Source organism: Rana temporaria, chromosome 4 (genome assembly GCF_905171775.1).
Source record: "Rana temporaria chromosome 4, aRanTem1.1, whole genome shotgun sequence".
Lineage (NCBI taxonomy): Eukaryota > Metazoa > Chordata > Amphibia > Anura > Ranidae > Rana > Rana temporaria.
In genome coordinates this window covers 318,281-462,459 of record NC_053492.1, presented here as the reverse complement: position 1 = coordinate 462,459, position 144,179 = coordinate 318,281, and the positions used below count along the sequence as shown (strand labels likewise).

The 144,179-nt window shown below is 51.7% G+C and overlaps 2 protein-coding genes across 2 annotated transcripts; one reads left to right on the top strand and one right to left on the bottom strand.

Moving 5' to 3' along the window:
* Nucleotides 1–27,349: 27,349 nt before the first annotated feature.
* On the bottom strand, nt 27,350–57,294 carry LOC120935807. Its single transcript, XM_040347868.1, has 6 exons — nt 57,134–57,294; nt 52,081–52,175; nt 46,406–46,489; nt 46,170–46,304; nt 29,579–30,109; nt 27,350–27,940 (listed from the first exon to the last, which is right to left on the bottom strand). The coding sequence occupies exons 1-6, from the start codon at nt 57,277–57,279 to the stop codon at nt 27,384–27,386; spliced, it is 1,548 nt and encodes a 515-aa protein (XP_040203802.1). The 5' UTR covers nt 57,280–57,294; the 3' UTR covers nt 27,350–27,383.
* Nucleotides 57,295–64,639: 7,345 nt separating this feature from the next.
* LOC120935806 lies at nt 64,640–92,198 on the top strand. Its single transcript, XM_040347867.1, has 6 exons — nt 64,640–64,728; nt 75,532–75,622; nt 76,341–76,445; nt 76,582–76,689; nt 88,370–88,795; nt 91,228–92,198. Exons 2-6 carry the CDS (start codon nt 75,589–75,591, stop codon nt 91,869–91,871), a joined length of 1,317 nt encoding a protein of 438 aa, XP_040203801.1. The 5' UTR covers nt 64,640–64,728; nt 75,532–75,588; the 3' UTR covers nt 91,872–92,198.
* The last annotated feature ends 51,981 nt before the right edge of the window (nt 92,199–144,179 follow it).

Sequence of the window (144,179 nt, the reverse complement as noted above, 5' to 3'; positions counted from 1 at the left end):
TCTCTCCCTGTATCCCTCCTCCTCCGACACACACACATTGGTCTCTCCCCTGTATCCTCCTCCTCCGACACACACACATTGGTCTCTCCCCTGTATCCCTCCTCCGACACACACACATTGGTCTCTCCCCTGTATCCCCTCCTCCGACACACACACATTGGTCTCTCCTCTGTATCCCTCCTCCGACACACACACATTGGTCTCTCCCCTGTATCCCTCCTCCGACACACACACATTGGTCTCTCCTCTGTATCCTCCTCCGACACACACACATTGGTCCTCTCCCTGTATCCCTCCTCCGACACACACACATTGGTCTCTCCCTGTATCCCTCCTCCGACACACACACATTGGTCTCTCCCCTGTATCCCTCCTCCGACACACACACATTGGTCTCTCCTCTGTATCCCTCCTCCGACACACACACATTGGTCTCTCCCCTGTATCCTCTCCTCCGACACACACACATTGGTCTCTCCTCTGTATCCCTCCTCCGACACACACACATTGGTCTCTCCCCTGTATCCCTCCTCCGACACACACACATTGGTCTCTCCTCTGTATCCCTCCTCCGACACACACACATTGGTCTCTCCCTGTATCCCTCCTCCGACACACACACATTGGTCTCTCCTCTGTATCCTCCTCGACACACATTGGTATCTCCTGTCTCCTCCGACACACACACATTGGTCTCTCCCTGTATCCCTCCTCCGACACACACACATTGGTCTCTCCTCTGTATCCCTCCTCCAACACACACACATTGGTCTCTCCTCTGTATCCCTCCTCCGACACACACACATTGGTCTCTCCCCTGTATCCCTCCTCCGACACACACACATTGGTCTCTCCCTGTATCCCTCCTCCTCCGACACACACACATTGGTCTCTCCCCTGTATCCTCCTCCGACACACACACATGGTCTCTCCCCTTGTATCCCTCCTCCGACACACACACATTGGTCTCTCCTCTGTATCCCTCCTCCTCCGACACACACACATTGGTCTCTCCTCTGTATCCCTCCTCCGACACACACACATTGGCTTCTCTGTATTCCCTCCTCCGACACACACACATTGGTCTCTCCTCTGTATCCCTCCTCCGACACACACACATTGGTCTCTCCCTGTATACCTCCTCCGACACACACACATTGGTCTCTCCTCTGTATCCCTCCTCCGACACACACACATTGGTCTCTCCCCTGTATCCCTCCTCCCGACACACACACATTGGTCTCTCCCCTGTATCCCTCCCCCCGACACACACACATTGGTCTCTCCTCTGTATCCCTCCTCCGACACACACACATGGTCTCTCCCCTGTAATCCCTCCTCCCGACACACACACATTGGTCTCTCCTCTGTATCCCTCCTCCGACACACACACATTGGTCTCTCCTCTGTATCCCTCCTCCGACACACACACATTGGTCTCTCTCTGTATCCCTCCTCCGACACACACACATTGGTCTCTCCCCTGTATCCCCTCCTCCGACACACACACATTGGTCTCTCCCTGTATCCCTCCTCCGACACACACACATTGGTCTCTCCCCTGTATCCCTCCTCCGACACACACACATTGGTCTCTCCTCTGTATCCCTCCTCCGACACACACACATTGGTCTCTCCCCTGTATCCCTCCTCCGACACACACACATTGGTCTCTCCTCTGTATCCCTCCTCCGACACACACACATTGGTCTCTCCTCTGTATCCCTCCTCCGACACACACACATTGGTCTCTCCCCTGTATCCCTCCTCCGACACACACACATTGGTCTCTCCTCTGTATCCCTCCTCCGACACACACACATTGGTCTCTCCCTCTGTATCCCTCCTCCGACACACACACATTGGTCTCTCCTCTGTATCCCTCCTCCGACACACACACATTGGTCTCTCCCCTGTATCCCTCCTCCGACACACACACATTGGTCTCTCCCCTGTATCCCTCCTCCGACACACACACATTGGTCTCTCCCCTGTATCCCTCCTCCGACACACACACATTGGTCTCTCCTCTGTATCCCTCCTCCGACACACACACATTGGTCTCTCCCTCTGTATCCCTCCTCCGACACACACACATTGGTCTCTCCCCTGTATCCCTCCTCCGACACACACACATTGGTCTCCCCTCTGTATCCCTCCTCCTCCGACACACACACATTGGTCTCTCCTCTGTATCCCTCCTCCGACACACACACATTGGTCTCTCCTCTGTATCCCTCCTCCGACACACACACATTGGTCTCTCCCCTGTATCCCTCCTCCGACACACACACATTGGTCTCTCCTCTGTATCCCTCCTCCGACACACACACATTGGTCTCTCCCCTGTATCCCTCCTCCGACACACACACATTGGTCTCTCCTCTGTATCCCTCCTCCGACACACACACATTGGTCTCTCCTCTGTATCCCTCCTCTCCGACACACACACATTGGTCTCTCCTCTGTATCCCTCCTCCGACACACACACATTGGTCTCTCCTCTGTATCTCCTCCTCCGACACACACACATTGGTCTCTCCCCTGTATCCCCCCCCCCGACACACACACATTGGTCTCTCCTCTGTATCCCCCCCTCCGACACACACACATTGGTCTCTCCTCTGTATCCCTCCTCCGACACACACACATTGGTCTCTCCTCTGTATCCCTCCTCCGACACACACACATTGGTCTCTCCCCTGTATCCCTCCTCCGACACACACACATTGGTCTCTCCCCTGTATCCCTCCTCCGACACACACACATTGGTCTCTCCTCTGTATCCCTCCTCCGACACACACACATTGGTCTCTCCTCTGTATCCCTCCTCCGACACACACACATTGGTCTCTCCCCTGTATCCCTCCTCCGACACACACACATTGGTCTCTCCTCTGTATCCCTCCTCCGACACACACACATTGGTCTCTCCTCTGTATCCCTCCTCCGACACACACACATTGGTCTCTCCTCTGTATCCCTCCTCCGACACACACACATTGGTCTCTCCCCTGTATCCCTCCTCCGACACACACACATTGGTCTCTCCTCTGTATCCCTCCTCCGACACACACACATTGGTCTCTCCCCTGTATCCCTCCTCCGACACACACACATTGGTCTCTCCCCTGTATCCCTCCCTCCGACACACACACATTGGTCTCTCCCCTGTATCCCTCCTCCGACACACACACATTGGTCTCTCCCTGTATCCCTCCTCCGACACACACACATTGGTCTCTCCCCTGTATCCCTCCTCCGACACACACACATTGGTCTCTCCCCTGTATCCCTCCTCCGACACACACACATTGGTCTCTCCCCTGTATCCCTCCTCCGACACACACACATTGGTCTCTCCCCTGTATCCCTCCTCCGACACACACACATTGGTCTCTCCTCTGTATCCCTCCTCCGACACACACACATTGGTCTCTCCTCTGTATCCCTCCTCCGACACACACACATTGGTCTCTCCCCTGTATCCCTCCTCCGACACACACACATTGGTCTCTCCTCTGTATCCCTCCTCCGACACACACACATTGGTCTCTCCCTGTATCCCTCCTCCGACACACACACATTGGTCTCTCCCCTGTATCCCTCCTCCGACACACACACATTGGTCTCTCCCCTGTATCCCTCCTCCGACACACACACATTGGTCTCTCCCCTGTATCCCTCCTCCGACACACACACATTGGTCTCTCCCCTGTATCCCTCCTCCGACACACACACATTGGTCTCTCCTCTGTATCCCTCCTCCGACACACACACATTGGTCTCTCCTCTGTATCCCTCCTCCGACACACACACATTGGTCTCTCCTCTGTATCCCTCCTCCGACACACACACATTGGTCTCTCCTCTGTATCCCTCCTCCGACACACACACATTGGTCTCTCCTCTGTATCCCTCCTCCGACACACACACATTGGTCTCTCCTCTGTATCCCTCCTCCGACACACACACATTGGTCTCTCCCCTGTATCCCTCCTCCGACACACACACATTGGTCTCTCTCTGTATCCCTCCTCCGACACACACACATTGGTCTCTCCCCTGTATCCCTCCTCCGACACACACACATTGGTCTCTCCCCTGTATCCCTCCTCCGACACACACACATTGGTCTCTCCTCTGTATCCCTCCTCCGACACACACACATTGGTCTCTCCCCTGTATCCCTCCTCCGACACACACACATTGGTCTCTCCTCTGTATCCCTCCTCCGACACACACACATTGGTCTCTCCTCTGTATCCCTCCTCCGACACACACACATTGGTCTCTCCCTGTATCCCCCCTCCGACACACACACATTGGTCTCTCCCCTGTATCCCTCCTCCTCCGACACACACACATTGGTCTCTCCTCTGTATCCCTCCTCCGACACACACACATTGGTCTCTCCCTGTATCCCTCCTCCGACACACACACATTGGTCTCTCCCCTGTATCCCTCCTCCGACACACACACATTGGTCTCTCCTCTGTATCCCTCCTCCGACACACACACATTGGTCTCTCCTCTGTATCCCTCCCCCGACACACACACATTGGTCTCTCCCCTGTATCCCTCCCCCGACACACACACATTGGTCTCTCCTCTGTATCCCTCCTCCGACACACACACATTGGTCTCTCCCCTGTATCCCCCCTCCGACACACACACATTGGTCTCTCCCCTGTATCCCCCCCTCCGACACACACACATTGGTCTCTCCCCTGTATCCCTCCTCCTCCGACACACACACATTGGTCTCTCCCCTGTATCCCTCCTCCGACACACACACATTGGTCTCTCCCCTGTATCCCTCCTCCGACACACACACACATTGGTCTCTCCTCTGTATCCCTCCTCCGACACACACACATTGGTCTCTCCCCTGTATCCCTCCTCCGACACACACACATTGGTCTCTCCCCTGTATCCCTCCTCCGACACACACACATTGGTCTCTCCTCTGTATCCCTCCTCCTCCGACACACACACATTGGTCTCTCCTCTGTATCCCTCCTCCGACACACACACATTGGTCTCTCCCCTGTATCCCTCCTCCTCCGACACACACACATTGGTCTCTCCCCTGTATCCCTCCTCCTCCGACACACACACATTGGTCTCTCCTCTGTATCCCTCCTCCGACACACACACATTGGTCTCTCCTCTGTATCCCTCCTCCGACACACACACATTGGTCTCTCCTCTGTATCCCTCCCCCGACACACACACATTGGTCTCTCCTCTGTATCCCTCCTCCGACACACACACATTGGTCTCTCCCCTGTATCCCTCCTCCGACACACACACATTGGTCTCTCCCCTGTATCCCTCCTCCTCCGACACACACACATTGGTCTCTCCTCTGTATCCCTCCTCCTCCGACACACACACATTGGTCTCTCCTCTGTATCCCTCCTCCGACACACACACATTGGTCTCTCCCCTGTATCCCTCCTCCGACACACACACATTGGTCTCTCCTCTGTATCCCTCCTCCGACACACACACATTGGTCTCTCCTCTGTATCCCTCCTCCGACACACACACATTGGTCTCTCCTCTGTATCCCTCCTCCTCCGACACACACACATTGGTCTCTCCTCTGTATCCCTCCTCCGACACACACACATTGGTCTCTCCCCTGTATCCCTCCTCCTCCGACACACACACATTGGTCTCTCCTCTGTATCCCTCCTCCGACACACACACATTGGTCTCTCCTCTGTATCCCTCCTCCTCCGACACACACACATTGGTCTCTCCTCTGTATCCCTCCTCCGACACACACACATTGGTCTCTCCCCTGTATCCCTCCTCCGACACACACACATTGGTCTCTCCTCTGTATCCCTCCTCCGACACACACACATTGGTCTCTCCTCTGTATCCCTCCTCCGACACACACACATTGGTCTCTCCTCTGTATCCCTCCTCCGACACACACACATTGGTCTCTCCTCTGTATCCCTCCTCCGACACACACACATTGGTCTCTCCCCTGTATCCCTCCTCCTCCGACACACACACATTGGTCTCTCCTCTGTATCCCTCCTCCGACACACACACATTGGTCTCTCCTCTGTATCCCTCCTCCTCCGACACACACACATTGGTCTCTCCTCTGTATCCCTCCTCCGACACACACACATTGGTCTCTCCTCTGTATCCCTCCTCCGACACACACACATTGGTCTCTCCTCTGTATCCCTCCTCCTCCGACACACACACATTGGTCTCTCCCCTGTATCCCTCCTCCGACACACACACATTGGTCTCTCCCCTGTATCCCTCCTCCGACACACACACATTGGTCTCTCCTCTGTATCCCTCCTCCGACACACACACATTGGTCTCTCCTCTGTATCCCTCCTCCTCCGACACACACACATTGGTCTCTCCTCTGTATCCCTCCTCCGACACACACACATTGGTCTCTCCTCTGTATCCCTCCTCCGACACACACACATTGGTCTCTCCTCTGTATCCCTCCTCCGACACACACACATTGGTCTCTCCTCTGTATCCCTCCTCCTCCGACACACACACATTGGTCTCTCCTCTGTATCCCTCCTCCGACACACACACATTGGTCTCTCCTCTGTATCCCTCCTCCGACACACACACATTGGTCTCTCCCCTGTATCCCTCCTCCGACACACACACATTGGTCTCTCCCCTGTATCCCTCCTCCGACACACACACATTGGTCTCTCCTCTGTATCCCTCCTCCGACACACACATTGGTCTCTCCCTTGTATCCCTCCTCCGACACACACACATTGGTCTCTCCTCTGTATCCCTCCTCCTCCGACACACACACATTGGTCTCTCCTCTGTATCCCTCCTCCTCCGACACACACACATTGGTCTCTCCTCTGTATCCCTCCTCCGACACACACATTGGTCTCTCCCCTGTATCCCTCCTCCTCCGACACACACACATTGGTCTCTCCTCTGTATCCCTCCTCCTCCGACACACACACATTGGTCTCTCCCCTGTATCCCTCCTCCTCCGACACACACACATTGGTCTCTCCCCTGTATCCCTCCTCCGACACACACACATTGGTCTCTCCTCTGTATCCCTCCTCCGACACACACACATTGGTCTCTCCCCTGTATCCCTCCTCCGACACACACACATTGGTCTCTCCTCTGTATCCCTCTCCTCCGACACACACACATTGGTCTCTCCTCTGTATCCCTCCTCCGACACACACACATTGGTCTCTCCCTGTATCCCTCCTCCGACACACACACATTGGTCTCTCCTCTGTATCCCTCCTCCGACACACACACATTGGTCTCTCCCTGTATCCCTCCTCCGACACACACACATTGGTCTCTCCCTCTGTATCCCTCCTCCGACACACACACATTGGTCTCTTCCGCTCTATCCCTCCTCCGACACACACACATTGGTCTCTCCCCTGTATCCCTCCTCCGACACACACACATTGGTCTCTCTCCTCTGTATCCCTCCTCCGACACACACACATTGGTCTCTCCTCTGTATCCCTCCTCCGACACACACACATTGGTCTCTCCTCTGTATCCCTCCTCCGACACACACACATTGGTCTCTCCCCTGTATCCCTCCTCCGACACACACACATTGGTCTCTCTCCTCTGTATCCCTCCTCCGACACACACACATTGGTTGTGACGAGATCCTTCCTCGCCCAGGTCCTGCTCTCCCGACACTCCCCTGCTACCAGTGAGTCAGCTTGCAGATTGCAGCGTCTGATGGTCCAGTCATCCAAGGTTCCGGGGTCCGAACTACAGCTATGTGCCATTCAGACCCATTAAGAACAAACACCAGGCAGGCTGTATGTAAGTTCAAGCAGGCCTCTTTATTTCAAGTACACAGCACACTTTTATACAGAATTTGGAACATCCCACTCCCAACAACCGCTTTCCTATTGGTCAATTGTAAAGTATCCAGTCTTCACTCAAGTCCTCCTTGACCATGCAAATGAGGACTTGAAATAGTCAACAGGGATTGGTCCAATAGCTTGGATAGAAAGACTTGTGTATTGAGACAGAAGCCCCAGGGGGTAATCAATGTACACAATAACCCGGTCTACTTAATTACTACCTCTGAGAGGTTACATTGCTTTAGACAATAGAATGCTAATTCAATGCTCCTGGCAGGAGGCTTCTGACCTTTAGAACAGTACAAAGGCACTTAGCATAAACACTTACATCTTCAGACGGGCTGTCTCCGACAGAAGACACCCACACCTGATAATCACAAAGGCTTTAAACAGGCTTATCACATAATGGAAATGTCTCAATATAGCTCAGTAACCACTCCATTACTCCAAGGTCCATGACATTACTTCCCCTGGGAAACAGTCCAACAGCCGCAGTGGGACCCAAACGGGTCAACTCGAGGATGTTGGAAAAGTAGTCTTAAGGTTCCAGGACTGTCCGCTGGGATGACCCATCTGCCTTCCTGTTTTGAGGTCCTGGCCCATAATCGGATGGCAAGAGGCTCACATTCAGTCCTCTCCAAAAGCCCCTGTCCCGGCTAGGTCTGTCACACATCTCCCCCTTTGGCAGGAGACTAACACTGGGAGAGACCCCAATTCCGGTACCCACCCAGTACCCCAGATAACTTGTCCCAAACAGAGCATTACTCACCCAGCCAATCTCTGCCTCTCTCAGAGAACACGCCTGCCGCTGGGGAGAGGCCTGGACTGGCCCTTCTCCCTGGAGTCCTTTCAGCCGCTGGAGAGAAGACAGGGTGGCTGGGCTCAGTTCATCATGCCGTTGGGAATATGGGCCAACTGGCCACCATTCCTGGGGTATACCAGTGGAGACTGCAGTCCCATCCACTGATGCTAGGTAAAAATCCCCCGGTGCTTGCAAAGCAAAGCCGACATCCTCCTGTCTCAGTGCCGCACCATGTTCTGGGGTTGTGTCCGTGGAGATCGGAGTCCCATCCACTACCACCGGAACCCCCTCTTCTGTTAGTTGAGAGCAGAGGCCCGGGGCACTCTGCTCTGATGCCAGCTCTTCCGCTGGGCTGCTGTGAGTGGAGACCACAGTCCCATCCACCGATATCCGCTCAAGCTGTAGTGGGGTGTAGCCGCCAGTAGCATCCTGTCCTGCTGCCAGTGATTCAGCTGGGAGTACGAGCTTTACCACCTCAGTTTGTTGCTGGGGAGGGGGGCCAACCGCCCCGGCTCCCTGGAACTCCACAGTTGGTCCCGGTGCTGGGCAGAGATGGCTAGCACTCCGCCCTGTTGCCAGCACTTCTGCTGGAGGCTCCCCAGGTTGTTCTTCCTCAGCAGAAAAGTCTATCAAATCCCCTGTCTCTACAACTGGTGTCTGGGGATAGAGGTTCACCATCTTCTGTCCATGGAACCCAGAAGATGCTATAGGTACTGAGCAGAGGTTAGCAGAGCTCGGCCCTGCGGTCAGTACTTCAGCTTTGGGAATGGCCATCTCCAGATTTTCCACTGCCGATTCACTGGCATACTGCTGGACAGGCACAATCCTCCATTCAAAATCATCCCATGCAGAAACCGGATCATCAAGGTCAGTCAGCGCTTGCTGCATCCGCCATAAGACCTCCGGGTCCATAGCTACAGGGGCAGGTTGGCAAAGCCCACTGTTACTCTGCCACATTGCCGATTCTTCAGCCAGGATTTCATCACTGTCAGCTGATATTTCCTCATAGTCCCAGGTAAAGGGAACCTCACCCTGCTGCTGAGCGAAGTCTAGCAGCTGTTTGTAGGCGACTTCCAGTTCCCATTCCTGAGCGGCCAGGAATTCCAAATCTTCCTGTAACCAGTGCACTTCCGGGACATTCAGTCTTCGCTCTCTGTGCTCCATTATTTCCTCCCAACGCCACTCCCGATCGCTCCCAAAGTTGGGATCCCTGGACATCCTCCAATACAACAATCCCAGGCCATCATAGCCAAAGCCTTCCGTGGGGCTGTCATCTGCTGACCACGGGCACTCTTGGACTACATACCACCGGAGGGCTCTGTAGCTCTCGTCCAACCGCATCTCTGCCCGGATCAGCCTGCTTAACTCTGCTGTCAACTCCTGCTTCGGTTGTTCCCCTAATAACAGCATTCTTACTTCATACTGTGACCAGTACCTTACATGGATGGAGGGGAGAGCTTTTCCCTGGTGTCGCTGCTCACGGGCTAGCGCTTCTTTCCAGAGTTCGCAGCGGATCGAATCAGACCATCCAAGGAGGACCTCCTCTGATACTGGTCCTCTGCGCTGTATCTGCTTCTCTCGCAACCTCCTGCTGAATTCCTCTTCCATGGTTACTGGTATCTGTACCTCTCCTCTTCTTTCCTTTGGTGCTGCTTCTTTAGGCGTTGTCACCGATCGCCGTATTTCTGCAATTCTCAGCTCCTGTTGCCGCTCTCGTTCTCTCTGTTGTCGCTCTCGTTCTCTCTCATCCTGCCGCTGGAGGTCTCTAATGGTATTCTGTATGGCGGTCTCTGATGGGTTCGCACCATATAATGCCAACCGCTGTTGAACTCGCTGCTGGAACAAGTCTTCAACTGACCGGGGTCCTGCATCACCATCCCTCTGATCCATCTCGGCTAGCGCAATGATCAGGGTGGCCTTGTTCTTCCCACCGGTCCCTCCACGGCTCTCAAGCAAGTCTTTTAGCATGGTTCTCCTGCAGGCTGCATAGCTGGTCATTCATGGTGGTGGTTTGGAGTTGTCCCAGTAACTGGAGAGCAAATCCCACCGCTGCCAACCAATGTGACGAGATCCTTCCTCGCCCAGGTCCTGCTCTCCCGACACTCCCCTGCTACCAGTGAGTCAGCTTGCAGATTGCAGCGTCTGATGGTCCAGTCATCCAAGGTTCCGGGGTCCGAACTACAGCTATGTGCCATTCAGACCCATTAAGAACAAACACCAGGCAGGCTGTATGTAAGTTCAAGCAGGCCTCTTTATTTCAAGTACACAGCACACTTTTATACAGAATTTGGAACATCCCACTCCCAACAACCGCTTTCCTATTGGTCAATTGTAAAGTATCCAGTCTTCACTCAAGTCCTCCTTGACCATGCAAATGAGGACTTGAAATAGTCAACAGGGATTGGTCCAATAGCTTGGATAGAAAGACTTGTGTATTGAGACAGAAGCCCCAGGGGGTAATCAATGTACACAATAACCCGGTCTACTTAATTACTACCTCTGAGAGGTTACATTGCTTTAGACAATAGAATGCTAATTCAATGCTCCTGGCAGGAGGCTTCTGACCTTTAGAACAGTACAAAGGCACTTAGCATAAACACTTACATCTTCAGACGGGCTGTCTCCGACAGAAGACACCCACACCTGATAATCACAAAGGCTTTAAACAGGCTTATCACATAATGGAAATGTCTCAATATAGCTCAGTAACCACTCCATTACTCCAAGGTCCATGACATTGGTCTCTCCTCTGTATCCCTCCTCCGACACACACACATTGGTCTCTCCTCTGTATCCCTCCTCCGACACACACACATTGGTCTCTTCCCTGTATCCCTCCTCCGACACACACACATTGGTCTCTCCTCTGTATCCCTCCTCCGACACACACACATTGGTCTCTCCTCTGTATCCCTCCTCCGACACACACACATTGGTCTCTCCTCTGTATCCCTCCTCCGACACACACACATTGGTCTCTCCTCTGTATCCCTCCTCCTCCGACACACACACATTGGTCTCTCCTCTGTATCCCTCCTCCGACACACACACATTGGTCTCTCCTCTGTATCCCTCCTCCGACACACACACATTGGTCTCTCCTCTGTATCCCTCCTCCGACACACACACATTGGTCTCTCCCCTGTATCCCTCCTCCGACACACACACATTGGTCTCTCCCCTCTGTATCCCTCCTCCTCCGACACACACACATTGGTCTCTCCTCTGTATCCCTCCTCCGACACACACATTGGTCTCTCCCCTGTATCCCTCCTCCGACACACACACATTGGTCTCTCCCCTGTATCCCTCCTCCGACACACACACATTGGTCTCTCCTCTGTATCCCTCCTCCGACACACACACATTGGTCTCTCCCCTGTATCCCTCCTCCTCCGACACACACACATTGGTCTCTCCTCTGTATCCCTCCTCCGACACTCACACATTGGTCTCTCCCTGTATCCCTCCTCCGACACACACACATTGGTCTCTCCTCTGTATCCCTCCTCCGACACACACACATTGGTCTCTCCCCTGTATCCCTCCTCCGACACACACACATTGGTCTCTCCTCTGTATCCCTCCTCCGACACACACACATTGGTCTCTTCCCTGTATCCCTCCTCCGACACACACACATTGGTCTCTCCTCTGTATCCCTCCTCCGACACACACACATTGGTCTCTCCCCTGTATCCCTCCTCCTCCGACACACACACATTGGTCTCTCCTCTGTATCCCTCCTCCGACACACACACATTGGTCTCTCCTCTGTATCCCTCCTCCTCCGACACACACACATTGGTCTCTCCTCTGTATCCCTCCTCCGACACACACACATTGGTCTCTCCCCTGTATCCCTCCTCCGACACACACACATTGGTCTCTCCTCTGTATCCCTCCTCCTCCGACACACACACATTGGTCTCTCCTCTGTATCCCTCCTCCGACACACACACATTGGTCTCTCCCCTGTATCCCTCCTCCGACACACACACATTGGTCTCTCCTCTGTATCCCTCCTCCGACACACACACATTGGTCTCTCCCCTGTATCCCTCCTCCGACACACACACATTGGTCTCCCCTCTGTATCCCTCCTCCGACACACACATTGGTCTCTTCTCTGTATCCCTCCTCCGACACACACACATTGGTCTCTCCCCTGTATCCCTCCTCCGACACACACACATTGGTCTCTCTCCTCTGTATCCCTCCTCCGACACACACACATTGGTCTCTCCTCTGTATCCCTCCTCCGACACACACACATTGGTCTCTTCCCTGTATCCCTCCTCCGACACACACACATTGGTCTCTCCTCTGTATCCCTCCTCCGACACACACACATTGGTCTCTCCTCTGTATCCCTCCTCCGACACACACACATTGGTCTCTCCTCTGTATCCCTCCTCCGACACACACACATTGGTCTCTCCTCTGTATCCCTCCTCCTCCGACACACACACATTGGTCTCTCCTCTGTATCCCTCCTCCGACACACACACATTGGTCTCTCCTCTGTATCCCTCCTCCGACACACACACATTGGTCTCTCCTCTGTATCCCTCCTCCGACACACACACATTGGTCTCTCCCCTGTATCCCTCCTCCGACACACACACATTGGTCTCTCCCCTCTGTATCCCTCCTCCTCCGACACACACACATTGGTCTCTCCTCTGTATCCCTCCTCCGACACACACATTGGTCTCTCCCCTGTATCCCTCCTCCGACACACACACATTGGTCTCTCCCCTGTATCCCTCCTCCGACACACACACATTGGTCTCTCCTCTGTATCCCTCCTCCGACACACACACATTGGTCTCTCCCCTGTATCCCTCCTCCTCCGACACACACACATTGGTCTCTCCTCTGTATCCCTCCTCCGACACTCACACATTGGTCTCTCCCTGTATCCCTCCTCCGACACACACACATTGGTCTCTCCTCTGTATCCCTCCTCCGACACACACACATTGGTCTCTCCCCTGTATCCCTCCTCCGACACACACACATTGGTCTCTCCTCTGTATCCCTCCTCCGACACACACACATTGGTCTCTTCCCTGTATCCCTCCTCCGACACACACACATTGGTCTCTCCTCTGTATCCCTCCTCCGACACACACACATTGGTCTCTCCTCTGTATCCCTCCTCCTCCGACACACACACATTGGTCTCTCCTCTGTATCCCTCCTCCGACACACACACATTGGTCTCTCCCCTGTATCCCTCCTCCGACACACACACATTGGTCTCTCCTCTGTATCCCTCCTCCGACACACACACATTGGTCTCTCCTCTGTATCCCTCCTCCGACACACACACATTGGTCTCTCCCCTGTATCCCTCCCCCGACACACACACATTGGTCTCTCCTCTGTATCCCCCCTCCGACACACACACATTGGTCTCTCCTCTGTATCCCTCCTCCGACACACACACATTGGTCTCTCCCCTGTATCCCTCCTCCTCCGACACACACACATTGGTCTCTCCTCTGTATCCCTCCTCCGACACACACACATTGGTCTCTCCTATGTATCCCTCCTCCGACACACACACATTGGTCTCTCCCCTGTATCCCTCCTCCGACACACACACATTGGTCTCTCCCCTGTATCCCTCCTCCGACACACACACATTGGTCTCTCCTCTGTATCCCTCCTCCGACACACACACATTGGTCTCTCCCCTGTATCCCTCCTCCGACACACACATTGGTCTCTCCTCTGTATCCCTCCTCCGACACACACACATTGGTCTCCCCTCTGTATCCCTCCTCCGACACACACACATTGGTCTCTCCTCTGTATCCCTCCTCCTCCGACACACACACATTGGTCTCTCTCCTGTATCCCTCCTCCGACACACACACATTGGTCTCTCCCCTGTATCTCTCCTCCTCCGACACACACATTGGTCTCTCCCCTGTATCCCTCCTCCGACACACACACATTGGTCTCTCCCCTGTATCCCCCCTCCGACACACACATTGGTCTCTCCCCTGTATCCCTCCTCCTCCGACACACACACATTGGTCTCTCCTCTGTATCCCTCCTCCTCCGACACACACATTGGTCTCTCCCCTGTATCCCTCCTCCCCCGACACACACACACATTGGTCTCTCCTCTGTATCCCCCCTCCGACACACACACATTGGTCTCTCCTCTGTATCCCTCCTCCTCCGACACACACACATTGGTCTCTCCCCTGTATCCCCCCTCCGACACACACACATTGGTCTCTCCCCTGTATCCCTCCTCCGACACACACACATTGGTCTCTCCCCTGTATCCCTCCTCCTCCGACACACACACATTGGTCTCTCCTCTGTATCCCTCCTCCGACACACACACATTGGTCTCTCCCCTGTATCCCTCCTCCGACACACACACATTGGTCTCTCCCCTGTATCCCTCCCCGACACACACACATTGGTCTCTCCCCTGTATCCCTCCTCCGACACACACACATTGGTCTCTCCTCTGTATCCCTCCTCCGACACACACACATTGGTCTCTCCTCTGTATCCCTCCTCCGACACACACACATTGGTCTCTCCTCTGTATCCCTCCTCCGACACACACACATTGGTCTCTCCCCTGTATCCCTCCTCCGACACACACACATTGGTCTCTCCTCTGTATCCCTCCTCCGACACACACACATTGGTCTCTCCCCTGTATCCCTCCTCCGACACACACACATTGGTCTCTCCCCTGTATCCCTCCTCCGACACACACACATTGGTCTCTCCTCTGTATCCCTCCTCCGACACACACACATTGGTCTCTCCCCTGTATCCCTCCTCCGACACACACACATTGGTCTCTCCTCTGTATCCCTCCTCCTCCGACACACACACATTGGTCTCTCCCCTGTATCCCTCCTCCTCCGACACACACACATTGGTCTCTCCCCTGTATCTCTCCTCCTCCGACACACACACATTGGTCTCTCCCCTGTATCCCTCCTCCTCCGACACACACACATTGGTCTCTCCCCTGTATCCCTCCTCCGACACACACACATTGGTCTCTCCCCTGTATCCCTCCTCCGACACACACACATTGGTCTCCCCTGTATCCCTCCTCCGACACACACACATTGGTCTCTCCCCTGTATCCCTCCTCCGACACACACACATTGGTCTCTCCTCTGTATCCCTCCTCCGACACACACACATTGGTCTCTCCTCTGTATCCCTCCTCCGACACACACACATTGGTCTCTCCTCTGTATCCCTCCTCCGACACACACACATTGGTCTCTCCTCTGTATCCCTCCTCCGACACACACACATTGGTCTCTCCTCTGTATCCTTCCTCCGACACACACACATTGGTCTCTCCTCTGTATCCCTCCTCCGACACACACACATTGGTCTCTCCCCTGTATCCCTCCTCCTCCGACACACACACATTGGTCTCTCCCCTGTATCCCTCCTCCGACACACACACATTGGTCTCTCCCCTGTATCCCTCCTCCGACACACACACATTGGTCTCTCCCCTGTATCCCTCCTCCGACACACACACATTGGTCTCTCCCCTGTATCCCTCCTCCGACACACACACATTGGTCTCTCCCCTGTATCCCTCCTCCTCCGACACACACACATTGGTCTCTCCCCTGTATCCCTCCTCCGACACACACACATTGGTCTCTCCTCTGTATCCCTCCTCCGACACACACACATTGGTCTCTCCCCTGTATCCCTCCTCCGACACACACACATTGGTCTCTCCCCTGTATCCCTCCTCCGACACACACACATTGGTCTCTCCTCTGTATCCCTCCTCCGACACACACACATTGGTCTCTCCCCTGTATCCCTCCTCCGACACACACACATTGGTCTCTCCTCTGTATCCCTCCTCCGACACACACACATTGGTCTCTCCTCTGTATCCCTCCTCCGACACACACACATTGGTCTCTCCTCTGTATCCCTCCTCCGACACACACACATTGGTCTCTCCTCTGTATCCCTCCTCCGACACACACACATTGGTCTCTCCCCTGTATCCCTCCTCCTCCGACACACACACATTGGTCTCTCCCCTGTATCCCTCCTCCGACACACACACATTGGTCTCTCCTCTGTATCCCTCCTCCGACACACACACACATTGGTCTCTCCCCTGTATCCCTCCTCCTCCGACACACACACATTGGTCTCTCCTCTGTATCCCTCCTCCGACACACACACATTGGTCTCTCCCCTGTATCCCTCCTCCGACACACACACATTGGTCTCTCCTCTGTATCCCTCCTCCTCCGACACACACACATTGGTCTCTCCTCTGTATCCCTCCTCCGACACACACACATTGGTCTCTCCTCTGTATCCCTCCTCCGACACACACACATTGGTCTCTCCTCTGTATCCCTCCTCCGACACACACACATTGGTCTCTCCCCTGTATCCCTCCTCCGACACACACACATTGGTCTCTCCCCTGTATCCCTCCTCCGACACACACAAATTGGTCTCTCCCCTGTATCCCTCCTCCGACACACACACATTGGTCTCTCCTCTGTATCCCTCCTCCTCCGACACACACACATTGGTCTCTCCCCTGTATCCCTCCTCCGACACACACACATTGGTCTCTCCTCTGTATCCCTCCTCCGACACACACACATTGGTCTCTCCCCTGTATCCCTCCTCCGACACACACACATTGGTCTCTCCCCTGTATCCCTCCTCCGACACACACACATTGGTCTCTCCCCTGTATCCCTCCTCCGACACACACACATTGGTCTCTCCCCTGTATCCCTCCTCCGACACACACACATTGGTCTCTCCTCTGTATCCCTCCTCCGACACACACACATTGGTCTCTCCTCTGTATCCCTCCTCCTCCGACACACACACATTGGTCTCTCCCTCTGTATCCCTCCCCCGACACACACACATTGGTCTCTCCTCTGTATCCCTCCTCCTCCGACACACACACATTGGTCTCTCCCCTGTATCCCTCCTCCGACACACACACATTGGTCTCTCCTCTGTATCCCTCCTCCTCCGACACACACACATTGGTCTCTCCCCTGTATCCCTCCTCCGACACACACACATTGGTCTCTCCTCTGTATCCCTCCTCCGACACACACACATTGGTCTCTCCCTTGTATCCCTCCTCCGACACACACACATTGGTCTCTCCTCTGTATCCCTCCTCCGACACACACACATTGGTCTCTCCCCTGTATCCCTCCTCCGACACACACACATTGGTCTCCCCTGTATCCCTCCTCCGACACACACACATTGGTCTCTCCCCTGTATCCCTCCTCCGACACACACACATTGGTCTCTCCTCTGTATCCCTCCTCCTCCGACACACACACATTGGTCTCTCCTCTGTATCCCTCCTCCGACACACACACATTGGTCTCTCCCCTGTATCCCTCCTCCGACACACACACATTGGTCTCTCCCCTGTATCCCTCCTCCGACACACACACATTGGTCTCTCCTCTGTATTCCTCCTCCGACACACACACATTGGTCTCTCCCCTGTATCCCTCCTCCGACACACACACATTGGTCTCTCCTCTGTATCCCTCCTCCTCCGACACACACACATTGGTCTCTCCCCTGTATCCCTCCTCCGACACACACACATTGGTCTCTCCCCTGTATCCCTCCTCCGACACACACACACATTGGTCTCTCCTCTGTATCCCTCCTCCGACACACACACATTGGTCTCTCCTCTGTATCCCTCCTCCGACACACACACATTGGTCTCTCCTCTGTATCCCTCCTCCGACACACACACATTGGTCTCTCCCCTGTATCCCTCCTCCGACACACACACATTGGTCTCTCCTCTGTATCCCTCCTCCGACACACACACATTGGTCTCTCCTCTGTATCCCTCCTCCGACACACACACATTGGTCTCTCCTCTGTATCCCTCCTCCGACACACACACATTGGTCTCTCCCCTGTATCCCTCCTCCGACACACACACATTGGTCTCTCCTCTGTATCCCTCCTCCGACACACACATTGGTCTCTCCTCTGTATCCCTCCTCCGACACACACACATTGGTCTCTCCTCTGTATCCCTCCTCCGACACACACACATTGGTCTCTCCCCTGTATCCCTCCTCCTCCGACACACACACATTGGTCTCTCCCCTGTATCCCCCCTCCGACACACACACATTGGTCTCTCCCCTGTATCCCTCCTCCGACACACACACATTGGTCTCTCCCTTGTATCCCTCCTCCGACACACACACATTGGTCTCTCCTCTGTATCCCTCCTCCGACACACACACATTGGTCTCTCCTCTGTATCCCTCCTCCGACACACACATTGGTCTCTCCCTTGTATCCCTCCTCCGACACACACACATTGGTCTCTCCTCTGTATCCCTCCTCCGACACACACACATTGGTCTCTCCCCTGTATCCCTCCTCCGACACACACACATTGGTCTCTCCTCTGTATCCCTCCTCCGACACACACACATTGGTCTCTCCTCTGTATCCCTCCTCCGACACACACACATTGGTCTCTCCTCTGTATCCCTCCTCCGACACACACACATTGGTCTCTCCTCTGTATCCCTCCTCCGACACACACACATTGGTCTCTCCCCTGTATCCCTCCTCCGACACACACACATTGGTCTCTCCCCTGTATCCCTCCCCCGACACACACACATTGGTCTCTCCTCTGTATCCCTCCTCCGACACACACACATTGGTCTCTCCTCTGTATCCCTCCTCCGACACACACACATTGGTCTCTCCTCTGTATCCCTCCTCCGACACACACACATTGGTCTCTCCTCTGTATCCCTCCTCCGACACACACACATTGGTCTCTCCTCTGTATCCCTCCTCCGACACACACACATTGGTCTCTCCCCTGTATCCCTCCTCCGACACACACACATTGGTCTCTCCTCTGTATCCCTCCTCCGACACACACACATTGGTCTCTCCCCTGTATCCCTCCTCCGACACACACACATTGGTCTCTCCTCTGTATCCCTCCTCCGACACACACACATTGGTCTCTCCCCTGTATCCCTCCTCCGACACACACACATTGGTCTCTCCTCTGTATCCCTCCTCCGACACACACACATTGGTCTCTCCTCTGTATCCCTCCTCCTCCGACACACACACATTGGTCTCTCCCCTGTATCCCTCCTCCGACACACACACATTGGTCTCTCCCCTGTATCCCTCCTCCTCCGACACACACACATTGGTCTCTCCCCTGTATCCCTCCTCCTCCGACACACACACATAGGTCTCTCCCCTGTATCCCTCCTCCTCCGACACACACACATTGGTCTCTCCCCTGTATCCCTCCTCCGACACACACACATTGGTCTCTCCTCTGTATCCCTCCTCCGACACACACACATTGGTCTCTTCCCTGTATCCCTCCTCCTCCGACACACACACATTGGTCTCTTCCCTGTATCCCTCCTCCGACACACACACATTGGTCTCTCCTCTGTATCCCTCCTCCTCCGACACACACACATTGGTCTCTCCTCTGTATCCCTCCTCCGACACACACACATTGGTCTCTCCCCTGTATCCCTCCTCCGACACACACACATTGGTCTCTCCTCTGTATCCCTCCTCCGACACACACACATTGGTCTCTCCCCTGTATCCCCCCTCCGACACACACACATTGGTCTCTCCCCTGTATCCCTCCTCCGACACACACACATTGGTCTCTCCCCTGTATCCCTCCTCCTCCGACACACACACATTGGTCTCTCCCCTGTATCCCTCCTCCGACACACACACATTGGTCTCTCCCCTGTATCCCTCCTCCGACACGCACACATTGGTCTCTCCCTGTATCCCTCCTCCGACACACAAACATTGGTCTCTCCCCTGTATCCCTCCTCCGACACACACACATTGGTCTCTCCTCTGTATCCCTCCTCCGACACACACACATTGGTCTCTCCCCTGTATCCCTCCTCCGACACACACACATTGGTCTCTCCTCTGTATCCCTCCTCCGACACACACACATTGGTCTCTCCCCTGTATCCCTCCTCCTCCGACACACACACATTGGTCTCTCCTCTGTATCCCTCCTCCGACACACACACATTGGTCTCTCCCCTGTATCCCTCCTCCGACACACACACATTGGTCTCTCCTCTGTATCCCTCCTCCGACACACACACATTGGTCTCTCCTCTGTATCCCTCCTCCGACACACACACATTGGTCTCTCCTCTGTATCCCTCCTCCGACACACACACATTGGTCTCTCCCCTGTATCCCTCCTCCGACACACACACATTGGTCTCTCCCCTGTATCCCTCCTCCGACACACACACATTGGTCTCTCCTCTGTATCCCTCCTCCGACACACACACATTGGTCTCTCCCCTGTATCCCCCCTCCGACACACACACATTGGTCTCTCCTCTGTATCCCCCCTCCGACACACACACATTGGTCTCTCCCCTGTATCCCTCCTCCTCCGACACACACACATTGGTCTCTCCCCTGTATCCCTCCTCCGACACACACACATTGGTCTCTCCCCTGTATCCCTCCTCCGACACACACACATTGGTCTCTCCTCTGTATCCCTCCTCCGACACACACACATTGGTCTCTCCCCTGTATCCCTCCTCCGACACACACACATTGGTCTCTCCCCTGTATCCCTCCTCCTCCGACACACACACATTGGTCTCTCCCCTGTATCCCTCCTCCGACACACACACATTGGTCTCTCCCCTGTATCCCCCCTCCGACACACACACATTGGTCTCTCCTCTGTATCCCTCCTCCGACACACACACATTGGTCTCTCCTCTGTATCCCTCCTCCGACACACACACATTGGTCTCTCCCCTGTATCCCTCCTCCGACACACACACATTGGTCTCTCCTCTGTATCCCTCCTCCTCCGACACACACACATTGGTCTCTCCTCTGTATCCCTCCTCCGACACACACACATTGGTCTCTCCTCTGTATCCCTCCTCCGACACACACACATTGGTCTCTCCTCTGTATCCCTCCTCCGACACACACACATTGGTCTCTCCCCTGTATCCCTCCTCCGACACACACACATTGGTCTCTCCTCTGTATCCCCCCTCCTCCGACACACACACATTGGTCTCTCCTCTGTATCCCTCCTCCGACACACACACATTGGTCTCTCCCCTGTATCCCTCCTCCGACACACACACATTGGTCTCTCCTCTGTATCCCTCCTCCGACACACACACATTGGTCTCTCCCCTGTATCCCTCCTCCGACACACACACATTGGTCTCTCCCCTGTATCCCTCCTCCGACACACACACATTGGTCTCTCCCCTGTATCCCTCCTCCGACACACACACATTGGTCTCTCCTCTGTATCCCTCCTCCGACACACACACATTGGTCTCTCCTCTGTATCCCTCCTCCTCCGACACACACACATTGGTCTCTCCTCTGTATCCCTCCTCCGACACACACACATTGGTCTCTCCTCTGTATCCCTCCTCCTCCGACACACACACATTGGTCTCTCCCTGTATCCCTCCTCCGACACACACACATTGGTCTCTCCTCTGTATCCCTCCTCCGACACACACACATTGGTCTCTCCCCTGTATCCCTCCTCCGACACACACACATTGGTCTCTCCCTTGTATCCCTCCTCCGACACACACACATTGGTCTCTCCCCTGTATCCCTCCTCCGACACACACACATTGGTCTCTCCCCTGTATCCCTCCTCCGACACACACACATTGGTCTCTCCTCTGTATCCCTCCTCCGACACACACACATTGGTCTCTCCCCTGTATCCCTCCTCCGACACACACACATTGGTCTCTCCTCTGTATCCCTCCTCCGACACACACACATTGGTCTCTCCTCTGTATCCCTCCTCCGACACACACACATTGGTCTCTCCCCTGTATCCCTCCTCCTCCGACACACACACATTGGTCTCTCCTCTGTATCCCTCCTCCGACACACACACATTGGTCTCTCCCCTGTATCCCTCCTCCGACACACACACATTGGTCTCTCCCCTCTGTATCCCTCCTCCTCCGACACACACACATTGGTCTCTCCCCTGTATCCCTCCTCCTCCGACACACACACATTGGTCTCTCCCCTGTATCCCTCCTCCGACACACACACATTGGTCTCTCCCCTGTATCCCTCCTCCGACACACACACATTGGTCTCTCCCCTGTATCCCTCCTCCGACACACACACATTGGTCTCTCCTCTGTATCCCTCCTCCGACACACACACATTGGTCTCTCCCCTGTATCCCTCCTCCGACACACACACATTGGTCTCTCCTCTGTATCCCTCCTCCGACACACACACACATTGGTCTCTCCTCTGTATCCCTCCTCCGACACACACACATTGGTCTCTCCTCTGTATCCCTCCTCCTCCGACACACACACATTGGTCTCTCCTCTGTATCCCTCCTCCGACACACACACATTGGTCTCTCCCCTGTATCCCTCCTCCGACACACACACATTGGTCTCTCCCCTGTATCCCTCCTCCGACACACACACATTGGTCTCTCCTCTGTATCCCTCCTCCGACACACACACATTGGTCTCTCCTCTGTATCCCTTCTCCGACACACACACATTGGTCTCTCCTCTGTATCCCTCCTCCTCCGACACACACACATTGGTCTCTCCTCTGTATCCCTCCTCCTCCGACACACACACATTGGTCTCTCCTCTGTATCCCTCCTCCGACACACACACATTGGTCTCTCCCTTGTATCCCTCCTCCGACACACACACATTGGTCTCTCCTCTGTATCCCTCCTCCGACACACACACATTGGTCTCTCCTCTGTATCCCTCCTCCGACACACACACATTGGTTTCTCCTCTGTATCCCTCCTCCGACACACACACATTGGTCTCTCCTCTGTATCCCTCCTCCTCCGACACACACACATTGGTCTCTCCCTTGTATCCCTCCTCCGACACACACACATTGGTCTCTCCCCTGTATCCCTCCTCCGACACACACACATTGGTCTCTCCTGTATCCCTCCTCCGACACACACACATTGGTCTCTCCTCTGTATCCCTCCTCCGACACACACACATTGGTCTCTCCTGTATCCCTCCTCCGACACACACACATTGGTCTCTCCTCTGTATCCCTCCTCCGACACACACACATTGGTCTCTCCTCTGTATCCCTCCTCCGACACACACACACATTGGTCTCTCCCCTGTATCCCTCCTCCGACACACACACATTGGTCTCTCCTCTGTATCCCTCCTCCGACACACACACATTGGTCTCTCCTCTGTATTCCTCCTCCGACACACACACATTGGTCTCTCCCCTGTATCCCTCCTCCGACACACACACATTGGTCTCTCCCCTGTATCCCTCCTCCGACACACACACATTGGTCTCTCCCCTGTATCCCTCCTCCGACACACACACATTGGTCTCTCCCTTGTATCCCTCCTCCGACACACACACATTGGTCTCTCCTCTGTATCCCTCCTCCGACACACACACATTGGTCTCTCCTCTGTATCCCTCCTCCTCCGACACACACACATTGGTCTCTCCCCTGTATCCCTCCTCCGACACACACACATTGGTCTCTCCCCTGTATCCCTCCTCCGACACACACACATTGGTCTCTCCTCTGTATCCCCCCTCCAACACACACACATTGGTCTCTCCCCTGTATCCCTCCTCCGACACACACACATTGGTCTCTCCCTGTATCCCTCCTCCGACACACACACACATTGGTCTCTCCTCTGTATCCCTCCTCCGACACACACACATTGGTCTCTCCCTTGTATCCCTCCTCCGACACACACACATTGGTCTCTCCTCTGTATCCCTCCTCCGACACACACACATTGGTCTCTCCTCTGTATCCCTCCTCCGACACACACACACATTGGTCTCTCCCCTGTATCCCTCCTCCGACACACACACATTGGTTTCTCCTCTGTATCCCTCCTCCGACACACACACATTGGTCTCTCCCCTGTATCCCTCCTCCGACACACACACATTGGTCTCTCCCCTGTATCCCTCCTCCGACACACACACATTGGTCTCTCCTCTGTATCCCTCCTCCGACACACACACATTGGTCTCTCCTCTGTATCCCTCCTCCTCCGACACACACACATTGGTCTCTCCCCTGTATCCCTCCTCCGACACACACACATTGGTCTCTCCCTTGTATCCCTCCTCCTCCGACACACACACATTGGTCTCTCCTCTGTATCCCTCCTCCGACACACACACACATTGGTCTCTCCCCTGTATCCCTCCTCCGACACACACACATTGGTCTCTCCTCTGTATCCCTCCTCCTCCGACACACACACATTGGTCTCTCCCTTGTATCCCTCCTCCTCCGACACACACACATTGGTCTCTCCTCTGTATCCCTCCTCCGACACACACACACATTGGTCTCTCCCCTGTATCCCTCCTCCGACACACACACATTGGTTTCTCCTCTGTATCCCTCCTCCGACACACACACATTGGTCTCTCCCCTGTATCCCTCCTCCGACACACACACATTGGTCTCTCCCCTGTATCCCTCCTCCGACACACACACATTGGTCTCTCCCCTGTATCCCTCCTCCGACACACACACATTGGTCTCTCCCTGTATCCCTCCTCCGACACACACACACATTGGTCTCTCCTCTGTATCCCTCCTCCGACACACACACATTGGTCTCTCCCCTGTATCCCTCCTCCGACACACACACATTGGTCTCTCCTCTGTATCCCTCCTCCGACACACACATTGGTCTCTCCCCTGTATCCCTCCTCCGACACACACACATTGGTCTCTCCTCTGTATCCCTCCTCCGACACACACACATTGGTCTCTCCCTTGTATCCCTCCTCCGACACACACACATTGGTCTCTCCTCTGTATCCCTCCTCCGACACACACACATTGGTTTCTCCTCTGTATCCCTCCTCCGACACACACACACATTGGTCTCTCTCCTCTGTATCCCTCCTCCGACACACACACATTGGTCTCTCCCCTGTATCCCTCCTCTGACACACACACATTGGTCTCTCCCTGTATCCCTCCTCCGACACACACACATTGGTCTCTCCTCTGTATCCCTCCTCCGACACACACACATTGGTCTCTCCTCTGTATCCCTCCTCCGACACACACACATTGGTCTCTCCTCTGTATCCCTCCTCCGACACACACACATTGGTCTCTCCCCTGTATCCCTCCTCCTCCGACACACACACATTGGTCTCTCCTCTGTATCCCTCCTCCGACACACACACATTGGTCTCTCCTCTGTATCCCTCCTCCGACACACACACATTGGTCTCTCCTCTGTATCCCTCCTCCGACACACACACATTGGCCTCTCCTCTGTATCCCTCCTCCGACACACACACATTGGTCTCTCCCCTGTATCCCTCCTCCGACACACACACATTGGTCTCTCCTCTGTATCCCTCCTCCGACACACACACATTGGTCTCTCCTCTGTATCCCTCCTCCGACACACACACATTGGTCTCTCCTCTGTATCCCTCCTCCGACACACACACATTGGTCTCTCCTCTGTATCCCTCCTCCTCCGACACACACACATTGGTCTCTCCCCTGTATCCCTCCTCCGACACACACACATTGATCTCTCTCCTCTGTATCCCTCCTCCGACACACACACATTGGTCTCTCCTCTGTATCCCTCCTCCGACACACACACATTGGTCTCTCCCCTGTATCCCTCCTCCGACACACACACATTGGTCTCTCCCCTGTATCCCTCCTCCGACACACACACATTGGTCTCTCCTCTGTATCCCTCCTCCTCCGACACACACACATTGGTCTCTCCTCTGTATCCCTCCTCCTCCGACACACACACATTGGTCTCTCCTCTGTATCCCTCCTCCGACACACACACATTGGTCTCTCCCCTGTATCCCTCCTCCGACACACACACATTGGTCTCTCCTCTGTATCCCTCCTCCGACACACACACATTGGTCTCTCCTCTGTATCCCTCCTCCGACACACACACATTGGTCTCTCCCCTGTATCCCTCCTCCGACACACACACATTGGTCTCTCCTCTGTATCCCTCCCCCGACACACACACATTGGTCTCTCCCCTGTATCCCTCCTCCGACACACACACATTGGTCTCTCCTCTGTATCCCTCCTCCGACACACACACATTGGTCTCTCCCTGTATCCCTCCTCCGACACACACACATTGGTCTCTCCTCTGTATCCCTCCTCCGACACACACACATTGGTCTCTCCCCTGTATCCCTCCTCCGACACACACACATTGGTCTCTCCTCTGTATCCCTCCTCCGACACACACACATTGGTCTCTCCTCTGTATCCCTCCTCCGACACACACACATTGGTCTCTCCCCTGTATCCCTCCTCCGACACACACACATTGGTCTCTCCTCTGTATCCCTCCCCCGACACACACACATTGGTCTCTCCCCTGTATCCCTCCTCCGACACACACATTGGTCTCAACATGTAATGTTGTGTAGCTGTAGTGGAATCATTAGAGTGTAAGCTCCTCTGGTGCAGTCACACACTGAAATACAGGGGTTCCAATACTTTAACTTAAAACAATACATTTATTAGAATGAAGTCAGTAAGCGTCTCGTGATTTCCCCCGACTCTTCCTTGCTGGATTGGAGGCACTGTGTGGGCGTCGTCCTCTGCCACGGCCGGGTCTGCCACGCCCAATATGGCCACTAGCTGGCATACTGGTTGGTAGGGTAGAGGACTGACCAGCAGTCCCGGGCTGGCTGTCCGACCGAGGTATGTTGCTGGCTACTTGCTGAATGATGTGAACCAGCTGCTGGAAGCCATTGTGCATGTTAGTAGAAAGGTTCCTCAGAATGACGTTTGTCTGCCTCAGCGTGGCGGTCTGGGCTTTCACGCAGGCTGAGAGATGGCGGAGCGAACGCTCTAGTGTTGTATCTGATTGGTTGGGGTCAGGATCGCTTTGTGATGGAACTGAGCTGGACTGCTGGGAGTCGCATTGGGCTTCAGAAATGTCCCCGTTTTCTTGGCTGTCCTGGTCACTAAACAAGTCATATTTCTCTGTGGAGGCCAGCGAGGTCTCCTCCGCCATGTCCTCCTTCCCCGGCGTGCTGTCCGCTTTCAGTCCGCCATCATTGAGGCTCCGCCTGATGGGAAGGGCTACGGCAAGAAGAGCAAGAGTTAGACTATGTTCATTACTAGAGGTCAACTGGAGACCAACAGGAGTGACACCAACCCCTTTGTGCCCCTTCCACTGATATCTGAATGGAGACCACCAGGAGTGACACCAATCCCTTTGTGCCCCTTCCACTGATATCTGAGAGGAGACCACCGGGAGTGACACCAACCCTTCCTTCCCCTGATATCTGAATGGAGACCACCAGGAGTGACACCAACCCTTCCTTCCCCTTCCACTGATATCTGAGAGGAGACCACCAGGAGTGACACCAACCCTTTCTTCCCCTTCCACTGATATCTGAATGGAGACCACCAGGAGTGACACCAACCCTTCCTTCCTCTTCCACTGATATCTGAATGGAGACCACCGGGAGTGACACCAACCCTTCCTTCCACTGATATCTAAAAGGAGACCAACAGCAGTGACACCAACCTCTTTGTGCCCCTTCCACTGATATCTGAGAGGAGACCACCGGGAGTGACACCAACTATTCCTTCCACTGATATCTGAATGGAGACCACCAGGAGTGACACCAACCCTTCCTTCACCTTCCACTGATATCTGAGAGGAGACCACCGGGAGTGACAGCAACCCTTCCTTCCCCTGATATCTGAGAGGAGACCCCCGGGAGTGACACCAACCCTTCCTTCCCCTTCCACTGATATCTGAGAGGAGACCACCAGGAGTGACACCAACCCTTCCTTCCCCTTCCACTGATATCTAAATGGAGACCACCAGGAGTGAAACCAACCCTTCCTTCCCCTTCCACTGATATCTGAGAGGAGACCACCGGGAGTGACACCAACCCTTTCTTCCCCTTCCACTGATATCTGAGAGGAGACCCCCAGGAGTGACACCAACCCTTCCTTCCCCTTCCACTGATATCTAAATGGAGACCACCAGGAGTGACACCAACCCTTCCTTCCCCTTCCACTGATATCTGAGAGGAGACCCCCGGGAGTGACACCAACCCTCTCTTCCTCTTCCACTGATATCTGAGAGGAGACCACCAGGAGTGACACCAATCCTTCCTTCCCCTTCCACTGATATCTGAGAGGAGACCACCAGGAGTGACACCAACCCTTCCTTCCCCTGATATCTGAGAGGAGACCACCAGGAGTGACACCAACCCTTCCTATCCCTTCCACTGATATCTGAGAGGAGACCACCGGGAGTGACACCAACCCTTCCTTCCCCGTCCACTGATATCTGAGAGGAGACCACCAGGAGTGACACCAACCCTTCCACTGATATGTGAGAGGAGACCACCAGGAGTGACACCAACCCTTCCACTGATATCTGAGAGGAGACCACCGGGAGTGACACCAACCCTTCTTTCCCCGTCCACTGATATCTGAGAGGAGACCACCAGGAGTGACACCAACCCTTCCACTGATATGCGAGAGGAGACCACCAGGAGTGACACCAACCCTTCCACTGATATCTGAGAGGAGACCACCGGGAGTGACTCCAACCCTTCCTTCCCCTTCCACTGATATCTGAGAGGAGACCACCGGGAGTGACTCCTACCCCCTCTTCCCCTACCCCTGCTTTAATATCTATGAGGAGACCACCAGGAGAGACTCGAACATTGATATCTGAGGGGGTTTCTCTCTCACCTTCACATGGGGTCAGTGTGTGGGCGGAGTCTTCCTCCTCGCTCATCGCCGGGGAGTCCACCTCTTCGTTCAGGCTGAGGGCCATCTTGCTGGACATGAGGCTCAGCATGTGCTTCTCGTAGGGCCAGAAGAAGACGTTGACTTGCTTGCCACCTCTCTGCTTGGCCAGTTTCTCCTTCACCTTCTTCTTGATGTCGGAGTATCTCTTCTTACACTGAGCCACGGTGCGGGTGTGGTGGGAGACGCTGTTCACCGCCGCCACAATGTCCCTCCAGATCTCCTTCTTCTCCGCCGCCGAGGTTCCCGTTATCAGTCTGCCCAGAATCTTCTCGTAATTCTCAGAGATCTTCCTCACCAGGACGTTGTTCTCCCGATCGCTGAACTTCACGTTCCTCAGCCGCTCCCGTTCCAGGAACCGCGCTGTTTCTCCGCGGGTCGGGCGGGACAGAACTGTCCCCGGGTGCCTGCGCCGCCGGTCGGCGATAAAACGGTTTGATGGGGCCACGTACGCCAGGATCCCAGAGGACGCTCCTGTAGGAGATACATAGAGAAATGTTAGGACATGGCATGGCATTTTTACATGCGATTAGTGCCGGCGGCTATACCCGCTAGCAGTAATCATTGTGTTCCCTGCGCTCTCCGCTGGCAGAACACAACCGCGCTGCGGAAAGGAATTCCCCCATCAATACAGCCAGTCATTCATACCGGAAGGAAGCAATATCTTTTCCATCTCCATCAAGTTCTTTTACCTTGTTACGGAGGTCTTTTGACAGTTCTTTTCTTCTCCAGAATGTCTGTATATATATATGATGTAGATACATGTCCAGTCTATAGCTCTATTATACAGAATGCGGTCACTCTATGGGGCAGTAATACCTCCAGTACACATCACTCACCCGGCTTGGTCCCGGACAGAAGGGTGCGGTCTCGGGGCAGCGGGGGTCCCCACCTGGACACCATATCCCCCAAATTTTCCCGCTTCTTAATAACAATGATTGAACAGTACTGACTGGCATAGTCAATGTGACGGACTTTTATGCAAATATCAAATATGCTTCAGTCTAATTCTCTCCCTGCTAGTTTAATGCTGTGTGTTAGATGAAAAGGTGATTTCATGTGTGATTCATCTCTCTGTGAAGACTGTTAATATGATAAATAAGGCTAGCTTTTGAAAGGCCTTTTATTGTGTGATAACACTGTCTAAAACCTATTGATGCTCAGAGGTGTGAATAGGGGTCAAGCGGCATGCGGAGACGAAACGTCTGCCTAGGAAACTCAGTGTGTGAAGGTGGTTTGTTTGATGCCATTAATTAAGGAATGTGCAGTGATTAGACATGATAATTGTGACGAGATCCTTGCTCGCCCAGGTCCTGCTCTCCCGACACTCCTCTGCTACCAGTGAGTCAGCTTGCAGATTGCAACGTCTGATGGTCCAGTCATCCAAGGTTCCGGGATCCGAATTACAGCTATGTGCCATTCAGATCCATTAAGAACAAACACCAGGCAGGCTGTATGTAAGTTCAAGCAGGACTCTTTATTTCAAGTACACAGCACACTTTTATACAGAATTTTGGAACATCCCACTCCCAACAACCGCTTTCCTATTGGTCAATTGTAAAGTATATCCAGTCTTCACTCAAGTCCCCCTTGACCATGCAAATGAGGACTTGAAATTGTCAACAGGGATTGGTCCAATAGCTTGGATAGAAAGACTTGTGTATTGAGACAGAAGCCCCAGGGGGTAATCAATGTACACAATAACCCGGTTCTAGCTAGACGGACTGACTCCGACACCCGCTCTTAACCTGCAGAACACAATAAAAGGTATTTCGCAAGCTGGTTCCACTTAGCATTTCAAAAGCCTTGCATTGAATGTCCCTCTCCTGTGTAACAGATGTCAAGTAGAAACACTTTAATATCTCAAGGTCCATGACATTACTTCCCCTGGGAAACAGTCCAACAGCCGCAGTGGGACCCAAACGGGTCAACTCGAGGATGTTGGAAAAATAGTCTTAAAGTTCCAGGACTGTCTGCTGGGATGACCCATCTGCCTTCCTGTTTTGAGGTCCTGGCCCATAATCGGACGGCAAGAGGCTCACATTCAGTCCTCTCCAAAAGCCCCTGTCCCGGCTAGGTCTGTCACACATCACCCCCTTTGGCAGGAGACTAACACTGGGAGAGACCCCAATTCCGGTACCCCCCCAGTACCCCAGATAACTTGTCCCAAACAGAGCATTACTCACCCAGCCAATCTCTGCCTCTTTCAGAGAACACGCCTGCCGCTGGGGAGAGGCCTGGACTGGCCCTTCTCCCTGGAGTCCTTTCAGCCGCTGGAGAGAAGACAGGGTGGCTGGGCTCAGTTCATCATGCCGTTGGTAATCTGGGCCAACTGGCCACCATTCCTGGGGTATACCAGTGGAGACTGCAGTCCCATCCACTGATGCTAGGTAAAAATCCCCCAGTGCTTGCAAAGCAAAGCCGACATCCTCCTGTCTCAGTGCCGCACCATGTTCTGGGGTTGTGTCCATGGAGATCGGAGTCCCATCCACTACCACAGGAACCCCCTCTCCTGTTAGTTGAGAGCAGAGGCCTGGGGCACTCTGCTCTGTTGCCAGCTCTTCCGCTGGGTTGCTGTGAGTGGAGACCACAGTCCCATCCACCGATATCCGCTCAAGCTGTAGTGGGGTGCAGCCGCCAGTAGCATCCTGTCCTGCTGCCAGTGATTCAGCTGGGAGTACGAGCTTTACCACCTCAGCTTGTTGCTGGGGAGGGGGCCAACCGCCCCGGCTCCCTGGAACTCCACAGTTGGTCCCAGTACTGGGCAGAGATGGCTAGCATTCTGCCCTGTTGCCAGCACTTCTGCTGGGGGTGCATAATCCATAACATCCTCTGAACAGTCCATACATTCTGTAATCTGTGGCTGGGGAGTGATTGCCATCTTCTCACCCTGAGCCTCCGGAACTGCCACGGGGGTGGGGCAGAGGTCTTGATCCCTCTGTCCGGTGACCAGCGCTTCAGCTGGGGAAGTTCCTTGTAACTCCACAAATACTGTACTTGGTGCTGGGCAGAGCACAGTGAAGTTTGGCCCTGATACCAGCTCTTCTGTTGGAGGCTCCCCAGGTTGTTCTTCCTCAGCAGAAAAGTCTATCAAATCCCCTGTCTCTACAACTGGTGTCTGGGGATAGAGGTTCACCATCTCCTGTCCATGGAACCCAGAAGATGCTATGGGTACTGAGCAGAGGTTAGCAGAGCTCGGCCGTGCGGTCAGCACTTCAGCTTTGGGAATGGCAAGCTCCCGATTTTCCACTGCTGATTCATCAGCCAGGATTTCATCACTGTCAGCTGATATTTCCTCATAGTCCCAGGTAAAGGGAACCTCACCCTGCTGCTGAGCGGAGTCTAGCAGCTGTTTGTAGGTGATTTCCAGTTCCCATTCTTGAGCGGCCAGGAATTCCAAATCTTCCTGTAACCAGTGCACTTCCGGGACATTCAGTCTTCGCTCTCTGTGCTCCATTATTTCCTCCCAACGCCACTCCCGATCGCTCCCAAAGTTGGGATCCCTGGACATCCTCCAATACAACAATCCCAGGCCATCATAGTCAAAGCCTTCCGTGGGGCTGTCATCCGCTGACCACGGGCACTCTTGGACTACATACCACCGGAGGGCTCTGTAGCTCTCGTCCAACCGCATCTCTTCCCGGATCAGCCTGCTTAACTCTGCTGTCCACTCCTGCTTTGGTTGTTCCCCCAATAACAGCATCCGTACTTCATACTGTGACCAGTACCTTACATGGATGGAGGGGAGAGCTTTTCCCTGGTGTCGCTGCTCGCGGGCTAGCGCTTCTTTCCAGAGTTCGCAGCGGATCGAATCAGACCATCCAAGCAGGACCTCCTCTGATACTGGTCCTCTGCGCTGTATCTGCTTCTCTCGCAACCTCCTTCTGAATTCCTCTTCCATGGTTACTGATATCTGTACCTCTCCTCTTCTTTCATTTGGTGCTGCTTCTTTAGGCGTTGTCACCGATCGCCGTATTTCTGCAATTCTCAGCTCCTGTTGCCGCTCTCGTTCTCTCTGTTGTCGCTCTCGTTCTCTCTCATCCTGCCGCTGGAGGTCTCTAATGGTATTCTGTATGGCGGTCTCTGATGGGTTCGCACCATATAATGCCAACCGCTGTTGAACTCGCTGCTGGAACAAGTCTTCAACTGACCGGGGTCCTGCATCACCATCCCTCTGATCCATCTCGGCTAGCGCAATGATCAGGGTGGCCTTGTTCTTCCCACCGGTCCCTCCACGGCTCTCAAGCAAGTCTTTTAGCATGGTTCTCCTCCAGGCTGCATAGCTGGTCATTCATGGTGGTGGTTTGGAGTTGTCCCAGTAACTGGAGAGCAAATCCCACCGCTGCCAACCAATGTGACGAGATCCTTGCTCGCCCAGGTCCTGCTCTCCCGACACTCCTCTGCTACCAGTGAGTCAGCTTGCAGATTGCAACGTCTGATGGTCCAGTCATCCAAGGTTCCGGGATCCGAATTACAGCTATGTGCCATTCAGATCCATTAAGAACAAACACCAGGCAGGCTGTATGTAAGTTCAAGCAGGACTCTTTATTTCAAGTACACAGCACACTTTTATACAGAATTTTGGAACATCCCACTCCCAACAACCGCTTTCCTATTGGTCAATTGTAAAGTATATCCAGTCTTCACTCAAGTCCCCCTTAACCATGCAAATGAGGACTTGAAATTGTCAACAGGGATTGGTCCAATAGCTTGGATAGAAAGACTTGTGTATTGAGACAGAAGCCCCAGGGGGTAATCAATGTACACAATAACCCGGTTCTAGCTAGACGGCCTGACTCCGACACCCGCTCTTAACCTGCAGAACACAATAAAAGGTATTTCGCAAGCTGGTTCCACTTAGCATTTCAAAAGCCTTGCATTGAATGTCCCTCTCCTGTGTAACAGATGTCAAGTAGAAACACTTTAATATCTCAAGGTCCATGACAATAATTATAGGCCAGTGCTGACCTGTCTAGAATGTTGTAGTAATTAGCCTTAGGCCCCATACACACGATAGAATCCATCCTCTGAAAAATCCCAGCGAATGGGTTTCAGCGGATAGATCCTATGGTGTGTACACTCCAGCGGATCTGTTTCCGCGGATATTTATACCCTGGGATGGATTTCCAGCGGATAAATATTTGATGACATGCTATTAAATCTATCCGCTGGAATCCATCCCAACGGATGGATCCGCTGGTCTGTACAGACTCACCGGATCCATCCGTCCGAAGGGATCCCCCGCATGCGTCGTAATGATTCGACGCATGCGTGGAATTCCTTCTATGACAGCGTCGCGCACGTCGCCGCGTCATAATCGCGGCGACGGCGCGACACGTCATCGCCAGAGGATTTCGGCGCGGATTTCGATTCGATGGCGAGTACACTCCATCGCATGGAAATCCGCGCAAATCCTCGAGAGGATTTATCCGCGGATACGGTCCGCTGGACCGTATCCGCGGATAAATCCTCTCGTGTGTATGGGGCCTAAGTGTGTGATTAGGGGGGTGGAGATCTCATTGTTGCTTTAATGCCTGGTACTGTATATAAAGCTGAGAAGAAACCATTAACGTGTCTCTTGTTCCAGCAGTAAGCGTGACCCATGTGTGGCTTATTGGGGCGATTCCAGGAATATTCCTCCTCGTGGAATATTGGGATGATTTTCTTTATGGGGAGAAGGGAAGACTTTGACGGGGATATCTTCCACTACCGTCACAACTGGTTGGCAGCAGTGGGATTTTCCCTTCTACTCTCCGTTACACCCGGATTCCAAGCAGACACTGGAAGAACTACTGGAAGTTCGTGGAAGGATTGCTAGCAACAAAACCAAGCGGGTCATCATAGCAGAATTAATGGAGATAGACCAGGAGGACGGGATTGCAGCAACGCCAGCAGTACAAGAGATGGAGACACCAGTGATTCAGGAGGAGGAATCACCAGCCAACAAAGTAATGAGAGAGAAGCTAGCATGGTTCGGTCCGAACCCAATGGCGGATGTGGTGCTGAAAGTGATGGACCTGTTAGCAAAGGCAGAACTACAGAAGGATAAACAAATAAGGGACGCAGAGCTACAGTTAAGACTGGCAGCAGTCCAACAAGCAGCCGCACATTCTCCAAACAGTGAGTACAGCACAGCAGACGCAAGGAAGATTCCGTTTAGCGCTTTTAAAGCTTTTGATGAAAAGGACTGTGAGATTGATAACTACCTGGCAGATTTTGAGCGACAATGTAACCTGCACCGAATAGCTAGAGGAGAGTGGGTTGCAATATTGTCAGGCAAAGCTTCTGATGCTTTTTCGGACTGTGCCAGATCAGGATATCCATAGCTACGCCCGGGTTAAAGAAGTGCTCCTGGCTCGTTATGCAGTAACCCCAGAGTCCCACCGACAGAAGTTCAGGGACTCACGCAAAACCACGGAAGACTCTTACGCGGAATGGGCATGCCAGTTGTCCCTGTCGGCCTCTAACTGGGTTAACAGCAGCCAGGCCACCACCGCAGAGGACATTTTGTAACTAATGCTCCTGGAGCAATTTTACAATCACATCCAGACGGACGTCAAGGATTGGGTGAGAGATTGCAGGCCCATGACTCTACCAGAGGCCGCGAAGTTGGCGGATGAATATGCGGATACTCGCAAGACAAACCAGGTCACACCACGGGTACAACCTCCACGACCAACGGCCCCCCCTTACACCCACCAGCCGCTAGATACCAACCTCCTAACAGACCGGGGACATCTAGCCCTCGCTATCCACGCCAGGAGGACAACGAACAACGCTGCTTCCGGTGCAAACAGTTGGGTCACTTCAAGCAGAATTGCCCCATGAAGGACAACACCAGGTCAAATTGGTCTCAACCTGGGTACCGCCCACCAGCAGCAGCCCATTGTGTAGACTCGGCTTGGGATCTCCAGGAGCTGGGTCAGGAAGAACCATTGGACACCATTTACGAAGTCCTCACGGTACAATCTGTTATTACGGACAACAGGGAACACCATTGTCAGCTGGTCATGGGCGCCAGCCCTGAGCCGGAGGGGCCTTGGAGGGAGCTGGGCAGAAAGAGGCACCGCCGGCTACCCCCCAAGAAGAAGAGGTCCTGGAAGCCGTATAACAAGCTGACCTGGGAGGAGAAGAAGCGACTGGAGGAGAGGGAGTCGCAGCGGGCGTCCCAGATGCGGGCCGAGATGTTCGCCAAGGGCCCACCGGTGGCCCCTTACACCACCACCCAGTTCCTGATGATGAAGGACCACGTGGAGAGCCTGCAGGACATGAGCAAGCAGGATCTGATCCGTGAGTACATAGAGCTGGAAGAGTGCATAAGCCGCATGGAGGAGGAGAACAACCACCTGAGGTCACAGCGGGCTGACCCCCCCCCCCCCCCAGGCTCCATGAACTGGAGATGGAGCTGGAGAAGTACAAAGAGGAGAACCGGCGGCTGCGGAGGGAGCAGGGGGTGGCTGACCCCCCCCCGGACTCTGAGCACCAGTGCTACAGCATTTCAACAAATATAACTTTTTCTTTTTATGAATCTCCTGTGATTGTCACTTCAGAGCCCTAACCTGCCCCTCCCATAGCGGGACACCTAGACGGCGGCGCACAGACCCATTCGCCGTCTTCACACTGACTTCTGGTGACTCTGCAGATCGCACAAAGACTTGGGGACTGACCGCCGTGTGATCTGACGACTCAGTGGCATACCTAAGTCGGAAGCTGTTGCCAAGGGGGGTCAGTTACGCCCCCATTAAAAAGAGTGTTTGGCCTTGGTATGGGCACTCAAAAAACTCACACCTTACCTTTATGGCCGGGCTTTCACTCTCATCACCGATCACAACCCCTTGGTGTGGCTTAACCGGGTTTCAGGGGACAACGCCCGTTTGCTACGCTGGAGCTTGGTGTCAGGGAAGGTTCCCCCTGCTGGTGTTACTGCTATGTTATCCTTGGGCTGCAGTACTGGCGTCCACCAGCGGGGCGTTCTTGGCAGTATGGAGAATACAGCCCTTCCTGCGTTCAGGTGTGACCTGAATGCAATCAGCACGCCTCTATAAATACCCGGCGTGTGTAATCACTCCTCGCCCTGGTATCGTCATACCTCCTGGACCTGAGCTTGTATTTGACCTTGATTTCTGGACCTGATCCTGATCCTTGATTCCTGCCTGGACTTGTCCTCCCTGTGTCCTGATTCCTGTCCCCATCCTTACCCATCTACTGACCTCCCATGTGTATGACCTCGGCTTGGCTCGTTTATGAATACGGTATTCCCCTTTATTTGTACATACTGTTTGTCGTTTTATTGTGCACTGGTGGTTCACACATTTGTAAATAAACACCTTTTATTTCACTACTCACCTTGTTTGGTTCCTCTGTGCGGTCACACAGTCTGATCTACCAGCATTCCTGACAGTATACCAGGGCCATCCCTTGATCAGACGTGATTGCTTTGAGGAATCATACTGGTGTAGTGTGTGGCTCTAAACATGGATTTCAATGAAATCATTTACTATTCTCTGCTGGCAGAGGAGGATGAGGAATATTGTCGCCAGGTTTTTGAGGGATGGACAAGTGACCAGCTGATGGAAGCCATCCGATCAGCCCATTCCCTGGTGGATCAGGGTTATATGTCTTATGATGATGTTCAGGCATTAATTCAATTGTGTGTAAAGCCAGCTCTGTCATTTATTCCTGATGGCAGTGACGATTTCTCTCCCCCCTTCAGTCGTGACCAAGTTGAGTCCCTGATATGGTTATTAGAGGATGATCCAGTTTCTTTTGATGAACATTATTCTTCTTGTCCCCAGCAGAAGTTGTCTGAATGCATTAGTTCAGTGCAGTCTCTGATTGGACAGGGTGTGTGTGAACCTGCTTTTGTTCAGCCTGTGCTGCAGGCATGGTCAGATCTCCTGATTTCAGCCAAACCACTACATTCCAGCCCTGCCATTAACCACCTACCTTCCCAAGGATCCATCTGTCCATCACCTATGGCAACCCCAGCCCAGAAAATTCCGCATCCTACCAAATATTACTACCCAGTTTTTACTAATTGTACCTATCCTGCCTTTAATCCACCTGTTTCCAGCCCTGCCATTAACCACTCACCTTCCCAAAGATCCATCTGTCCATCACCAATGGCAACCCCAGTCTCTGCTCAGTATACACTGCTTCCCACCAGATACCAATATCCAGTCTTTGCTCCCTGTACCTATCCTGCATACAACCCACCTGTCTCTTCTCAGCCGCCTACTAACCCACAAAAACTTCCTCCAGCTACTGTTCCCTCTACTCTGCCATATCCCAATCCTCCTTTCCAGTCCGCTGCACCCCTTACCTACAGAGCTTCTGTGGCTAAGCCCAAGAAAAAACGAAAGTTTTTCCCAACCAAGATCATCCTGCCAGTAACCCAACCTGTCTCCACACCAACCAACCTGCTCCAGTCTGCTTGCATGCCAGCTGAACCTGATTCTGCCAAACCTCTACCTGCTATGCGGCCAGTTTGCCAGCCTGAAGTTCCTGTGCCAGTTTGCCAGCCTGAAGTTCCTGTGCCAGTTTGCCATCCTGAAGTTCCTGTGCCAGTTTGCCATCCTGAAGTTCCTGTGCCAGTTTGCCATCCTGAAGTTCCTGTGCCAGTTTGCCATCCTGAAGTTGCTGTGCCAGTTTGCCATCCTGAAGTTGCTGTGCCAGTTTGCCATCCTGAAGTTGCTGTGCCAGTTTGCCAGCCTGAAGTTGCTGTGCCAGTTTGCCAGCCTGAAGTTTCAGTGCCATCTGCCCTGCCTGTTTCAGTGCCATCTGCCCTGCCTGTTTCAGTGCCATCTGCCCTGCCTGTTTCAGTGCCATCTGCCCTGCCTGTTTCAGTGCCATCCGCCCTGCCTGTTTCAGTGCCATCCGCTGCCCAGTCTGAGGTGTCCCTGCCCGCTGCCCAGCGCGACGACCCGGAGTTTGCTGCCCAGCGCGACGACCCGGAGCTTGCTGCCCAGCTCGACGACCCGGAGCCTGCTGCCCAGCTCGACACCCCGGAGCCTGCTGCCCAGCTCGACGTCCCGGAGCCTGCTGCCCAGCTCGACGTCCCGGAGCCTGCTGCCCAGCTCGACGTCCCGGAGCCTGCTGCCCAGCTCGACGACCCGGAGCCTGCTGCCCAGCTCGACGACCCGGAGCCTGCTGCCCAGCTCGACGACCCGGAGCCTGCTGCCCAGCTCGACGACCCGGAGCCTGCTGCCCAGCTCGACGACCCGGAGTCTGCTGCCCAGCTTGATTTGCCCCTATCTGCATCCGAGCTTGATGTACTTTTTGCCCAACTTAAGATTTCTGTACCCGCTGCCCAGCTTGAGCTGCACTTTGCCCTGTTAAAAGTCATGGACTTTCATCCGGCCCAACCTGATGTGACTTTATCTGCTGCCCAGCTTGACACCACGGACTTTCCCCAGCAACATCTAATTGGAGCGTCCGGAGGCCGCTCCTTTGGGGGGGGGGGGGTACTGTCAGGGAAGGTTCCCCCCGCTGGTGTTACTGCTATGTTATCCTTATCCAGTACTGGCGTCCACCAGCGGGGCGTTCTTGGCAGTATGGAGCATACAGCCCTTCCTGCGTTCAGGTGTGACCTGAATGCAATCAGCACGCCTCTATAAATACCCGGCGTGTGTAATCACTCCTCGCCCTTGTATCCTCTTACCTCCTGGACCTGAGCTTGTATTTGACCTTGATTTCTGGACCTGATCCTGATCCTTGATTCCTGCCTGGACTTGTCCTCCCTGTGTCCTGATTCCTGTCCCCATCCTTACCCATCTACTGACCTCCCATGTGTATGACCTTGGCTTGGCTCGTTTATGAATACGGTATTCCCCTTTATTTGTACATACTGTTTGTCGTTTTATTGTGCACTGGTGGTTCACACATTTGTAAATAAACACCTTTTATTTCACTACTCACCTTGTTTGGTTCCTCTGTGCGGTCACACAGTCTGATCTACCAGCATTCCTGACACTTGGCCTTACAGCCCTTTGACTTTACGATTCATTATCGCCCAGGCAAGCAAAACGGGAATGCTGATGGATTGTCACGCCAAACGGAGTTAACCTCGGACTAAAAGCTCTGAACCCGTCTGTGATGGACTTTTTACCTATATGCTTCAGGTTAATCCTCCCTGCTTGTTTAAGGCTGTTAATTGTAGTTACTCTTCTGCAGCTAGCCCTGTTTCAAATGTTAATTGTTTTAGCCCTGTGTTTACTGGTTACTGTGATTAGATAAGTGGCTTGTGTTAATTATGCTGATTGCTTCATTGTGATAATTATCTCTCTATATGCGGTGCCGACCCGGCTAGCTACTGAGTAGTTCAAAGAAATATCTTTATTTCAAAGGAGCTGTATTGAAGACCCCCCACTGTGTGAGGGGGGGCGGAGATTTGTCATTGTAACAGTTGTGATCACATATAAGCTCTGGTCTTACCATTAAAACTCTGTCTTGTTCCAGCAGTAAGCTGGTCTCATGTGTGGCTTTCTGGGCGATTCCAGGGATATCCCTCCTCGTGGAATATTGGGGTGATTGTCGTTATGGGAAGAAGGGAACGTTGACGGGGATATCATACCGATACCGTCACAATTGGTTGGTAGCAGTGGGATTTTTCCCTTCTATTCCCCTTTACACCCGGATTCCAAGCAGACACTGGAAGAACTACTGGAAGTTCGTGGAAGGATTGCTAGCAACAAAACCAAGCGGGTCATCATAGCAGAATCAATGGAGCTAGACCAGGAGGACGGGATTGCAGCAACGCCAGCAGTACAAGAGATGGAGACACCAGTGATTCAGGAGGAGGAATCGCCAGCCAACAAGCTAATGAGAGAGAAGCTAGCGTGGTTCGGCCCGAACCCAACGCCAGATGTGGTACTGAAAGTGATGGACATGTTAGTAAACGCAGAGCTACAGAAGGCTAAACAAATAAGGGACGCAGAACTACAGAAGGATAAAGAAATAAGAGACGCAGAACTACAGAAGGATAAACAAATAAGGGACGCAGAGCTACAGGAGGCTAAAGAAATAAGGGACGCAGAACTACAGAAGGATAAACAAATAAGAGACGCAGAACTACAGGAGGCTAAAGAAATAAGGGACGCAGAACTACAGAAGGATAAACAAATAAGGGACGCAGAGCTACAGTTAAAACTGGCAGCAGTCCAACAAGCAGCCACACCTTCTACGAACAGTGAGTACAGCACAGCAGACGCAAGGAAGATTCCGTTTAGCGCTTTTAAAGCTTTTGATGAAAAGGACTGTGAGATTGATAACTTCCTGGCGGATTTTGAGCGACAATGTAACCTGCACCGAATAGCTAGAGGAGACTGGGTTGCAATATTGTCAGGCAAACTGTCAGGCAAAGCTTCTGATGCGTTCCGGACCGTGCCAGATCAGGATATCCATAGCTACGCCCGGGTTAAAGAAGTGCTCCTGGCTCGCTATGCAGTAACCCCAGAGTCCCACCGACAGAAGTTCAGGGACTCACGCAAAACCACGAAAGACTCTTACGCAGAATGGGCATGCCAGCTGTCCCTGTCGGCCTCTAACTGGGTTAACAGCAGCCAGGCCACCACCGCAGAGGACATTTTGCAACTAATGCTCCTGGAGCAATTTTACAATCACATCCAGACGGACGTCAAGGATTGGGTGAGAGATCGCAGGCCCATGACTCTACCAGAGGCCGCGAAGTTGGCGGATGAATATGCGGATACTCGCAAGACAAACCAGGTCACACCACGGGTACAACCCCCACAACCAACAGCGCCCTCACACCCACCAGCCGCTAGATACCAACCGCCTAACAGACCGATGACATATAGCCCTCGCTACCCACGCCAGGAGGACAACGAACAACGCTGCTTCCGGTGCAAACAGTTGGGTCACTTCAAGCAGAATTGCCCCATGAATGACAACACCAGGTCAAATTGGTCTCAACCTGGGTACCGCCCACCAGCAGCAGCCCATTGTGTAGACTCGGCTTGGGATCCCCAGGAGCTGGGTCAGGAAGAACCATTGGGCACCCCTTACGAAGCCCTCATGGTACAATCTGTTATTACGGACAACAGGGAACACCATTGTCAGCTGGTCATGGGCGACAGCCATGAGCCGGAGGGGCCTTGGAGGGAGCTGGGCAGAAAGAGGCACCGCCAGCTAACCTCCAAGAAGAAGAGGTCCTGGAAGTCATATAACCAGCGGACCTGGGAGGAGAAGAAGCGACTGGAGGAGAGGGAGTCACAGCGGGCATCCCAGATGCAGGCCGAGATGTTCGCCAAGGGCCCACCGGTGGCCCCTTACACCCCCACCCAGTTCCTGATGATGAAGGACCACGTGGAGAGCCTGCAGGACATGAGCAAGCAGGATCTGATCCGTGAGTACATGGAGCTGGAGGAGTGCATAAGCCGCATGGAGGAGGAGAACAACCACCTGAGGTCACAGCGGGCTGACCCCCCCAGGCTCCATGAACTGGAGATGGAGCTGGAGAAGCTCAAAGAGGAGAACCGGCGGCTGCGGAGGGAGCAGGGGGTGGCTGACCTTATGGGGCTCTGAGTCCCCTCTCCCCCCCCCCCCCCCGGACTCTGAGCACCAGTGCTACAGCACTTCAACAAATATAACTTTTTCTTTTTATGAATCTCCTGTGATTGTCACTTCAGAGCCATAACCTGCCCCTCCCATAGCGGGACACCTAGATGGCGGCGCACAGACCCATTCGCCATCTTCACACTGACTTCTGGTGACTCTGCAGATCGCACAAAGACTTGGGGACTGACCGGCGTGTGATCTGACGACCCGGTGGCATACCTGAGTCGGGAGCAGTTGTCAAGGGAGGTCAGTCATGCCAAACGGAGTTAACCTCGGACTAAAAGCTCTGAACCCGTCAACCCTACTGGACCAGGGAAGGTCCAACCGGGTTTGCCGGAGCAGGGAGAAGAAGGGGGGCCATTGTGATGGACTTTTTACCTATATGCTTCAGGTTAATCCTCCCTGCTTGTTTAAGGCTGTTAATTGTAGTTACTCTTCTGCAGCTAGCCCTGTTTCAAATGTTAATTGTTTTAGCCCTGTGTTTACTGGTTACTGTGATTAGATAAGTGGCTTGTGTTAATTATGCTGATTGCTTCATTGTGATAATTATCTCTCTATATGCGGTGCCGACCCGGCTAGCTACTGAGTAGTTCAAAGAAATATCTTTATTTCAAAGGAGCTGTATTGAAGACCCCCCACTGTGTGAGGGGGGGCGGAGATTTGTCATTGTAACAGTTGTGATCACATATAAGCTCTGGTCTTACCATTAAAACTCTGTCTTGTTCCAGCAGTAAGCTGGTCTCATGTGTGGCTTTCTGGGCGATTCCAGGGATATCCCTCCTCGTGGAATATTGGGGTGATTGTCGTTATGGGAAGAAGGGAACGTTGACGGGGATATCATACCGATACCGTCACACCGTCAACCCTACTGGACCAGGAAAGGTCCAACCGAGTTGCCGGAGCAGGGAGAAAAAGGGGGGCCACTGTGATGGACTTTTATGCAAATATCAAATATGCTTCAGTCTAATTCTCTCCCTGCTGGTTTAATGCTGTGTGTTAGATGAAAAGGTGATTTCATGTGTGACTCATCTCTCTGTGAAGACTATTAACCACTTAAGGACCGCCTCCTGCACATATACGTTGGCAGAATGGCACAGCTGGGCACAAGCACGTATATATACGTCCTGTACTTGTACCCAGCCGTGGGTCGCGGGCGCGCTCCCGCAACCCGGTCCGAAGCTCCGGGACCGCGGGTCCCGCGGACCCGATCGCCGATCGGTCCCCGGAGCTGAAGAACGGGGAGAGCCGTGTGTAAACACGGCTTCCCCGTGCTTCACTGTGGCGGCGTATCGATCGCGTCATTCCCTTTATAGGGAAGACACGATCGATGACGTCATTCCTACAGCCACACCCCCAAACAGTTGTAAACACATACTAGGTGCACCCTAACTCCTACAGCGCCCCCTGTGGTTAACTCCCAAACTGCAACTGTCATTTTCACAATAAAGAATGCAATTTAAATGCATTTTTTGCTGTGAAAATGACAATGGTCCCAAAAATGTGTCAAAATTGTCCGAAGTGTCCGCCATAATGTCGCAGTCACGAAAAAAATCGCTGATCGCCGCCAATAGTAGTAAAAAAAAAATGCAATAAAACTATCCCCTATTTTGTAAACGCTATAAATTTTGCGCAAACCAACCGATAAACGATTATTGCGATTTTTTTTTACCAGAAATATGTAGAAGAATACGTATCGGAAAAAAAAATGTATATATGTTTTTGGGGGATATTTATTACAGCAAAAAGTAAAAAATATTGCATTTTTTTCAAAATTGTCGCTCTATTTTTGTTTATAGCGCAAAAAATAAAAACCGCCGAGGTGATCAAATACCACCAAAAGAAAGCTCTATTTGTGGGGAAAAAGGACGCCAATTTTGTTTGGGAGCCACGTCGCACGACCGCGCAATTGTCTGTTAAAACAACGCAGTCCCGAACTGTAAAAACACCTTGGGTCTTTAGCCAACATATTGGTCCGGGGCTTAAGTGGTTAATATGTTAAATAAGGCTAGCTTTTGAAAGGCCTTTAATTGTGTGATAACACTGTCTAAAACCTATTGATGCTCAGAGGTGTTAATAGGTGTCAAGCGGCATGCGGAGACGAAACGTCTGCCTAGGAAACTCAGTGTGTGAAGGTGGTTTGTTGTTATGCTGTTTAAGGAATGTGCAGTGATTAGACATGATAATTGTCGGTCGGTGCCGACCTGTCTAGAATGTTTTAGTAATTAGCCTTAGTGTGTGATTGGGGGGGGGTGGAGATTTCATTGTTGCTTTAATGTCTGGGACTGTATAAAAAGCTGAGAAGAAAACCATTAAAGTGTCTCTTGTTCCAGCAGTAAGCGTGACCCATGTGTGGCTTATTGGGGCGATTCCAGGAATATTCCTCCTCGTGGAATATTGGGGTGATTTTCTTTATGGGGAGAAGGGAAGACTTTGACGGGGATATCATTCTAATACCGTCACAGTCAAGGTTGTGGATATCTTTTCTATCTCTATAACGTTCTTTTACCTTGTTACGCAGGTCTTTTGACAGTTCTTTTCTGCTCCGGAATGTCTGTATGTATATGATGTAGATATATGTCCAGTCTATAGCTCTATGGTCTGTATTATAGAGAATGCGGTCACTCTATAGGGCAGTAATACCTCCGGTACACGTCACTCAACCGGCTCGGTCCCCGACAGAAGGGTGCGGTCTTGGGGTAGCGGGGGTCCCCACCTGGACACCATATCCCCTGAATTTTCCCAAATTATTGAACAGTACTGACTGGCACAGTCAAGGCTTTAGATATCTTTTCTATCTCTATAAAGTTCTTTTGCCTTGTTACGCAGGTCTTTTGGCAGTTCTTTTCTGCGGTCAGTCTATAGCTCTATGATGTATATCATGAAGGTGGAGCCAAGAACATAGAACTGTCAAAAGACCTGCGTAACAAGGTAATAGAACACGGTACACGTCACTCACCCGGCTCGGTCCTGGACAGAAGGATGCGGTCTCGGGGCAGCGGGGGCCCCCACCTGGACACGTCCTCCTCTGGCTCCACCTTCATGATGAGGTCAGGACCGGACTCCGGGCGCTCGTACTGGATGCGGTCACACTCTGTCATAGATGAAGAATGAAGAGGGGGGGGGACATGGAAAGGAACACCCCCCCCGAGAATTACCCCTCAGCCGTCCCCCAATCTCTGCCTTTCCTCTTACCGGTTTTCATGCCGTCACCGAAACCACATCGCTCCGCCTCCGCCACCGACTCACATTTCACCACCGGGAGTTCTCCGTAATGTCCTGAGGAAGGGAAGATACACTGAGTACTGAGTGTACCTAATACCCGCTCCTACCCCCGAGTGTACCTTATATACCCCCGCTCCTACCCCCGAGTGTACCTAATATACCCACTCCTCCCCCCGAGTGTACCCGATATACCCCCTCCTACCCCTGAGTGTACCCGATACCCCCGCTCCTACCCCTGAGTGTACCCAATATATCCACTCTTACCCCCGAGTGTACCCAGTACCCCCCCGCTCCTACCCCTGAGTGTACCTAATATACCCGCTCCTACCCCCGAGTGTACCCAATACCCCCGCTCTTACCCCCGAGTGTACCCAATACCCCCGCTCCTACCCCTGAGTGTACCCAATACCCCCGCTCCTACCCGAGTGTACCCAATATACCCGCTCCTACCCCCGAGTGTACCTAATATACCCGCTCCTACCCCCGAGTGTACCCAATACCCCCGCTCTTACCCCCGAGTGTACCCAATACCCCCGAGTGTACCCAATACCCCCGCTCCTACCCCTGAGTGTACCCAATATATCCACTCTTACCCCCGAGTGTACCCAGTACCCCCCCCGCTCCTACCCCTGAGTGTACCTAATATACCCGCTCCTACCCCCGAGTGTACCCAATACCCCCGCTCCTACCCGAGTGTACCCAATATACCCACTCCTACCCCCGAGTGTACCTAATATACCCGCTCCTACCCCCGAGTGTACCCAATACCCCCGCTCCTACCCCTGAGTGTACCCAATATATCCACTCTTACCCCCGAGTGTACCCAGTACCCCCCCGCTCCTACCCCTGAGTGTACCTAATATACCCGCTGTCATGGACCTTGAGATATTAAAGTGTTTCTACTTGACATATGTTACACAGGAGAGGGACATTCAATGCAAGGCTTTTGAAATGCTAAGTGGAACCAGCTTGTGAAATACCTTTTATTGTGTTCTGCAGGTTAAGAGCGGGTGTCGGAGTCAGGCCGTCTAGCTGGAACCAGGTTATTGTGTACATTGATTACCCCCTGGGGCTTCTGTCTCAATACACAAGTCTTTCTATCCAAGCTATTGGACCAATCCCTGTTGACAATTTCAAGTCCTCATTTGCATGGTCAAGGGGGACCTGAGTGAAGACTGGATATACTTTACAATTGACCAATAGGAAAGCGGTTGTTGGGAGTGGGATGTTCCAAAATTCTGTATAAAAGTGTGCTGTGTAATTGAAAATAAGGAGTCCTGTTTGAACTTACATACAGCCTGCCTGGTGTTTGGTCTTAATGGGTCTGAATGGCACATAGCTGTAGTTCGGACCCCGGAACCTTGGATGACTGGACCATCAGACGCTGCAATCTGCAAGCTGACTCACTGGTAGTAGAGGAGTGTCGGGAGAGCAGGACCTGGGCGAGCAAGGATCTCGTCACATTGGTTGGCAGCGGTGGGATTTGCTCTCCAGTTACTGGGACAACTCCAAACCACCACCATGAATGACCAGCTATGCAGCCTGGAGGAGAACCATGCTAAAAGACTTGCTTGAGAGCCGTGGAGGGACCGGTGGGAAGAACAAGGCCACCCTGATCATTGCGCTAGCCGAGATGGATCAGAGGGATGGTGATGCAGGACCCCGGTCAGTTGAAGACTTGTTCCAGCAGCGAGTTCAACAGCGGTTGGCATTATATGGTGCGAACCCATCAGAGACCGCCATACAGAATACCATTAGAGACCTCCAGCGGCAGGATGAGAGAGAACGAGAGCGACAACAGAGAGAACGAGAGCGGCAACAGGAGCTGAGAATTGCAGAAATACGGCGATCGGTGACAACGCCTAAAGAAGCAGCACCAAATGAAAGAAGAGGAGAGGTACAGATATCAGTAACCATGGAAGAGGAATTCAGAAGGAGGTTGCGAGAGAAGCAGATACAGCGCAGAGGACCAGTATCAGAGGAGGTCCTGCTTGGATGGTCTGATTCGATCCGCTGCGAACTCTGGAAAGAAGCGCTAGCCCGCGAGCAGCGACACCAGGGAAAAGCTCTCCCCTCCATCCATGTAAGGTACTGGTCACAGTATGAAGTACGGATGCTGTTATTGGGGGAACAACCAAAGCAGGAGTGGACAGCAGAGTTAAGCAGGCTGATCCGGGAAGAGATGCGGTTGGACGAGAGCTACAGAGCCCTCCGGTGGTATGTAGTCCAAGAGTGCCCGTGGTCAGCGGATGACAGCCCCACGGAAGGCTTTGACTATGATGGCCTGGGATTGTTGTATTGGAGGATGTCCAGGGATCCCAACTTTGGGAGCGATCGGGAGTGGCGTTGGGAGGAAATAATGGAGCACAGAGAGCGAAGACTGAATGTCCCGGAAGTGCACTGGTTACAGGAAGATTTTGAATTCCTGGCCGCTCAAGAATGGGAACTGGAAATCACCTACAAACAACTGCTAGACTCCGCTCAGCAGCAGGGTGAGGTTCCCTTTACCTGGGACTATGAGGAAATATCAGCTGACAGTGATGAAATCCTGGCTGATGAATCAGCAGTGGAAAATCGGGAGCTTGCCATTCCCAAAGCTGAAGTGCTGACCGCACGGCCGAGCTCTGCTAACCTCTGCTCAGTACCCATAGCATCTTCTGGGTTCCATGGACAGGAGATGGTGAACCTCTATCCCCAGACACCAGTTGTAGAGACAGGGGATTTGATAGACTTTTCTGCTGAGGAAGAACAACCTGGGGAGCCTCCAGCAGAAGAGCTGGTATCAGGGCCAAACTTCACTGTGCTCTGCCCAGCACCAAGGGCAGTATTTGTGGAGTTACAAGGAACTTCCCCAGCTGAAGCGCTGGTCACAGGACAGAGGGATCAAGACCTCTGCCCCACCCCCGTGGCAGTTCCGGAGGCTCAGGGTGAGAAGATGGCAATCACTCCCCAGCCACAGATTACAGAATGTATGGACTGTTCAGAGGATGTTATGGATTATGCACCCCCAGCAGAAGTGCTGGCAACAGGGCAGAATGCTAGCCATCTCTGCCCAGCACTGGGACCAACTGTGGAGTTCCAGGGAGCCGGGGCGGTTGGCCCCCTCCCCAGCAACAAGCTGAGGTAGTAAAGCTGTTACTCCCAGCTGAATCACTGGCAGCAGGGCAGGATGCTACTGGCTGCTGCACACAACTACAGCTTGAGCAGATATCGGTGGATGGGACTGTGGTCCCCACTCACAGCAACCCAGCGGAAGAGCTGGCAACAGAGCAGAGTGCCCCGGGCCTCTGCTCTCAACTAACAGAAGAGGGGGTTCCTGTGGTAGTGGATGGGACTCCGATCTCCACGGACACAACCCCAGAACATGGTGCGGCACTGAGACAGGAGGATGTCGGCTTTGCTTTGCAAGCACCGGGGGATTTTTACCTAGCATCAGTGGATGGGACTGCAGTCTCCACTGGTATACCCCAGGAATGGTGGCCAGTTGGCCCAGATTCCCAATGGCATGATGAACTGAGCCCAGCCACCCTGTCTTCTCTCCAGCGGCTGAAAGGACTCCAGGGAGAAGGGCCAGTCCAGGCCTCTCCCCAGCGGCAGGCGTGTTCTCTGAGAGAGGCAGAGATTGGCTGGGTGAGTAATGCTCTCTTTGGGACAAGGTATCTGGGGTACTGGGTGGGTACCGAAATTGGGGTCTCTCCCAGTGTTAGTCTCCTGCCAAAGGGGGAGATGTGTGACAGACCTAGCCGGGACAGGGGCTTTTGGAGAGGACTGAATGTGAGCCTCTTGCCGTCCGATTATGGGCCAGGACCTCAAAACAGGAAGGCAGATGGGTCATCCCAGCGGACAGTCCTGGAACCTTAAGACTACTTTTCCAACATCCTCGAGTTGACCCGTTTGGGTCCCACTGCGGCTGTTGGACTGGTTCCCAGGGGAAGTAATGTCATGGACCTTGAGATATTAAAGTGTTTCTACTTGACATATGTTACACAGGAGAGGGACATTCAATGCAAGGCTTTTGAAATGCTAAGTGGAACCAGCTTGCGAAATACCTTTTATTGTGTTCTGCAGGTTAAGAGCGGGTGTCGGAGTCAGGCCGTCTAGCTGGAACCAGGTTATTGTGTACATTGATTACCCCCTGGGGCTTCTGTCTCAATACACAAGTCTTTCTATCCAAGCTATTGGACCAATCCCTGTTGACAATTTCAAGTCCTCATTTGCATGGTCAAGGAGGACCTGAGTGAAGACTGGATATACTTTACAATTGACCAATAGGAAAGCGGTTGTTGGGAGTGGGATGTTCCAAAATTCTGTATAAAAGTGTGCTGTGTACTTGAAATAAAGAGTCCTGCTTGAACTTACATACAGCCTGCCTGGTGTTTGTTCTTAATGGGTCTGAATGGCACATAGCTGTAATTCGGACCCCGGAACCTTGGATGACTGGACCATCAGACGCTGCAATCTGCAAGCTGACTCACTGGTAGTAGAGGAGTGTCGGGAGAGCAGGACCTGGGCGAGGAAGGATCTCGTCACACCCGCTCCTACCCCCGAGTGTACCCAATACCCCCGCTCTTACCCCCGAGTGTACCCAATACCCCCGCTCCTACCCCTGAGTGTACCCAATACCCCCGCTCCTACCCGAGTGTACCCAATATACCCGCTCCTACCCCCGAGTGTACCTAATATACCCGCTCCTACCCCCGAGTGTACCCAATACCCCCGCTCTTACCCCCGAGTGTACCCAATACCCCCGAGTGTACCCAATACCCCCGCTCCTACCCCTGAGTGTACCCAATATATCCACTCTTACCCCCGAGTGTACCCAGTACCCCCCCGCTCCTACCCCTGAGTGTACCTAATATACCCGCTCCTACCCCGAGTGTACCCAATACCCCCGCTCCTACCCGAGTGTACCCAATATACCCACTCCTACCCCCGAGTGTACCTAATATACCCGCTCCTACCCCCGAGTGTACCCAATATACCCGCTCCTACCCCCGAGTGTACCTAATATACCCGCTCCTACCCCCGAGTGTACCTAATATACCCGCTCCTACCCCCGAGTGTACCCAATACCCCCGCTCCTACCCGAGTGTACCCAATATACCCGCTCCTACCCCCGAGTGTACCTAATATACCCGCTCCTACCCCCGAGTGTACCCAATACCCCCGCTCCTACCCCTGAGTGTACCCAATATACCCGCTCCTACCCGAGTGTACCCAATATACCCGCTCCTACCCCTGAGTGTACCCAATACCCCCGCTCCTACCCGAGTGTACCCAATATACCCGCTCCTACCCCCGAGTGTACCTAATATACCCGCTCTTACCCCCGAGTGTACCCAATATACCCGCTCTTACCCCCGAGTGTACCCAATATACCCGCTCCTACCCCTGAGTGTACCTTATATACCCCCGCTCCTACCCCCGAGTGTACCTAATATACCCGCTCCTACCCCCAAGTGTACCCAATATACCCGCTCCTACCCCCGAGTGTACCCAATATACCCGCTCCTACCCCCGAGTGTACCCAATATACCCCCTCCTACCCCCGAGTGTAGGGAGGAGCCCTAACCTGGTTGAGACAGACTGTGGGAGGAGCCCTATCTAGGTTGTGGTCAGAGGAAACCTCCAGCCTCAGTACTCACCTATAGGACCCGAGAAGGGGAACCGTTCTTCCATCCTGATCACCAATATCAGGAATAAGGAGGAGAGCCAGAGGAGGGGGGAGGGGCCACCAAACCTGTACAACATGAGAGAGAGGATTCAATACACGTCATCTACCACAAGAGGGCGATCAGTGCAATACAGAATAGAACATCTACATACTCTGTATACTACAATATGGAGCACACTACACCCGCCCCTTTCCCCACACTGACCACACTATACACCCCCCACCATACTGACCACACTATACACCCCCCCATACTGACCACACTACACCCCCCACCATACTGACCAGACTATACACCCCCCATACTGACCACACTACACCCCCACCATACTGACCAGACTATACACCCCCCATACTGACCACACTACACCCCCACCATACTGACCACACTACACCCCCCCACCATACTGACCAGACTATACACCCCCCATACTGACCACACTACACCCCCACCATACTGACCACACTACACCCCCCACCATACTGACCACACTACACCCCCCACCATACTGACCACACTACACCCCCCACCATACTGACCACACTACACCCCCCCCATACTGACCACACTACACCCCCCACCATACTGACCAGACTATACACCCCCCATACTGACCACACTACACCCCCACCATACTGACCACACTACACCCCCACCATACTGACCACACTACACCCCCCACCATACTGACCACACTACACCCCCCCATACTGACTACACTACACCCCCCCACCATACTGACCACACTACACCACCGCACACTGACCACACTATACACCCCCCCCCATACTGACCACACTATACACCCCCCCCCATACTGACCACACTACACCCCCACCATACTGACCACACTACACCCCCTCCCCAATACTGACCACACTACACCCCCCACCATACTGACCACACTATATCCCCACCATACTGACCACACTACACCCCCACCATACTGACCACACTACACCCCCCACCATACTGACCACACTATATCCCCACCATACTGACCACACTACACCCCCACCATACTGACCACACTACACCACCCCCAATACTGACCACACTACACCCCCCACCATACTGACCACACTATATCCCCACCATACTGACCACACCGACATTAATAAACAATGTACAGTGCACACCCCAATATTATATATATATATATATATATATATATATATATATATATATATATATATATATATATATATATATATACATACACACACATACAGTATCTAACAAAAGTAAGTACACCCCTCAGTGACATTTCTTGTATCTTTTCATGTGACAGCACTGAAGAAATGACACTCTGTATCTAAAATGTTGTGTAGTGAGTGTACATGGGGGGAGGAGTGTACACAGGGGGGGGGGGTGTACAGCTTGTATAACAAATAACTCAGCACACAGCCATTAATGTCTAAACCGATGGCCACAAAAGTCAGGACACCCCTAAGTGAAAATCTCCAAATTGGGCGCCCAATTAGCCATTTTCCCCTCCCCCCAGTGTCATGTGACTCGTTAGTGTGACAAGGTCTCAGGTGTGATAAATTTGGTGTTATCGCTCTCACTCTCTCATACTGGTCACTGGAAGGACAACATGGCCCCTCATGGCAAAGAACTCTCTGAGGATCTGATATAAAGAATTGTGTCTCTACATAAAGATGGCCGAGGATAGAAGAAGATCGCCGAGACCCTGAAACTGATCTGCAGCCCGGGGGGGCCAAGACCATCCAGCGGAATAACAGGACGGGTTCCCCTCAGAACAGGCCTCGCCATGGTCCCCCAAAGAAGCTGAGGTCACGTGATCAGCGTCATATCCAGAGGTTTGGGAAATAGACGTATGAGTGCTGCCAGGGGTGGGGGGAGGGGTCAGCCTGTCGGTGCTCAGACCATACGCCGCACACTGCATCAAATTGGTCTCCAAGAAGGAAGATTCTTCTAAAGATGATGCACAAGAATATTCACACACATGTGACTGAGGGGGGTGTACTCACTTTTGTCAGATACAGTATATTTTATTAATATTATTATTATACAGGGTATTGTATATACACACACTATATATATATATATATATATATATATATATATATATATATATATAATCATACACATACACACCCCTACACACTGTATATATCACACACACAGTATATACACATCACTCACATCCCATATACACACATAATATATATATATAATCATACACACCCCTACACACTGTATATAGATTATATATCACACACACAGTATATACATCACTCACATCCCATATACATACACTATATACACATACATATAGGGTGACCACATTTCCAAACTGCCATTCAGGGACACCCCCCCCCCCCCCCCTTTTTTGCAGATTTTTGGGGCAGGGGCGTATGAAATCAGCGGGCCCATGTGCGAGATCAAAAGTGGGCCCTAGGCATCAAGAAAAACAACTGAGTGGTCGGGGCACAGAGTAGTCAGAGGGGCAGTGGGATGGATAGAGGCACACCTCCCAACTTTCTGAGATGGGAATTAAGGACACCTATTAGCAAATATATGTAGGAGAATTATAAACAAAGAAAAACTGGTTAAACCCACAGGTGCTTTTTTACCACTACTATTCTTTTATATTGGCTCCTTGAGGGACAAACAAGGAGGAAAGAGGAACAGAGGGGCAGAGGGACAATGCTCTAAATGAGGGACAGTTCCTCCAAATCAGGAACAGCACAGGAGGGGGGGGGGGATGAAGAACAGCACAGGAGGGGGACTGGAGAACAGCACGGGTGGGGGACTGGAGAACAGCACGGGGGGGGGACTGAAGAACAGCACGGGGGGGGGACTGAAGAACAGCACAGGAGGGGGGGGGGATGAAGAACAGCACAGGAGGGGGGACTGGAGAACAGCACGGGTGGGGGACTGGAGAACAGCACGGGGGGGGGACTGAAGAACAGCACGGGGGGGGGACTGGAGAACAGCACAGGAGGGGGGGGGGATGAAGAACAGCACAGGAGGGGGACTGGAGAACAGCACAGGAGGGGGACTGGAGAACAGCACGGGTGGGGGACTGGAGAACAGCACGGGGGGGGGGCTGGAGAACAGCACGGGGGGGGGGACTGAAGAACAGCACGGGTGGGGGACTGGAGAACAGCACGGGGGGGGGGACTGAAGAACAGCACGGGGGGGGGACTGAAGAACAGCACAGGTGGGACCAGAGGACAGCACAGGAGGGGGGACTGAAGAACAGCACAGGTTGGACCAGAGGACAGCACAGGAGGGGGGACTGAAGAACAGCACATGATGGGGGACTGGAGAACAGCACAGGGTGGGACTGAAGAACAGCACATGATGGGGGACTGAAGAACAGCACAGGTGGGGGGACTGAAGAACAGCACAGGTGGGACCAGAGGACAGCACAGGAGGGGGGGGGCTGAAGAACAGCACAGGTGGGACCAGAGGACAGCAGGGGGTTGGCGAATGGGGGGTGAGGTGGGAGAGAGCAGAGAAGTTACTGGGGAAGATCAGCCAGGAGAGTGTTGAGGGACCTGTGGGCAGCAGAAGGAAACTGGATAAGAGGGGCGGCATATAGAGAAACTGATGCCCCCCCCCCCATGTTCTTCTTGCAGTCACTGAATGCCCGCTTTTCCTCCTTTACCTCCTGCAGGCATTCAGTGGCTGCAAGAAGAACATGGGGGGCATCAGTTCCTCTATATGCCACCCCTCCTATCCAGGTTTAGAGGGAAGCTGCATGGACCCCCTGGAGTATGAGGCTGGGTTGCAATGGCGCCCCCTGTAGTTACACCGCTGCAGCGGAGTAACTAAAACATTTCTGGCAGTTTGAAGGAGCAATGAATGGAATGCTGGCAGGACTCTGAGGTTGTGATAGTCGCTGATGAGCCACTCCTGAGAGGATTGCTTGGTATACAGAGGGGGTAACAAGACTAGAAGGTGAAAAGGTGGCAGAACATGAAAGGCTGAGGGTGAAGGAGGAGGGAGGGGGGGGGGCAGTGAGAGGCAAACAAGTAGTGGGAGAGAAGAGACAGGGAGCAGCTGGACAGGACTGGGTGTGAGGAGTTATCATGTGTGCAGGAAACATCTTCAGCTCTGAGGAGTTCATGCTGGGACCTGTAGTTCTTCACTTTTGGGGGGGAAGTCACATCCCCAAAAGTGAAGGATTACAAGTCCCAGCATGAACCCTGCCCTGATATCTAAGGATGTTTCCTCCTTCCATCCAGGGTGTCATGTGTCAGTGTCCTCTCCTGCCGACCCTTATCTGCCTTATCTTACTCAGCCTGGAGCAAGCCTCTGCGTGTCCTGTGCAGACACACACTCCACTTTCTTACTGAACTCTGACTGCTGAGGGAGAGCTGACAGGATTATAACACCGATGGATCTGCTGGTCAGTGCTTTGCAATGTTACTTGCCTTAGTTTCTACACTGCAGTCTGTCTCAGAGTCTGATGTTTCTTCTGGCTGCCGCTGCCTGGCTGGACTCCAGAACATACACGAGGAGGTGGGTGGAGCTGAACAGAAGGCGCGGAGGAGGAAGTTAAACTCTCCTCCGCTGTGATAGGTCTCTGCCTCTCTCCTGCTCTGACGTCACTGGTTGCTACACGCCAAGCGGGAGGCAGCCAGGTAGCAACCAGTTTGGGCACTGAGCCAGCGGTGGAAATAAAGTAAAAAGGGGTCTCACTCTCTGTCAGCTAGGGGTCCACCACAGGCTGAGACAGAGATGATGTATGCAAAGGCTATTTTAGGGGGCATTAGATCTGCCCAGGCCAATTCCGGGACTCTGTATTGTCCCGTAATGAGTGTGTCCGGGACACGGGACACAAGCATTAATTAAGGGACAGTCCCGGGCAATCCGGGACACGTGGTCACCCTACATACATAACACACAGTATATATATATATACAGACAGTGCTCACCCCTCTATACTACATATATATAATACACACCACACACACTGTATATATAATATATACCTTACCTACATCCCACATACACAGTATATACTGTATATACACACAGGACTGACCACAGACGCCTCCTCTTCTCTTCCCTGTATGGGGAGATCACACTGCATGCCGGGAAATGTAGTCTTCTACACCAGGAAATACATCGCATCCCATCCACCTCCGCACTACATCTCCCACAATGCACTTCACCTCTTTCCTGTGTCATCCTACTCTCTGTATGGTTGGAGCTACGATCACGTGACGTCGCCGCCCGCGGAGGTCGGCCATCTTGTTGGTTGGAAAACGTCTTTATTATTTATATTGATTCACATTTTATCATCCCCGCCCCACCGCACTACATTCCCCACAATGCATCTCACCTCCTTCCTGTGTGTCATCCAACTTTATATATATACAGTATGAATGGTGTCTCGTCACATTCGTCTCCCTGTCACAGATTGCTCCGGAAGTGACGTTTCGTCGCCGCCATCTTGCTGCACCCAACACTCCTCCTGCACAGTAAATAGATAGAATGTTCAGAATGTGACAACACACCGCTCCCTATCACAGAAGGCTCCGGAAGTGACGTTTTTTCGCCGCCATCTTGCTACACCCCACACTCATACACAGTAAAGATAGAGTGAGAAGGGAAAGCGGACATCTTGTTACACCCACTGGAGTTTTAGATTTCACACTTATTTTCAACAAAAAACGGAGCTTATATGCTTAAAGGGGAGTTCCAGCCATTTGTGTGTTTATTAAAAGTCAGCAGCAACAAAAAGTGTAGCTGCTGGCTTTTAATAAACAGGCACTTACCTGCTCCAGCGCTCCAGCGACGCGCCGGCCGGGGCTCCGCTCCTCTCCACCCCTCCCCGGCCGGCGTCTTCATCTTCAGTGTGGGCACCCGGCCGTGACAGCTTTCGGCTTCACGGCCGGGCACCCACTGCGCGAGCGCGAGCGGCACTGCGCATGCGCGAGCGGCGCGGCCCGGCGCCGCGCCGTGTAATTGGCCAGGAGATCGCCTAGGACCTGTGACGTGTCCTAGGCGATCGCCTACAGCAGCCACTTCCTGAAGGCGACTAAGCTTAGTCGCCTACAGGAAGGAGGAAGTGGGACAGGAAGTCCCACTCGTGCTGAAGCCCCCACTCCCCCCCCCCCAAAAAAATTACATGCCAAATGTGGCATGTAAGGGGGAGAGGAGTGGGTTAAGAGGAAGTTCCAAATTTGGGTGGAACTCCTCTTTAAATACAATGGGGTAGATTCAGGTAGGGGCGCGCACTGATACGGCTGCGCAGCGTATCGTCTTTACGCTACGCCGCCGTAAATTACAGGAGCAAGCGCTGTATTCACGAAGCACTTGCTCCGTAATTTGCGGCGGCGTAGCGTAAAAGGGGCAGGCGCAAGCGCGTGTAATTCAAATGATCTGGTAGGGGACGTGGATCATTTAAATTAGGCGCGTTCCCGCGCTGAAACGTATCGCGCATGCGCCGTCCCTAAAATTTCCCGACGTCATTGGTTTTGACGTGAACGTAAATGGACGACTTACGCAAACAATGTAAAATATTCAAATCGCAACGCGGGAACGAAGTCCATACTTAACATTGGCTGCGCCTCCTAATAGCAGGAGCAGCCTTACGCCGAAAAAGCCTTAACGCAAACAACGTAAAAAAACAAACGCCGGGCGCACGTACATTTGTGAATCGGCGTAAGTATGTAATTTGCATACTCTATGCTGAAAACGACGGGAGCGCCACCTTGCGGCCAGCGGCAGAATGCACCCTAAGATACGACGGCTTAAGAGACTTATGCCAGTCGTATCTTAGGCTAATGTCGGCGTATCTTTAGTTTGGCGTAGCGTATCCTATTTGCACTACGCCAACGTAACACAGTGAGGCAAGGCCAGTATTCACAAAGCACTTGCTCCCTAAGTTACGTCGGCTTAGCGCAAATGGGCCGGCGTACCCCCGCCTAATTCAAAGTAGGCATGTAGTGGGCCGGCTTCATTTAAATTAACCGTGACCCCATGCAAATGAAGGCCGTTCGTACGGCGCATGCGCGCGCATGCTCAGAATCACGTTGCAAATACTCAATGCTTTCGCCGTGAACGTAACCTACGCCCAGCCCCATTCACGTACGGCTTACGCAAACGACGTAAAATACGACGGCACTTCCGACGTCCATACCTTGCATGGGCTGCGCCATCTTTTTGGTGGTTTATCTTTACGCCGGAAAAAACGCCTTACGTAAACGGCGTAGCTTACTGCGACGGGCGTACGTATGTTCGTGAATAGGCGTATCTTGCTCATTTACATATTTGACGCGTAAATCAACGTACACGCCCCTAGCGGCCAGCGTAAATAGGCACCCAAGATACGACGGCGTAGGAGACTTACCTCGGTCGTATCTTGGCAACAGTGAGGTGTATGTCATTTTAAGAATGTGCGCAAAGATACGACGGCGCACATTCGGACTTACGACGGCGTATCTACTGATACGTCGGCGTAAGTCTACGTGAATCCGGCTAACCACTTGAGAGCCACGCTATAGACGAAAGACGTCCACAGCGCGGCTCTCAAGTGCCGGGTGGACGTCCTTTTATGTGCATTACCCGCGTGTGCCACTGGGGGCGCGCAGCGGGTAAACACTGTGCCCGGCGCATCACTCAAATGCCGATGCGTGTGCCTGGCGGCCGCGATGTCCGCCGGGTACACGCGATCGTCGGTGACACAGCAGGGACGTGGAGCTCTGTGTGTAATGATGGGGTGTAAACACAGAGCTCCACATCCTGTCAGGGAGAGAGGAGACCGATCTGTGGGGTGGATTCAGGTAGGCAGGCGTAGCGTTGCGGCGGCGTAGTGTATCGTGTTTACACTACGCCGCCGTAAGTTAGCGAGGCAAGTACATGATTCACAAAGTACTTGCCTGCTAAGTTACGGCGGCGTAGCGTAAATTGGGCAAGCGTAAGCGCGCCTAATTCAAATTTAGCTGAGGGGGCGTGTTTTATGTTAATGGGGGTTGACCTTACGTGATTGACGTATTTTACGAACGGCGCATGCGCCGTCCGTGTACATATCCCAGTGTGCATTGCGGCAAAGTACGCCGCACGGGCCTATTGGTTTCGACGTGGACGTAAATGACGTAAATCCCTATTCGCGGACGACTTACGCAAACGACGTAAAATGTTCGAATTTTGACGCGGGAACGGCGGCCATACTTTAACATTACTATTCCAACTATTTGATGGAATAACTTTAGGCCTGATAAAGTGTTACGTAAACGGCGTATCTGTACTGCGTCGGCTGGGCGTACGTTCGCGAATAGGCGTATCTAGTGATTTACATATTCTACGCCAACCGCAATGGAAGTGCCACCTAGCGGTCAGCCTAAAAATTACACTTTAGGATACGACGGTGTAAGACACTTGCGCCGCTCGTATCTGAGCCTAATTTAAGCGTATCTGGTTAACAGAATACGCTTAAATTAGCGCGGGCGCACATTCAGACTTAGGCCGGCATATCTATTGATACACCAGCCTAAGTCTCTCTGAATCTAGCTAATAGTCTCTTGTACATAGGGACACAGATGTCTCACCTCCCCCAGTCACCCCCCTCCCCCCACACAGTTAGAACACACCCAGGGAACACATTTAACCCCTTCCTCACCCCCTAGTGTTAACCCCTTCCCTGCCAGTCACATTTATACAGTAATTAGTGCATATTTATAGCTCTGATCGCTGTATAAATGTGAATGGTCCCAAAATTGTGTCAAAAGTGTCCGATACGTCCGCCGCAATATCGCAGCCCTGACAAAAAAAAAAATCGCAGATCGCCGCCATTACTAGTAAAAAAAAATCATAAATCTATCCCCTATTTTGTAAGGGCTATAACTTTTGCGCAAACCAATCAATAAACGCTTATTGCGATTTTTTTAACAAAAATATGTAGAAGAATACGTATCGGCCTAAACCGAGGGAAATTTTTTTTTTTTTTTTTTAAATTGGGATATTATTATTAGTGTTGCTCACGAATATTCGCATTGCGAATATTCGACTCGAATATAGCATATTCGAGAAATCGCGCTATATTTCGAATTTCGCGGTGAATATTCGCAATTCCGAATATTCGCATTTTTTCAATTTGATTTTTAAAACAGATCACATCCTATCGACGTCTAAAAGCATTGCTGGTATGATTAGAGACCCTGGGCCGAGTAGCTAAGCTGAGGCGATCCTTTTATGTTGCCAAATTGAAAAAAAAAAAAATTGCGAATTTTCGCTAATGCGAATGCGAAAATGATTGCGAATTTTCGATAACTGTGGTAGGGAGAACTCTGATTGTCTCTGATGCAAAAGGGGGGGGGGCTTTGTGTATGTTTCTGTTATGAATATTTGTATGTTTGATATTATTTTTTTTTGTAAGAAGGAAAAAATTGCGCATACCTTAAAAAAAGGGGAGAATACAGCAGCAACTCAAAAATGTTATACAACATAAATTAATACAAGACAGAAAATGGAGTCGCTCTACAAGAATAAAAAATATGTCTAGTGACAAGACATGTGGGCAAATTATAAAATAAGCAAGCGCAAATAACTTGTGAAATACACAGTGAAACAAATATATAAAGAAATATAGTCCCAATAATAGAAAAATAATCTTTCATAAAAATGTCTTTGATATGTGAAGTGAAAAAAAGTCCAAAGCATGCAGCATGAACGTGTTCAATCTTCAAGGTGTTTGATTGACAAACGGCTGTGACAGATGGATAGAGTAAAGAATCACCACCAATGCAAAACACTTTTTATTTTCTATTGTAAAATATCACGAATATTCTGAGCCAATCAGAGTGCTCCTTCCGCATTTGCCGAATATTCGCAATTATTTTGTATTGTAAAATATCACGAATATTCTGAGCCAATCAGAGTGCTCCTTCCGCATTTGCCGAATATTCGCAATTATTTTGTATTGTAAAATATCACGAATATTCTGAGCCAATCAGAGTGCTCCTACAGCATTTCTCGAAATTGCGCAATAAATATCGCATTCGCATGTTGCGATATTTCGATAAAATATCACGAATATTCTGAGCCAATCAGAGCGCTCCTCCAGCATTTCTCGAAATTGCGCAATAAATATCGCATTCGCATGTTGCGATATTTCGATAAAATATCACGAATATTCTGAGCCAATCAGAGTGCTCCTACCGCAGTTATCAAAAAATCGCAATTATTTTCGCATTCGCAATAGCGAAAAATCGCAATCATTTACTTTCGATAAAATATCACGAATATTCGAATTTAGCGAATATATCTCGAATATTCGAATATATATTCGAGATATATCGCGAAATCGAATATGGCATATTCTGCTCAACACTAATTATTATAACAAAAAGTAAAAAAAATCGGCCCGGATTCAGGTACATTTGCCCCTTTCTTGCGGAGGCGCAGGGCAGCGTTTTTGCCCTGCGCCCCCGCAATTTCCTGCGCTACCCGCGATTCACGGAGCAGTAGCTCCGTAAATTGCGTGTGCGCTGTGTAAACTTGCCCTGCGTAAGGGCGCCTAATGTAAATGATCCCGTAGGGGGGCGAGAATCATTTAAATTAGGCGCGTTCCCGCGCCGAGCGTTGAGCGCATGCTCCGTCGGGAAACTTTCCCGACGTGCATTGCGGCAAATGACGTAATTTGCTTCAAAGTGAACATGAATGGCGTCCAGCGCCATTCACGAATCACTTACGCAAATGACGTCGATTTCAAATATCGCGACGCGGGAACGACGGGTATACGTAACATTGGCTGCGCCTGCTATTAGGATGTGCAACCTTATGCGAAACCTGACGTACGCAAACGACGTAAATTGCGTACGCAGGGCTCGCGCAACGTTGTGAATCGGTGTTAGTATGCAATTTGCATACTCTACGCTGACCACTACGGGAACGCCACCTAGCGGCCATCGTAAGAATGCAGCCTGCGATACGACGGCATAAGAGCCTTATGCCGCGCAGATTTTAGGCTGCAGTCAGCGTAACGAGGTTCCTGAATCAGGAGCATTCGTAACGCCGGGGCAAGTAAGCAATTGCGCCGTGTAACCTATGGTTACAAAGGCGCAATTGCTTCTTGAATCTGGGCCAATGTGTTTTTTTTCCAAATTTTCAGTTTTTTTATGTTTATAGCGCAAAAAATAAAAACCGCAGAGGAGATCAAATACCACCAAAAGAAATCTCTATTTGTGGGGAAAAAATGATAAAAATATAATTTGGGTGCAGCGTTGTATGACCGCGCAATTGTCATTCAAAATGCGTCGGCGCTGAAAGCTGAAAATCGGTCTGGGCACGAAGGGGGTTTACGTGCCCCCCGGTAATGAAGGGGTTAAGCACATTTCCTCTTCATCCCCACAATGCATCTCACCTCCTTCCTGTGTCATCCAACTTTATATATAGTCACGTGACGCCGCCGCCCGCAGAGGTCGGCCATCTTGTTGGTTGGAAACGTCTTTGATTCACATTTTCTTCTGTATCTATTATATACCCTCTCCTCCTCCTCCACATTATTATACAAAGGGCGGAGCATGGAGACAAATAGACAGAAAGGGGCGGGGTCTGGAGAGATCTAAGCTCCTCCTATAAGCGGTTTTATTCGATGTGGCTGTGGGCGGAGTCGTTACTGTAGGAGGCGTGGTTTGCATTAGTGTGTTAGATGAGAAGAAGGCGTGTTTCGGAGGCTGTGGGCGGAGTCGTTACTTTTGTCGGGTCAGTATTGCGATGAATAGGAAGAAGGCGTGTCTCCGGAGCGGTGGGAGGAGTCGGGTCAGTATTGCGATGAATAGAAGGAAGGCGTGTCTCCGGAGCGGTGGGAGGAGTCGGGTCAGTATTGCGATGAATAGAAGGAAGGCGTGTCTCCGGAGCGGTGGGAGGAGTCGGGTTAGTATTGCGGCGGATGGGAGGAAGGCGTGTCTCCGGAGCGGTGGGAGGAGTCGGGTCAGTATAGCGGCGGATGGGAGGAAGGCGTGTCTCCGGAGCGGTGGGAGGAGTCGGGTTAGTATGGCGGCGGATGGGAGGAAGGCGTGTCTCCGGAGCGGTGGGAGGAGTCGGGTTAGTATGGCGGCGGATGGGAGGAAGGCGTGTCTCCGGAGCGGTGGGAGGAGTCGGGTTAGTATGGCGGCGGATGGGAGGAAGGCGTGTCTCCGGAGCGGTGGGAGGAGTCGGGTTAGTATGGCGGCGGATGGGAGGAAGGCGTGTCTCCGGAGCGGTGGGAGGAGTCGGGTTAGTATGGCGGCGGATGGGAGGAAGGCGTGTCTCCGGAGCGGTGGGAGGAGTCGGGTTAGTATGGCGGCGGATGGGAGGAAGGCGTGTCTCCGGAGCGGTGGGAGGAGTCGGGTTAGTATGGCGGCGGATGGGAGGAAGGCGTGTCTCCGGAGCGGTGGGAGGAGTCGGGTTAGTATGGCGGCTGATGGGAGGAAGGCGTGTCTCCGGAGCGGTGGGAGGAGTCGGGTTAGTATTGCGGCGGATGGGAGGAAGGCGTGTCTCCGGAGCGGTGGGAGGAGTCGGGTTAGTATGGCGGTGGATGGGGAGGAAGGCGTGTCTCCGGAGCGGTGGGAGGAGTCGGTGGATGGGAGGGATGTCCCGGCATGCAGTGCGGATGGTGGAGCGGATATCCGGTGTGATGATCTCCCCCGTGTGGTGAGTAGAATTTGGGGTACGGAGGGGAATCCTCTCTAATGTTTATCTCTGATGTCACAGGACTCCTCCCCTTGTTGGTTGCTATGGGATACCTCCCCCTCTTCTCTATATATATACAGTACAGAGTGTTGTGAGTCTCCCGCCTTCTCTCATGGGGGAGGAGGAGTCATGTGATGATCTCTATATATATATATAATAATGTTTTGTGGTATAAATCTCTCTCAATGGTTGTTTATAACATGAAAACCTTCTTATACCCCTCCCCCATTCCACCCACCAATAGGGACTGATCCCTGATCTATTCCCCCCTCCCCCATTCCACCCACCAATAGGGACTGATCCCTGATCTATTCCCCCCTCCCTCATTCCACCCACCAATAGGGACTGATCCCTGATCTATTCCCCCCTCCCCCATTCCACCCACCAATAGGGACTGATCCCTGATCTATTCCCCCCTCCCCCATTCCACCCACCAATAGGGACTGATCCCTGATCTATTCCCCCCTCCCCCATTCCACCCACCAATAGGGACTGATCCCTGATCTATTCCCCCCTCCCTCATTCCACCCACCAATAGGGACTGATCCCTGATCTATTCCCCCATTCCACCCACCAATAGGGACTGATCCCTGATCTATTCCCCCCCCTCCCCCATTCCACCCACCAATAGGGACTGATCCCTGAAATATTCCCCCCTCCCCCATTCCACCCACCAATAGGGACTGATCCCTGATCTATTCCCCCCCCTCCCCCATTCCACCCACCAATAGGGACTGATCCCTGAAATATTCCCCCCTCCCCCATTCCACCCACCAATAGGGACTGATCCCTGATCTATTCCCCCCTCCCCCATTCCACCCACCAATAGGGACTGATCCCTGATCTATTCCCCCCTCCCCCATTCCACCCACCAATAGGGACTGATCCCTGATCTATTCTCCCCCTCCCCCATTCCACCCACCAATAGGGACTGATCCCTGATCTATTCCCCCATTCCACCCACCAATAGGGACTGATCCCTGATCTATTCCCCCCTCCCCCATTCCACCCACCAATAGGGACTGATCCCTGATCTATTCCCCCCCTCCCCCATTCCACCCACCAATAGGGACTGATCCCTGATCTATTCCCCCCTCCCCCATTCCACCCACCAATAGGGACTGATCCCTGATCTATTCCCCCCCTCCCCCATTCCACCCACCAATAGGGACTGATCCCTGATCTATTCCCCCCCTCCCCCATTCCACCCACCAATAGGGACTGATCCCTGATCTATTCCCCCCCTCCCCCATTCCACCCACCAATAGGGACTGATCCCTGATCTATTCCCCCCTCCCCCATTCCACCCACCAATAGGGACTGATCCCTGATCTATTCCCCCCTCCCCCATTCCACCCACCAATAGGGACTGATCCCTGATCTATTCCCCCTCCCCCATTCCACCCACCAATAGGGACTGATCCCTGATCTATTCCCCCCTCCCCCATTCCACCCACCAATAGGGACTGATCCCTGATCTATTCCCCCCTCCCTCATTCCACCCACCAATAGGGACTGATCCCTGATCTATTCCCCCCTCCCCCATTCCACCCACCAATAGGGACTGATCCCTGATCTATTCCCCCCTCCCCCATTCCACCCACCAATAGGGACTGATCCCTGATCTATTCCCCCCCTCCCCCATTCCACCCACCAATAGGGACTGATCCCTGATCTATTCCCCCCCTCCCCCATTCCACCCACCAATAGGGACTGATCCCTGATCTATTCCCCCATTCCACCCACCAATAGGGACTGATCCCTGATCTATTCCCCCCCCTCCCCCATTCCACCCACCAATAGGGACTGATCCCTGAAATATTCCCCCCTCCCCCATTCCACCCACCAATAGGGACTGATCCCTGATCTATTCCCCCCCCCTCCCCCATTCCACCCACCAATAGGGACTGATCCCTGATCTATTCCCCCCCCCCCCCCCATTCCACCCACCAATAGGGACTGATCCCTGATCTATTCCCCCCTCCCCCATTCCACTCACCAATAGGGACTGATCCCTGATCTATTCCCCCATTCCACCCACCAATAGGGACTGATCCCTGATCTATTCCCCCCTCCCCCATTCCACCCACCAATAGGGACTGATCCCTGATCTATTCCCCCCTCCCCCATTCCACCCACCAATAGGGACTGATCCCTGATCTATTCCCCCCCTCCCCCATTCCACCCACCAATAGGGACTGATCCCTGATCTATTCTCCCCCTCCCCCATTCCACCCACCAATAGGGACTGATCCCTGATCTATTCCCCCATTCCACCCACCAATAGGGACTGATCCCTGATCTATTCCCCCCTCCCCCATTCCACCCACCAATAGGGACTGATCCCTGATCTATTCCCCCCCTCCCCCATTCCACCCACCAATAGGGACTGATCCCTGATCTATTCCCCCCTCCCCCATTCCACCCACCAATAGGGACTGATCCCTGATCTATTCCCCCCCTCCCCCATTCCACCCACCAATAGGGACTGATCCCTGATCTATTCCCCCCCCCCCCCATTCCACCCACCAATAGGGACTGATCCCTGATCTATTCCCCCCCCCCCCATTCCACCCACCAATAGGGACTGATCCCTGATCTATTCCCCCCTCCCCCATTCCACCCACCAATAGGGACTGATCCCTGATCTATTCCCCCTCCCCCATTCCACCCACCAATAGGGACTGATCCCTGATCTATTCCCCCCCTCCCCCATTCCACCCACCAATAGGGACTGATCCCTGATCTATTCCCCCCCCCCCCCATTCCACCCACCAATAGGGACTGATCCCTGATCTATTCCCCCCTCCCCCATTCCACCCACCAATAGGGACTGATCCCTGATCTATTCCCCCCTCCCCCATTCCACCCACCAATAGGGACTGATCCCTGATCTATTCCCCCCTCCCCCATTCCACCCACCAATAGGGACTGATCCCTGATCTATTCCCCCCTCCCCCATTCCACCCACCAATAGGGACTGATCCCTGATCTATTCCCCCTCCCCCATTCCACCCACCAATAGGGACTGATCCCTGATCTATTCCCCCCTCCCTCATTCCACCCACCAATAGGGACTGATCCCTGATCTATTCCCCCCTCCCCCATTCCACTCACCAATAGGGACTGATCCCTGATCTATTCCCCCCCTCCCCCATTCCACCCACCAATAGGGACTGATCCCTGATCTATTCCCCCCTCCCCCATTCCACCCACCAATAGGGACTGATCCCTGATCTATTCCCCCCTCCCCCATTCCACCCACCAATAGGGACTGATCCCTGATCTATTCCCCCCTCCCCCATTCCACCCACCAATAGGGACTGATCCCTGATCTATTCCCCCCTCCCCCATTCCACCCACCAATAGGGACTGATCCCTGATCTATTCCCCCCTCCCCCATTCCACCCACCAATAGGGACTGATCCCTGATCTATTCCCCCCTCCCCCATTCCACCCACCAATAGGGACTGATCCCTGATCTATTCCCCCCTCCCCCATTCCACCCACCAATAGGGACTGATCCCTGATCTATTCCCCCCTCCCCCATTCCACCCACCAATAGGGACTGATCCCTGATCTATTCCCCCATTCCACCCACCAATAGGGACTGATCCCTGATCTATTCCCCCATTCCACCCACCAATAGGGACTGATCCCTGATCTATTCCCCCCTCCCCCATTCCACCCACCAATAGGGACTGATCCCTGATCTATTCCCCCCTCCCCCATTCCACCCACCAATAGGGACTGATCCCTGATCTATTCCCCCCTCCCCCGCTCTCAGTGATCTGATAGTTTGAGTGACAACGACTCCTCATTTCCTGACGCACACACAGAGTTTCCCTCCTCCTCCATGTCTGATCACCAGCTGTGCTCCGCCCCCTCAGTGATCCTCTGGAGATCCTGAACCTCCCACCCACCCCTCCCCCTCCAACTGAAAACCGACCAATCACAGCGAGGAACACAGTCGTTCTCTTCCGACTTTTCTCCCGCTCCCCTGTGTCTTCTCCCGGGCTCCTCCATCATCTTCTGCTCTTTTGCTAGCGGGTGCCCGGTCTTCTCCCGCTCCCCTGTGTCTTCTCCCGGGCTCCTCCGCCATCTTCTGCTCTCTTGCTAGCGGGCGTCCGGTCTTTTCCGGTGTCTTCTCCCCGGGCTCCTCCGCCATCTTCTGCTCTTTTGCTAGCGGGTGCCCGGTCTCCTCCGGTGTCTTCTCCCGCTCTCCAGTGTCTTCTCCCGGGCTCCTCCGCCATCTTCTGCTCTTTTGCTAGCGGGTGCCCGGTCTCCTCCGGTGTCTTCTCCCGCTCTCCAGTGTCTTCTCCCGGGCTCCTCCGCCATCTTCTGCTCTTTTGCTAGCGGGTGCCCGGTCTCCTCCGGTGTCTTCTCCCGCTCTCCAGTGTCTTCTCCCGGGCTCCTCCGCCATCTTCTGCTCTTTTGCTAGCGGGTGCCCGGTCTTCTCCCGCTCTCCAGTGTCTTCTCCCCGGGCTCCTCCGCCATCTTCTGCTCTTTTGCTAGCGGGTGCCCGGTCTTCTCCCGCTCTCCGGTGTCTTCTCCCGGGCTCCTCCATCATCTTCTGCTCTTTTGCTAGCGGGTGCCCGGTCTTCTCCCGCTCTCCGGTGTCTTCTCCCGGGCTCCTCCGCCATCTTCTGCTCTTTTGCTAGCGGGTGCCCGGTCTCCTCCGGTGTCTTCTCCCGCTCTCCAGTGTCTTCTCCCGGGCTCCTCCGCCATCTTCTGCTCTTCTGCTAGCGAGTGCCCGGTCTTCTCCCTCTCTCCGGTGTCTTCTCCCGGGCTCCTCCGCCATCTTCTGCTCTTTTGCTAGCGGGTGCCCGGTCTTCTCCCTCTCTCCGGTGTCTTCTCCCGGGCTCCTCCGCCATCTTCTGCTCTTTTGCTAGCGGGTGCCCGGTCTTCTCCCGCTCTCCGGTGTCTTCTCCCGGGCTCCTCCGCCATCTTCTGCTCTCTTGCTAGCGGGTGCCCGGTCTTCTCCGGTGTCTTCTCCCGGGCTCCTCCGCCATCTTCTGCTCTTTTGCTAGCGGGTGCCCGGTCTTCTCCCTCTCTCCGGTGTCTTCTCCCGGGCTCCTCCGCCATCTTCTGCTCTTTTGCTAGCGGGTGCCCGGTCTTCTCCCGCTCTCCGGTGTCTTCTCCCGGGCTCCTCCGCCATCTTCTGCTCTTCTGCTAGCGGGTGCCCGGTCTTCTCCCGCTCTCCGGTGTCTTCTCCCGGGCTCCTCCGCCGTCTTCTGCTCTTTTGCTAGCGGGTGCCCGGTCTTCTCCGGTGTCTTCTCCCGGGCTCCTCCGCCATCTTCTGCTCTTCTGCTAGCGGGTGCCCGGTCTTCTCCCTCTCTCCTGTGTCTTCTCCCGGGCTCCTCCGCCATCTTCTGCTCTTCTGCTAGCGGGTGCCCGGTCTTCTCCGGTGTCTTCTCCTGGGCTCCTCCGCCATCTTCTGCTCTCTTGCTAGCGGGTGCCCGGTCTTCTCCCTCTCTCCGGTGTCTTCTCCCGGGCTCCTCCGCCATCTTCTGCTCTTTTGCTAGCGGGTGTCCGGTCTTCTCCCGCTCTCTGGTGTCTTCTCCCGGGCTCCTCCGCCATCTTCTGCTCTTCTGCTAGCGGGTGCCCGGTCTTCTCCGGTGTCTTCTCCCGGGCTCCTCCGCCATCTTCTGCTCTTTTGCTAGCGGGTGCCCGGTCTTCTCCCGCTCTCCGGTGTCTTCTCCCGGGCTCCTCCGCCATCTTCTGCTCTTCTGCTAGCGGGTGTCCGGTCTTCTCCCTCTCTCCGGTGTCTTCTCCCGGGCTCCTCCGCCATCTTCTGCTCTTTTGCTAGCGGGTGCCCGGTCTTCTCCCGCTCTCCGGTGTCTTCTCCCGGGCTCCTCCGCCATCTTCTGCTCTCTTGCTAGCGGGTGCCCGGTCTTCTCCGGTGTCTTCTCCCGGGCTCCTCCGCCATCTTCTGCTCTTTTGCTAGCGGGTGCCCGGTCTTCTCCCGCTCTCCGGTGTCTTCTCCCGGGCTCCTCCGCCATCTTCTGCTCTTTTGCTAGCGGGTGCCCGGTCTTCTCCCTCTCTCCGGTGTCTTCTCCCGGGCTCCTCCGCCATCTTCTGCTCTTCTGCTAGCGGGTGCCCGGTCTTCTCCGGTGTCTTCTCCCGGGCTCCTCCGCCATCTTCTGCTCTTCTGCTAGCGGGTGCCCGGTCTTCTCCGGTGTCTTCTCCCGGGCTCCTCCGCCATCTTCTGCTCTCTTGCTAGCGGGTGCCCGGTCTTCTCCCGCTCTCCGGTGTCTTCTCCCGGGCTCCTCCGCCATCTTCTGCTCTTCTGCTAGCGGGTGCCCGGTCTTCTCCCGGGCTCCTCCGCCATCTTCTGCTCTTCTGCTAGCGGGTGCCCGGTCTTCTCCGGTGTCTTCTCCCGGGCTCCTCCGCCATCTTCTGCTCTTCTGCTAGCGGGTGCCCGGTCTTCTCCGGTGTCTTCTCCCGGGCTCCTCCGCCATCTTCTGCTCTTCTGCTAGCGGGTGCCCGGTCTTCTCCGGTGTCTTCTCCCCGGGCTCCTCCGCCATCTTCTGCTCTTCTGCTAGCGGGTGCCCGGTCTTCTCCGGTGTCTTCTCCCGGGCTCCTCCGCCATCTTCTGCTCTTCTGCTAGCGGGTGCCCGGTCTTCTCCGGTGTCTTCTCCCCGGGCTCCTCCGCCATCTTCTGCTCTTTTGCTAGCGGGTGCCCGGTCTTTTCCGGTGTCTTCTCCCGGGCTCCTCCGCCATCTTCTGCTCTTCTGCTAGCGGGTGCCCGGTCTTCTCCGGTGTCTTCTCCCCGGGCTCCTCCGCCATCTTCTGCTCTTCTGCTAGCGGGTGCCCGGTCTTCTCCCTCTCTCCGGTGTCTTCTCCCGGGCTCCTCCGCCATCTTCTGCTCTTCTGCTAGCGGGTGCCCGGTCTTCTCCCGCTCTCCGGTGTCTTCTCCCGGGCTCCTCCGCCATCTTCTGCTCTCTTGCTAGCGGGTGCCCGGTCTTCTCCCGCTCTCCGGTGTCTTCTCCCGGGCTCCTCCGCCATCTTCTGCTCTTCTGCTAGCGGGTGCCCGGTCTTCTCCCGGGCTCCTCCGCCATCTTCTGCTCTTCTGCTAGCGGGTGCCCGGTCTTCTCCGGTGTCTTCTCCCGGGCTCCTCCGCCATCTTCTGCTCTTCTGCTAGCGGGTGCCCGGTCTTCTCCGGTGTCTTCTCCCGGGCTCCTCCGCCATCTTCTGCTCTTCTGCTAGCGGGTGCCCGGTCTTCTCCGGTGTCTTCTCCCCGGGCTCCTCCGCCATCTTCTGCTCTTCTGCTAGCGGGTGCCCGGTCTTCTCCGGTGTCTTCTCCCGGGCTCCTCCGCCATCTTCTGCTCTTCTGCTAGCGGGTGCCCGGTCTTCTCCGGTGTCTTCTCCCCGGGCTCCTCCGCCATCTTCTGCTCTTTTGCTAGCGGGTGCCCGGTCTTCTCCCGCTCTCCGGTGTCTTCTCCCGGGCTCCTCCGCCATCTTCTGCTCTTTTGCTAGCAGGTGCCCGGTCTTCTCCCGCTCTCCGGTGTCTTCTCCCGGGCTCCTCCGCCATCTTCTGCTCTTTTGCTAGCGGGTGCCCGGTCTTCTCCCGCTCTCCGGTGTCTTCTCCCGGGCTCCTCCGCCATCTTCTGCTCTTTTGCTAGCGGGTGCCCGGTCTTCTCCCGCTCTCCGGTGTCTTCTCCCGGGCTCCTCCGCCATCTTCTGCTCTTTTGCTAGCGGGTGCCCGGTCTTCTCCCGCTCTCCGGTGTCTTCTCCCGGGCTCCTCCGTCATCTTCTGCTCTTTTGCTAGCGGGTGCCCGGTCTTTTCCGGTGTCTTCTCCCCGGGCTCCTCCGCCATCTTCTGCTCTTTTGCTAGCGGGTGCCCGGTCTTCTCCTGTGTCTTCTCCCGGGCTCCTCCGCCATCTTCTGCTCTTTTGCTAGCGGGTGACCGGTCTCCTCCGTCGTCCTCTTCCAACGTTGACTCGACGCTCTCGCCCGATGTAATGTGCCCAACGACTTCTATAGGCATGGGGCGGAGTCACCGGGTGATGTGACCCCCCCATCATGCCCCAGGACTGTGACGTCATAAGGGGCGGGGGGAATTGGTCACATCACCCGGTGACTCCGCCCCATGCCTATACGAGTCATTGCGTACACAGGGTTTACAGCGGGAGAGAGCGTAAACCCGTGAGAAGAGGATGACGGAGAAGACCGGGCCGCTGTTAGTAAAATAGCAGAAAATGGTGGAGGAGCCCGGCAGAAGATGCGGGAGAAGAGTGCTTTTTATTGACACCTTTTTTCCCCAGGTGAATGGGTAAAGGTACGATGTACCCCCCCATACTCTTTCACCTAGGGTGGGGGAGGTCGGGATCTGATAAGCCCTCCTGACAATCAACGGCCAGGGTTGTCGGGAAGAGGCCCTTGTCCTCATCAACACGGGGACAAGGTGCTTTGGTGTGGGGGGACGCGGAGCCCCCCATACCCCAAAGCACCAACCTCGCCCCCGTTTCCTAACCTGCCGGGCTGCGTGCTCAGATAAGGATCTGGGGGGAACCCCCACGCCTTTTTTTTTTTTTTTTTGTGGGGTTCCCATTGAGATCCATAGCAGACCGAAGGGTCTGGTATCCTCTTGGGGGGGGGGGGGGGCACCTTGCGCAATTTATTTTTTAGCGGGGTTCCCCTTCAAGATTCTCAGCACACAAGGGGGCACCTCAAGTTGGATCATCTTGATGCGACTTCTATTCAAATCAATGGGCTCCCATAAGGATAAAGGCCTCGTCCGGCGTTCCTTCCTCTAACACAGCGCTCAGCCTCGTTATATCGCGTTTAACGCCCTTTGCCGGCGTCTGACGTCTTTTACAGCTCTGACGCTGGACCTTTAGAACGCGCTGGTCCTGGGTTTTCCCGGATTCGCCGCAAGATCACCGTTATCGGCGGCGGAAGAGGGGGGCTCCCGTCACTCTCCCACGCCCTCCGCCGCTTACCGGAGCCGTCAGTAGCGGCAGAGGCGATCGGGTCCTCTTCCTTGCTGGGTATGGATACGAGTGAGAGGAAGATGAGGGTCCCCCACCCATCTCCATACCATAGCAGGGCGGAAGCGACATCTGGGGCGCTCCCTCCACATCTGGGGCGCTCCCTTCAAATTCGGGACATTCCTCCACATCTGGGGTGCTCCCTTCAAATTCTGGACATTCCTCCACATCTGGGGCGCTCCCTCCACATCTGGGGCGCTCCTTTCAAATTCGGGTCATTCCTCCACATCTGGGGCGCTCCCTTCAAATTCGGGACATTCCTCCACATCTGGGGCGCTCCTTTCAAATTCGGGACATTCCTCCACATCTGGGGCGCTCCCTTCAAATTCGGGACATTCCTCCACATCTCGGGCGCTCCCTTCAAATTCTGTACATTCTTTCACATCTGGGGCGCTCCCTCCACATCTGGGGCGCTCCCTTCACTTTCTGGACATTCCTCCACATCTCAGGCGCTCCCTTCAAATTCGGGTCATTCCTCCACATCTGGGGCGCTCCCTTCAAATTCGGGACATTCCTCCACATCTGGGGCGCTCCCTTCAAATTCTGGACATTCTTTAACATCTGGGGCGCTCCCTCCACATCTGGGGCGCTCCTTTCAAATTCGGGTCATTCCTCCACATCTGGGGCGCTCCCTTCAAATTCGGGACATTCCTCCACATCTGGGGCGCTCCCTTCAAATTCGGGACATTCCTCCACATCTCGGGCGCTCCCTTCAAATTCTGTACATTCTTTCACATCTGGGGCGCTCCCTCCACATCTGGGGCGCTCCCTTCACTTTCTGGACATTCCTCCACATCTCAGGCGCTCCCTTCAAATTCGGGTCATTCCTCCACATCTGGGGCGCTCCCTTCAAATTCGGGACATTCCTCCACATCTGGGGCGCTCCCTTCAAATTCTGGACATTCTTTAACATCTGGGGCGCTCCCTCCACATCTGGGGCGCTCCTTTCAAATTCGGGTCATTCCTCCACATCTGGGGCGCTCCCTTCAAATTCGGGACATTCCTCCACATCTGGGGCGCTCCCTTCAAATTCTGGACATTCTTTAACATCTGGGGCGCTCCCTCCACATCTGGGGCGCTCCTTTCAAATTCGGGTCATTCCTCCACATCTGGGGCGCTCCCTTCAAATTCGGGACATTCCTCCACATCTGGGGCGCTCCCTTCAATTTTGGGACATTCCTCCACATCTCGGGCGCTCCCTTCAAATTCGGGACATTCCTCCACATCTGGGGCGCTCCCTTCAAATTCGGGACATTCCTCCACATCTGGGGCGCTCCCTTCAAATTCGGGGCGCTCCCTCCACATCTGGGGTGCTCCCTTCAAATTCTGTACATTCTTTCACATCTGGGGCGCTCCCTCCACATCTGGGGCGCTCCCTTCAAATTCGGGACATTCCTCCACATCTGGGGCGCTCCCTTCAAATTCGGGACATTCTTTCACATCTGGGGCGCTCCCTCTGAATCTGGGGGACACTCCCTGCAAATCCAGGACCCTCCCTATAGATTGTATACAGACTGAAGGCCGCGTGATAACGGCCTCTCGCCAATCATTTCATACATTGTCACTGTGTATTATTGTGAGAGCTGTGATTGGCCCTGTCTGTACCATGTGATAGCTGTGACCAATCGCAGAGATCATCACAATTGTACACAATGAATGGAAGCCAGAACTCGGATTGTACACCCCCCCCCCACCCTCCTGATCTATAGAGTCTCACTTCTGCTGCTGCAGTATTGTCTGCCATTTACAAAGTGTTCTCCTCTGATGTTAGGTGTGAGGTGAGAAGAAGGATGGCAGATTGTGTCTTCCCCTGATCTTCCTGAGCAACATGGAGGACAACTTCCTCTTCCTCAACTCTCTGGGTGAGTCCTCCTTACACTTGTGCATATGGTTTAGAGGAGGGGGGGGGGGGGTCTCATAGTTGGGAGTGATGTATACAGAGGGGAGTATTGATGGTTGGGGGTGATGTATAAGGGGAGGGAGTATTGTTGGTTGGGGGGTGATGTATAAGGGGAGGGGTTATCGTGGTTGGGTGTGATGTATACAGAGGGGAGTATGGTGGGGGTGTATCTAGCATGGTTGGGAGTTATGTATAAGGGGAGGGAGTATTGATGGTTGGGGGTGATGTATAAGGGGAGGGAGTATTGATGGTTGGGGGTGATATCTAAGCGGGGGGGTGGGGGGGGGGGTGTATCGTTGGTTGGGCGTGTATCTAGCATGGTTGGGTGTGATGTATACAGAGGGGAGTATTGATGGTTGGGGGGTGATGTCTAAGCGGTGGGGGGGGGGTGGTGGTATCATTGGTTGGGTGTGTATCTAGCATGGTTGGGGGTGATGTATAAGGGGAGGGGGGGGGTTTTATCGTTGGTTGGGCGTGTATGTAGCATGGTTGGGGGTGATGTATAAGGGGAGGGCGTATTGATGGTTGGGGGTGATGTATAAGGGGAGGGAGTAGTGATGGTTGGGGGTGATGTCTAAGCGGTGGGGGGGTGTGGTGGTATCATTGGTTGGGCGTGTATCTAGCATGGTTGGTTGTGATGTATTATGTGGTGATCAGTGACAGCAGTTGTCTCCTCTTAGGTCGGTACTCTGGTGCTTCTCAGAATGCAGTGAAGCTTCCGTCGAAGGCTGGACGGGGTGCACAGAGGAAGTCTCAGCGGGAGAAGTCGGTGAAGAAAAAGCGAGGTGAGAGATGATGGATGGAGGAAATGTCCTCTCCTTCCTGTGGAGTGGGGGGGGGGGTGGTATTAGAAAGGGATTGAGTCCTCCTGACTTGATAGGTCCTCACAGTGACCGCCCATCTGTCTCTTGTGTCTGGTAGGCGGGCCCTCGTACACCCCCGATGTTTCCGAATCATCTTACCTGAATATCGTTGTGAAGAATGAGCCGGAGGAAGATTCCTGGGACTTGGAGCTGAATGCTGACACTGGTGAGATCAGAGGAAGGGGCTACTAGATCTTGGCTGAGTCCTTCAGAAGGGATCTGGGTTCTCTGGCAGGCCGTGCTTTGTATACCACCCTGGTCATGACCATACCTTGGCTGAGGCCTTCAGAAGGGATCTGGGTTCTCTGGCAGGCTGTGCTTTGTATACCACCCTGGTCATGACCATATCTTGGCTGAGTCCTTCAGAAGGGATCTGGGTTCTCGGGTAGGCAGTGCTTTGTATACCACCCTGGTCATGACCATATCTTGGCCGAGTGGGTCGAGGATGTCAGAAGGGATCTGGGTTCTCTGGCAGGCCGTGCTTTGTATACCACCCTGGTCATGACCATATCTTGGCTGAGGCCTTCAGAAGGGATCTGGGTTCTCTGGCAGGCCCTACTTTATTTTCTGCCCTGGTCATGACTCTGCATGACCATATCTTGGCTGAGTGGGTCGAGGATGTCAGAAGGAATCTGACGTCCATGAAAACTCATGTCTGGAGCTGCTGCCTGTAGCCTGGAACCGCTGTGTAATTTGGGTTGTTGGGTCTTCAATTTTATTTCCTGCTTGAATCTCATGTCAAGAAAACCTGGTTTTGGGGTTTTATTCTGTAAAGAACCCTTTCTAGTCAGAGGAGGGTGGTTTTGCGGTCATGCTGGAAGTATGGGGAGTGGTTCAGGTAGGAGGAGGAGTGTCACGGTCTTTGCCCCTCCTTGTGCCTTACACCCCAGAGAGCTGTCACCTGCTGTGTTATGTAGTCTTTGCTGTGATCGTTTGGGGTGTGGCTGTATTCCATTGTTTTTGTCTTTCTGCCTTGGAAGAAACATATATTATGGGATGGATGTCCATGTGGAGGGAGGGGGGACAAGCTGCTGATGAGCTTGAATACACCTGACCTGTGTGTGTCTATTGTCATTGGACAGTTTAACCCCACCATGAATCCAAGGGTGGGGGGGGGGGGAGTGTCTCTGAGGCATTTATCTGTTAAAACGTGCTGGAAGAAAGACAGTTGTATGGTTTGCCATCCCGGCTCCTGCTTTCTATATTGCCAGACCTGCAGCCTCCATCCTGTGAGTGGATTGCCCCTGGCTGTGTGCCATCCCGGGAGTGGATTGCCCCTGGCTGTGTGCCATCCCGGGAGTGGATTGCCCCTGGGAGTGCATTATACCTGGCTGTGTGCCGTCCTGTGAGTGGATTATCCCTGGGAGTGGATTATCCCTGGCTGTGTGGCGTCCTGTGAGTGGATTATCCCTGGGAGTGCATTATCCCTGGCTGTGTGGCGTCCTGTGAGTGCATTATCCCTGGCTGTGTGGCGTCCTGTGAGTGGATTATCCCTGTGAGTGGATTATCCCTGGCTGTGTGGCGTCCTGTGAGTGGATTATCCCTGGCTGTGTGGTGTCCTGGGAGTGCATTATCCCTGGCTGTGTGGCGTCCTGTGTGTGCATTATCCCTGGCTGTGTGGCGTTCTGTGAGTGGATTATCCCTGGGAGTGCATTATCCCTGGCTGTGTGGCGTCCTGGGAGTGGATTATCCCTGGCTGTGTGGCGTCCTGGGAGTGCATTATCCCTGGCTGTGTGGCGTCCTGTGAGTGCATTATCCCTGGCTGTGTGCCGTCCTGTGAGTGCATTATCCCTGGCTGTGTGGCATCCTGTGAGTGCATTATCCCTGGCTGTGTGCCGTCCTGTGAGTGCATTATCCCTGGCTGTGTGCCGTCCTGTGAGTGCATTATTCCTGGCTGTGTGGCGTCCTGGGAGTGGATTATCCCTGGCTGTGTGGCGTCCTGGGAGTGGATTATCCCTGGCTGTGTGGCGTCCTGGGAGTGGATTATCCCTGGCTGTGTGGCGTCCTGGGAGTGGATTATCCCTGGCTGTGTGGCGTCCTGGGAGTGGATTATCCCTGGGAGTGGATTATCCCTGGCTGTGTGCCGTCCTGTGAGTGCATTATCCCTGGCTGTGTGCCGTCCTGTGTGTGCATTATCCCTGGGAGTGGATTATCCCTGGCTGTGTGGCGTCCTGTGTGTGCATTATCCCTGGGAGTGGATTATCCCTGGCTGTGTGGCGTCCTGTGTGTGCATTATCCCTGGCTGTGTGGCGTTCTGTGAGTGGATTATCCCTGGGAGTGCATTATCCCTGGCTGTGTGCCGTCCTGTGAGTGGATTATCCCTGGCTGTGTGCCGTCCTGTGAGTGCATTATCCCTGGCTGTGTGCCGTCCTGTGAGTGCATTATCCCTGGCTGTGTGCCGTCCTGTGAGTGCATTATCCCTGGCTGTGTGGCGTCCTGTGAGTGGATTATCCCTGGCTGTGTGGCGTCCTGTGAGTGGATTATCCCTGGCTGTGTGGCGTCCTGTGTGTGCATTATCCCTGGGAGTGGATTATCCCTGGCTGTGTGGCGTCCTGTGTGTGCATTATCCCTGGGAGTGGATTATCCCTGGCTGTGTGGCGTCCTGTGTGTGCATTATCCCTGGCTGTGTGGCGTTCTGTGAGTGGATTATCCCTGGGAGTGCATTATCCCTGGCTGTGTGGCGTCCTGTGAGTGGATTATCCCTGGCTGTGTGGCGTCCTGTGAGTGGATTATCCCTGGCTGTGTGGCGTCCTGTGTGTGGATTATCCCTGGCTGTGTGGCGTCCTGTGTGTGGATTATCCCTGGCTGTGTGGCGTCCTGTGTGTGGATTATCCCTGGCTGTGTGGCGTCCTGTGTGTGGATTATCCCTGGCTGTGTGCCGTCCTGTGTGTGCATTATCCCTGGGAGTGGATTATCCCTGGCTGTGTGGCGTCCTGTGTGTGCATTATCCCTGGGAGTGGATTATCCCTGGCTGTGTGGCGTCCTGTGTGTGCATTATCCCTGGCTGTGTGGCGTTCTGTGAGTGGATTATCCCTGGGAGTGCATTATCCCTGGCTGTGTGCCGTCCTGTGAGTGGATTATCCCTGGCTGTGTGCCGTCCTGTGAGTGCATTATCCCTGGCTGTGTGCCGTCCTGTGAGTGCATTATCCCTGGCTGTGTGCCGTCCTGTGAGTGCATTATCCCTGGCTGTGTGCCGTCCTGTGAGTGCATTATCCCTGGCTGTGTGGCGTCCTGTGAGTGGATTATCCCTGGCTGTGTGGCGTCCTGTGAGTGGATTATCCCTGGCTGTGTGGCGTCCTGTGTGTGCATTATCCCTGGGAGTGGATTATCCCTGGCTGTGTGGCGTCCTGTGTGTGCATTATCCCTGGGAGTGGATTATCCCTGGCTGTGTGGCGTCCTGTGTGTGCATTATCCCTGGCTGTGTGGCGTTCTGTGAGTGGATTATCCCTGGGAGTGCATTATCCCTGGCTGTGTGGCGTCCTGTGAGTGGATTATCCCTGGCTGTGTGGCGTCCTGTGAGTGGATTATCCCTGGCTGTGTGGCGTCCTGTGTGTGGATTATCCCTGGCTGTGTGGCGTCCTGTGTGTGGATTATCCCTGGCTGTGTGGCGTCCTGTGTGTGGATTATCCCTGGGAGTGGATTATCCCTGGCTGTGTGGCGTCCTGTGTGTGGATTATCCCTGGGAGTGGATTATCCCTGGCTGTGTGGCGTCCTGTGAGTGGATTATCCCTGGCTGTGTGGCGTCCTGTGTGTGGATTATCCCTGGGAGTGGATTATCCCTGGCTGTGTGGCGTCCTGTGTGTGGATTATCCCTGGGAGTGGATTATCCCTGGCTGTGTGCCGTCCTGTGAGTGGATTATTCCTGGCTGTGTGCCGTCCTGTGAATGGATTATCCCTGGCTGTGTGCCGTCCTGTGAGTGGATTATTCCTGGCTGTGTGCCGTCCTGTGAGTGGATTATCCCTGGCTGTGTGGCATCCTGTGAGTGGATTATCCCTGGCTGTGTGGCGTCCTGTGAGTGGATTATCCCTGGCTGTGTGGTGTCCTGTGAGTGGATTATCCCTGGCTGTGTGGCGTCCTGTGTGTGCATTATCCCTGGGAGTGGATTATCCCTGGCTGTGTGGCGTCCTGTGAGTGGATTATCCCTGGCTGTGTGCCGTCCTGGGAGTGCATTATCCCTGGCTGTGTGGCGTCCTGTGTGTGGATTATCCCTGTGAGTGCATTATCCCTGGCTGTGTGCCGTCCTGTGAGTGGATTATCCCTGGCTGTGTGCCGTCCTGTGAGTGGATTATCCCTGGCTGTGTGGCGTCCTGTGTGTGCATTATCCCTGGGAGTGGATTATCCCTGGCTGTGTGGCGTCCTGTGTGTGCATTATCCCTGGGAGTGGATTATCCCTGGCTGTGTGCCGTCCTGTGAGTGGATTATCCCTGGCTGTGTGGCGTCCTGTGAGTGGATTATCCCTGGCTGTGTGGCGTCCTGTGTGTGGATTATCCCTGGCTGTGTGGCGTCCTGTGAGTGGATTATCCCTGGCTGTGTGGCGTCCTGTGAGTGGATTATCCCTGGCTGTGTGGCGTCCTGTGTGTGGATTATCCCTGGCTGTGTGGCGTCCTGTGTGTGCATTATCCCTGGGAGTGGATTATCCCTGGCTGTGTGCCGTCCTGTGAGTGGATTATCCCTGGCTGTGTGGCGTCCTGTGTGTGCATTATCCCTGGCTGTGTGGCGTCCTGTGTGTGCATTATCCCTGGCTGTGTGGCGCCCTGTGAGTGCATTATCCCTGGCTGTGTGACGTCCTGTGAGTGCATTTTTCCTGGCTGTGTGACGTCCTGTGTGTGCATTTTCCCTGGCTGTGTGGCATCCTGTGTGTGCATTATCCCTGGCTGTGTGGCGTCCTGTGAGTGCATTATCCCTGGCTGTGTGGCGTCCTGTGAGTGAATTATCCCTGGCTGTGTGGCGTACTGTGAGTGGATTATCCCTGGGAGTGCATTATCCCTGGCTGTGTATCGTCCTGTGAGTGCATTTTTCCTGGCTGTGTGACGTCCTGTGTGTGCATTTTCCCTGGCTGTGTGGCATCCTGTGTGTGCATTATCCCTGGCTGTGTGGCGTACTGTGAGTGGATTATCCCTGGGAGTGGATTATCCCTGGCTGTGTATCGTCCTGTGAGTGGATTATCCCTGGCTGTGTGGCGTTCTGTGAGTGGATTATCCCTGTGAGTGCATTATCCCTGGATGTGTGCCGTCCTGTGAGTGGATTATCCCTGGGAGTGCATTATCCCTGGCTGTGTGCCGTCCTGTGAGTGGATTATCCCTGGCTGTGTGGCGTCCCGTGAGGTGAGTGGATTAACCCTGTGAGTAAAGCGAATTTTGTTCTTGTGTGTCCAAGATTGGGCACGGACTACCCCATCTGCCAAAACCCTGCTATTTCTCTTGTTTGGCCAGCCTGGCACGGATTACCCCTTACCAGCACGGACTTTGCTACCCCGCTGTGGATTTTTTCTGTGTTACGGACTCTTGTTTTGCCCGGCTGTGATAACTGCTACCTGGCTGTGTGGTAACCCCCTCTACCGTTAAATAAAAGCTTGTGGGTGCTCCTTCTCTCCGCGTGTGTCTGTTCCACCCACATCTCCGTCACAGCTGGTGTCAGCAGTGGGATCAGACTGCGGAAGGGGATAATGGAAAGCAATACCCCCCCCCTAGCGCTGGACCTAGCCCGGGGTAGTGAATATAAGAATTGGACTGTGGCAAATTTGCAAGAGAAGCCCCGGGAACGAGGCCTTGGCTGTAGGGGTCTGTCCAAAGATGAGCTGGTCACCACCATTGAAGACAACCTGCAAGGAGCTGACAGCATGGGTGGTCTTCAGCCTGAGACGGAACACACTCCCTCTGCTGTTTCAAGCCCCTGGGTCGCCTGGTATGAGGGGGAGATGGTCATCATGGGCTCCAAAGCCACCTTGGAGGACAGGCGGGATGCAATCTGGAGAGCTCATGAGGGGGAAACCAGGGTAGACCTCAGAGGATTCATTCTCTCTCCAGCCCAAGAGCTCTTGGACCTGACCCACCAAGGGTGACTCCTAAGGACTTTAAGCCCTTTTGTGAAGCTACGGGGGATGTGGAAGGATTTTTCCAGGACTTCGAGCATCTATGTCAACTAGTGAATGTACCCCGTACAGACTGGGTGCGGCACCTGGCCGGCCTGCTGGAAGGTGGTGCAGTTGCTGGACAATGGACACCCAATGGAATCGGGACTACCCTATGGTTAAACAGACTGTGCTACAACACTTTGCTGTAACCCCAGAAACCCACCGGATCCAATTCCGGGACCTTTCTTGTCACTCTGAACCATCCTTCAAAATGTATGCACACTAGATATCCTGGGCCTGCCGGCGCTGGCTGGAGGGAGAACAGGCCCTAACCCAGGGGTGCCCAACCTTTCGAGGAGCGAGGGCCACTTTAGCGACTTGATAACTGGTCGCAGGCCACAATGAGAAGAGCGGGCGGATGGCCGGCCTGTGTCCACTCTGCACATGTAGAGCAGACACAGACGCAGCCCGCTCTACTCTATGGGCCCCCCCCCTGATCCGCCCAGACAGAAGGGGACAGATCCCCCCCCCCTTAAGCAGATCGGATTGCAGATAGGTGGGCGTAAACAGACACAAGGCTGTTTACATCTGCCACTCTATAGAGGTGAATGGAGGGCCCAACAGACAGGCAGTCCCGATTGGACCGATCGTGTGAAAGGGCCCTAAGCCTGCTTTCACACTGATGCACAGCGGTTTACCTGCACCTTAAACTACCTCGATCTTCACTTCTTTCTCAGGAATCCTGCAGCTGGTTGCTGCTGTCCCCCCAGGCGGATATGGCTGGTGGCTGCTGCTGGCTGTCCTCCAGGGCTGGTACTGTTGGCAGCTACCGCTGGATGGTACTGCTGGTGGGTACTGGTACTGCTGGTGGGTACTGGTACTGCTGGTGGGTACTGGTGCCGCTGGCTGCTCCTCCGGCTTCCCAGCCTGTAACCCTCTCTACTGGGCCCGACCATCTGGCCCACCCCAGGAGCGTCTGTGCTATGGTTGTAACCAGACCGGGCACTTCCAGGCCAGCTGCCCCAGGAACCGCTGCCCCACTCGTTCGTTCAACTATGTTAAACTACCACTGGAGGAGGAGCTTTTTTTTTTTTTTTTTCACCCCCCCCAAAGTGAATGGATGCCTCCAACAGCCACTGACACCCCTCAAGGAGTCTATGGGGTTCGTCCACTTACGCTAAGCTACCCAGAGAAAAGACAGCAGCATTTGCAGGAGGTCTCCATAGATGGAAGAAATGTCATTTTGGTTTTCGCGACACAGGCGCCTTTCTGACCATCGCTGATCCCTGTGTCATGAATCCGGCAGCGATTAGGATGGGCCCCGGATTTTCTATCAAACTAGCAGGGGGCTCCAGGAAAAACATCCCAAAGGCTACAGTTCTCCTGAATTGCGGGTTTGGGGAGAAACTTTGTTCTGTTGGGGTAATGGCAGGACTTCCTGCGGACATTCTGCTAGGGAATGATGTGGGAGAACTTAATTGTCAGTTTCTATGGGGTGTGACCCAGAGATACTCTCTGATAGTAGAGCAGAAATCCGGGACAGAATTGAGACAGGACACAAGTTCATCAAGGATTTATCCCGTTAACTGTGTAAAGGTTCATGCCGACCCCGCCAGTTCCCCGAGGTTTAGGGTAGCATCTCTTGCTTTGCAAAACAGGTGGGGGTCATACAGGAAGGGCACCCCAGCCCCATTGCTATAGATGCAGACAGAGGGGGCACCTGCATGCTAATTGCCCCTAGGGGGGAGTCTAATTCCACAGCTTCACTTTGGTGGAGAGGCAATGGTAGTGGATCAAATTATCCTCCCAGCGGTTCAATTGTGGGCCGAGACCAACGACTTCTGTACCCCAAGGTGATGCCCTGCTGGAATGAGCTTCAATACACACGCGTCTGGCAAATAACCGTTCTATGAACACCAGGATGGTTCTGCTGGGGAACTAGCACATGTACAAGGCACGAGGCCTGTTGAGGCCTCCTTCACGTTGAGTTGAGTTGCATCTTGATATAGCGCTGTCATTTACCCCGTAGGATCTCAACGCACTTGCGCTAGGGCCAATTAACCTACCAGCATGTCTTTGGAGTACATGTTATAAAAAAAGGGGGAGGGGTTGTCACGGTCTCTACCTCCCTTACACCCCAGAGAGCTGTCCCCTGCTGTGTTATGTACTCTGCCGTGATCGTTTGGGGTGTGGCTGTATTCCATTGTTTGTGTCTGTCTGCCTTGGAAGAAACGTATATTATGGGATGTGTGGCAGACCTAGCCAAGACAGAGGCTTCTGGAGAGGACTGAATGCCGGCCTCTTGCCTTCTGATTATGGGCCCTGGACTTTAAGGGAACAATACTCCCTGTGAGGTGTATGCCTGGGGGCCTCAAAGTTATGTTACTTTGGATTCAAGTCCATGTCCCCCCAAAACACAGACTCCGGGAACCCTGTATAGGCCATATTATAGTGATGGCTTCATAATGTTGGGGCTCATAGAAGATGCTGATGCCATCAACTCCACCCACCTGTCTGTCTTTCGTCAGCTATAATGTGTTTATTGTTAATAAGTCTAGTGTGGGCTCTAAGAGTCTTTCACCCATTGTTGTTTGTGATAATGAACTCTGCTATGGTGAGAAGGTTTTCTGTGTTTTCTATTTATGATAATGTTGATTGTGTCTTCTGAGCTAAAAGACGGCAAGTCTGTCCTAAAGGTCATGTCTCTGAGTCACCTAGGCTGTCTAAAGGATTAGATAATTAGCTCATGTTAGTTGGGTTTCTGGTTACAGTTTATATTGTCACCCTTGTGAATATATTTGTGTGAGATCTCAAATAAAAAGACCCCCCCCCCTTGTGACTGGGGGGGGGGGTATAGAGTCTTGGATAGTGCTGGTTCTGGACAAAGAACGCATTGACCGCGGATAGTCCTGGGTTCGTCACAACTGGTTGCCAGCAGAGGGATCGTGCTTCCTGGCTGTGTAGAGACGTCCAAACCTCCACCTGGATCCAAGATCGGATAGCGGCCTTCAGTCACCCCAGTGGATCTGGCATCGGAGTTCCCGGGGCTGCTGCAGATCGTCCTTTCATCATACATGCGGTCTGTGTCAGCGGATGAATACCTGGAGGTCAGGCAGCAGATTCAGGTAAGACGCTGGATTAGAGCCCTCCAGGTTGCTTGTACGTAACAGGGCAAGTGCTTTCCAACCCCAGCGCAGCAGCCCATTGACCAATGGGAGTTATGGATGCAATTCCTGGGAGAGCGCTCCTAGGAGAAATGGGTGACTGAGTTGGACAGGCTGGTCCAGTAGGAGATAGAGCTGGACAATCGTTATCGGGCTCTGCAATGGCACGCGGAGGAGGAATATTTAGGGGAGAAAACGGAACGCTCTCTGGAGGGATACGACTTTGGTGGCCCTGGATTGCTGTGGGAGAGCCTTACAGATTGTTTTGTGTTTGGCAATGAAGGGGAACCTACCCTTGAAGACCTGCGAGAACACTATGCTCGGTCTTGCAGGGGTCTCAGAGCTTAAACCTGGTCTATTTGATAAGGAAGGAACAGCATCTGGAAAGGGCATACAGGAAACTGCTAGAATGTGTTCAGCAGCATGCCAGAGAATCGACCGTGGAAACTCCAGAGATTGCCGTCTCCAAAGCTGAAGTGCTGACAACAGGGCAGAGCGCCCTGCTAGCCTCTGCCCAGCACCAACAGCAGCTTCAGCCTCCCGGAGAGAAGAGGCAGTTGGCCTTTCTCCCACAATACTGACGGAGACCTGGGATTTTCTGCCAGCAGCATCTGTGGCGTCACCAGAAACTTCTGAAGCGCTGACAACTGGACAGAGGGTCCAAGACCTCTGCCCTACACCTGTGGCAGTCCAGGAGGCCCAGGGTGAGAAGGAGATGGTCCCTTCCCAGCAGCAGATGGCACCCCAGAATGATGCCACTAACCCAGCAGGAGAGCTGGCACCAGGGCCAGACATCCATTGAGCTCTGCCCAGCACCAGTAACCTCTTCTTCGTTCTACGGACAGACAGGAGATGGTGAATCTCTAGCCCCAGACACCAGTTATAGAGATTGGGGATTTGGTAGACTGTTCTGCTCAGGAAGAACAACCTGGTGAGCCTCCAGCAGAAGAGTTGGTATCAGGGCCAAACTTCACTGGGCTCTGCCCATCACCAACCGCAGCATCTTTGGAGTTACAAGAGACTCCTCCAGCTGAAGCGCTGGCCACCGGACAGATGGTCCAAGACCTGCAGTAGTTCTAGGGGCCCATGGTGAGAAGGTGACGGTCACTCCCCAACAGTTAGCCGGAGTGGTTGATGTGATGTGTATTGTCCAATGACAATAGACCCACAGGTCAGGTGTATTTAAGCTTATCGGGGGGTGGGCTGCTGGAGGAGTCCATGTGGAGGGAGGGGGGGGGGACCCCCTGCTGTGACGAGCTTGTATACACCTGACCTGTGTGTCTATTGTCATTGGACAGTTTTTAACCCGCCCTGAATCCAAGGGTGGGGGGGGGGGTCCATGTGTGATAATAAAATCGGTTTGTTCTTTGCCACTCTACGCGGAGGTGTTGTCTGTTGACTGGGGGAGGCTGGAGAGTCTTGGATGGTGCGGACCAAGTTTTGTTTGAGGACGGAAGGTTCATCACACAAGGGGGGGGGGGGTCTCTGAGGCATTTATCTGTTGAAACGTGGTGGAAGAAAGGCAGTTGTATGGTTTGCCATCTCAGCTCCTGCTTTCTACATTGCCAGTCCTGCAGCCTCCATCCTGTGGGTGGATTGTCCCTGGCTGTGTGCCATCCTGTGGGTGGATTATCCCTGGGAGTGGATTATGCCTGGCTGTGTGCCATCCTGTGAGTGGATTATGCCTGGATGTGTGCCATCCTGTGGGTGGATTATTCCTGGGAGTGGATTATCCCTGGCTGTGTGCCAACCTGGTGTCATGGATATGCAGTAATCTCTGGCAGCTGACCTTGCTCTCCATGTGTTCCTCTTCGAGGCCAGGCCCCCTCACCTGGCTGCCTTTATCATCTCTCCTCCCTGTATGGCTCCACCCCAGGCCATTCCATAAACTCTATATTAACCAGTGCACTGTAGGTCTGCATTGCTGATCAACGTTGTTTGTTAGCATTTGTGTTCCTGCTTGCCGGGTGTTGCGTTATCTCTGTGTACCGATTTTTATTTTATTTTTTATTTTTTGGCTTGTCTCCGACTACTCCTGTTTGCCTGTGACCCTGTCCCTTGGTTATCCTCGTCTGCTTGTTGCCCCGAACCTCGGCTTGTGTCCTGAGTGGCTGCTTCCCCTCTCCCTACGGAGCGTAACCTAGGGGACTCCAGGGGCCGTGACCTGGATCCAGTTGCAGAGAAGGCCATCCTCGCCACTAGAGGCTCTGGTGAATACCAGCTGGGTCTTAGACCCGGCGCCCTGGGGAATCTTGGGCTCAAGCTTCCTATCGGATCCCTGTTTGTGTCCATATCCACTCTGTGATCCATCCGCAGCAGTCTGCTATAGGGTTCACTACCTTGTGGTGCACCCCTGCCTCCAACGGGGTGCACTTGTCATCTGACCACAGGTGACCTGACACCTGGGAGTGGATTAACCCTGTGATCACCAGCGCTGAGTGTAGAGTGAACTTTGTTCTTGTGTGGCCAAGAGCGGGCACAGACTACCCCTATCTGCCAGAACTCTGCCATCTGTCGTATATAACCCAATAGTATCTGAATTTCTGTCTTAATGATTTTTCTAGAAATTAATTTTATGGTATGTACAAAAATCCAATTTTTCTCCCAGACTTTCTTCCAGATGATTCCAGCCAATCGCAACAAGGGGCAGAGCGTCAGCGGAACATCCGGTTTTCAGACGAGGAGAACGACGTCCTGATAAAGAGTGTTATGCCGCACTACGAGAAGCTGTTCGGCAGATTGGCGGCCCGGCATTCAACGGTAGCGAAGAACGCCTTGTGGAGAGAGATCACCTCTGCGGTGAACGCGGTGTCCGCCTGCCCGCGATCCGTGCAGAACTGTAAGAAAAGATTTGCCGATATTAAGCGCAAAGTGAAGGAGAAGCTGAACAGAATCGACAAGCACCGCAGAACGTCCGGAGGTGCCTCCCGGCTCCATATCTCTTTCTGGCCGTATGAGCGTGTGATGGAGAAAATAATCGCCACTGATGTCGCCCCCGGGGTACCTGGCACCACTGACTCAGGACGAGTGGCCGGTGGGTGACACCAATGTTATAGGCTGCTTCTGTTCAATCATCCGTGTTCTTTGTAACCCACCATCTGCTCCTTGTTCTAGGTCACTCACCTTGCTCTCTCATCCCTCCATCTGCTCCTTGTTCTACGTCACCCTCCCCACTCTCTCTCTCTCTCTCTCTCTCTCTCTCTCTCTCTCTCTCTCTCATTCCTCCATCTGCTCCTTGTTCTAGGTCACCCACCCTGCTCTCTCATTCCTCCATCTGCTCCTTGTTCTAGGTCACCCACCTTGCTCTCTCATTCCTCCATCTGCTCCTTGTTCTCTCTCATTCCTCCATCTGCTCCTTGTTCTAAGTCACCCTCCCCACTCTCTCTTCCTACATCTCATTCTTGTTCTAGGTCACCCACCCTGCTCTCTCATTTCTCCATCTGCTCCTTGTTCTAGGTCACCCTCCCCACTCTCTCTCATTCCTCCATCTGCTCCTTGTTCTAGGTCACCCACCCTGCTCTCTCATTCCTCCATCTGCTCCTTGTTCTAGGTCACCCTCCCCACTCTCTCTCTCATTCCTCCATCTGCTCCTTGTTCTATGTCACCCACCCTGCTCTCTCATTCCTCCATCTGCTCCTTGTTCTAGGTCACCCACCCTGCTCTCTCATTCCTCCATCTGCTCCTTGTTCTAGGTCACTCACCTTGCTCTCTCATCCCTCCATCTGCTCCTTGTTCTAGGTCACCCTCCCCACTCTCTCATTTCTCCATCTGCTCCTTGTTCTAAGTCACCCTCCCCACTCTCTCACTTCCTACATCTCATCCTTGTTCTAGGTCACCCACCCTGCTCTCTCATTTCTCCATCTGCTCCTTGTTCTAGGTCACCCATCCTGCTCTCTCATTCCTCCATCTGGTCCTTGTTCTCCCCTTCTTCCATGATTAATGAGGCACATCGCTTTTAACACAATAATGAGGAACGTCCCTTTCTACCGTTCTTCCACAATAATGAGGAACGTCCTTTTGTCCCCTTCTTCCATGATAATAATGAGGAACGTCCCTTCTTCCATGATAATGAAGAACGTCCCTTCTCCCCTTCTTCCATGATAATGAAGAACGTCCCTTCTTCCATGATAATGAAGAACGTCCCTTCTCCCATGATAATGAAGAACGTCCCTTCTCCCCTTCTTCCATGATAATGAAGAACGTCCCTTCTTCCATGATAATGAAGAACGTCCCTTCTCCCATGATAATGAGGAACGTCCCTTCTTCCATGATAATGAGGAACGTCCCTTCTTCCATGATAATGAGGAACGTCCCTTCTTCCATGATAATGAGGAACGTCCCTTCTTCCATGATAATGAGGAACGTCCCTTCTTCCATGATAATGAGGAACGTCCCTTCTTCCATGATAATGAGGAACGTCCCTTCTTCCATGATAATGAGGAACGTCCCTTCTTCCATGATAATGAGGAACGTCCCTTCTTCCATGATAATGAGGAACGTCCCTTCTTCCATGATAATGAGGAACGTCCCTTCTTCCATGATAATGAAGAACGTCCCTTCTTCCATGATAATGAAGAACGTCCCTTCTTCCATGATAATGAAGAACGTCCCTTCTTCCATGATAATGAAGAACGTCCCTTCTTCCATGATAATGAAGAACGTCCCTTCTTCCATGATAATGAAGAACGTCCCTTCTTCCATGATAATGAAGAACGTCCCTTTCTACCGGTCTTCCACAATAATGAGGAACGTCCCTTTCTACCGGTCTTCCACGATAATGAGGAACGTCCCTTCTTCCATGATAATGAGGAACGTCCCTTCTTCCATGATAATGAGGAACGTCCCTTCTCCCATGATGATGAGGAACGTCCCTTCTCTCATGATGATGAGGAACGTCCCTTCTTCCATGATAATGAAGAACGTCCCTTCTTCCATGATAATGAAGAACGTCCCTTCTTCCATGATAATGAGGAACGTCCCTTCTTCCATGATAATGAGGAACGTCCCTTCTTCCATGATAATGAGGAACGTCCCTTCTTCCATGATAATGAGGAACGTCCCTTCTTCCATGATAATGAGGAACGTCCCTTCTTCCATGATAATGAGGAACGTCCCTTCTTCCATGATAATGAGGAACGTCCCTTCTCCCATGATAATGAGGAACGTCCCTTCTCCCATGATAATGAGGAACGTCCCTTCTTCCATGATAATGAGGAACGTCCCTTTTTCCCCTTCTTCCATGATAATGAGGAAGTTCCCTTCTTCCATGATAGCGAGGAACGTCCTTTCCATCTAAAACGTAACATTGAGCAGCTTTATAGATGGTGTTTGGAATCCGTATTTCCCACAATGAAAATCTAGTAATGGTGAGCAGTGTTATAAATGGGGGGGGGAGGGGCATATTCCTACAATAGAAGGTAAGTCTCACACTCTTCATACATTAAATGATTGTTTTTCTCCCGGCAGAACATGAGAGCTCAGACTTTCACGATCTTGCTGAAGAAGACGAGGCGGGGAACACAGAAGGTGAAGACTGTCCTAGCGGCCATAATGAAGATCAGGACGACTTCCCAGAAGAGGCAGATGCTGAGACGGAGGAACCCACCAGGGACGGCTCGTTGTCTCTCAAGCAAGATCACGTGAGCAGCCGGAGGCAGCAGACAAGTCTGAGGGATCATACAAGCCTGATCTATGCAGAACAGAGCCACTTTCGCAGAACCTTGGCCCAAAAACTAAATATTCTCAATAACAATGTGAAAGCATTAAATAAAAATGTAAAATCCTTCCAGAATTCGTTCAGCGAGAGCATGGCCGTCCTGTCACAAAGCATGCAGCAGCAGAACACCATCCTGGACAAACTCTCCTCCAACCTGCTCTTGTTGGCCGAGCAGCAGCAACAACACAACAAGCAGTGTATGAACGGCATGCAGCAAGTCCTACACCATCTCGATGTTCACCAAGTATCGCCTTCCCCCACACCCAGCGACAGTGCCAGCGACAGCTCCCCGCTGCCAGTAGATGCCAGAAGAGGACCGCATTGGAGACGGGTCCGAAGGCGCAGCAAATCTCAGATTTCTCCAGAACATACACCCAAAAAGGGGCGTCGCTGAGTGACTGTCATGGAACCGCTGTAGCAATGTCTTTAGAAGACAAACATAAAGTTCCAAAATGCAGGTAGCTGGATTTCCGTTCTGGAAGATGATTCCCTCGGAGAGTGAGAACTCGGGTCCCGGCTTCCTGAGCCTCCTTGTCACCAGCTGACCATCCTGCTAGGACTGTGCTTCAGAAGATACGGCTCTGCATGCTGGACGGAAGATCTCTGATCTCCCAATGACCTCTCCCTCCACATTGTCTTCATTCAATTTTTATCCATCTTACCAAAGGGTAGATAGTTGTATATAGCATTGTATAGAATAAATTTGCTGTAGAACAATCCATGCGTCACATCAAGGTGGATTTATTTTGTGTTACCCACACACACACTTTGTTTCTTCTGGGTCTCTCCATCCTCTATTCCCCCCCCCATTTCTGCTGGGTCTCGTGTCTCTCCATCCTCTATCCCCCCCCCTTTCTGCTGGGTCTCGTGTCTCTCCATCCTCTATCCCCCTCTTTCTGCTGGGTCTCGTGTCTCTCCATCCTCTATCCCCCCCCTTTCTGCTGGGTCTCGTGTCTCTCCATCCTCTATCCCCCCTCTTTCTGCTGGGTCTCGTGTCTCTCCATCCTCTATCCCCCCCCTTTCTGCTGGGTCTCGTGTCTCTCCATCCTCTATCCCCCCCCTCTTTCTGCTGGGTCTCGTGTCTCTCCATCCTCTATCCCCCCCCCCCTTTCTGCTGGGTCTCGTGTCTCCATCCTCTATCCCCCTTTCTGCTAGGCCTCATGTCTCCATCCTCTATCCCCCCTTTCTGCTGGGTCTTGTGTCTCTCCATCCTCTATCCCCCCCCCCCTTTCTGCTGGGTCTCGTGTCTCTCCATCCTCTATCCCCCTTTCTGCTGGGTCTCGTGTCTCTCCATCCTCTATCCCCCCCCCCTTTCTGTTGGGTCTCGTGTCTCTCCATCCTCTATCCCCCATTTCTGCTGGGTCTCGTGTCCCTCCATCCTCTATCCCCCATTTCTGCTGGGTCTCGTGTCTCTCCATCCTCTATCCCCCCCCCCCTTTCTGCTGGGTCTCGTGTCTCTCCATCCTCTATCCCCCCCTTTCTGCTGGGTCTCGTGTCTCTCCATCCTCTATCCCCCCCTTTCTGCTGGGTCTCGTGTCTCTCCATCCTCTATTCCCCCCCCCCTTTCTGCTGGGTCTCGTGTCTCTCCATCCTCTTTCCCCCCTTTCTGCTGGGTCTCGTGTCTCTCCATCCTCTATCCCCCCCCTTTCTGTTCTGCTGGGTCTCGTGTCTCTCCATCCTCTATCCCCCCCTTTCTGCTGGGTCTCGTGTCTCTCCATCCTCTATCCCCCCCTTTCTGCTGGGTCTCGTGTCCCTCCATCCTCTATCCCCTCTTTCTGCTGGGTTTCGTGTCTCTCCATCCTCTATCCCCCCCCCCCATTTCTGCTGGGTCTCGTGTCTCTCCATCCTCTATCCCCCATTTCTGCTGGGTCTCGTGTCTCTCCATCCTCTATCCCCTCTTTCTGCTGGGTCTCGTGTGTCTCCATCATCTATCCCCCCCCCTTTCTGCTGGGTCTCGTGTCTCTCCATCCTCTATCCCCCCCCCCTTTCTGCTGGGTCTCGTGTCTCTCCATCCTCTATCCCCCCCCCTTTCTGCTGGGTCTTGTGTCTCTCCATCCTCTATCCCCCCCCCCCTTTCTGCTGGGTCTCGTGTCTCTCCATCCTCTATCCCCCATTTCTGCTGGGTCTCGTGTCTCTCCATCCTCTATCCCCCCCTTTCTGCTGGGTCTCGTGTCTCTCCATCCTCTACCCCCCCCCCTTTTCTGCTGGGTCTCGTGTCTCTCCATCCTCTATCCCCCCCCCCTTTCTGCTGTGTCTCGTGTCTCTCCATCCTCTATTCCCCCCCCCCCATTTCTGCTGGGTCTCGTGTCTCTCCATCCTCTATCCCCCCCCCCTTTCTGCTGGGTCTCGTATCTCTCCATCCTCTACCCCCCCCCCCTTTCTGCTGGGTCTCGTGTCTCTCCATCCTCTACCCCCCCCCCCTTTCTGCTGGGTCTCGTGTCTCTCCATCCTCTATCCCCCCCCCCTTTCTGCTGAGTCTCGTGTCTCTCCATCCTCTATCCCCCCCCCTTTCTGCTGAGTCTCGTGTCTCTCCATCCTCTATCCCCCCCCTTTCTGCTGGGTCTCGTGTCTCTCCATCCTCTATCCCCCCCTTTCTGCTGGGTCTCGTGTCTCTCCATCCTCTATCCCCCCCCCCTTTCTGCTGGGTCTCGTGTCTCTCCATCCTCTATCCCCCCTTTCTGCTGGGTCTCGTGTCTCTCCATCCTCTATCCCCCCCCCCCCTTTCTGCTGGGTCTCGTGTCTCTCCATCCTCTTTCCCCCCTTTCTGCTGGGTCTCGTGTCTCTCCATCCTCTATCCCCCCTTTCTGCTGGGTCTCGTGTCTCTCCATCCTCTATCCCCCCCTTTCTGCTGGGTCTCGTGTCTCTCCATCCTCTATCCCCCCTTTCTGCTGGGTCTCGTGTCTCTCCATCCTCTATCCCCCCCTTTCTGCTGGGTCTCGTATCTCTCCATCCTCTATCCCCCCCCCCTTTCTGCTGGGTCTCGTGTCTCTCCATCCTCTATCCCCCCTTTCTGCTGGGTCTCGTGTCTCTCCATCCTCTATCCCCCCCCCCCTTTCTGCTGAGTCTCGTGTCTCTCCATCCTCTATCCCCCCCCTTTCTGCTGGGTCTCGTATCTCTCCATCCTCTATCCCCCCCCCTTTCTGCTGGGTCTCGTGTCTCTCCATCCTCTATCCCCCCCCTTTCTGCTGGGTCTCGTGTCTCTCCATCCTCTATCCCCCCCCCTTTCTGCTGAGTCTCGTGTCTCTCCATCCTCTATCCTCCCCCTTTCTGCTGGGTCTCGTATCTCTCCATCCTCTATCCCCCCCCCTTTCTGCTGGGTCTCGTGTCTCTCCATCCTCTATCCCCCCCCCCCTTTCTGCTGGGTCTCGTGTCTCTCCATCCTCTATCCCCCCCCCTTTCTGCTGAGTCTCGTGTCTCTCCATCCTCTATCCTCCCCCTTTCTGCTGGGTCTCGTATCTCTCCATCCTCTATCCCCCCCCCTTTCTGCTGGGTCTCGTGTCTCTCCATCCTCTATCCCCCATTTCTGCTGGGTCTCGTGTCTCTCCATCCTCTATCCCCCCCCTTTCTGCTGGGTCTCGTGTCTCTCCATCCTCTTTCCCCCCTTTCTGCTGGTCTCGTGTCTCTCCATCCTCTATCCCCCCTTTCTGCTGGTCTCGTGTCCCTCCATCCTCTATCCCCCTTTCTGCTGGGTCTCGTGTCTCTCCATCCTCTATCCCCCCCCTTTCTGCTGGGTCTTGTGTCTCTCCATCCTCTATCCCCCCCCCCCATTTCTGCTGGGTCTTGTGTCTCTCCATCCTCTATCCCCCCCTTTCTGCTGGGTCTTGTGTCTCTCCATCCTCTATCCCCACCCCCCCCTTTCTGCTGGGTCTCGTGTCTCTCCATCCTCTATCCCTTCTTAAGTACATACTTACTGGTCTAAATACCTAATTCTTTAGCTGCCCATTTATTCATCCGTTATACCAAGGACACAATATGAAATGATCATGTGGTTTCTCCATTTCCGCGATACTAAACGATGCCCTCCCTGAAATCACCCAGTACATGATAAACTTTATAAAACGTGGCCACTTATTCTGAGAGTCCCTTTCATTGGCAGGCTGGGCATCAAGCAGTACGTCCCCAGTAAAAGGGCACCATATGGGGTGAAGCTGTACAGAATGTATGGCAGAGCCACGGGGTGCATGTATGCCTTCCCTGTGTATGAAGGCAAGTACACCCAGCTACACCCCCCTGACTGCTCTGATTCTATTGGAAGCAGTGGAAACATTATTTTGGACCTTGCATTTCCACTGTTCAATAAAGGAAGTCATCTGTATGTGGACAACGATTACACTAGCCTGCCCCATTTGTATCCAAAGCAAACACTAGCATGTGCTACAGTAAGAGCTAATAGGAAGGACTTCTCACAAAGGCTGGTGACCACAAAGCTACAAAGAGGGCGAGTTTGTGGAATAAAGACGTGTTGGCTGTGAAGTGGAGGGACAAATGAGGTGCTGCATGGGGCACAGGTCACGCTGCATGGGGCACCGGTCACGCTGCATTGGGCACAGGTCATGCTCTATGGGGCACAGGTCACGCTGCATTGACACTAGGGCAGCTGTGGGAGGGCCCCAAACAACATTTTGCTATGGGGCCTTGTGATTTCTAATTAGGCCCTGATGGTAATAATGAAGAAAGATCATTTAGCGGGATGGGAACTAGCTCCCTCATAGTGAGCCATCTAGTTCCCATCCCTCTATATGACCTGTATGGTAATAATGAAGAAAGGTCATTTAGCGTGATGGGAACTAGCGCCTTCATAGTGAACCGTCTAGTTTCCATCCCTCTATATGACCTGACCACTAGGGGGCAAAAAGGTTATTCTGTGGGATGGGAACTAGCATGTTCACATTGAGAAGGCTACTCACCATCCCTCTATATGACCTGTATGGTAATGGAAAAATTGGCTGTACGCAGAGCATACCACCAATGAAATAACCCATATTTAAAGCTAAATAAGTTCACTCACCATCCATTCTCTGCCCATCCATACAAGTCAAGAGACCTCACACCAGCTTGTTCTTAAGTCACCGTCATCACCATCATTGCCTTTCATGGCTCAGCACAGCTCATTTTATTCGCCCAAACAGGAAGTGCTCACTCCAACAGTTAATCACCTCCCCCATGGGAGTGGTCATCACAGGATGTCCCCTTGACACAGCAAACACCATATAAGGGCATTCCTTCTGACAGGAAGTCCCATAGAACACATGAATAGAATATAATACAATACAATGCTGGCTAAAGTCTTATGGGCGTGTCCGGGCAGGGAGTGCCCCCCTGCCTCCAGAAACGATCACAAGCTCTTATATTAATCGCTGATAGAATCCTTAATCTGTGCCATTCCATAGAATAATGCATATCCAGATTATACCCTTATTAAGGTGGAATGGAGGCTATCTACAGGCGAACGCTACGAATCCCAAGCCATGCTGATCAGACAAGACCCAGATAAGAGCGCACATCTGTCCATAACCATTCGTGTGCTTGCGGAGTGAGCGCACCCCCTCCTCAACGATCGTCTGTGCTAAATGCACAGAGGGCCCCTCGCCGGCGGACATATGCCCACGCCGCAAACATCACATTCCAACCTCGACATTTTCTACTACCAGACGAGATTCAACCAGCCTCAGACTGTCCCAGTCAGTTCTATTTAGAGCGGGTTGTGGCAGTACTAAGACTGGGTGCCATTATGACAATACATCTTCAAATTTCCACCACATAATGAAGAAAGTTCATTTAGCGGGATGGGAACTAGCTCCTTCATAGTGAACCGTCTAGTTCCCATCCCTCTATATGACCTGTATGGTAATAATGAAGAAAGGTCATTTAGCGGGATGGGAACTAGCTCCCTCATAGTGAGCCGTCTAGTTCCCATCCCTCTATATGACCTGTATGGTAATAATGAAGAAAGGTCATTTAGCAGGATGGGAACTAGCTCCTTCATAGTGAACTGTCTAGTTCCCATCCCTCTATATGACCTGTATAGTAATAATGAAGAAATGTCATTTAGTGGGATGGGAACTAGCTCCTTCATAGTGAGCCGTCTAGTTCCCATCCCTCTATATGACCTGTATGGTAATAATGAAGAAAGGTAATTTAGCGGGATGGGAACTAGCTCCTTCATAGTGAGCCGTCTAGTTCCCATCCCTCTATATGACCTGTATGGTAATAATGATGAAAGGTCATTTAGCAGGATGGGAACTAGCTCCCTCACAGTGAACTGTCTAGTTCATATCTCTCTATATGACCTGTATAATAATAATGAAGAAATGTCATTTAGCAGGATGGGAACTAGCTCCTTCATAGTGAACTGTCTAGTTCCCATTCCTCTAAATGACCTGTATGGTAATAATGAAGAAAGGTCATTTAGCGGGATGGGAACTAGCTCCCTCATAGTGAACGGTCTAGTTCCTATCTCTCTATATGACCTGTATGGTAATAATGAAGAAAGGTCATTTAGCGGGATGGGAACTAGCTCCCTCATAGTGAACGGTCTAGTTCCTATCTCTCTATATGACCTGTATGGTAATAATGAAGAAAGGTCATTTAGCGGGATGGGAACTAGCTCCCTCATAGTGAACGGTCTAGTTCCTATCTCTCTATATGACCTGTGTTATATCCTCTGTGTTGTGAGGGACACAAGACTCTGGTCTGGAACAATGGATGTTTATTCAGTACAGCCTGTACACTGCAACATGCATCTCAGGACATTACATCTTATCTGTTTCTCACATGTGCTCTCTCTAAGATGGCTACTATGCCCCTTGACCCTTGTCATCACTGCTGGGTGGGACCAGCTTTAAAGTGCCAGTACATGTGGAACCCTTCAGGTATAACACCTTCCATCCATCCCTAAAAAAAAACACAACAAAACAATAACAGGCACAAAACATTAACTGATAACTGTCCAATAACAGTCCTCCAAGCACAGGAGAATTACGGGACTTCAAGCTTCCAGGAAAAGTTGCAGGGTTAATATGTCATCGGATCACTTGCGTCGGCCCCGTCGAAAGTCTCGTAACCGCTCTTGCAACTGAATCCGGTCAGGAGGGCGACAGTGTCGCTGAGGCCGGGCATCCAGCGATTCGGGACCGGAGGAAACAGGGCTGGCCAGAATGGGTACCTGCGGGGCCAAGAAGGGATCCCCCAGCTCAGAGGGTAAACAGACCTCCGGACCAGAGCTGGAGGGCTCTGTTGGAGATGAGTTCAAAAGTTCAGAGTCCCCACAATCATCAGTCTCTGTGCATCCTGATTCGCTGGGAGCAGATCCTTGAGACACTGGTGGTTCAGCCGGCATCAGGGATTCGGGCAGTTGAGAACGAGGACGCAGTTGATCCACATGACGTCTGCAAATGGAACCATCTTCCAGGCGGACCTTGTACATCTTGGGTCCCAAAGTCTCTGCAATGACAGCAGGAAGCCAACGGGTGTTGGAAGCCCCATAAGATCGGGCCCATACCTTTTGTTGGGTTGTGAATCGGGGGAGCTCATTGTGTTGGACCATCTTGTCTTGGGACTGTAGTACATGTTCCTGGACTGTTTGAGGGCGGAGCATATCCAAAACAGTCCATGGCTGCCGCCCCAGAAGGAGTTCTGCTGGAGTTTTCCCAGTGGTTGCATGTGGTGTGTTTCTGTAAGCAGAAAGGAAGGAGTCCAGCTGCTGGGGTGACAGGGACTGTTGTTTACTTGCAGCCACTGTAGCTTTGAAGTAGCGTTTGAAAGTCTGCACAAACCGCTCTGCTTGACCATTTGTAGCCGGGTGGTAAGGTGCGGTCAACTTGTGCTTGATGTTGTGGGCAGTCAGGAAATGCTGAAACTCCTGACTGGTGAATTGTGCACCGTTGTCTGTGACGATTTCTCTGGGGTATCCAAACGTAGCAGCGAGATGTAACAGTATGGAAACCGTTGCCTTAGTCGTTGGCTGAGTAACAGCAATGACCTCAGGCCACTTTGAATGGGCGTCCACTATGATCAAGAAGGTGTGTCCTCTGATCGGGCCTGCAAAGTCCAAGTGTAGGCGAAACCAAGGAACCGTGGGCCAAGTCCAGGGCTGGACGCACCCTCGAGGAGGGTCTCTTGCCGTTTGTGCACATCCAGCACAAGCATTCACATATGTTGTGATATCTGAGTCTAGGTTTGGCCACCACACATAGCCTCTGGCCTTTTGTTTCATACGTGTGCTCCCGGGATGACCAGTATGTAGCAAGTCCAGAATGTGTCTCCGGAGGGTCTGTGGAATGATCACTCGGTCTCCCCATAAAACACAGTTGCCAGCCACAGTTAATTCCATACGCCTATGGAAATAAGGTTCATACTCCTGTGTGACAGTTGCAGGCCAACCGGAACGGACCCAGGAGAGTATTGTTTTCAGAAAGGTATCCTTGTTTGTATGGGCTGCTATCTCCCCAGAAGACAAGAAGGACAGGCTGGTGTAACGACAACTCTTGACCGGTGGAGAAGAGTCCATGGACCTCCCTGTCAGTCGGGACATAGCGTCCGCATTAGCATTGGCATCATGACCACGATACTGAATTTTGTAGCTGTATGCCCCCAAGAATAGGGCATAGCGTTGGAGGCGGGCCGCAGTAGTCTGGGAGATGCCTTTGTCAGGGCTAAAGATCTGAAGGAGTGGTTTATGGTCCGTCAGTATGGTGAATTCCCTACCATACAGGTAAAGATGAAACTTCTTAATTGCCCATATCAGCGCAAGAGCCTCTTTGTCAATGTGTGAGTAATTGCTTTCTGCTTTTGTCAAAGACCTGGAGGCAAATGCCACTGGTTTTTCTGACCCATCTGGTAAGATGTGGGATAGTACCGCCCCCAGACCATAGGGTGAGGCATCACAAGCCAACATGAGAGGCTTCTGGAGGTCATAGTGCACGAGCATGCGTGACGCCAACAGCTTCCGCTTAGAAACTTCAAAAGCGCGTTGGCATGCAGCCGACCAGTCCCATCTGGAGTGTTTCTCCAAAAGCTTGTTCAACGGAAACAAGGTGTGTGCCAGATCTGGCAGGAATTTGTGGTAATAGTTCAGCAAGCCAAGGTATGATCGCAGCTGCTGGACGTTGGTTGGGGCTGGAGCTTTGACTAAAGCATCAACCTTGGCTTCCGTGGTGTGTATACCTTCTGCATCCACAAGGTGGCCACAAAACTCCAATTTAGGCACCATGAATTGGCATTTTGCTAAGTTCACTTTCAGACCCTGTTCTTGGAGTCTCGCCAACACAAGCTCCACATTCTGCTTGTGTTCCTGGTCGGTCCGTCCTGTAATGAGCATGTCATCTAGCAGGCACTGAGTGAAAGGAATGTCCGCCAAAATCTCGTCCATTTTTCGTTGCCAAATGGCTGGGGCAGAGGCTACCCCAAACACCATCCGATTATATTGATACAGTCCCTTGTGGGTGTTGATGGTCAGAAACTTGCGGGAAGAAGGATGGACCTCAAACTGTAAATATGCTTGTTTGAGATCAAGCTTGGTGAACTTTTGACCCCCTGCAAGAGAGGCAAAAATGTCATCTACTCTGGGTAGGGGATACTGGTCTATTTCCAGTTGAGAGTTCAGTGCCATGCAGAAATCGCCACAAATGCGCAAGTCCCCATTCGCTTTCTTTACCGGTACAACTGGTGATGCCCACTCGCTGTGCTCTACCTTTGAGATGACACCTTGTTCCTCCAGCCGACTTAGTTCTGCTTCCACACCTGCTCGGAGTGCGAATGGAATGGTAACGGTGTTACAGGGACTTATGGCGATGTCTGGCATACCAGACACGCTGTATGGGGAACAGGTCACGCTGTATGGGGCACAGGTCACGCTGCATTGACACTAGGGCAGCTGTGGGAGGGCCCCAAACAACATTTTGCTATGGGGCCTTGTGATTTCTAATTAGGCCCTGATGGTAATAATGAAGAAAGGTCATTTAGCGGGATGGGAACTAGCTCCTTCATAGTGAGCAGTCTAGTTCTCATCCCTCTAAATGACCTGTATGGTAATAATGAAGAAAGGTCATTTAGCGGGATGGGAACTAGCTCCTTCATAGTGAACTGTCTAGTTCCCATCCCTCTATATGACCTGTATGGTAATAATGAAGAAAGGTCATTTAGCGGGATGGGAACTAGCTCCCTCATAGTGAGCCGTCTAGTTCCCATCCCTCTATATGACCTGTATAGTAATAATGAAGAAAGGTCATTTAGCAGGATAGGAACTAGCTCCTTCATAGTGAGCCGTCTAGTTCCCATCCCTCTATATGACCTGTATGGTAATAATGAAGAAAGGTCATTTAGCGGGATAGGAACTAGCTCCCTCATAGTGAGCCGTCTAGTTCCCATCCCTCTATATGACCTGTATGGTAATAATGAAGAAAGGTCATTTAGCGGGATGGGAACTAGCTCCTTCATAGTGAGCCGTCTAGTTCCCATCCCTCTAAATGACCTGTATGGTAATAATGAAGAAAGGTCATTTAGCGGGATGGGAACTAGCTCCCTCATAGTGAGCCGTCTAGTTCCCATCCCTCTATATGACCTGTATAGTAATAATGAAGAAAGGTCATTTAGCGGGATAGGAACTAGCTCCCTCATAGTGAGCCGTCTAGTTCCCATCCCTCTATATGACCTGTATGGTAATAATGAAGAAAGGTCATTTAGCAGGATAGGAACTAGCTCCTTCATAGTGAACCATCTAGTTCCCATCTCTCTATATGACCTGACCACTAGGGGGCAAAAAGGTTATTCTGTGAGATGGGAACTAGCCCGTTCACATTGAGAAAGCCACTTCCCATCCTCAGAATTAACTAGGTGAATCTGCAGGATGTAGGGTTGCCACCTTTTCTTCAAGCCAAACCCGAACACTTTAGTGGCGCACAGCAATTTTATTTTTAAGGGGGAACACTGTAGACTCTGATGTAAAGGAGTGACTGCTCACCAGTTCCCAGCATCCCCCTTCAAATTAGGGCCCTTTAAAGCCCCCTTTACTTCAGAGTCCACAGAGCAGCCCTTGCATCTGAGTCCCCCTTACCTTAGTATACTCACTTGCTTGGAGGCAGGAAAGAAACGAGAGGGACGGAGACTTCAGTTATAGACATTGGGGTAGATTCAGGTACGACTTGCGCCCTCTTACGGAGGCGCAGCGTACCGTTTTAACGATGCGCCTCCGTAAATTACCTGCGCTATGCTTGATTCACGGAGCAGTAGCTCCGTAATTTGCGTGTGCGCTCCGGAAAACTGCCCGGCGTAAGCGCGCGTAATTTAAATGATCCCATAGGGGGCGTGGATCATTTAAATTAGGCGCGTTTCCGCACCAAACGTAGTGCGCATGCTCCGTCGGGAAACTTTCCCGATGTGCATTGCGGCAAATGACGTTGCAAGGACGTCATTTGCTTTAACGTGAACGTAAATGGCGTCCAGCGCTATTCACGATTCACTTACGCAAACAACGTAATTTTCAAACATCGCGACGCGGGAACGATGGGTACACTTAGCATTGGCTGCTCCTGCTAATACCAGGGGCAGCCTTACGCAGAACCCGACGAATGCAAACGATGTAAACTGCGTACGCAGGGCGCGCGTACGGTTGTGAATCGGCGTTAGTATGCAATTTGCATACTCTACGCTGACCACTATGGGAACGCCACCTAGGGGCCAGCGTAAGAATGCAGCCTACGATACGACGGCATAAGGAGGCTTATGCCAGTCATATCTTAGGCTGCAGTCGGCGTATCGAGGTTCCTGAATCAGGAGCAGTCGATACGCCGGCGCAAGTAAGCAATTGCGCTGCGTATCTATGGTTACACAGACGCAATTGCTTACTGAATCTACCCCAGTGGATGATGAGCTCACTCACCCAAGGATGGAGGCTTAGGCATCGACACCTTCCATCCACCATCTATCTGAGCTGAGTTGCTGAGGTTTAAACACCCAGCCCACGCATCCCTTTCCTGAGGCACAGAACACCGGGGATTGGAGTGTGGGTGGGCAGACGGAGGGGTAGGGGTGGGAAGGGGAAAAGCAGATCAAGCCCTCTCTCCTGTCAGTGTATGGGGGTGGGGCTCGTGTGCATCCATGTGCACTTGGCATTTGTGGTACTTTATTACTTGGGGAGCCACAGTCTATTCTGAATATTGTGTCCGGGTTTCAGATGGTCTGAAACCTGGACACACGATTTAAAACCCGAACTGTCCGGGTGAATTCCAGACAGGTGGTAACCCTAGCAGGATGGTAACTAGCTCCTTCATTGTGAACTGACTAGTTCCCATCCTTATACATAACCTGACCACTAGGGGGCAAAAAGGTTATTCTGTGGGATGGGAACTAGCCTGTTCACAGTGAGCAGGCTAGTTCCCATCCTCAGAATTTACTAGGTGAATCTAGAGGATGGGGACTAGTCACAACTAGGGTTGCCACCTCATCCCTTTAAAACAGAACACATATGAATTCCACAGGTTCTGTGGCTTATTTAATTTAGATAAGGCTCCACTTGAGTTCAATTACCACCTTAATCAGCCACAGAACCTGTGTAATTCATATGTGTTCTGTTTTAAAGGGATGAGGTGGCAACCCTAGTCGCAACCAGAGCTTTTTTTCAGGGGGAACTCAGTTCCACCACCTCTGGCTCAGACCCTTTGGTGCCTGCTCACCACAATCACTTGTAAACACAGAAGTCTGGTTTCTGTGTTTACAAATGCACTCTGTGTGTAACCACCTGAACTCTGCATTCTGTATGTAATGCAATCCTGGCATTTAATGCCCCTTTAAAGGAGTTGTATAATGCATTTCTTTTTTACAATATAATGTTCCCTTAGGCTTTACCTTTCAGTCGATGTCTTTCTTTCCTAAATCGGCCCAGCCATTCCTCTGCTTCCTCGTCCTGAATTTCTGCCACTTCCGGGTTATGGAGCCCTGGAGGATGACGTAAAAATCGTCATCCCCCAAGCTCCCTTGCTTGTCTTTCCGGTCTCTCAGTGCCTCTCTCCTCATCCCTTCTCCCCTCCCCATTCATTTCAATAAACACACCCCTCCCTGCCTCCCCTGCCATGCCATCCGCCCCTAAAATTATCATATCCCGCCCCTCCAAACCCTGCACCAATCATGGTGTCCTGTGGCTGCACGGAGCTCTTGCTATGTGAGTACACGTGTCCGGTCCCGGCACTGAGATCAGTGCGCAGTAGGGTGACCACATTTCTGAACTGCCATTCAGGGACACACCCCCTCTCTCTCACCTTCCCCAAAAAAAGATGAGGTGGGGGGCGGGGGGAAATGTAGTCTCGGGGGTTGATGGGGAATTTGGCAGCGGGTTATTTGTCAGGTGAATGTGCCACTTTCCATCAGATGCAGTGCCACTTGCCACTCATAGCCTGCCACCAGATGCAGTGCTGCTGTCACTCCCTCTGCATGAGCCGTGTGCGTAGAAGGAAAGTAGTGGGGTCACTATCTGGAGAGTGAAGATCACACCAGTCCCTGCTGCTTGCCGCTGGGTGCCGGAGAAAGAGGAGGTGCCGAGGTGGGTGGGGGCAGCGGTGCTGCACTAGGCGCAGGCCTCGGTCCCGGTCTCACTGTCTGAGAGTAAATTGTCACTGGTTGCAAGATGCCAGGCAGCGCTGGCCCTAGCAACCAGTTCCGGAAATGTAGTTATTAGTAGAGGTTGGCTGTGTCCTCTATTTCATTCCGGGACATTGTATTGTCCCGGAATGAAGGTGCCTGGGACCCAGGACAGACATGTCAATTGCGGGACAGTCCCGGGCAATCCGGGACACGTGGACACCCTAGTGCGCAGGCGCGGACGGACGCCGATGATAGGCTGGGGGCTTACAGACTAGTTTGCACAGCCCAGCGAATCAGGGCTGTGCAAACGAAGAAGAAATGATTATTCAAAGTGTGGGAGTGACCCACAGGAGCGAGGGGCGGACACAGGAGTGACCTTTCGTTACCAAGATGGCGCCGGCACAAAGAAGTTTGGGGTACGAAATTCATAGCCCAGAATGACTGGCCGAACTTCCGGATTCTGAGAAGTCGGGGATTGCGGCAGATATGATAATGCAGGTGAATTACATTGTTATATACTTTTACAAGATGTTGCTAATTTTATGAAAAAAAATTTGCTCTGGAGTACTCCTTTAAGACCCTTCTACTGTTTGTGAAATCTGAACGGAGTCGTGGTTGAGTTCCTGCACCTATTTTCTGAGAAAAAAAGCTCTGGTCGCAACCGTTTCTGCAGTTCCTTTGAGATCCACAAGATGGCAGACAGGAAGTCTCTATGGAAGACAGGAAGTGATGTCAGGCAGAGACAGGAAGTTCCGGGTGAGAGGTGAGTCGGGAAGAAGTAGTGAGGAGACGTCGCTGGAAGAGGCAGCAGAGGAGGTAATAAGATCTTATCTTCTATTTACACCCAGTAACCCCGTCATGTCCGTCCTCTTCCTCCATAGTCACTGTGACGTCTTTTATCTCCAGCAGATGATGATACACACATATATAGTGTGGAGACCTAGATTAACCCTTTCAGGATCGGAACATTCCCCCACTTGTGGGGCCGGAACATTCTCCTCATATTGGAGACGTGTCACCTTTCCCACCAATCACCTTCTCACCTCATCAGTCTATACTAACAGTTATATGACGTTTATTAGAGATGGGGGGGAGGGGGGTATGTAGGGGGATTGGAATGTGTATGTCTTTATTTTATAAGATTCCAATAGGAAGAAAGAGAGAAAAATATCATTTGTAGTGAATGTCCTGAAAACGAATGTCTCCATAATTAGGGGTGCAACGGATCAAAAAACTCACGGTTCGGATCGTTCCTCGGATCAGGAGTCACGGGTCGGATCATTTTTCGGATCGGCAAAAAAATAATAATTCTCCCCACTGTAATATCCACATCTCCCCCCCACTGTAATATCCACATCTCCCCCCCCCCACTGTAATATCCACATCTCCCCACTGTAATATCCACATCTCCCCCCCCCACTGTAATATCCACATCTCCCCCCCCACTGTAATATCCACATCTCCCCCCCCACTGTAATATCCACATCCCCCCACTGTAATATCCACATCTCCCCCCCCACTGTAATATCCACATCTCCCCCCCCACTGTAATATCCACCCCCCCCACTGTAATATCCACACCCCCCCCCCCACTGTAATATCCACATCTCCCCCCCCACTGTAATATCCACATCTCCCCCCCACTGTAATATCCACATCTCCCCCCCCACTGTAATATCCACATCTCCCCCCCCACTGTAATATCCACATCCCCCCACTGTAATATCCACACCCCCCCCCCACTGTAATATCCACATCAACCCCCCACTGTAATATCCACATCTCCCCCCCCACTGTAATATCCACATCTCCCCCCCCACTGTAATATCCACATCTCCCCCCACTGTAATATCCACATCTCCCCCACTGTAATATCCACATCTCCCCCCCACTGTAATATCCACAACCCCCCCCCCCCACTGTAATATCCACATCCCCCCATACTGTAATATCCACATCTCCCCCCCCCCACTGTAATATCCACATCTCCCCCCCACTGTAATATCCACATCTCCCCCCCCCCACTGTAATATCCACATCTCCCCCCCCCACTGTAATATCCACACCCCCCACTGTAATATCCACATCTCTCTCCCCCCCACTGTAATATCCACATCTCTCCCCCCCACTGTAATATCCACATCTCCCCCCCATACTGTAATATCCACATCTCTCCCCCCCACTGTAATATCCACATCCCCCCTCACTGTAATATCCACATCTCCTCCCCCCCCCACTGTAATATCCACAACCCCCCCCCCACTGTAATATCCACATCTCCCCCCCCCCACTGTAATATCCACATCTCCCCCCCCACTGTAATATCCACATCTCCCCCCCCACTGTAATATCCACATCTCCCCCCCACTGTAATATCCACATCTCCCCCCCACTGTAATATCCACATCTCCCCCCCACTGTAATATCCACATCCCCCCATACTGTAATATCCACATCTCCCCCACTGTAATATCCACATCTCCCCCCACTGTAATATCCACATCTCCCCCCCACTGTAATATCCACATCTCCCCCCCCACTGTAATATCCACATCTCCCCCACTGTAATATACACATCCCCCCACTGTAATATCCACATCTCCCCCCCCCCACTGTAATATCCACATCCCCCCACACTGTAATATCCACATCTCCCCCCCCCCCACTGTAATATCCACATCTCCTCTCCCCCCCACTGTAATATCCACATCTCCCCCTCCCGACTGTAATATCCACATCTCCCCCCCACTGTAATACCCACATCTCCCCCCCATTGTAATATCCACATCTCCCCCCCCCCCCCACTGTAATATCCACATCTCCCCCCCCCCCACTGTAATAGCCACACCCCCCCACTGTAATATCCACATCTGCCCCCCCCCACTGTAATATCCACATCTCCCCCTCTCAGTACAGACAACCTCCAGGTAGTATAGGCAGACACCCCCCAGGTAGTACAGACAGACCCCCCCACCCCCCAGGTAGTACAGACAGACCCCCCATTAGTATGACTCCCAGCGGTGTGGCTCCTCCTCCTCTGTGGGTGTAAACAGAGAGGAGGGCCGCCGCCGGGTGTACCAAGATAGCCATGGCTCCGGAGCTAGGCCGAAGCCGCCGCCTTTTCTAATGTTATGGCCGCGGCTCCGGCCTAGCTCCGGAGCCGCGGCAATCTGCGGATCACAGTGTGTGCCGATCCGAAGGCGGTGACCCCTTCGGATCATGGATCAACTCTGATCCGTTGCACCACTATCCATAATGATCCCAGTCTCAGATCTTCATCCTAAAATGTGATCAGTGAAGTCTCCGGAGTAGACGGAGATCACAGGAATATGATGTGTCCTGGCAAAGCCTAAAGACAACGTTCATCTATTATTTAGGAGAGGTGGGACGCACCCGGGAGAAATGACTCTGTGTACATATATCTCACAGAGCGCCCCTCACAGCTCCTCCTCCCAATGTCCCTCCAACCAGAGTCAGAGAATCCTATGATATCACACTGACCTCACAGCTCCTCCCCTCAATGTCCCTCCAACCAGAGTCAGAGAATCCTATGATATCACACTGACCTCACAGCTCCTCCCCTCAATGTCCCTCCAACCAGAGTCAGAGAATCCTATGATATCACACTGACCTCATAGCTAGCTCCTCCTCTCAATGTCCCTCCAACCAGAGTCAGAGAATCCTATGACATCACACTGACCTCACAGCCCCTCCTCCCAATGTCCCTCCAACCAGAGTCAGAGAATCCTATGACATCACACTGACCTCACAGCTCCTCCCCTCAATGTCCCTCCATCCAGAGTCAGAGAATCCTATGACATCACACTGACCTCACAGCTCCTCCCCTCAATGTCCCTCCATCCAGAGTCAGAGAATCCTATGACATCACACTGACCTCACAGCCCCTCCTCCCAATGTCCCTCTCACAAGCAAAAGCAAGATTGTTGGTCCCAGAATTCCTTGCAATAAGCTTTTAACCTACAGAGTGGGGGGCCCTGTCTGGGTAAATTATATCCCAAGTGGAGTTTTGATAAAAAAGGAGACCTGATTGGTGAGGTGAGGAGGATTCTGGGAATGTCATTTGATTTTACTATATGTGTTCATATCTAGAGTTTTCCTCCTGTGAAGTCTGGAGATCCTATGATAATCACATCGCCTCCACCTCCCTCCCTGATAAAATAGAGAAATACAAAGAAGATTCTAGAAGTCACCAGAGAGATCATCAAACTGCTGACAGGAGACATGAGCGGTGCCGGGAAGGACGTCATGATGGACAATCAGCCGCCCCTCACATCACCGGGTAAGAGGAGACTTTATTGTAAAGGAGAGAGCAGTACGGAGGCTCCACCTAGATCCCCCATCATCTGATAAACACATAGAAACAATGTATTCAGTCAGTGTGTGTGTTTCCTACAGATGGATCCAGTAATGGGAACCCACCAGAGAGATGTCCCCGTCCTCTGTATTCCCGGGATTCCACACAGGAAGGTCACACCATCCCCCACCATCATCAGGTAGATGAGGAACAATCACTGATAGTATCATTAGGATCTGTACATTATCTGCATTGTTACCATTGATGTCATTTTTATTCTATATTCAGAGTGGAAACCTGAGAGATCCTAAAGTTGAGGTTAAAGAAGAGATAAAAGAGGAGGATGATGAGGATGGGGTGATGGAGGAAGAACACAAAGATCTGTACCAGGACACCATGGTGGAGTCATCCAGCTACAGAGACCCCCCAGAGAGATGTCCCCGTCCTCTGTATTCCCGGGACTCCACACAGGAAGGTCACACCATCCCTCCTTATTTAAAGGTTGGTGGGACGAAACATCTAGACATGGACTTGTGGGGGGATGTGTGGATTTTCTAGATGTGATGTCACAATAATAAAGATTATATCTTACAGATGATATTCTCTCTCATTCTCTTGGTTTAGAGTGGAGATCCAATCGATATAGAATTTGAGGTGAAATCAGAAGAAGAAGAGACGTATGTGAGGGATGATCAGCAGTCTATGGAGGAGGATGGAATAACGGGGACATTTATAGAGGAGGACACTCCTACAGAGATCAGCACAGGTGGGTCATTAACACTAAATCCATTCCTCCACCCATACTGCTCACTGATTGGTCCAGAGTAGGGCGGGGACTGGGTGATAATCTTCCTTCTCTGTGCTGCAGACACAATTTATTTGTACTCAGAGCCTCTTGTGGAACTAGGGGAAGGAAACAGAAGAAAGCTGAAAGGTGACCTGGGGTGTGCCGTGGTCAGTATGCCTAAAAGGGGGTAAAAACAAAAGACATTAGGATGAGTATATAAAGGAGGTTTATTGAAACAATACAAATTAATTGGCCAAATGAACAAATGCTTGAGACCTCTCAATGAGTGGCTCCGGGATGTACCTGGAGTAACATGATGACCTCCACCTGCCTAACCTTTTAATAATGTGAACCGGGACACCCTGGCGCGATGCGGCAGAAGCGCCCCCAACCCTAAATGAATGACCTGAGCAGGACATGGGATTCAACCCCAGATTCCCTAAGAGGGTGCAACAATACTTCATGAAAAGTGCAGAGGTGAGAGGGGCCCCGTTAACCATCAAAAGAGGACTAGCCCTGGGTTCCCTGATAACTGGACCATGAGTAAAACCGGGCACCAACCAGCCTCAATCTTGAAATCCCTGATATCGGTACCAGCCCCAGTTTGCTGCGTTTTACATGCCTCTAGGTGTAACACGAAATGGTCAGGGTACCTGATCGACTGACTAATCAGTGTACAGGAATTCTCTCCCGTACAAGCGAACTCCCCCGGTCTAAGGAAACCATAAAAGGCTAATTAGCCGCCTTCAGCACCAGGCTAGGTAGCTGCCCAAAAGGAGACTTAGACAAAATATCCGACATGGCCCGGAAGATGTGCCCTGCGATAGGCAGCCTGTTAGTAGGGCTCGGGGGGTTGCTCTTCTGAATACCCCTGAGGATAGCTTTAACAGAATGAGCTGCAAACAATGACTGCCTACCGGGATGAAGTAGAGAAATAAAAATAGGATTTTTTATTACAGCTTACCTGTAAAATCCTTTTCTTTGAGTACATCACGGAACACAGAGTCTTAGTCATTACTATGTGGGTTATATGTTCCACCTTCAGGTGCTGGACACTGGTTTAATCAATTAGAACAGGAAGTTCCCTCCCTATATAACCCCTCCCATACTGGGAGTATCTCAGTTTTTTGTCACAAAGCAATAAGTGTCCCAATATCCCCAGACAAGAGGGGCGGGAGCTCTGTGTCCCATGATGTACTCCAAGAAAAGGATTTTACAGGTAAGCTGTAATAAAAAAAAAACTGTTTTCTTTATCGTACGTCACAGGACACAGAGTCTTTAATCATTACTATGTGGGACGTCCTAAAGCAATGCCTACTGAGGCGAGGGAGACACCAACAACGCAGACTGCCATCAGACATGAGGACTTCTAATACTGCCTGCAGCATATTGTGCCCAAAAAAAAGGCTGCATCCTCCTGCCGTCTTACGCTCATCTGATAGGGATTAGTGACCGTAAGCACAAACCACCAAGTTACGGCCTGGCAAATCTGAGTCATAAAGGCTTGGTAATGCACCCCGCATGAAGTGCTTACTATCCTGGTAGGGTGCACCCCAACAGAAACAGAAGCCCTCTCTTTAACCACAAGCCTGAATAATAACCTGATGAATCAACATTTGACAATAGTTGATTTAGACGCTGCCTGCCCTTTCCTGGGGCCTCCTGGTAGCGCAACAACATCAGTCTTCCGTATCCGAGCAGCCGCTTCAGATAGGTCTTGACCTCTCTTACTCTAACGAGAGAGCGTGTAGCCATTTTAATAGCTAATTTGAACACTGCCCGCCCACATCTAGGGTCTTCTGGCAGCAAAACAAAAAGTTAGGTTTCTATATCTGAAAACCTTCAGATAGATTTTTAACTTCTCTCATCTCTATTGAGAGAAAAGCAATAACCTTTCCTTCCGCGGACCAAGGTCTTGAAAAAAAGGAAGGCAAGAATATCTTGGATTCAAATGCACACTAGATCCTTCTAGTAAATAAGGTTTGGGTGAGGATTTAACATCACCCTTCTTGAGAAAATAATTAAGTATGGCTCTATACAAAGAAAGTTGCCAATACTTTCTTGCAGATGCAACCGCAACCAAGAACACCAATTCCCTCTTTAGAAGGATGAAGGGAATTATGGTGCATCAGCCCAAGGTGCCGACCCTGTAAGCTTGACAACACTAGATCCAATCTTCCGAGCCCAAGGGCATCCTAACTGGCGGACTTATACACGTCACCCCTTGTATAACAGCCCGGGTCAAGAGTGTGACACAAGCGACCTTTGAAAATATTGACAAGACCGAGATCGGATCCTTGATGGAACTTAAGGCTAGCTCCACATGCTTTCCAATGTAGGAAGGCAAGAATCTTTCCTAAGACATACTACCAAGGATGCCACCCCTTGGTTTCACACCAGGAACATGGGCCTTCCAGATCCTAGGATATCTGGTCCTGGAGGCCAGCTCTCCTGTATGAATCAAGGTAATTGCCGCTGATTCTGATCGCCCCAATCCTCAAGAATGCGGGCTATAACGGCCAGACCATTAATACCCCTGTATGAAAGACAGGATGTAACCCTGCGAAGCAGGCCTGGACAAGCCGTAAGGGGCCCTGGTTCCTCTACGATCACCTCTGCTGTCCCTGCACAGTCAGGTCGTATGGGCTATGCCGGAGCAATTAGGTCAGCTTTCGTTCTTCTGATGTAGCATGCAAGCCACGAAAGTTGAGGCCCTGGGGGGAGAAAACACATAAACCAGCGACGACTGGTCCCCCAGGATCACTAACACATCTGTTCCGCATGCGGGTAGATCCTTTGTCCTTGACACAAAGTTGTTCAATTTCTTGTTGAACCTGGACGTCAACACCCCTTATGTACAGGGTACCGTTTCTGTGACATTTGGTCCGAAAAAAGTCGGGGTGTAGAGGTTAATCCCCCGGACATAATTGTAGACGGCTCTAGCGAATCGCCTGCCAATCTAGTATTCCATGAAATGACGATTGTCAGTAGGCAAGGCACAAGCTCCTCCCTGGTAAACAAAGTAAACCACTAGAGAGGCACTGTCAGATCGTATTCAGACAGAGCAACCCTGTTACTTGAACGTTCAGGCCCTTAAGCCAGATGCTCCATCCGTAGCTCTAGAAATCTGACAGATAAAACTCCCTTGGAGCATGACCACCTTCCCTGTGCCGTGGTCTCTTCCAGGCCTGGATTCTATCCCTAGAGACCAGCCCTCGCAACCTGCTCCCAAGTAACGGGTATGAAGGATCTTACCTTCTGTCCATCATTCAGTTAAGAACCATCCACTGAAATTCCAGCATATCCCTGGGACAAGACTCCTAGGATAATGCTAGGTTAGGATCCACTTGTTCCAGGCCGACCGAATAATGTTTATATCAGCCTTGAATAAAACTGAGCATAGGGAACTGTCTCTGAATGAAGCCAGCATATTCCCACTAGACTGGGATCCTAACCCAGGAGTTCCAGATATTTAACCATGCTGGACTCCCCTAGGCCCAGCCATGCTACTGACTGATCTGTCAGCAGGAGTTTGCTTCGGTATGCCATTACTGCTATACCCTGGGCCCTTAGGTAGAGGCGGGCCCTAGCAGCCTCGTAAACAAACACACCTGCAAATAGCTCCCCATATGTGCATGTGGCAAGTTTTTAAAGGCCATATACCTCTATGGAAGCGTGTGTTCATGGAAGCGTGTGTTCATGGAAGCGTGTGTTCATGGAAGCGTGTGTTCATGGAAGTGTGTGATCATGGAAGCATGAAATCATACAAAAATGTTTTTGGCAAACACATAACAAAGGGGGTGTGCTGCATACATGTATACATATAGCATGTGAGCTATGAACAAGCATCTTGCAAAACAAGTATGCGCTATGAACGTGTTATGCAGCATTGTGCAACATGTACCCCTGCAGACACGTATTCCTATGTAAGGCCAAGGAATCCTGTATAATTAAGGAAACCTAATTATCATGCCTCATAACGCAAAATTTAGGCAAACATGCATCCTTGAGCGATTCAGCAATTTTCATGCGATCCAACATCTATGCATCTTAAGCACTCCTGTGCGGACAAGTACCCTTGTGTGACCAAGGATTCTTGTATGATCGAGCACCCCTGTGCGATCCAGCATCTTTATGCACTTAAGCATTTTAATGTGATTTTTAGTATTTCTGCGGCTCTCTGTGTGACCAAATATGCCTGAGTAATCCAGGACTCGGGTGGTCAGACACCCATGTGTGATCTTGCATCTTTATGCACTCCAGCATCTTTATGCGATTTTAGGCATTCTTGTGGAAACAAGCCTCTCTGTGTGACCAAATATCCTTGGGTAATCAAGGACTCGGGTTATCAAGTAACCATGTGAGATCCCGCATCCTTATGCACTTAAGCATCTCTATGCGATCTTAGGCATTCCTGTGGAAACAAGCCTCTCTGTGTGACCAAATATCCTTGGATAATCGAGGACTCGGGTTATCAGGTAACCATGTGAGATTCCGCATCTTTATGCACTTTATGCGATTTTAGGCACTTTGCTGTGATTAAACGCCCTTATGTGACCATGTAAAATCATACAAACAAAAAAACATGTATATTTTTGTGATCAACAATAAAACATGGTCTGTTACCTGTTTTTACCCCACATGCATTTTGAACATTCCAAACTCATGTACTTCATGCAAACATGTGGACTGTAAAGAGGCAGTTATACTCTGCAGATGTGCGACTCCGCAAACATGCAACGTTAGCCATGTGCACAGCAGCAACTATGCACCCCCTAGTTGTGCATTCGGTTAGCCTGAAGCCAACACCAGGATGAGGACTTTATAGAGACAGAGGCTCTGGCCGTCTAGACTGAGGGAAGTTATATGCAGCTTGAATCTCAGAAAAACACTGCAGCTGCAACCAGAGCTTGTGGGCTTCTGATAGCTTTCTCCTCAGTAGGCTGCACCTGTTATCTGTTCTCTGACAGTGAACCTTCATCCTCAGGTCTTTCAATTAGAGCAGGGAAAGGGACACACCCTGTTTTCTGCTTGTGAGGATGCTGTGAATATAGCAGTTAACCTCTTATAGACCCATACAAAACATATGTAGAGTGACTGCACTGTTGGGGGAGGCTGCACGCCTGACAGGGCTAATAGCTCATTATGTGAGCTGTCTTAAGTCTCTACAGGGGAGGATAGTATCATGCAAGCATGATAAAGGGCCACCAGATTACGGTGGTGATACCCCTTCCTACCCCTGAACCCTCCTTTACGGGGAGACAAAAAAGTCCTAAGCCAAAAGCAGAGGAACTTAACCCTGGTGCAACAACAGCTGATCTTAGTCTAGCAAATAATGCCTGCTAATCTGCACAGCTAGATGCTGAGTAGGTGTCTTAGATGAATCTGTATCCAACATCCACAAGGTGTTTACGTGCCCAAGCTACTATGTCCCCCTGGCTTTACAGAGCTCTGACGTCTGGGCCTATCGAAGAGGCCGACCCTGCCTCTGCACCATGAGCCGGCGCACATACACGTGCGCCAGCGGCAACCACATCATCCCCCCGCCTACAAAGCGCGCCCCCCCCCGCGCGTAGGGGTGGATGCGGGGGAGAGGGAGATCCTCCAAGGAGCGCCGTGGACCCGGACTATGAGGGACCCCCCCCCCCATCGTGGCAGAGCCTGAAGTGGAGGAAGTAAGCTGCACCATAGATCAGCTAACCTTGAGCTTCCGTTTCTGGAAAGCATGGTAAGTGAAACACCAGGCATGTCCTTTTACTGCCTTTAGTGGTGGAAAACAGAAAAAGACATACTCATGACAATCCTTTGCATAGGACTTAGGGGTACCAGCCTCCTGAAGGGGAGATCTATGGGAACTACAGCCATTCTGTCTCAACAGACATAGTGGTTTCTTTGCCCAGGCACACATGTATTATAGGCAAGACCCAATAACCCCTTCAGCAGAGGACTAGGACCAACTAGGGGAGGTATATGGGTGCCAGAGCCATCCTGTCTCAGAAGACATATAGCTAGATTCACAGAGATGGCCGCAACTTTAAGGCGGCGTAGCCTAGCGTATTTAGGCTACGCCGCCTTAAGTCAGAGAGGCAAGTACTGTATTCTCAAAGTACTTGCCTCCTAACTTACGGCGGCGTAGCGTAAATGCGGCGGGCGCAAGCGCGCCTAATTCAAATTCGGCTGAGGGGGCATGTTTTATTATAATTAGGCTTGACCCGACGTGATTGATGTTTTTTTGGAACTGCGCATGCGCCGTGCGCCTACATTTCCCAGTGTGCATTGCGGCTAAGTCCGCCGCACGGGCCTATTGATTTTGACGTGGACGTAAATGACGTAAATCCCTATTCACGGACGACTTACGCAAACTACGTAAAATTTTCGAATTTCGAAGCGGGAACGGCGGCCATACTTTAACATTACTATTCCAACTATTTGATGGAATAACTTTAGGCCTGATAAAGCATTACGTAAACGGCGTATCTGTACTGCGTCGGCCGGGCGTACGTTCGTGAATAGGCGTATCTAGTGATTTACATATTCTACGCCAACCGCAATGGAAGTGCCACCTAGCGGCCAGCCAAAATATTTCACCCTAAGATAGGACGGCGCAAGCCGTCGTATCTTAGATAGGTTTAAGTGTTTCTCTGTTTGAGAATACACTTAAACCTAGGTCGGCGCAGATTCCGAGTTAGGTCGGCGTATCTACTGATACGCCGACCTAACTCTACCTGAATCTAGCTAATAGTGGTTGTTACTGTACCTCTCTTCCCGAGCTCCAAAGTACACGAACCACCACTAACCGCCGAAGTGCAATAGGTTCCAACCGGCAACTCTCTCCATACACCGTCCTTAGTGGACAGTAACCCAATCCCCTCCAATAACGAGACCAAGCTCCATCATGAGGGTAAAACACGAACTCACTTTACTGTGGGCTACCCGCCCGTATTTATGCAGGTCTCCCACCTGGTGGACACTCCCCTAGGGGACCAGATGGGAGACTGAAATAACAGAACGACATGGGGACATTTCAAACATACATCCCCGCCATTTCCCAGCATGCATCACAGTTTCCTCCCCTCTGCGCGGGAGACAACTGGGACGAAATTCAATTATCTCCTCGAGCAGAGGCACATCGCCATCTTAACTCACAGTTACGAAGTACATTAAAATCTATAACTTTATAACTGCCGAACATTTTATATTCATATAACGTATCCCCAGATAGCCTGGAACTGAGGGCATATTATTGGGGAATAGCGCCCAGATCCCATCCGCATAGTCCGATCGCCTCGTGGTCGACATACGAATGGGCGACTTCATGTAAAACGGCAAAGCAGACGAACACAGTGGCCCAGATTCAAGAAGCACTTGCGCCCGCGCAACCATAGTTGCGCGGCGCAAGTGCTTACTTGCTCCGGTGTAACGAGTGCTCCTGATTCAGGAACCTCGTTACACCGAATGCAGCCTAGGATGTGACAAACATAAGCCTCCTTATGCCTTCACATCCCAGGCTGCATTCTTGTGTTGGCCGCTAGGGGGCGCGGCCTTTGTGATCGGCATGTAGTATGCAAATTGCATACTACCACCGATTCACAAAAGTTGCGCGGGCCCTGCGTACGCAAGGTACGGAGTTTCCGTACGGCGCCTTTAGCATAAGGTTGCTCCTGCTAATAGCAGGCGCAGCCAATGCTAAAGTATAGCTGCGCCTCCCGCTCGCGACGTTCAAATTTCACGTCGTTTACGTAAGTGAACCGTGAATGGCGCTGGACGCCATTCACGTTCACTTACAAGCAAATGACGTCCTTGCGACGTCATTTGCCGCAATGCACGTCGGGAAAGTTTCCCGACGGAGCATGCGCTGTTCGCTCGGCGCGGGAGCGCGCCTAATTTAAATGATTCCCGCCCCTGGCGGGATCATTTACATTAGGCAGCCTTGCGCCCGGCTGCTTAGCATATTGCCCGCGCAATTTACGGAGCAACTGCTCCGTGAATCGCGGGCAAAGCACAATATTTGCGTGGGCGCAGAGAAAAAAATTTGCTCTTTGCCCACGCAAATATTGCGCGATTCTACTTGAATCTGGGCCAATATGTCCAGTATACGGATGGGTCCGTCACAGTGGTTAAGTTGCCCATGCATAGAAGCATAAAAATAGGCAAGACTCATAATCCCCAATGGAGAACCTACTGTCGGACGGAATGCCGTGGGTACCTCCGCTTACCTTTCCACGCTGCAGGGTATTGCAAAGCAAGAGGCCCAGCCTTCACCCCTCACGGTGGGCTTCGTCTCAGACCTTCAGGGACTGGGGTCCATAGCAGGTCACCTCTCCCCTGGACCTGTATAGCACCCTGGCAACAGAAAAAACATTTGGGGCCGGAATCAGAGAGACTTACGACAGCGTATCTCCAGATACGCCGTCGTAAGTCTGATTGTGCGCCGTCGTATCTATGCGCCTGATTCTTAGAATCAGTTACGCATAGATTTCCCTAAGATCCGACAGGTGTAAGTGTCTTACACCGTCGTAACTTAGGGTGCATATTTACGCTGGCCGCTAGGTGGCGCTTCCGTCGATTTCAGCGAGGAATATGCAAATTAGGTAGATACGCCGATTCACAAACGTACGTCCGCCGACGCATTTTTTTACGTCGTTTACGTTAGGCTTTTTCCGACGTATAGTTACCACTGGGTCTATGAGGTGCAGCCAATGTTAAGTATGACTGTCGTTCCCGCAACGAAATTTGAATTTTTTACATCGTTTGCGTAAGTCGTTCGCGAATAGGGCTGGACGTAATTTACGTTCACGTCGAAACCAATGACGTCCTTGCAAAGTCATTTGGAGCAATGCACACTGGGATATTTTATGGACGGTGCATGCGCAGTCATGTTCCCCCAGCTGCAGCATACTGCCAGGTTTGCTCCAGCGATGAGGAGGGGGGGGATGATGAGGTCACTGACTCCACGTGGGTGCCTGATAGGAGAGAGGAGGAGGCACAGGCACACCTCCAACGAGGCAGGATGCCCTCCAGGGGCCAGCTTAAGGGCAGCACACCGACTGCATCACACCACAGAGCTCCGCATGTGCAGGGCGCTGCTGTCTCTCGGCGTTATTCCAAAAGTTCTTTGGTGTGGGCCTTTTTTGAGACAAGTGCATCAGATCGCACCGCTGCTATTTGCAACATATGTCTCAAGCGTATCTCGCGTGGCCAAAACATCACCCGCTTGGGCACCACATGCTTGACCAGACATATGTCGACCTGCCATGCAGTTCGTTGGCAAGCGTACCTCAAAGACCCACACCAAAGAACAAAGCGGACCTCCCCTTGCCCCTCATCAGCTTGGATCTCAAACCTCACTATACCTTCAGTCCTCTCAGAAACCTGCACTGATAGGACTGAAGGTGTAGAATTAGGTGTGTCACTGCCAAGTACTTGCGGGCAATCTACTATCTGTACACCGACGTCAGATTGTACCAGGCAAATTTTCCTGCCCCAGCTGCTGCACCAGCGAAAGAAGTTCTCTCCCAGCCATCCACATGCCCAGCGGTTGAATGCTAGCTTGGCTAAATTGCTAGAACTTCAACTGCTGTCTTTTCAGTTGGTAGATTCTGCCCCCTTCTGTGAGTTTGTGGAATGTGCGGTACCTCAGTGGCAGGTTCCCAAACTACACTTTTTTTCTAGAGTCCACAAGCTATGGTGCAAATCTCTGAAAATTGATCACACCTGAAGTACAGACGGCCTATCTCATTTCTTGAGACCCTAACATGCCAGAAAAGTATAAATACCCCCAAATGATCCCTTTTGGAAAGAAGACATTCCCAGGTATTTAGAAAGAGGCACAGTGAGTTTTCTTTCTCGTACATCACGGGACACAGAGCGGCATATTCATTACTAGTGGGTTATATGGAGTACCTTCAGGTGATGGACACTCCCTATATAACCCCCTCCCATAGGAGGAGTACCTCAGTTTTTTCGCCAGTGTCTTAGGTGTTGGTGCACGTTGAGGCTGTGCCTGTAGTAGTCCTTGGGACCAGGGCCAGCTGACCGGATCCGTCCAAGGTGCTTCATAGCCAAAGTGGACGGTACCCGGGCCCCAATTCGTGGATGGGGTTTTGCCTATAATGCCTCTCCTTGGAGGGCTGGACCCTGGGTTCCAGGTCTGGTTTCTAACCTAGAGAATACCTGTTGCCAGTGGTGCTGTATAGGTCCAGGTTGTGGTGTTCTTTTAAGACCCCAGTCCCTGAAGGTCTATGACCATACCCACGGTGAAGGGTGAAGATTGGGCCTCTTGCAGAGCAATACCCTGCGGCGTGGAAAGGTAAGCAGGGGGCCTACGGAACTTGGTTTGTCAGTAGGCTTCCTACAGGGGATTCTTGGGCAGCCTATTTATGCCTCTGTGCATGGGCAAAGGAGAACCACAAAGTTTTCAAACGGGATGGCTCAAAACACCCAGGTATAGTTCCCCTGGCTGGGCTAGTAGGCTGCTGCTGCTTCTGTCACAAGGAGGGCCTTTTTTTGGGCAGGGTGTTCCACAGAGAAGGAACCATACCATTAGGGAGACAGTTTAAAGCTTCCCTTTTACCTGTGTCTGCTGCTCCAGCGTCTAAGGTCCTGGTGTCTCCTCTCCACATGGCTTCCTGCTTCCCCTAGCGGCGTTTGACGTGCGCGCGTGTGCGCGCGCTTTTACTTATCTGTGCGCGCGCTTGCGGCGACGCCGCGGGGAGGGGGCGGTTGACGCCGGACGGCTCCTCCCCCCTGCACACAGGGAGGATAAATCCTGGAGGGCTGTTCAGTCTGTAAAGGCTGTGAGGGGATACGGAGCAGCGATGCTGGCTACAGCATAGGAAGGTTTGACAGAGCTTTCTGGCACAGTGACACCCGGTGGCAGTTGTGGGAAGTACACCTTACTAAGGAGCCTCTGGCTTAAAAGTTTGCATTCAAGCCTGTGTACTAAGCAGCGCCTTTGAACACTTAGGGTGCTCACCTAGCCCAGCATTAGGGGGTCAATACCAGACACACAAAAAAAAAAAAAAAGTTTTTTTCTGGTTGAAGCCCTTGGGGCTCAGTATTGATTTTCCCTTTTTATAGGTTATGGGAGGTTTAGAGTCCCTCTAACATTACCCTATCCTATTGTTTCACATTTATTTGATTATATGTGTATTTTCTCCAGCTATTACAGTCAGTTGTATACTAACGGAGTGCCTCAGAATTGGTATATTATGGCTCCTAAGGGTGCAGGTAGCGCTAAGAAAGCTAAAACGGTTAAAAAACAAAAAGGTTCTTCATCGGGCTCTGAGGATATCCAAAATCTAGTGGCCCCTACTACTCCGGAATGCCCGGAAGTTGTTGTCCTAGGTGAGCCATCAGGGTTGCTAGGTGCTATGGCTGGCCCTACTCAACCAGCTCCTTCCTATGTAACGGAAGAGATGTTAGCCTCCACCTTGGGTGGATTGGAAAGGAGGATGGCCGCTCTAATTACGGCATCTTTGGCAGGGAAGAAGCGGGTTAGATCCCCGTCTCCCAGATCTGAGTCTCTGGAGGAGGATATCCTCTCCGACTGACGAATTGGAGGATCAAGGAGACCAGACAGAGGGAGGTCAGGATCACCTTGACCATTTAGGTTCTGAGGATTCTACAATAGAGGAACCTTTTTCAGCTTCTCACGCAGAAAGACTGTGGGTTCAGTCCCTAACGGATATGGTGCGGTTGGCTTTTAAGATACCTGTGCCTCAGCCTCTGGCCTCCGCGGTATCCTCATTGGGCTCCCTGAAAGCGCCCCAAGCCAATTTGGTATTCCCGGTACATCCTTTGTTAAAGGACCTGATTTTTCAGGACTGGGCTAAGCCAGACAGGTAACCCTTAGGCCCCGTACTCACGACCAAACATGTCTGCTGAAACTGGTCCGCAGACCAGTTTCAGCAGACATGTTTGGCCGTGTGTTGGCCCGAGCGGACCATTTTGGGACGGATCGGACAGGTTTCCAGCGGACAACTGTTTCCCGGACTTGTTTTAAAACAGTCCGCTGGAAACCTGTCCGCCCGGACATGTACGGTCGTCTGTACAGACCTACCGTACATGTCCTGCCGCCCGCATCCCTCGCATGCGTCGAATGACTTCGACGCATGCGTGGAAGCATATTTAAGGCGGCCCGCCCACGTCGCCGCGTCATTGTCGCGGCGACACCGCGTCATCGACGCGGCGACACCGCGGACACGCCCCGCGTAATGTTTACGCGCGGGCTTCTGTTCGATGGTGTGTATAGCCATCGAACAGAAGTCCCCGGGCAGTCCCCGGCCAGACATGTCCGATGGAAACGGTCTGCAGACCGTTTTCATCGGACATGTCCTGCCGTGAGTACAAGGCCTCAGAGGAAGAGTTTTCAAAGAGATGGGCTGTCCCTACTGTGGACTCACCCATCTCATGTGTGAACAGATCTTTAACTTGTCCTGTAGAAAACTTGCAGGTGTTTAAGAATCCGGCTTGGAAACATTACTTAAGGCCTCCTTTACTTCAGCAGGGGCGATAGTTCAGCCCGCTGTGGCTGCTATTGGAGTGGCCCAAGCATTATCAGATAAGACTAAGCAAATGCTTAAACTTATCCCTGCCCAGCAGGCAGAGGAATTTTGGATATAGCCAGGGCTATACGCTTTACGGTCAATGCTATCAAGGACTCCATCCAGCAGGCGTCACGTTTATCCTTATTTCTAATCCATATGAGAAGGCTCTTATGGTTGAAGAATTTGGAGGCTGAGCCCCCGTGCAAAAAAAAAAAAAAAATCCTGGTAGGGTTCCCTTCCATGGAGGACGTCTCTTCGGAGAAGACTTGGATAGATATATTCAGACTATATCAAGCGGCAAAAGCACTCTCTTGCCAGTCAAGAAGAAGGCCAGAGGGCCCGCATTTAGGCGCCAGCCCTCCCCGGGGCAGGGGCCCTCTAATACCAAACAGTATCGACGGCCTCCTGCAAGATCAGGCATTAACAATAAGCCGCAGGGCCAAGCCACTGGGGGCAAGAAGCAGTGGTACCGCAAGCCTGCGAAGCCAGCCCCCAAGTCGGCCCTATGAAGGGGCGCCCCCACCCACGATGGTGGGGGGAAGGCTGCGTCTCTTTGCAGAGGTTTGGGAGGCCACCATTCCCGACTGCTGGGTACGGTCTTCCGTGACCACGGGCTACAGGCTAGAATTTCTAAAATTCCCTCCTCCTCATTACCAGGAGTCAAGAGTACCAGGCGACCCTGTGAAAGGAGCCGCATTGATGGCGGCATTGAATCATCTGCTATGCCAGAAGGTGATAGTAGAAGTACCAGTCCGGGAACAGGGATTGGGGTTCTACGCCAACCTGTTTATCATCCCAAAGCCCAACGGCGATGTCAGGCCAATTTTGGACTTAAAGGGAGTAAATGCGTATCTAAAGGTCCGCTCATTCCGGACGGAAACTATTCGGTCAGCTGTCGCCGTGCTCCAGAAGGACGACTTCATGGCGTCCATAGACATAAAGGATGCTTACCTTCATGTGCCAATTTTTCAGCCACATCAAGTATTCTATGCTTCTCGGTGGCTCAGCGTCATTTCCAATTTGTGGCGCTCCCCTTCGGGTTGGCTACGGCCCCCCGGGTATTCACGAAGGTCCTAGCCCCAATCCTAGCCAATCTAAGGATCCAGGGGGTCACGGTCCTGGCTTACCTGGACGACCTCTTGGTCGTAGACCATTCGTCTCCTGGCCTGGAAAGAGCAGTGGCCCTCACGGTTCAGTACCTCGAGAGGTTCGGCTGGGTCCTAAATCGAGACAAGTCAGCATTCCTGCCCACAAGGCAGCTGGATTATCTCGGCATGAGATTGGATACAGAACAACAGAGGGTGTTTCTACCCCTATTAAAGGCCATCAAAGAGCTAATACAAATGGTTCTAAGCAAGAGAAGGCCAACTGTTCGCCTATGTATGCGGCTACTAGGCAAGATGGTGGCCACATTCGAGGCGGTTCCGTACGCTCAGAGCCACACTCGCATCCTGCATGCAGCCATCCTGTCAGCATGGAGCAAGAGGCCTCAGGCCTTAGAAATTCCTTGGCCACTCTCACCAAGAGTGCGGCAAAGTCTAGCTTGGTGGTTAAACCCTCAGAATCTCCTGAAGGGAAAGACTTTCAGTCCTGTGACCTGGAAGATAGTAACCACAGACGCCAGCCTGATGGGCTGGGGAGCAATTTTGGATGGTTGCACTCGCCAGGGCTCTTGGGCAGCGGCAGAGAAGCAGTTGTCCATCAATATCTTGGAGCTCAGAGCTGCTCGACTAGCCCTCAGGGCTTGGACGTCCAAACTACAAGGGTTCCCGGTGAAAATACAATCGGACAATGCCACGGCGGTGGCATATATATATAAATCACCAAGGGGGAACCAAGAGTCAAGCCGCTCAGAAAGAAGTGAGCTTGATTTTCTTGTGGGCAGAAGCCCATGTGCCCTGCATATCGGCTATATTCATTCCCGGAGTCGACAACCTACAGGCGGACTTCTTAAGTCGCCAGACTCTGTTGCCGGGGGAGTGGTCTCTGCATCCACAGGTCTTTCAGACACTCTGCCAGAAATGGGGAGTGCCGGACGTGGATATCATGGCATCGAGACTGAACAAGAAGCTAGACAGGTTCATGTCCCGCACAAGGGATCCCAGGGCCTGCGGAACCGATGCGTTAGTTTGCCCTTGGCATCAGTTCAAACTTCTTTATGCATTTCCCCCGATCCAGTTACTACCCCGCCTGCTGCGCAGGATCAGGGTGGAGCACATGCCAGTCTTCCTGGTAGCTCCAGCATGGCCCAGACGGGCATGGTATTCACTAATCCTAAGGATGGTAGTGGGAGACCCTTGGACTCTTCCTCTACGGCCAGTACTGCTATCGCAAGGTCCGATCCTCCACCCTGCCTTACGGCATCTAAATTTGACGGCCTGGAAGCTGAATCCCTGATTCTCAGGGGTAGAGGTCTGTCTCAGAAAGTAATCTCTACCCTAATCAGAGCCAGGAAACCGGTCTCTAGGGTGATTTATTACAGGGTCTGGAAGGCCTATGTAGGCTGGTGTGAGTCCAAGTTATGGCTTTCTCGTAAGTTTACCATCGATAGAGTATTACGTTTTCTCCAGCTAGGAGTGGGTAGAGGACTGGCATTAAGCACAATCAAAGGACAGATTTCAGCTTTGTCAGTATGGTTTCAGCGGCCGCTGGCCACCCACTCGCTGGTTAAGACCTTCATTCAAGGGGTCTTACGTATTAATCCTCCAGTTAAATCCCGCTTTGTCCGTGGGATTTAAATCTTGTTCTGTCAAGTTTACAGAAACAACCTTTTGAGCCGTTGGCTGAAATTCCTTTGGTTTTACTGACAAGGAAGTTAGTATTTTTGGTCGCCATAGTTTCCGCCAGAAGAGTATCGGAACTGGCAGCCTTATCCTGTAAGGAACCATATCTTATTTTACATAAGGACAAGGTCGTTCTCCGCCCTCATCCTTCCTTCCTACCAAAGGTTATATCCAGTTTTCATCTAAACCAGGATTTGGTATTACCATCCTTCTTCCCTAAACCTACTTCCAGAAAGGAAGGGTTGCTGCATACCTTGGATGTGTTGTTCAGTTTACCGGATGGGCCCAAGAAGGGGCAGGCAACTGCAAAATCCACCATCTCTAAGTGGATTAAACAGTTAATCACTCAGGCCTACGGCTTGAAGGGGTTGCCTCCTCCGTTATCATTAAAGGTTCATTCTACTAGGGCCATGGGCGCCTCCTGGGCAGCACATCACCAGATCTCTATGGCTCAAGTTTGCAAGGCGGCAACCTGGTCTTCTGTCCACACGTTTACAAGGTTCTACCAGTTGGACGTAAGAAGGAATACTGATGCAGCCTTTGGGCAGGCAGTGCTGCGGGCTGCAGTTTGAGACCCTCGGAGTCCGGGGGCTTCCTTTTGAGTAAAATTTAAAATTTAAATTTATTTTTCTCAACTAAGTTGGATTTATTATGATTTAGGTATATCTCTAAATTAAATCCTTTTGTCCTGGGAAGATGTCTCCCTCCCCTCATTGTAAGCATTGCTTTGGGACATCCCACTAGTAATGAATATGCCGCTCTGTGTCCCGTGATGTACGAGAAAGAAAAAGGGATTTTTAATACAGCTTACCTGTAAAATCCTTTTCTTGGAGTACATCACGGGACACAGAGCTCCCACCCCTCTTATGGGGACCATTTTGGGAGGCATACTGCTTGCTACAAAACTGAGGTACTCCTCCTATGGGAGGGGGTTATATAGGGAGGGGCACTTCCTGTTTGAGATTGCCAGTGTCCATCACCTGAAGGTACTCCATATAACCCACTAGTAATGAATATGCCGCTCTGTGTCCCGTGATGTACTCCAAGAAAAGGATTTTACAGGTAAGCTGTATTAAAAATCCCTTTTTTTGAATTTGTAATTTTTTCCCACAATTCTTTGCAAAATCAAGTTTTTTTTTTATCGTACACCACGGGACACAGAGCCTCTATTCATTACATAGTGGGTTGTATAGCTCACCAGAGGTGAATGGACACTGACACAACCAATGAAGACAAGTTCCCCTCTATATAGCCCCTCCCCTAAGGGAAGTGCCTCAGTTTTTTCGCCAGCGTCTACGGTGTTGGATGCCATTAGGATGTGCTTAAGGAAGCTCTGCCAAAGAAGCCCTCTGGGGGTAAAAGAGCTACACTTTCGGGTCCATCCAAGACGCCTAAATTATTACGCCAAAACTGGATGCTATCCGGGCCTCATGGATGAGGTGTCGCCTGTAATGTCTCTCTTTGGAGGACTGGGCTCTAGGGTCCAGCACTTCCACTAAACTATTTGCTAAAAGTCCTGGCAAAGTCTTTTACAAGGCCCAGGGAAGAGGTCTCCTTTAAGTAGGACCCCATATTCCTGAAGGTTGGCACACATATTCGCTGTGATGGGTGAAGATTGGTTCTGTCTGGTCTTCAGCAGACCTGCGGCGGGGATAAGTTAAGCCAGAAAAGAGTCCTAAGCATTAATCTTAAGGACCTTTCCTATATTGGTTAGGTGTCTTCTCTTTTTCCACCTCTAGAGGGAGTAAAGAGTTGAGTGTTCACTCACCAGACTCCATTACAGTGTTAGCTCCTTCAGGACAGCACACTCCTCTGCTGCAGGGGGGCGCACTTTATGTGCATGGCGAAGGGGGGTGGGGTCGCGAGCATGCACATGCGTGTGTGGGAGCGCTATTCCTCGGCGACCAGAAAGGAGCCTCACAAGCCTGGAGCTCCCTCCTTTGACGGTGACGCAGCAGCTTGAGGGCACGTAAGACTCTATGTGGTTGGCTAAGCACTCCCAAGTAAGACAGCTACTCAAAGCATGAAACTCTGTTATTGGTTGCATACTTTAGGTAGATTGCTGAACTAGCACAGTAGTATATGCATTTTGGTACCTCGGCTTTTGCTTAGTAATATGTCTTCCCAAGGGAGAAATTCAGGGACTAAAAAAGCAGCGCCGCCTGAGACAGGATGCTCTAACCTTTCCATTCTTGGTACCTTCCTCTCCTGTAATATCTGAAGCACCTATACAGGATGAGCCATTGCCTCTATCAGGAGTAGCAGCCTCTCATGTGGTGCCTGTGCCTGCATATGTCACTGAGGACACTTTGGCGGCAGTCCTGAACAACTTAAAAGGGAGAATCGCTACGTTAATTGCAAAGTCCTCACAAAAGGACAAAAAGCGAAGCAGATCTCCTTCTGTTGTTTTAGATCTCCTTGCAGAAAGATCTGAGGAGGAGGATGTAACACCTTCAGGGGATAAGGATGAGGAGTCGGAGGGATTAGGGATATCAGAAGAACCCTTTTCTGCTTCCCAGGTTGTGAAATCACGGGTGCGATGTTATGCTGAAGCAGTATGCTCTACATTACCCTCTTCGGAATGAACTGAATCCCCTGTCTCCTCTCTGGGTTCATTAAAATCCCCGCAGGCTGCATGCTCTTTTCCGGTTCATCCTTTACTGGAGAATCTGATTTACACAGACTGGCTACATCCAGATAAGCGTCTTTCACCTCCGAGGAGATTTGAAGTTCTTTATCCCATGGAGGAGAAGTTTACCAAGAAGTGGAGTCTGCCCTCTGTAGATGCAGCTATTTCTTGTGTAAATAAGAACCTGACATGTCAAGGACGCATATTTACATGTGCCTATCCATCCCACTCACCAAAAGTTCCTAAGGTTCGCGGTAGAACATCGCCACTTCCAGTTTGTGGCTCTGCCCTTTGGTTTGGCAACTGCGCCCCGGGTATTTACAAAGGTTCTGGCCCCTCTGTGGGCAAAGCTGAGGGCACGGGGCATAGCGGTAATGACCCATCTAGATGATCTACTTGTGATAGATCATTCAGTGGCAGGATTAAATCCAAGCTGTGATAAGGACGGTAGAATACCTGGAGCATTTAGGATGGATCATAAACCTACAGAAATCCTCTCTACAAGCCCTAACAAGGATAGAGTATTTGGGCATGATCATACAGCCCAAAGCAGAGTATTCCTGCCAGAGCCAAAGATCAAGTCACTAAGAGAATTGATCCCCAAGGTCAGGGCGAAGAAGGGACCATCTATTTGCCTTTGCATGAGGCCATTAGGGAAGATGGTGGCCTCTTTTGAGGCTGTTGCTTACGCCCAGTTTCATTCGAGACTACTTCAAGGCAGTATTCTTGTTAAGACCTGCAGTGGTTATGGTACTGCGGCCTTCTTTCCATCACTCAATCGCCGAACATAAGTGATTATCGCTACCACTGGAGGTAGAGGGATAGTGGAGATGAATACAGTTTCCAGGATGATTCTTCCCAATGGTTAGAATATTCCCCCAAACATGAGCCAAGACTTCATGAAGAGGGTACCAGGCATCGAATCACTTTATTGAGAGGCAGACTACTTATATACACCAAAAAAATACTTGCAGTAATCGGATGGACAATGACACACTCCACCCACAACATCATACAATGGTTTACTAACGAGCCTCTAATACACCTCTTTTAGGAGACAGACGTTCTGTCTCCGAGATAATCTACATGAGTTAATTACTAGTCATTTAACCCAGACAAGGTGACTCGGAGATAAGCTCTTCTCACCTGCTAAACAATACACATCTCATCAATAGAAATTCACACAATACAGTGTCGATTAGCATCACACAATGAACGGTTCCTGAGAGCCAGACCAAGGTTCATTTACATGACAGTAGCAGACAACATTACCAAAGCAAGCTTTTATAGTACACCCGCCCTCTCTCTGCCTGGAAGATATTGAGATCAGTTAAGGAATAAACCAGTTATCTCCAGGCAGAGAGCACACAATTTTCCCAAAAGTTGGAACACCCCTTTCCACACAAGGTATCCCTACCATTACATAACCCCTGATAGCCCCGATCTGGGGGACCAACATATCCAAATTTCACCCAGATCGGTCCAGGGGTTCTTAAAAAACAAACCGAACCTATGAGAAAATACAGAATAAAGTCTATTTTCTTCACAATTCTATCTACCTGGAACATGAGAAGCCAAGCTCTGGATTTACCCATGCGCCTGTCTCCACAGGGGTGCCAAAGCTTCAGTTGGTGGTTAAAGACCGAGAACTTGCGGAAAGGAAAATTCTTTCTCCCAGTCACCTGAAAGGTGGTGTCTACGGATGCCAGCCTGTTGGGCTGGGGAGTAGTGTTAGAAGAAGCTTCAGCCCAGGGAACCTGGGCCAAGACCGAAGAGAGCCTGCCCATCAACATACTGGAGATTCGGGCAGTATACTTAGCCACCAGGACCTGGACACACAGGTTACAGGGCCACCCTGTTCGGATTCAATTCGATAATGCTACTGCAGTAGCTTATATCCATCACCAAGGAGGCACCCAAAGCCGGGATGCTCAGAAGGAGGTGAATCGGATTTTGGCATGGGCAGAATATCATGTACCTTGTCTTTCTGCAATCTTCATTCCAGGGGTAGAGAACTGGCAAGCGTACTACCTGAGTCGCCAGCAGCTATCACCAGGAGAATGGTCTCTCCACCCCGATGTCTTTCAGGCCATATGCCAGAGATGAGGGACCTCGGATGTAGATTTGCTAGCTTCCAGGCTCATCAGGAAGTAGGACACCTTTGTGTCCAGGATGAGAGAGCCTCTGGCCTACTGAACGGATGCTCTGAAAATTCCTTGGAATCAGTTTTCACTGATCTATGCATTCCCCCGATCCCTCTCTTACAGAGATTACTGGGCAGGATCAAGAAGGAGGGAATACCAGTACTCCTAGTGGCCCCAAATTGTCCCAAGAGGCCCTTGTACGCCGAGATCATAAAGATGGCGGTAGGAAGACCTTGGGTACTTCCGCTTCATCACGACTTACTGTCACAGGGTCCAGTGTTTCATCCATCCATACAAAAGCTAAATTTGACGGTCTGGCTACTGAGACCTACATTTTGAAGAAGCGAGGGCTCTCGGGTCCAGTTCTTTCCACACTCATTAATGCTAGAAAGCCAGCCTTCAGGCTTATCTACTACAGAGTCTGGAAGGCGTATGTTTCCTGGTGTGAATCCAGAGGGTGGAATCCTCAGAAGTATGTCATAAGTAGGATTCTAACCTTTTGCCAATTAGGAGTGGATATGAAATTAGCCCTGAGTACCATCAAGGGTCAAATATCGGCTCTATCAGTCTTTTTTCAGAGACCGCTGGCATCTCATTCCCTAGTTCGGGCTTTCATTCAGGGGGTACTGTGGATCAATCTGCCAGTCAAGTCTCCCTTATGTCCCTGGGATTTGAATTTAGTATTGTCAGTCTTGCAAAAGCAACCTTTTGAACCTATCTGCCATATTCCGTTGTTTTGTTTTATCTTACTTTTTTCCTGAGCCGCAGACAGCGGGGGAAAAGTTATTGCACTCCCTAGATGTAGTGAGAGCAGTAAAAGTTCATCTGCAGGCAACGGCTCAGATACGTAAAAAACAGATGTTTTGTTTATTGTGCCAGATGGTCCCAAGAAGGGCCAGGCGGCATCAAAATCCACCATTGCTAGGTGGATTCGACAAGTAATTGTTCAAGCTTATGGTTTAAGGAACATGATTCCTCCTTTTTCTGTTAAGGCGCATTCGACCACGGCAATAAGTGCTTCATGGGCAGTGCATCACCAGGCTTCGATGGCTCAGATCTGTAAAGCTGCAACTTGGTCTTCAGTCCATACAGTCACCAAATTCTATCAAATAGATGTGAAAGGACATGAGGATACCGCCTTTGGGTGAAGTGTGCTGCAGGCAGCAGTATAGGGCTTCTTGCCCGTTAGCGGCCTGCTTGATCTGTGTCTCCCACCCCTCATTGAGCATTGCTCTGGGACATCCCACTTTGTAATGAATAGAGGCTCTGTGTCCCATGATGTACGATAAAGAAAATAGGATTTTACCTTTACCTGTAAAATCCTTTTCTTGGAGTACACCACGGGCCACAGAGGTCCCTCTTCTCATGGGATCCTTACTGCTTTGCTACAAAACTGAGGTATTTCCCTTAGGGGAGGGGTTATAAAGAGGGGAACTTGTCTTCATTGGTTGTGCCAGTGTCCAATCACCTCTGGTGAGCTATACAACCCACTATGTAATGATTAGAGGCTCTGTGTCCCGTGGTGTACTCCAAGAAAAGGATTTTGCAGGTAAGCTGTTATAAAAATTCAAGTTTTTTTCTTCACAAAATTTGTCATATTATCAGGTTATAGCATATGCATACCATATGCATACCACAAATTACACCCCAAAACACATTCTGCTATTACTCCTGAGTATGGCGATACCACATGTGTGAGACTTACACAGCGTGGCCACATACAGAGGCCTAACATGCAGGGAGCACCTTCACATGTGTGAGACTTTTACACAGCGTGGCCACATACAGAGGCCCAACATGCAGGGAGCACCTTCACATGTGTGAGACTTTTACACAGCGTGGCCACATATAGAGACCCAACATGCAGGGAGCACCTTCACATGTGTGAGACTTTTACACAGCGTGGCCACATACAGAAGCGCAACATGCAGGGAGCACCTTCACATGTGTGAGACTTTTACACAGCATGGCCACATACAGAGGCCCAACATGCAGGGAGCACCTTCACATGTGTGAGACTTTTACACAGCGTGGCCACATACAGAGGCCCAACATGCAGGGAGCACCTTCACATGTGTGAGACTTTTACACAGCGTGGCCACATATAGAGACCCAACATGCAGGGAGCACCTTCACATGTGTGAGACTTTTACACAGCGTGGCCACATACAGAGGCCTAACATGCAGGGAGCACCTTCACATGTGTGAGACTTTTACACAGCATGGCCACATACAGAGGCCCAACATGCAGGGAGCACCTTCACATGTGTGAAACTTTTACACAGTGTGGCCACATACAGAGGCCCAACATGCAGGGAGCACCTTCAGGCATTCTGGAGCACCCAGGCCAATTCTGATATTTCTCTCCTACATGTAAAAATCATCATTTATTTGCTAGAATATGACATAGAACCCCAAAACATTATGTATGTTTTTTTAGCAAACACCCTAGAGCAGGGGTCCTCAAACTTTTTAAACAGGGGGGCCGGTTCACTGTCCCTCAGACCATTAGAGGGCCGGACTATAAATAAAACTATGAACAATTTCCTATGCACACTGCACATATGTTATTTTGAGCTCACCCTCACCGTCATTTCAAGCCCCCCCTCACAATCATTAGTTGCAAGCCGATCAAGATCATTGCAAGCCCCCCCAATCATCATCAGCCCCTCATTGCAACCCCCCCACCGTTGCAATCCACCCCCACCTTCATCATTACATCATCAGCCCCTCATTGCAAGCGCCCCCACCATCATCATCATCATTTCATCATCATCAGCCCCCCCACCATCATCATCCCCCCCACCATCATCATTACATCATAATTTCATCATCCTCAGCCCCCCCCCCACCATCATTTCATCATCATCAGCCCCCCCCACCATCATCATCATTACATCATCATTATCAGCCCCCCTCACCATCGTAAGCCCCTCACAGCCTTTCTCCTTACTGTGCCAAACTGCTGTCACAGTCCCGCTGTGTCACGATTCCCGCTGTGTCACGAAGCTCACAGTGTTGGTAACAGTTCTGGCGCACTGTGATAAATGTCCCGCCCTCCTCCTCATAGACCAGCTTGTGTGATAGACAGAACACTGGCTCTATCACACGAGCTAGTCTAGGAGGAGGATGGCGTGTAACCGGCGTTGCCTGTCAGAGTCGGGTGGGCAGGTTAAAACCCCTTCCCTAGAGAATACAGTGGCGGTCGTTGCAACTATTTATCTCGCACGGTATTTGCGCAGAAATTTTTCAAACGCTTTTTTTGGAAAAAAAACAGTAAAGTTAGCCCAATGTTATTGCATAATGTGAAAGATGAAGTTATGCCGAGTAAATAGATACCCAACATGTCACCCTTCTAAATTGCACACGCTCATGGAATGGCGCCAACCATCGATACTTAAAGAGGAGTTCCACCCTCAAAATTGACCTCCGCTTAACCCACTCCTCTCCCCCTTACATGCCACATTTGGCATGTAATTTTTTTGGGGGGGAAGTGGGGGCTTCAGGAGAAGGGGACTTCCTGTCCCACTTCCTCCTTCCGCCGAGGGGCTGCAAAGGTGATACGTCATATCGCCTTTTGGCAGCCCCTCCCTGTAGGCGATCGCCTAGGACACATGACAGGTCCTAGGCAATCGCCTGTCCAATCAAACCGCGCCACGCACGCATGCGCAGTGCCGCTCGCGCATGCGCAGTGGGTGCCCGGCCGTGAAGCCGAAAGCTGTCACGGCCGGGTGCCCATAGTGACAATGAAGACGCCGGCCGGGGAGGGGGGGTGAGGAGCGGAGCCCCAGCCGGCGCGTCGCTGGAACGTGGAGCAGGTAAGTGTCAGTTTATTAAAAGCCAGCAGCTATACTTTTTGTAGCTGCTGACTTTTAATAAACTTAAAAAATGGGTGGAAAACCCCTTTAAAAACCCCCAAAGGCGACTATTTTTTTTTTTTACTGGTTACATGTTTTTATTTACAGAGGAGGTCTAGTGCCAAAATTATTGCTCTCGCTCTAACGTTCGCAGCGATACCTCATGTGTGTGGTTTGAACACCATTTTCATATGTGGGCGGGACTTACGGATGCGTTCGCTTCTGCATGCAAGCACACGGGGACAGGGGCGCTTTAAAAAAAAAAATGTATTGTTCATTTTACTTTATTTATTTTAGTTTAACACTTTTTCCCCAAAAATTTATTTTTTGATCACTTTTATTCCTAATACAAGGAATGTAAACATCCCTTGTAATAGGAATATGGCAGACAGGTCCTCTGTACAGTGAGATATGGGGGGGGGGGTCAATGAGATATGGGGGGGGGTCAATAAGACTCCACATCTCACCTCTAGGCTGGGAAGCCTGAAATCCCCCCCCCAAAAAAAGATCCTGGCTTCGATCGTAGCGGTGAGTCGGTAGAAGCACTGTAGAGTGGCGGGAGGGGGGAGGTCTCCTCTCGACTCCCGGAAGAACGATCAAGCAGTGGAACAGCCGCTAGGATCATCCTTATGGTGTAGGGAATCGCCGGCTGAAAAATATTTCTAACACATAGCATGTACATACCAAAAATGACACCCCAAAATAGATTCTCCTCCTCCTCCTGAGTACGGAGATTCCACATGTGTGAGACTTCCACAGCCTGGCCACATACAGAGGCCGAGTACAGCAGAGCATGGCAGAGTGCGGCCGGGCATGGCAGAGTGCGGCCGGGCATGGCAGAGTGCGGCCGGGCATGGCAGAGTGCGCCCGGGCATGGCAGAGTGCGGCCGGGCATGGCAGAGTGCGGCCGGGTATGGCAGAGTATGGATGAGCATGGAGGGATGGCTGAGCATGGAGGGATGGATGTGACTGCAATTATCACTGAGCAGCGCTGTGGGCACTACAGATCCAGCCCACAGTGCTGCTGCCACGATCTCTCCCCCTCTCCTCTCACACTGTACCGATCGGTACACAGAGGGGAGAGAGGAACCGGCGTCAGGACATGACGCTGGTTTGTTTACAAGTGATCGCTCCGTCATTTGATGAAGCCATCAAGTGGTAAACGACCGCTATCAGGGGCCATTTTCCATGATTGACGTCCTCCCAGGGGGTGCGATTCTGGGAGGACGTCAATGTACACACACCCAGAATTAACGAACCGCCATGTAGCTGTCGTTTGGCTATGGGCTGGTCGTTAAGTGGGTAACACTAAATATATTCCTCCACCCATACTGCTCACTGATTGGTCCAGAGTAGGGCGGGGACTGGGTGATAATCTTCCTTCTCTGTGCTGCAGACACAATTTATGTCTCTAGACTGGATTTATGGAGATTCTGGGGATCAGCAAAAGGTTGATTTTCACCATAGATGTTGCTCTACCTAGACACCTGGGGTATGTGCTTTGGGTCTTCTACCCCATGCCCGGGTCTAGCATGATCTCTGACAGAACAATTCTCCCAGGATTACTTGTTCTGTTGTCTGCTGTCTGTGCCGGGTGGAGGGATATGTCTGTATAGTCTCAGACCCAAGTCACTGAGATGGGAGGCAGCGGTGTGGGATCTCTGCAACTTGTCTCATGTAAATATTTCATCCGCCACTGATTACTGAATACCAATATTATGAGTCCTGACCCTTACACTGTATAATTTATATTGTACATTACATACTCCTGACCCCTGCACTATATACTCTATATTGTACATTACATACTCCTGACCCCTGCACTATATACTCTATGTTGTACATTACATACTCCTCACCCCTGCACTATATACTCTATATTGTACATTACATACTCCTGACCCCTGCACTATATACTCTATGTTGTACATTACATCATTCTGATACTATATAGTGCTATCTGTTGTATCTTATACAATATGTTATACATTACATACTCCTGACTCCTGCTCTCTCCCCTCTACCCACTGCTATATATACACATAATATGTATTCTATTTTCTTACACCCAATTCCTACCAGCTGGACATTTTATATCTGATGATGTGATTGGAGGACAGACTTTTACTTGTTGATAATAATGTGATAACATCCTCAGACTTTGGAACTATAAAAAGAAAGTGATAATGAGGGAAGGAGTCAATAACCCAATGATGGTGGTCTTCAGGATCAGTCCAGTCTTCATCTTGGTTGTTCTCCCCCCCCCATCCTCACTCTCTGACCTCTGGTGGGGCTCAGCCCCGCTGTTATTCATGACTAAATCATGGACTAAATAAGGAAGTGCAGGACTTCTTGTGTTGGGAAGATGGTAATGAGTAATAGAGGGGGGTGGGGACACTCATCCTATAATCCCCTCATCACTGTCACTCCTATAAAAGACAGTTCTCGTTGTTTCCTCACTCTCTGACTAAGGTCCATGAATAAAGAAATGATCTAGTAGGAGATCAGAGGAGCCATTTACTAGTTACCTTGAGGGGGGAATTGTAAGATCCTCAGAGACAAAGCTGCCTGATGTGGGCGGAGTCCTGGTTTAGGGGAACCAATCTGCTCATGTCTAGTAATAACCTTTGTATTTGTATTTTAGTAGATGGACGGGAGATGAGGAAAACCTCAGAGGATTGTCTCACTTTGTCTCCAGACTGTAAAGTAGAAGATGAGGACATCACACAGTATAGTCCAGGAGAAAACCTGACTACCTCAAATGTCCATCCGGCACCACACAGTGTAGATGGACCATCGTATTCCTCTTATCCTGAGGAACCTCAGACTGTGCGGGACGGTGCCGGACCATCGTATTCCTCTTATCCTGAGGAACCTCAGACTGTGCGGGACGGTGCCGGACCATCGTATTCCTCCTATCCTGAGGAGCCTCAGACTGTGCGGGACGGTGCCGGACCATCGTATTCCTCTTATCCTGAGGAACCTCAGACTGTGCGGGACGGTGCCGGACCATCGTATTCCTCTTATCCTGAGGAACCTCAGACTGTGCGGGACGGTGCCGGCCCCTCGTATTCCTCTTATCCTGAGGAACCTCAGACTGTGCGGGATGGTGCCGGACCATCGTATTCCTCTTATCCTGAGGAACCTCAGACTGTGCGGGACGGTGCCGGACCATCGTATTCCTCTTATCCTGAGGAACCTCAGACTGTGCGGGACGGTGCCGGACCATCGTATTCCTCTTATCCTGAGGAACCTCAGACTGTGCGGGACGGTGCCGGCCCCTCGTATTCCTCTTATCCTGAGGAGCCTCAGACTGTGAGGGACGGTGCCGGACCATCGTATTCCTCTTATCCTGAGGAACCTCAGACTGTGCGGGACGGTGCCGGACCATCGTATTCCTCTTATCCTGAGGAACCTCAGACTGTGCGGGACGGTGCCGTCCTTCCAACAGAGAAGAGGCTTTCCTGTCCTGAGTGCGGGAAATGTTTTTCATATAAGTCACATCTTTCCATACATCAGATAACTCACACGGGGGAGAAGCCGTATTCCTGTCCTGAGTGTGGGAAATGTTTTTCAGACAAGTCCATTCTTTCCAGACATCAGAGATCTCACACGGGGGAGAAGCTGTATTCCTGTCCTGAGTGTGGGAAATGTTTTTCAGACAAGTCCATTCTTTCCGCACATCAGAGATCTCACACAGGGGAAAAGCCGTATTCCTGTCCTGAGTGCGGGAAATGTTTTTCACATAGGTCCGGTCTTTCCACACATAAGAGATCTCACACGGGGGAGAAGCCGTATTCCTGTCCTGAGTGCGGGAAATGTTTTTCACAGAAGTCCAATTTTTACACACATCAGAGATCTCACACGGGGGAGAAGCCGTATTCCTGTCCTGAGTGTGGGAAATGTTTTTCACAGAAGTCCGATTTTTCCAAACATCAGAGATCTCACACGGGGGAGAAGCCGCATTCCTGTCCTGAGTGCGGGAAATGTTTTTCTGAGAAGTCCTATCTTTCCATACATCAGAGATCTCACACAGGGGAGAAGCCGTATTCCTGTCCTGAGTGCGGGAAATGTTTTTCAGGTTGGTCCGGTCTTTCCAAACATCAGAGATCTCACACGGGGGAGAAGCCGTATTCCTGTCCTGAGTGTGGGAAATGTTTTTCAGACAAGTCCATTCTTTCCGCACATCAGACATCTCACACAGGGGAAAAGCCGTATTCCTGTCCTGAGTGCGGGAAATGTTTTTCACATAGGTCCGGTCTTTCCACACATAAGAGATCTCACACGGGGGAGAAGCCGTATTCCTGTCCTGAGTGCGGGAAATGTTTTTCACAGAAGTCCAATTTTTACACACATCAGAGATCTCACACGGGGGAGAAGCCGTATTCCTGTCCTGAGTGTGGGAAATGTTTTTCACAGAAGTCCGATTTTTCCAAACATCAGAGATCTCACACGGGGGAGAAGCCGCATTCCTGTCCTGAGTGCGGGAAATGTTTTTCTGAGAAGTCCTATCTTTCCACACATCAGAGATCTCACACAGGGGAGAAGCCGTATTCCTGTCCTGAGTGCGGGAAATGTTTTTCACAGAAGTCCGATTTTTCCAAACATCAGAGATCTCACACGGGGGAGAAGCCGCATTCCTGTCCTGAGTGCAGGAAATGTTTTTCTGAGAAGTCCTATCTTTCCATACATCAGAGATCTCACACAGGGGAGAAGCCGTATTCCTGTCCTGAGTGCGGGAAATGTTTCTCACGGAAGTCCCATCTTTCCACACATCAGAGATCTCACACGGGGGAGAAGCCGTATTCCTGTCCTGAGTGTGGGAAATGTTTTTCAGGTAGGTCCGGTCTTTCCAAACATCAGAGATCTCACACAGGGGAGAAGCCGTATTCGTGTCCTGAGTGCGGGAAATGTTTTTCTGAGAAGTCCCATCTTTCCACACATCAGAGATCTCACACGGGGGAGAAGCCGTATTCCTGTCCTGAGTGTGGGAAATGTTTTTCTGAGAAGTCCCATCTTTCCACACATCAGAGATCTCACACAGGGGGAGAAGCCGTATTCCTGTCCTGAGTGCGGGAAATGTTTCTCACAGAAGTCCCATCTTTCCACACATCAGAGATCTCACACGGGGGAGAAGCCGTATTCCTGTCCTGAGTGTGGGAAATGTTTTTCAGTGAAGTCCAGTCTTTCCAAACATCAGAGATCTCACACGGGGGAGAAGCCGTATTCCTGTCCTGAGTGAGGGAATTGCTCCTCACTGAAGTCCTGACTTCCTGTACATCAGGGATCCCACACAACCCTTGAGGTGTATTAGTGAGTGCGGGAAATGTCTTGTATATGAATGTTGCTGGACATCACAGGTCTCATGTGGGGAAGAAGCACACCCTGATATACACCTCAGATATACTCCATGGCTGATCTTCATCATGTAAGAAACAGTTCATAAGGAGATCAGAGATCACCAAAGACATGGATGAAGTGTTGTACCGTGTTGGCCATTGATAGCAGTAGAAAAATAAAAATGGAGTCATGACCTCTCATTGGCTGAGTACATTTTGTGGTGGAAGATTTCACAAACACTTAGAGGTCGGTATAAAATAAAAATAGTTGAATGAATGTGAGCGGCCATGATGAATATTGGATGTATTTTATTTCATACTCTGATTTCCTTGGCTCCATCTAGTGGCCATAAAGCGTTATTGTGCTATTTTTACTGATTGAGGTATTTAATGAAAAATAGCGTTTTATGGCCACTAGATGGAGCTGACAATCATAGGAAATCACTGTGTTACATTCTAGCAATATGTGTAAGAGCTGAATGAATTTCCTATAAGTAGAGCCCTCAGTTTGCTCTGTCAGACATGATTTCATACTAATACCTGAGATCATACTCATACACTTATCAGTACAGCAGATATTGGGGGATAGAAGGGAAAGTGTATGGAAGCCTCACCTTCTAATACAACCCATTCCGTTTATAATAGAAATGAAAGGCAAAACATTTGTGTATAGATATAAAATATATTAGAAGTACTTTTCTCCCCTTTTTTATAAGTGATCACATTCCCTCTGTTCTCAGCTGCATAAGAGTTGGGATAGGAGAAACAGCAACACACCGGTCTTCCCAGTGAGTGGCTGTGCAGGGGGAGGTTGTAAGCACACGTCTGATGATTGGAGGAGAGCAGGTTGACTTCCAAGCTCAGCACAGCCAGCAAACTGACCATGTTGTGCTCTTCTGCCTAGTGTGGTCAGTTCTTAACCAGAAAGTAGAGGGATTGGCAGGATCACCAGGGATTTCACACAAAGAGAACAGGAGACTTCTTCATATTGGAACATGGGGCAGCAGACACAGATCAGGAAGAGGAAATGTTGGACTTATATATTCTTTACCCAGTTCAGCCTTGGGAAAGTTTTACCCCCCTCCCTTCATCACCAGCCCAGGCCATTGTTTGCTATTTAATACTGCGCTCCTTTACCTGGTAATGGCTCAGTCATGTGACGCTGTACACAAATGACATTTATATTATTGTTTCCCACCAATAGAGATTTATTTTGGTGTTTTCTGATCACCTCTGCGTTCTTTTATTTTTTATTATATAAACAAAAACAAAAAAAATATTAAAAACAAAAACAATATTTTTACTTTCCGCTATAAAACATCCAACAGAAAAATAAAAACCAAATTTCTTCATAAATTTTGGCCAAAATCTATTCTGCTCCATGTCTTTGGTAATAAATCCCAATAAGTGTATATTGACTGGTTTGTGTGAAAGTTATAATGTCTACAAACTATGGAATATATTGGAATTTTTATTTATTTTATTTGTTTATACTACTAATGGTGGTGATCAGCGACTTCTAATGGGACTTCCATAGTGTGACAGGCAATCTGACACTAACTGACACTGGGGGGAACTGACACTCACTGACATCTCCAGTGACACCAATACAGAGATCAGTGATAATACTATATACTGTCACTGTACGAATGACACCGGCTGGGAACTGACATCACCAGTGACACCAATACAGAGATCAGTGATATTACTATGCACTGTCACTGTACTAATGACACCGGCTGGGAACTGACATCACCAGTGACACCAATACAGAGATTAGTGATAATACTATGCACTGTCACTGTACTAATGACACCGGCTGGGAACTGACATCACCAGTGACACCAATACAGAGATCAGTGATATTACTATGCACTGTCACTGTACTAATGACACCGGCTGGGAACTGACATCACCAGTGACACCAATGCAGAGATCAGTGATAATACTATGCACTGTCACTGTACTAATGACACTGCCTGGGAACTGACATCACGTGCGTGTGCACGCCATCAACGCCTTGTTGTTCTTTATGATCTTCTCGAGGGCGAGGTTTGTGTCCTCTATTTGTGCCCTGCAGGACATTATCTCCCCAATTAGCACCTGGGCACTATAAGTGTCTAAGCTGCCCCCAACAGCTCGTACACCTGAAATTTGGAATAAAAACATGTATTAAAATTATGCAGGCCTACATGTATTACCTGAAGCTGTGCTGTATGACACTGACCTGATGTGGTGGCATTTTGCACTTCCTGAACATCCGCAAGGGTGGGGCTTGGCACTGTGTGGGTTGGTCGGCTCCACTGCTGCAGCTTGATTGCGGCCTATGAGATTGTAAAAAAGGGATAGATGAATCAAAAATATTAGAGGCCTGAAAGAGGAATATCAATCATTCTTTTTATAAAGTGTGGTACAATTGTGTGTTTTTACAATCCTTCTAAGCTTAACACAGGATTTTATCCATTACCAAAGCTGCTGCATTTCTCTATCTTTGGCCAAGTTTCCTACATGGCAAAACAACAAGTATACACTGGATCACATCTGTGTGACACCCTAACTAGGTTGTTCTTGTGGCCAACACTCAGTGCCAATCCTGACCTCCCTGGGGCCCAAAGCAAAATGACATGGCACATTAAAAATGAGAAGCGGGGGGCGCTAACTACAGTGGCATGTCACATTAAAGAAAGTTGAGAAGTGGGGGGAGGGGGTGTTCTGCTGTTTGAAATGACATCTTACATTAAATTGAGAAGCAAGGGGTGCTGACTTCTTGCCTCTTCTCCCATGCAGCCAGCGAGTTGAGAAGCGGGGGTTAGGTGGCGAAAATGACTTCTTACCAGGCGGGGCCTCTAGTTATTTGGGGGGCCCTTCGCAGCTTTGCGGGGCCCTAAGCGGCTTGCATAGTGAGCCTATAGGGCGGATCAGCCATGCCAACCATTGTGCTACTGAGTGCATATGTGTAATCAACTGCTTTGCTGAGCATACTCTCCTTTTACTGTATAATGACTTAAGTTGGATTATTTAAATCAACTTAATAACACATCTACATTAATTAAAAAATTGGTCTCACATAAAAAGGTCTTAAATAGAATGACCAACCAATTATTATGCCCACACAAACATGAACCTTCAAACATCTGTTCTTGAACTGTATATATACACAACCTGTGATAAAAAGCACATGCCACAAAATAATAAAAAACAATATTCCGAGTACACATGAAAATTACTTACGTCTTCTGAGGACTCTTCGAAATCTCTCCATCTGCTCTGGCTCTCGGATTTTCAAATCACTCCATCGCTTCCGCAGCTGCTCCCTGGACCTCTGCACCCCGAATTTTGCATGGATACGCCTCCGTACCTTATCCATGATCTGGGCCTTGAGTTTATTGGGGTTTTTGTAAGGCCCTTTTTTGCCGTCATAGTCCTCCTTTTTTAAAATAGCCACCATCTCAACCATCTCTTCAAAGCTCATGTTGGTGGCTTTGTACCTCCTGCACCTCCTGGTGTGTGCCTGGCCTGTCTCCTGCCTGGTTGCAGCTTGCTGTCTCTCCTCCATCATGTCTTCAGACTCCTCTCCACATTGACCGACTAAAAAGGGGAGTGGCAGTCACTAGAACGAACGTCATGGGCGTGGAAACGTGCGGAGCTTCTCACATGCGCAGTGTATAACGGGATATTGCGTGAATGAGAACGTCGTTCACAGTGGGTAGAAAACGTCGGAAAAACGATCGTGCAATACGACGATACGAAACTTGATTTTTGGACTTCATGATCAGTGGATGAGTTTGTGGGTTAGATATGGGGAGAAAGCTAAGGCTTGACTGACATCAGTTTTTTTTGCTAAATTTTGACTTGCAGAAATAATGGAGGCCTTCAGAGAACAGGAGTTCTTCACAGAATTTGTTCAAAGGGGGACCCGGATGGCAACCCCCCCTTTTTTCTACAATTTTTCTTTCACAAAAAAAGAATTGATTGAGCCAAGATCTGGCATTGTAATGGCCCCCCCACCCCTAAAATAATCGACATATTGTTGCCACACAGCACGTGCGCTTTGGGGAGGGCCAAGCCTGTATGGCCACAGGTTCACGGGCCACCACTGGAACATCAATGGCCTCATCACCAGGCACAAGTGTCATGTAGTTTGTTGAGGGTCTCTTTAGGAAATTGTGCAATATGCAACAGCAAAGTATGACATGGTTCAGATTCTACGTAACAAACCTACAGTCCTTGTCTTGTTTGCACCGCCTGTATACTGCTGTTTAAAGTATATAGGGTCTTGTCAGGGCCGATCCTCCCTATAGGTGCACTATGCAAGCCGCTTAGGGCCACGCAAAGCTGCAAAGGGCCCCCAAAATTACTAGAGGCCCAGCCTGGTGAGAGGTCCTTTTTGCACCCTCACCAGGCTTCTAAACTCGCTGGCTGAGTCATTTCCGACAGCAGAACACCCCCTCCCCCCGCTTCTCAACTTTCTTTAATGTGACATGTCACTGTCGGCAGATTTTGCTTAGGGCCCCAGGGAGGTCAGGATCGGCACTGGGTCTTGTAAAGACCTGGGGGGAGTGGTGGCGGGGAAACTCATGCTATTTTTTCCATGATTTCTATCCATATTGCAGGGACCAAACATTACTTTGAAGCCGCAAGCAGTATTAAATTACTTTTTTCTAAGAGTAATCTCATGTTGTGCAGGGACATTTCTAAACACGTGCCACTACTATAGACACACAG

What these genes read in the sequence shown, in the direction of transcription:
- LOC120935807 (XM_040347868.1), bottom strand. Translation starts at nt 57,279, where the DNA reads ATGACACAGGAAAGAGGTGAAGTGCATTGTGGGAGATGTAGTGCGGAG. An exon ending in GAGAAGAGGAGGCGTCTGTG is followed by an intron (nt 52,176 to 57,133) that starts GTCAGTCCTGTG and finishes CATGTTGTACAG; the next exon opens with GTTTGGTGGCCCCTCCCCCC. An exon ending in CCCCTTCTCGGGTCCTATAG is followed by an intron (nt 46,490 to 52,080) that starts GTGAGTACTGAG and finishes TCCCTTCCTCAG; the next exon opens with GACATTACGGAGAACTCCCG.
- LOC120935806 (XM_040347867.1), top strand. Translation starts at nt 75,589, where the DNA reads ATGGAGGACAACTTCCTCTTCCTCAACTCTCTGG. An exon ending in GTCGGTGAAGAAAAAGCGAG is followed by an intron (nt 76,446 to 76,581) that starts GTGAGAGATGAT and finishes TGTGTCTGGTAG; the next exon opens with GCGGGCCCTCGTACACCCCC. An exon ending in GGAGCTGAATGCTGACACTG is followed by an intron (nt 76,690 to 88,369) that starts GTGAGATCAGAG and finishes TTTTTCTCCCAG; the next exon opens with ACTTTCTTCCAGATGATTCC.